Raw genomic sequence first — 142665 nt, 5'->3', positions numbered from 1 at the left:
AGAAAGTAGAATTCCTGTAACACTGGGTATTCTGACTTCAAAGTTCTATGATCCATGCTGAGAGTCATCACCTATGAGGTCAGGGATGCTGATTCAAAACTCAGATCATTACTCACAGTGCATCAGATTGATTAAGTGGCCCAGGACCGTCAGATAGAAAGCCTGTTTTAATTGACCGGGAGAGGTTAACACGCAGCCCTGGCATCCCGTGAGTCCCTGTGGACGTGAGCAGCCCTCACGTGTCAACGCCAAGGACACCAGACTCCTTGAAACCATTTTAAGTGAAAGGAGGTTGAGTGGAGTTTCTTGTGACTAGGCTTCTTGCTGGTGCCTTAAGGTTGTTATGAGACTTGAGGAGAAAATGTTCCTCAAGAGATGCTGTTGGGGGAAAGGATCAAATCCCAGAAATACTAAAATAGTAATACAGAGAGAAAGGATAACTTAAGATTCAAAATTGCATTGTTTCACTGTAGAAACAGCTGAGAAAGGAGTTCAGAAAAGTTTGAAGCTTTGAGAAGGAAACGTCACAGCAAGAACAGCAGTATTGGGGTAGGGGAAGGTGGGGAGGACTGGGGGAAGGGGGACCAAATCCTTCCTTCTCGGAACAAACGCTTAATTAAGTCCAGCTGTCTGGACCTACATGGAGGTCGTTGTTCCCTGGGTCATTGGAAAACGCAAGGACATGTTCTATTCAGCACTTAGAGGTAGCCATCAACCAACCTGCTGCACCTTCACTTCACAGAGAACCTATTTTTCCTTCTAGCCCCCGTGACCTGATTATCCAGCCTCGAGCTTACCAGTTGCATGGCCCTCTGTTTGTATGTGACGATACTAATGAGTAAACTGTATCGCAGGCTGAGGCATTACAAATGAAAAATACATGAGACCTATCCAAGCACTGCCCTAGAAGCACTCTTCCTTGAGATAGCACCATAGCTCAGAACATCCCCCCACACACGTGAATACGTGTAACTAAAACTTAAAATTTTAAGAGAATGCGCCTCAGCTTGCTGCTGTGCAGGACCATCGGACAGAAAGCCTGCTTAATGAGAAATGTAGAACATCCCACCCCACATAACGTACTAGGTCTCAAAATTGCTGGCTGCCTAGCGTGGCGCAGAAAATCGTGTTTGTCCTCATCATCACATGGCTCACTGCCACTGTCCCAAACTGCTAGCGTGTGCTGCAGCGTGTGTCCCTGTCCCTGGAGAGCCATGGAAACGAGAAGTGCAGCAGGGTTCTCCTGAACAAACGTCCTATCTCTCCACTGTAACGCAAACCACTCCAGGAAGTCACGCTGGCTTAGTTGTCTCTGTCTCCTTTGCTCAGCTTCACTTTTGGCCATGGCGTTCAGCCTCACCTTCAAGGTTCTATTTCCACACAGACAATCTTTGTTGGCTTTTCCTGCCGGCCCGCCTTTGATGTGGCTCTTTCACAATGCAGAACTGAATAATTTCGGTGTGTAAAGAAACAGCCATGACTGAGTGGACAGACTTCTCTTGTTTACATTTATGCAATGTGCTACGTAGCTGCAGGGCGATGTATTTGTATGGGACACCAGAACTTGTCTGCATCGGAGCTCAGAAGAGGAAACAGCTCGGCTCCTTATATCTCCGTGTTTACTGGCTCCCGGACCCTACAAAAGAGAATTAGCATTCCCTTCTCTTTCAGCCTGACTCCCTCAGTCTGTCTTACTCTTTCTCACATCCAGACCTTCCCTTCCTCCCGGCACTGAGTCAACTCAAAACTTCTTTGTCTAATCAAGTCCCCAGTAGTGGTCTTTCTCCTGCCTTGGGCCTAACTTTTTTTTTTAATTCTTTATTAATTACACTTTATTCACTCTGTATCCCCCTGTGGTTCCCTCCATCCTCCCATCCCAATCCCTCCCTTCCTCCACCCTCTGTATGCATGCCCCTCCCCAAGTCCACTGATAGGGGAGGTCTTCTTTTCCTTCCTTCTGATCCTAGTCAATTAGGTCTCATCAGGAGTGGCTGCATTGTCTGTTTGATAAATCACAAAGCTTGATCCATGCCATGACCTCATTTTTTTGGGGGGGACGGGGAGTTGACCATGGTTTTCTTTTATCTTTTATTTGATAACTTTTATGTCATTCTTTCAATCCCAGAGACCCGTGCACACAACATGAAATGCTGGGGGTTTCTTACACCTGCCTCTCCTATCTTCACTGTCTGGTATCTTGTGGCTCACCATCTTATTCTGCTTTCCTGGGACACAGCAGATCACCACGCTTACCTGGCATTTATGTGGGTTCTGGGGTTCCAACTCCAACCCTCACATTTGAATGGCATATGTCTTATCCACTGAGCCATCTCCCCAGCTTCTGGGAGCTTTTTTTTTTGCACAGATTACATTCTTAATATTTAACTATATTTGCTTATTGTCTTTACAGTAAGATACATCATTATATAAATCTACTGCAATCCATTTGCTCTCTTAGCACTAGGCATTTGGATTTACTTTTTCAAAATCATTGCTATTTCAAGTAAGAAAAAGTAGTTCTTTGGGAATTCTTGCCTTTGATTCCTAATGTAAAGGTGAATAAAGAGTTTGAGATTTTTTCTTTCCTCCTAAACCCTTTCTCTTTCCTCGATGTTTTTAAACAAAATCCCAAATGTTGGATTTTGTCAGTAAAGACTCAGGGTCCAGATCCTGCTAGCTCAGAGAGGCAGAGAAAGCACCCAACTGACCTTCCTCCTCAACCAAATCCCTTTCCCATCTGTCTTAAAAAGCCCTCAAACTGAACGTCCCGCCTTTCTACTTCCTGTGCATCTTTCTATGCTTTCTCTGGACTTCCTCTCACTCTCTATGTTTGTTTGTTTGTTTTTTCCTGTGTTCACCCCTGTCAGCTGGTTGCTTGGTCCACCTATGGTTGGACCTATGGTTGATGTAATTTAATCCTGTTTAAAGAAAGCTCTTGCTTTAATGTTGTGTGCTAGGCCTGAGCTACACCACAACTAGAAATAGTCTTTTCCAGAATTCAGTCTCGGAATTCACAGTATGATCAAAATTCTGCAATGTTTCTCCTCCCATTCCCCTTTCATAGTGTACACCTAAACATAGAATTACTTATCATACTGGAGTTGAATCAGTCAACTCCAGTTTAGGAGATAATGCCAAATTATTTTCAAAACAGTTGAACTCCACCGGAAGTATAAATTACTTCATTACTCCATTAATCCACAGCCTCTGAGGTATTTTGTAGTAAGAGATGGTTTTTAAATGTTTTGATTTTGTTGTTGTTGTTTTGGTTTGGTTTTTTTTTTTAAGATTTTATTTATTATTTATATAGTGTTCTGACTGCATGTACACCTGCATGCCAGAAGAGGGCTCCAGATCTCACTATAGATGGTTGTGAGCCACCATGTGGGTGCTGGGAATTGCACTCAGGACCTCTGGAAGAGCAGCCAGTGCTCTTAACCTCTGAGCCATCTCTCTAGCACTTTTTGTGTTTTGAGACAGTGTTTCTCTGTGTAGTCTCAACTGTTCTGGCCTCAATTTGTAGACCAGGCTGGCCTCAAACTCACAGCAGTCCACCTGCTTCTGCCTCCCTGAGTGCTGAGATGAAAGGTGTGAGGCACCCCATCCAGCTGTTTGGATGTATTTATTTCACTTGTATAAGCATTCTGCCTGCATGTATAACTGTGAACCATGTATGGCATGGAGCCCAGGGAGGTCAGAAGAAGGCACTGGATCCCCTAGGACTGGAGTTATGGCTGTGAGCCACCTTGTGGGTGTTGGGAATTGAACTCCAGGTCCTCTGCAAGAATGGCAGGTGTTCTAAGTGATGAGCTGTCTCTGCACCTGGAAGTACTAGGCATTTGCAACTTGTGGCTGGGTTTGAAATAGTGTTTTATTGTGGGCTTGATTGCTGCATCCTTTCCCTGACCTTAATGACTATCTCTCCAAGTTCACTGGCCGTGTTTTACCTCTTCTGTAAAGCAGCTATCCACAGCTTTTGTCTGTCTTAATTTGTTTTTATGACCTTTCCTTATCAGTGTATAGAAGAACTCTCCCAAGCTCACCTCTTCTCAGAAGCTAAGCAGGGCTGGGCCTGGTTAGTACTTGAATGAGAGTGATCTTTACTTTGGGGGTGGGGGGTGGGTGGACCTTAAAGGACAATATTGAGGGCAATTCCTCCGGGTGAATGTCCAATACCCACTTTGTGTGACAGGGGAAATGACATTGTCTGGAATGTGCACAGCATACAAACAGTAGCAAACTCTTGGCCAGTTGGACAGAGACCCAAGAACTGCCCCTAGATGTGTGGCCTGGATTTACTAGCCTGGTGTCCAGGGGCCTAGAAGTCTGAGACAACAACAGAGTTGGTTCTCACTGTGACCTGAGATGGATACATTCCAGGACTCTCCAGCAATTCCTGGGAATCTTGTCCTGTGGAGTCATCACTTTCTCTACCGTCACATCCCTTCTTGGTGTACTTCTGGGTCCTCTCCCCCAAGAGCACAGCCATTACACTTGATGCATCTCTCCATAGTGGGCCAGTTGCGTCTGCAAAGGCACCATCCAAAAATACGATCGCCTTCTAAGGTTCTGCGACACAGCGGCGGAGGTGAGGGCAGAGCACTGGCTTAAAAAGGAGATGTTTCATCTATCAGGAAGAACGACATATTGGAAATAAGTTAGAGAATGAGCAGGAAGTAGGAAGTGTTTCCTCATAGGAGTCAACGGCCGCCCGGGAAGCGTCAAAACATGGGGTGACAATCAACCAGCTAGACAAACTGACCTGTCAAGTTGGCATCAGTCAGCCTGGGCAGTCAGTGACCCACAGCTAGCCCAAGGCCAAGGCAATAGAGTAGCCACTAGGACGGGTGAAGGGAAGGCCGGAGGGAAGGCCAGCAACATGGGCTCGGGTCCACCGAGGCTGACTTAGTAAACAACCCCGAGGAAGACAACCGCCGATGAAAGGAATCAATCCTGCATACTCCACGCCATCACGCTCTCCTCCTTTTCTTTTCCTCACATGACGTTAATTTATCAAAACCACTAGAAAGCATTTGGATGAGCTCTGATTCCAGGTCTTTAAAGGTTACATAATGCTCCGTGGCTCTAGCTCCCTTCACATTGTAGCAAAATTCCGCTTGTCGTGGGAAGATGGGACAGAAAACCACGAGAAATAGGACAGCTAGGACATCTGAGAAGATCCTCTTCCGCCTGCCCCCCTCCTCCTGCTCTACTTTCACACCACACATCAGAATTTAACGCTTCGGAGGAGAGTTGAGTTTCTGCATCCAGTAACATTAATTCTGGGTATTGAAATACAGCTTTGGACATTCATTCCTGGGTAGACGCTAATAAAGCTATTCTCTCAAATAAATTATAAGAGCAGAGACCCTTTCTGAAGAACTTCTCAGGAGAATTGGCAATAAGATAGTTCAAGAGAGCTGCAGGAACACTGCCAGGGTCAGAGGACAGGCAATAGCAGGAGTCCATGGCACTGCGACACAGCGCATGCGCAGGTCTCTGCTGCTGCTGAGCTTGCAGAGGATCTGCGAATGGCAAAGGAAGGGCTGAAAGGAGGTGTAGTTATCTCAGACCAGCAGCTGCTGCTCCCGGATGTCCTTATTGGGAGTCTGTTTCCTGTCGTTTCTTGAACAAAGTCAGCTGGAGCACACGAGGGCAAGTGGTACTTGGCGTTTCCTGAAAGAAGACCACAGGCCAATGCTGTAATTACTCCGAGGCCCTGCCTAGACACCACGGTGGCTCAGCCACCGGAAGAGGAGAGGTTCCGTGTGCTGGGTGACCGGGCCGGATAGGACAGTCAGGGGCTCACTGCTTGTCTGTGAACACAGACCCCGTCAGAAACTAAGTGTCTACACAGGGTGGCTGATGAGCCAGATATATACTTTTTTCTTTTTTCTTTTTTTTTTTTTCTTCAAGAGTTCAGAATATCAGAATAGAGTGGAATCTCAGGAATGCTTGCAACAGGCATGAGTGCGTTTGCCCACCGATCTGGAGCTGAGACAAACTAAGTCGTTTTATAGATGACCTGTTTTGCATATTTGTACCTATTTTCCCAGGTACAAAAACAACAATTATATAGTTAGGTGGACGTGTAGCTCCATTTCCTACATGGCCCGTGATGTACAAGGTCCTCAGTCTGGGAAAACGTCCCTGCTGCCTGAGCAAGCTACTGCTTCTGAATGACTTCTACGACAAACCTGACAATTCCTTTCCCTGCAGTGGAGCAAGCTGTGTGCCAGCATTGCAACTTCATAACAAAGAAACCTATTCTGATACCATAATATCTACACTGTCTAAGCCAGTCATGGTGACAGGCCCCTGAAAGCACAGCGCTGGAAAAGTGAGGAAAGAGGGTCATGAATTTAAGGCCAACCTGGGCTACATACTAAGATTCTGTAGCTAGGTAGGTAGGTAGGTAGGTAGATGGATAGATAGATGATAGATAATTATTATTTTCAAATTAAATAAGTATCTATAATCACTTTACTTGGATGTTATAACTTCATCAAAATAAATAAGTCACTAATATTACATTGTATACAATTACAGTTCCTTCATTCACCTTCTGAGAGAGCTGGGTTCTTACAGATAAAGCTGACAAACTATTTCTGTACGGTTTCTCTGCGAACCTAAGTTTTCACTTCTCCAGGCTCAAAACATTATCTGGTAATTACATGATGGTTTCCTCAGAAGCTCCTTCGTGCCACTTTATGTCCCTCCCAGAAACACGGAATACACTGTGCCAGCATTTAGAATTCTCAGAATTTTTCCTGTGTTAATACACACTAGAGGTGTAATCGTGGTTAGGATACTAGCTTCCTTTACTTGGGCTTCCTGTGTGAGCTTGACAACTATGTAAATAATTTAAAAGCGCTAACTAGGTCTGCTGTGTGGATGAGAAGGAGCGGGTTGAAGCTGCCGCCACTGCCTGCTCAGAAGACAGAGCTGGAGCTTGGGTGGAGGCTGAAGGTCTGGAAGAGTGCCTGGTGCCCCCTTTTAGGCTCCCCGGGGTCACTGCTGCCTGGGAGAGCAAATGCCTTGCTCTCCCTGCCTGCTCCCACTGCCCTCCGTGGTTTGAATTCAGGATTTGGTCCCAGAGCACAAGAACTGATAATAACCTTATGGAAAATGACATCTGCCTGCAAGGATTGATGGAACAAATAGAGCTTTCTGTTGAAAGCGTCAAAACACTGAAGATGGTGACGAGAGAAAGGAAACTGAGCCTCTCAGGAAAACTCAGCCTCTCAGTACTGCATTGCACTGCTGAAGACGGCAATGAAGCAGAAAACATGCAAACAGAGCTGTAAAGACTTGTAGGTGCAAGGAACCAGCGCTCTGAGCATTGGTCCCTTGGATCCAATGATCAGGGCAATGTCTTCCCAAACTATCCTGCCTCTAAAACAGTGTAAGTCATAGCAGTGACTACTTTCCCCACCAAACATTAACTACCTGAGGGCATCACTCACCCACAAACTACCTAGGACATCACTCACCCCACATTCTCTCAGCCATGTCAACTGTCTCCAAATACAGAGTTCTCTCTCTCTCTCTCTCTCTCTCTTCGTCTCTCTTGTGGAAAAGGCATCTATTATGCTGATAAAATTCTGTCAGTGTGGCTCATCCTCAAAGCACTAACTAGACTCTTCTGGTTCTTCCCTCCCAGGTCTTGACAGACAGCGGCTTAGGGATACTCTGAGAATAACAGAAACGCTGAATCATCTGTGTCTAATGAAGCAAATGGATCGCATGACCGCAGAGTCTGTGATGGCGAGACAGGGTTGGAGGAGGAAGAAAGGCGCATAGTCAGGCACTTCTTTCCATGGTTAAACACCCAATTAATCTCTCTGAAGTCATTCTTCCTACATTTATTCTTGAAAGTTATGTGCAACGAGGCAGCGGCCAGTGTCCCTGAGGAAACCCTATAGCTCCCTCCTAAACACAGAGATGTCTGTCTCGGAGACACTGCAACTGCAGGTGCAGACCCTGTGATAGTTACATGCTGACTTCAGTCCTCAGAAAAATGTCAAGCTTGGAAACAAAATGTCTCCTCCAAAATCCAAAGCACTTATCCAAGTCATACCCTCCTGTGCTGTCAGAAGACCTTTGTTTCTGGTGCTGAATGGGCCAGGGACTGGCTCAGTCAGTAAAACATTTGCCTTACAACCAACCCCAAAAGCCACATAGAAAGCCAGGTGTGGTGCTCTGTGCTTGAATCTTAGTGTCAGGGAGGCAGAGACAGTAGAGTCCCCAGGTCCCCTTGGCCGCTCAGCCTAATTCATCAGCTCCTGATCAATACAAGACCCTATCTCAAAAAAAGGTGGACAGAAGCCAGGCGTGGTGGTGCACGCCTGTAATCCCAGCACTCTGGGAGGCAGAGGCAGGCAGATTGCTGTGAGCTCGAGGCCAGCCTGGTCTACAAAGCGAGTGCAGGACAGCCAAGGCTACACAGAAAAACCCTATCTTGAAAAAAAAAATGAGAAAGAAAAAAGAAAAAAAGGTGGATGTAATTCCTGATGATGTCACCCAAAGTTGTCCTTTTGCATATGTGGTACACACATGTGCTCCTAAACATGTGTATACATGAGCACAAATAGGCATTACTAACGGTACATATGATTCAAGTTCACATGAGCTCAGAAGTAATGTATTTCAGACTGAATCTCCCCCACGGCTTATAGCATGATCTGAGCTCAGCTTTAGCAACGCAGAAACTATTTTACTCATTGACCTAGGAACAAAGGGTGTGCCAGCATGGACCATACCACACTCCCCTGAACTTCTCTTTAAGCTAGAATATTAAGTATGACCATATGGGACAAAGCTGCCCACAGGAGCGGAACCTGCTTCTGCCCGCTTCCTGGGTCTTCTCAGCAACCCTAACAGCAGGGTAAATGTTTACTGGAGAAAAGTGCAGGGTGTGTGGTTTCCTCACAGGAATCTTTACGAAGCAAGGCTGGCCTGAGGAGAGTGTCCCTTCTCTCTAGATAGCCCTGGGTGAGTCAAAGTGTTAGTCAGGAAGATGAAATCATTCTTGGGCCATGACTGTGCTGGGAAAAAAACAAAACTCACCTGTAATTCCCTTCCTCTGGGAAATAGAATTGCAACACAAACCTTAATCTGTCAACTGCCATTTCCACGCTAAGTCCCAAATGTACTAATGTCCATCAACTGTGATTTAGACCAACAATGGGGGCTTTGGGTCCATTCTCAATGGATATTGGATTCCATCTGATAACTTGTAAATAACTAAGTGCAACCATAGCCTCATAGCCCGAGGGGAGAGAGAGGGGGAGGGACAGAGGGGGGAGGCAGAGACAGAGACATCAAGACTTCCTGTAAAACTGCAGTACATGAGTCTTCAGCATGGCACTTCTGGGTATGATTATATTACTAGCGTTTTAACACAGATATCTTTTGCTCCACTTTTTTTGTAAGAGTCTTTAATGCTTTGATGACTCCATTATCTCTTCATGAAGTAAATATGTTTAAATTCCAAGTGTCAGATATGTAGGTAATCACAGTGTTACTTGTTAGAGTTATTATAGCAAAACCGGGATCTAAGCTGGTAACCAACAGCATCATGCCAGAGCTTCGGGTCATCCAACCACGGGAACCACCCTGCTCTGTGGCACAAAGAAGCAGAAGGCCTGGAAGGGCCAGTTTGAAGAGGCTCCCCATGCAAAAGCTCTGCCTCAGAGGGGTGATGGTCCTTCCTGAGCCTGCCTTCGCTGCGCTCCCAGCACCTGAAATTCTCTTTATTTTGTGGCTGACGAAATGGCATTTTTATCGAAGTAATTTGGTGGTATATGTTCCAGGTGATCTCAAAATTCAGTGACTAATACAAAGTAGATTTACTCTTCTCCTGAGCAGAAAGTCCTGGAAATGACAGCATGGGGTAGCTTGAGTGTTCCTGCCACCACATCATGACCCTCTTATTCCCGGATCTTATATGTCCACTCTGGCGCCCTCCAGCTCGCCTGCACCACAGGCAGTGCAAGGTAAGAACACTGTTTTCATGAATGTGGCTTTAAAAAAAAATAATAAAATAAAAAGCATAAAATGCCAAGTGCTAAAGAGAATTGGAATTCTTAGGCATCGTTGGTGTGACTGTGAAAAGGTCCAGCCCGGCCACTGTGGCAAATGTTATGACAGCCACTCCAAAAGTTAGAAGAGAATCGCTGCGTACGTAGTGTATCAAGTCCATTTCTGGACAAACAACGAAAATAAGTGAACGCGAGTTTTTAGAGTTTACAGATAGTGTGCATTGTCCACAATAGTTAAAATTTGGTAACAACCCAAATGTCCATCAACAGATGAGCAAACTGCCATCTACACAGACAATGAAATCATCCTTTAGCCTTCAAAAGAGAGGAAGCATCGAGGTATGCTACCACATGGATAAACCTTAAGGAAGCTATGTTGTGGGACACACAGAAAGATACAACCTGATGCTTCTTACACGAGGTACAGAGCGCGCACGCAGGGACTGGCGTGCGGGAAAGACGTCACTGCACAGTGTGCAGAAAACTTCTCCCTGAACACGGCTGTGGAGGGTTGTGCACAGTAGTATGCAATACGACCAACTGTGCACTTCCAGACGGTTACAATGGTGCTTTTATGTTAAGGACACGTTACCAAAATGAAGAGGAAAATGATGGCGGTTGCCTCCTACTGCTCAACTGCAGGTACCAGGTCTCCTGAGTTTTAAATCTAAGCTTTTCCACCAGAGACTCAGGACAATTCCACATAGCCAGGCATCTGCCTTGAAAAAAAAAAGGAAAGACGAGCTATGAGACCCTGCCTCAAAAAACCAGGGAAGGGAAGCAAATGAAGCTTCTCGCCCCAAGCTCTCCTGCAAGTGAGTCACAGGGTCAGAATGTTAGAGTGCAGTTCCCCTGGGCCCGCTGAAGAAAACGCATCCCGGCCCTTCCCACACGAGACTTCTTACGTGTGCGACCTCACTCTTTGCTCACAATAACCTAGTGGTACATTTACAGGCAGGAAACTGGATAACTTTCCTCAAGTCACACAGCCAGTAAGGCATAGAGAGCAGTTTTAACCCAGGCAGGCTTGGGCCTTTCCCCAGCTCAAACCAGAGCCAAGGCCCAGACCTACACACACACACACACACACACACACACACACACACACACACACTGTGGACAGTGCCTAGCAGAATGGTTCCACTTCATCTTCTGTGATCTTTCTATTCTGCTGCTAATTCAGCAGGAGTGCCCTGCAATATAAAGTTAAAACAGCTGAGCAGCCATGAGCCACGAGGTGAGGGTGGGCAGAGAACAAGATTTTTTTTTTCTGTCTCATGAGTCATCTTTGTCCACTGTCTGGTAGAAACGTTGTTTTGTCTCCCTGTGGCCCTGAGAGGTATTTAAGGTTGTATCTAGAGATATCTTGAGTTCATCATCTTTGTCTGACTATAAAAATAAAACCAAATGGCATGCTGCAGGTACCGGCACACAGGGTAAACCGATGGCGGTGGAAAGGGTAGGAAGTCACGTGACAGGAAGTGTCTTAGCCTAACTATTGCAATGCCTTCTTTTCTTCTTGCTGTGTCTGACACACACACACACACACACACACACACACACACACACGCCCTGGTTCTACTTGGAAAGAGCTCCCTGTGTCCAGGCATGTTCCCACACTCTGGACACTTGTCAGCAAGAAATTGTAAAGTACGTTCTGTGCCATCAACGCAGCCGCTGTGTCCCTTCTTGAAGTCGCGAGGCGTCTTTAAGCTTTCCTCTTTGTGGTCCTCGCTTGTGTCTCTGTCTCCCGCTGAGGCTCAGCCAGCCCACTTATTTATTCTGAGTGAATTTGACGAGCCAGGCATTCTTTTCTTAGGTCCTGAAGGCATCAGCAAGAGGACAGCCGGCCATTGCTCATCTTGAGGAGTTTACATTCTGGTGGAGTCAGGCAGGGAGCAAACACAGAAGGAATGACTGCGCCGCTCAGTCTGGTGGGAGATCATTGTGCTGTGTACAGAGGTGGGGTGCAGGCGGGCACAGAACTCAGAACAGAGGAGTGAGGGGAGAAGGAGCAGGTGTGTCTTGAGGCATTAGAATGTGATGGGGGGTCGTTGAGAAACTATTGGGGAAAGGCTGGAGGGTGATAGGAGCCTAAGCCGTGTGGGAGAGAGGGAAATAAGGCAGAGGGAAGAGCTGGCAGGAAGGCCTTCTGCAAAGAACGAGAATGCGGATGAGAGTGACTGAGTGGCGGAGAAGGGGGGGACGGATAGAAGATGCAGTCAGCAAGATAATGGACCACAGTGTCTTGCAGGCCAGTAGAAAGGTTTTTTGTGTGTGTACGCAGGCAGGCAGGCACATACACACACACACACACACACAGACTCGAGATTTTAATTTAAGCCATAACTTTGAGGGAGGGCCAATGATATCTACAGCTTAATCTTCATCTTCATCTAAAGCGTTTCCGCCACACAGCCTCCCCTAAAATGGCCTGCCCCCAACTGGAGAGGCTGCCCTAAGTTCTCCTTTTAGCTACTGGTCACCTGGTCACCTGCGCAGAAGAGGGTATAACCTTTCAAGACACAGCCAAGGGGACACGCTGCTCCTCACACATTAATGAGTGCCCAGCCCTTTAGGGCCACCAATTATATCTCCCATTTATGTAGCAGCCATATGTGCTCATGTGCACATGCACATACGAACATGAGCCCATGCATACGTCATGCTCTTACACAGGTAAACACGTAAGTGAAAATTTAATTAAGTAATTAAAGACATTAAATGCAATGCATTTCAGGGGTAGAAACTGGGACAAAACAGGGATTCCGTAAGAAGAAACTGAGAATGCCAGTGAGCACCAGCGAGAGGCAAAGAGAGATGTTGGCACCTCTGATAAAACAGCCGAGGGGAGATCAAGAGCAGCCAGCATGCCACGGAGGGTGCCGGCCTGTGTTCCGTGACCCTCTGTGAGCTCACTGACGGCTGAAACATTGGACACTCAGAAGCCTTGAAATGCAGCAGTGTGCTCTGTACACAGTCCGGGGTGACAGAGCTGGGACCCTTCCAGCCTCTGACCAGTGCTGCAGGGGCTCACGGGGCTCTGTGGTCACCGTTTTCCCCCATGAACCCTGGGTCACCAGGTAATGATGAGGTAGAGATGGCATCACCACGGCAACCAGGGAGCAGGTGGCTGGAAAGGAAAGTGCTGGCTCCATCATGGGGCAAAGCCTCTCAGCATAGTTTGGGGGCTGGGGAGGGAGCCTCATGAGGGGGACTGAACCCAGATAAAGGTCTCCACCCACAGAGATGTCAGCGGATCTTCCCAGTCAAACCAGGCAAAACCATCTCCAGACTTTGAGAAACATGAACTGCTCCCTGGGCCCCCAGCAGTGACGGAATGACCCAGCTGAGTGAGGCTTTATGGAGTTCATTCTCAGTCTTGGAAGTGATCATCTGGGGCTGGAGACCCACACAGTGAGGACCCGAGTGCAAATGGCAGCACCCACACAGCAAGCCTGCTGTGGCCATGCACGCCTGTGACTCCAGCGAAGACACGGAGACTGATGGGGTCTTCATCCTGCCAACCCAGCGAAAACAGCAAGCTCCGTGTTCAGCAGGACTCTGCCTCAAAGTAACCAGGAAGAGGGTGATGGGGAAGGATGCTGGGCACCTTCCTCTGGCCTCTTCATTTGTGTACGGGTGTATGCACCCACCAGTGTGTGTGTGTGTGTGTGTGTGTGTGTGTGTTGCACACATATACCGTGGTTATACATTCATAAACACAAAAAGAAATAATAATTAATAATTCATTTTTAAACACTAACTCTGGACAGGGTGACATATCTGAGCTGGTGAAACTGCAGTGGCAATCAACTAGAGTTTCAGAACTCTGCTCAGACGCCCTCCGCCTTCAATGCTTTTGCACCCACTACATGGATGTTTTACACAGACAAGGAATCACTTCCTGTCCACCGGGGCTTGTTAACATGATTAAAAGTTCTAAACCCGTGAAGCAATTTTATCAGTGTGTGGAAGGACCTGGATGCCCCCCTCCCTGCCCCTTGCTTGTGTCCTTAGACAAAAGGTAAGCCATTCCTTCCTGTCTTGTGTGAAATAGAGACACAGTATGGAAACACACCTGCCTATTTGGCTCAATAATTAAGTCTTGTCTGGCTGTAGTGTAAAAATAGTTATTCCTCTGTCTGAACATGAAAATAGCCCTTCTCTAACAAAGCCAAGAGCTTCAGGGCTAAAAAGATGTTTACTTCTGTGAAACCCTTTCCTCTGGGGATAATTTTGGACTCTGTAGGTGTCGGGTGAGGGCAGGCAGGTGTATAAGACTCAGAGGCCGTGAGGTGTGAGTGTGCTTCCTGCTGAGAGCAGGGTGACAGCGATCACGTGTGAGGACAAGGGCATGTGCGGCTCTTGTGCGCATCTTTCTCCCTTCGAAAGCTTCGGCCTTGTTGAAACCACAGTGAGCATGACTTCTGGCATTTAAGGAGCGCATGGCACTCCCTCGGCCAGGTGGGCACTTGCTGGGACCAGCCTGGCACTGTAGCTCCCTGCAATATCCCGGTGAAGGAGCAAAATCACTGGCCTTAAAGAAACTTTTAGTAAAAGGAAGAGTGGCCAGGCAGAGCATTATACTCCTCCTGTCATCCCAACACTTGGGACACAGTGGCAGGGGGATCTGTAGGTCAAGGCGAGCCTCAGCTACACAGTAAGTGTGAAGACAGACTGGGATACACAAATCTTACCTCAAGAAATAAATACATAGATAAGCGGAAGGATACAGTTGCAATCACACAATCACACAAATACATTCGGTGCACAGCGTCATAAGTGAAATTAAAAAAAAAAAAAAAAAAACCTGAACAGGAAGACACTGGGAATTTACTATAAATGGAGGGGGGGGGTGGATATTTGAGAGTCTGTGGACCAAAACGCCTTTCAAGTCTGCAGTCCATCCAAGGCGTGGAAACAGCAGTGTGGCTTTGTTCCAGGAAACCTTAAATTGCAGACACAGTGTCTCTAGCTCATAATTTGCTAACCCTTGAGATAAGGTAAGAGGGAAAAAAGTCATGGGCTCAAGGAAACCAGATTTAAAAATGGTGTTGTTGGGGTCTCATTGAACAAAGAATATTCTCTCCCAAATCAGAAAAAAAAAAAAAGATAGAAAAATCAGATTTCTGTTCATACAGAGTCCAGATGTGTTCAAGGGGAAAGTCCTGTGGCCGAGACAAGTCTGGTGTGTTCCCAGCTTACCAGGAAACTTTGTCTGGCTGAGGTGAGTTCCCGTGGTATCTCCAGTTTAGCCTCTGCTTTCACCCTGTCTATCCTTTTCAGAAAAAGAAACTGTTGCTACAATGAGTGAGAGTTCCGGAATGGGCTCTCTCCTGACCTAGGGGAGATAAGAGGCAGAGGTTCATTGTAATTTGTTTCCATTAAGGCCAGGGTTCAGTTCAATGCTGAAAGCAGAGATGGCAGATGAGGGCAGGAGCAGCTGAGCCCAACACAGCCTTCGGGCAGCCCTTTACCAACATGTGCAAAACCCACAGCACCGAGCTCACATGCCCCGTGTGTGCAGTTTCCAAAGATGCCGATGGCTTGAACCATTCACAGGACCAGAAGGCAGAGCTGTTGTTTCATGTACCAGTAAACTTATCTTAGGAGGCTCTCTGGATGCGGGTGCCCGGCAGGAAGGCAGGTCAGAGCCTCCATCATGGCAAAGCCAGGCCACCTCAGGAGTCCGTGGGCTTGCCATGGTGGGACAGCACACCCGCAGCCATGAATGACACCCATGGACCTGAGGAGCATTGACGGTGGTCGGATGTGAAATGAGTTTCCATTTCATCCCGGATGTGATGCAACTTGGAATTTTAAAAAGCTTCACTTACTTATATCTTGTCTTGTTTCAGAAAAATGTTTCTCGATTGAGGAATGCCAAGTCATAGTTCAGAATGAAGAATTCTAAAAGTTCCGAAGACAGAAGATCTTCCTCAGGAGTCCGGCTTAATGCAGAAGGAAAAGGACAGAGAACTGGGCTGGGAGCTGCATGTCCCTCGAGCTCTTCGTAAACAAATTTTCCAGTCAGGATTAGGCTTGCTGGACAGTGAAGAGCAGAAGGTCATATTCTCTGTAAGGGTCCAGGCCCTTCCCATCCTCAGCTGGAGAAGGTGTGATTAAGGCTCTGTATGCCTTTTCTCAGGGTGGGGCTTCCTCCACTCCAGGAAAAGAACAATGCAGCTGCCCAAGTCATTCCTTAGTGCTGAGAGAGGCTCATGCCCCCTCTTGTGGCCACTCACAACCATAATGGTCTGTACATGGGAGCGAATGAGAAAGCAAGTATGTTTATGTAAGTCAGGAGGCAGGGGAATGTCCGTCCATTCTGGGTTCTTTCATGATTTGAGGCCCTTTTAAAGATCTGGTGGAGTTTAATGCCCTAAAGCAAAGGTCATGGCTTTGTATGACATTTTCACCAGTTAATGATTTAAAATATTTTAAGAGCTTATAATTGGGCCAAAGTAGGCAGAAGGATTGAAAAAAAAAACCACACCACAGAGGAGCCTGGCTATTCCTGAATACTGCACCTGCTCTATTTACCCTCCTTCATCTTGCTCCACCTCAGGTGATGTGGCTGGAAGTTTTGAGAGTCCTGGTGGCTCCAGGAAGGGATGATACAAGGGAAGAAAAACTCAGTAGATTTAAAGTGCTTGCCAACATAAGCGGTCAAATTTCTGTAAGAAACAATCCCTGTTTGTTTGTTTAAGATTTAGTTATTTTATTATGTATACAACGTCCTGCCTGCATGTATGCCTTAACGCCAGAAGAGGGCACCAGATTTCATTATGGATGGTTAAATGAACTGAGAATTGAACTTGGGACCTCTGGAAGAGCAAGCAGTGCTCTTAACCTCTAAGCCAGCTCTACAGCCCACAATCCCAGTTTGAAAACACCTAAAATGGATGAGAGGTCATCTATACAGATGAGTGTAACACACGACAAGAAGAGCAAAACCCAGAGAAAAGAGAACCGACCTTCTGCTGTGATGCAGGACACAGTCTAGAGTGGAGAGCAGAGGAGACAATGACCAAACTTCGTGGCTGTAGCCCTACTCTGCTCCCATTAGCAGAAACAGTGAATTGGCAGGCATGCTGTGTGCACGAGCAGGGATTTTAACTTCCTCGGAGGCGCTTTCCACATGAGGAAACTGAACATGACCCGGGGATACAGAATAAATATCCAGAGGCGGGAGACAGATCATTCCTTAAAGTACTTGCCAAATAACCATTAGGACCTGACTTCATGCCCTCCCGTAGAACACCAGGCAGAGACAGGAGGATGCCTCCGGGGTTTGGCGGCCAGCCAGCCTAAACTGGTGAGCCCCAGATCTCAGTGACAGGCAGTGCCTCTAAGCACAAGGTCGACGGCTCCTGAGGATCAAGACTCGAGGCTGACCACACAGTGCACACGCAAACACCCACAAACACCACCCCCCCACACACAAGCTATCCGAAAAATAGCATAGCTATATTAGTCAAACAGTTAATGATATTAACTCACAAGGAAAGTTAAAATAATTTTTGATAGGCATATTTTGCCATGGACTAAAGATGAGAGAATTCGTGCACTAATTAAATGGATTTTTTTTTTTTTTTAATGAAACTCAGGCAGCAACTCAAGCAGCAATGGCACATGAGACACAGACCCTTCCTGCTGAGGAACGAAGGTAGGGAACGCCTAGTGTGGCTTTTGTAATAGAGCCAGAGCAGGAAGGCTCGCACGTGCAGCAGAAGCGCTGCCACTTGTCACTCCTTAGCCTCAGGCCTGGGCGAGACACTGTCCATCCGTGCTGCACGGGGTGGGGACCGGTGGCGTGAACTCACCTCTCATGTTCCAGAACCAGGTGAGGCTGGCTACATGAGGTAACACCTCAGATTCATTCCATGTTTGATTCTGAGCTAAGGTGTTAGTCCTTGCATACTCAGAAACCTTTCACTGCTGCAACATTTTTAAGGACATTCACCTTGAGTTCAAGGAGCAGCGGCTTACATCCGTGAGGCCGGGGTCCAGTTCCTACCCTTGCCTCACACGCCTCTGGCACGACCCTCTGGCATCATGACAGACTGCATCCCACTGTCTGCCAGCATGAACCTTCCTTCCCTCCTTCCCTCCTCCCTTCCTTCCCACTCTCCTCCCATTCCTTCTTCTCTCCTCCCTTCCTTCCCTCCTTTCTTTCTTCCTTCCCACTTACCTTCCTTCCCTCCTTTCTCCCTTACCTCCTTCCCTTCTCCCTTACCTCCTTCCCTCCTCCCTTCCTTCCCTCCTTCCTTCCTTCCCTCTTCTCTTCCTTCCCTCCTTCCTTCTTTCCTCCCTCTCTTCCTCTCTCCTTCCTTCCTTTGTCTTTCCTTCCTTCCCTCCTTCCTTTCTTCCCTCTTTCCTTCCTTCCTTTCCTCCTTCCTTCCTTTCTTCCCTCTTCTTTTCCTTCCCTCTTTCCTTCCTTCTCTCATCCCTTCTTTCCCTCCTTCCTTCCCTTCTTCCCTCCCTCCCTTCTTTCCTCTCTCCTTTCTTCCTTCTCTTTTTCCTTCCTCCCTCCCTTCCATTCTCCCTCCCTCCTTCCTTCCTTTCTTCTTCCCTCCCTTTCATTCTCCTTCCTCCCTCCCTTCCTTCCTCCCTTCCTTCCTCTCTCCTTCCTTTCTTTCTCTTTCCTTCCTTCCCTCCTTCTTTTCTTCCCTCTTTTCTTCCTTCCTTCCCTCCTTCTTTTCTTCCCTCTCTTCTTCCTTCATTCCCTCCTTCCTTTCTTCCCTCCCACCTTTCTTCCCTCTCTCCTTCCTTCCTTCCTCCCCCTTGCTTCCTTCCTTCCTTCCTTCCTTCCTTCCTTCCTTCCCTCCTTCCTTTCTTCCCTCCCACCTTTCTTCTCTCTCTCCTTCCTTCCTTCCTTCCTTCCTTCCTTCCTTCCTTCCTTCCTTCCTTAAGTTTGCCCCTGTCCAGTGTTTTGTCACACAAAGAAGAGCAGGGACATAGATGGGCTGTTAGTTCTGCCGTGGAGAGAGCCCTAGGAGCTGTGTTTAGTGGCCCAGACCAGCCCGCAGTCTGTCACCTCCACCGAAAGGGGAAGTGTCAGTGTCAAGCTAAACTTCTAGGCTCTGACTTCTCTTCAAAGCAGTAAACTACTGATCAGCCTCCCACTGATTTCTCCATGGTGGTGACCACAAGGGCCGATGGCAGCTGCTGAGTCCACAGACTACAGCTCGCTGGCTCCCGGGTTCTGTGACACAAACGCCAGAGCCAGATGCCAGTCATCCTAAAACTCCGTATGTACGTGTATGTGGGTGTGCATGTGATTGTGTGCATGCGTGAGTATATGTGAATACATGTGTTTGAGTGTGTGTGTGAGTGTGTGTGTGTCTGTGAGTGCATGTGTGTCTCTGTATGTCTGTGTGTCTGTGTGTGTCTGTCTCTGTGTGTGGGTGTGGGTGTGGGTGTGGGTGTGGGTACGGGTACGGGTACGCGCGCTCGCGCGTGCAGGAGGTGACATAATCAGCGCTTCTTTCAGGCAGGCGCGATGTTTCAGGAGGGGACCAGGATGGGGCCTCTCAAGTGGCTTCCACACTCTGCCCAGACACTGGAAGTGGTACGTGTGGCAGCCCGTGGGGGTCTCCTGTGCATTCACGGCCTCCCACCTTGGGGCCTTGGATGTCCTGGGGGGCGTTTTCAGGGCCCACTTGGCAACCACTGCATTGGTCGAGTCACGGGACCAGGGTGAAGTTTCCCGAGGCTCTACTGCTTTGGATTTTGGGGTTGGAAAAGGCACCAAGGGACCTCTCCTGGCATCTGTGATTTTCCATTCCTTGGACTTGGCAGGGAAGAGCATCCATTGGGAGGGGAGGGGGCAGAAGCCTCAAACACGAGCTTCAGATAAAGTTGCTCAGTTTTGGAAAAGACAGAGATGCAAACCCCATCCAGCAGTTCTGGTTTTCCCTTACACTGAGTAAGCCAACCCTCCTTCCATGCTAATAAAGCAGTGATTAGAGCGTCCACCTGAGTTTAAAAGGGGGAAGGTCAGGGGTTATGAACTCCCAGAGAGGTAACCCAAGCTTAGAACCTACAGCACGTGTGTGTGTGTGTGTGTGTGTGTGTGTGTGTATAAAAGGAGTTTTATTCCCCTGTTTCAGTTGTCTTGGAGGCTTACTGAGTCCGTCTGCTAACCTAGGCCTAGTCCTGGAAGCTTCTAGCCTCCGTACAATTTAACCTAGACCTAGTCTCGGCCTCTGAGACTCACTGCTGAATAAACTCACTCTTTCTTGTTCTTACTGAGCTCTGGGCTGGCTGGTTCAACTCAGCTGTTCCGCTCAAACTCCTCTCCCAGCTGACTGATTCAATCTGGCTTTTCTCTGCCCTTGAGTTGCTCTGCTTAGCCTCAAACTAACCCTAGCAATCTGCTCTAATCTCCTGGCTCCTCTCTGGCTCATTTGGTCTTCACCTGAGTTCTCTCTTTGCAACCCGTCTATCTATTACTGTCCCAGTAAGAAACCTTTCTCTGTATTGTTCCTTCGTAAGAGTTTGTAGAGCTGTGAATGACATTGAAACGTCAGATATTATCCCATGAGAGTGCATGCCTGACTCAGTTTCTCCAACCATAAGTTGCACTTGCCAGTTGATGGCTCTACAGAAAAAAAAAAAATGTGTGTTATTTCAAAGACTTAACATTGAATTTTTACATACTATTATTGTGAGCTACATGTACTTACATGTTCTGTGTGTGTATGTGTGTGTGAGTGTGTGTGAGTGTGTGTGTGTGTACATGTGCAATGGTATGACGGTGGACCATGGAGGATAATTTTGTGGCAACTACCCCCCTCCATCCACCCCTACCTGAACTGGGAAGTTCCCAGGTTTCCTGGCTTGTGAAGAAAGAGTGTTCAGCATCTGGACCATGCTGTCAGCCTGAATTGTGTGTTTTTAAAGTACAAGACATATTTCATTTAATTGGCGAGGCTATTTAGTCAAGAAGGCAAAACTGGGCTGGAGGAGAGCAGGCGTTTTAAAATAAAACTGAGCTGGATGAGACATTCAGATGTCACAGGGCAGGAGTTGGGGTACGCATAGGGAAAATGTCCCAAGGCCCCTTAGGGAATAAAAATGGAAATCAGTTTCTGGAAAACGCTATACACCCAGCACAGGCATTACATAAACCCCTCATTTTGCTCTCCTTTCCAGCAGCCATCTAAGGCCAGTACAGATGCCACCAAGCCTGTAGCTGGGGACCCAGCCAGCTGTGGTAACTATATGCGTTAGAGCAGCAAAACCTCTCCACGTAGCCTAGCTCTCTCAGAACTGGACTGGAGCCGGTTTCTGCTACAGGCAGCCTTCCATGGTCTAAAACAGTGGGAACCAATGCTGCAGCTAAGAAAACACCAGGCGGTCCTGGAGGAGGGAAGCTTCGGCTAATAGCTGCAAAATGACCTCACCCCTGGGGAGGCTCAACTGTAATCTCCTGTCTCCCTGTGTCTAACACACCCTGCTGGTCAGCCAAACAGAGACACAATGAAATCCAGCTTCGTCTCCCTCCAACGAAAGGTTGAAACCCCAGGTAAGCTGGTAAATGGGGCCTAGATACACAAGTCTTCCCCATGAAGTCCGAGCAGGCGGGAGCCCTGTGGTTTGTACTGCCAGCACACAGCCGACACCGACCCCCAGCACTCAATGAGGGTCTGTCTCGGAGGAGACTGAATGGGGACCCAGGGATTGTGTGAGCAGCTTCAGAGCTTGGCTGAAAGGATGTTTCATCCCATCTGCCCAAACCCAGCATTCCTCACAGAGTGTACCGGCAGTTCTCGTGAACAGAGGAGGCGCCCCGTGTCTTGTTGCCTCTGTGACGGTCTCCACGGCTGTTATTTATTATAGTAACATATTAGGCAAAGCACTGTGGGAAGATCACCCCTTCCCTTCCCAGTTACCCCAGGAGAGGGACGTCGTCAATCACCCCCTTTTGCCAGGTGAGGCATCTAAGTACAGGGAGGTAAAGTTCAGGAGCTTGTGACATAGGGTGTGGAACCAGTTACAATTCATCATTTTCTGCTGAACTTCTTCCAGATGAAACAATGGGTAGGACCTGGGGGAACTGACTGTGTGTGTGTAATTTAGTGAAGGAGCTGGCAAACCCATGCCTGCTCCCATTCGGTGGCCGCTCTGATGCCCTTGCACAGAGCAGCCATCGGGACTGGGACAAGAAAACGGCAGACATTGCATTTCAACCCCAGTATCCTTAAGTTTATATGAAGAAGGTTCTAAACCAAGGTGCTAGGAATACACGCTTTTGTGTAAGTTTCTGGGGTGGACTGAGTTGTCTTGCATGCTGGTAATGGATTTGGCAGAGGCCAAATGTCCTCATAACTTTCAGACAGAAAGGAGGAACTCATGCTATTGTAATAGAGGAGTTCGGGGAAAAACAAAAGGAAACAACGTTTAGTGAAGATCCGTTCACACACAGGTGTAAGCTGTCATCCGGAGGCAGCTGTGGACTGATGAAAACTGAGAACGACAGAAGTCACTCCACAAGGGGAAACTGTGTTAAACGTTGTGTCTTCCTCCTTCCTTCGTCAACTCCCAGCTTTTAGCCCCCCCCCACCTCCAAGTCACACTCAGCCATTACGTTTTGAACACCCTCAGAGGTGACACCTCCTGCTTCGTGATTTCTTGCTGCAGCCCTTCTGAGGCTAGACAGCATCTGCCTGCGTGAGATTGGTTTCACTCGGGCCTGTAGTTTGGCCACCTGTCACCAGGCGTCATGCCCACCCGACAAGCCTCACTGTGATTTCCAGACTCCACCCTTCCAACGGACGCTGCTTTCTACGGCCCACTGATAGAAATAAAACAGAGTGAGCTAAAGGTGAGACGAAGCTATATTATATAAATGCAGGTTTATTAAGAGCAGCGTGGGGGGGGGGAGAAGGGGAAGAAGTGCACACAGAGAGAAAGAGGGGATAAAAGGAGGAGACACACAAGTAGAAAGAAAGGGAAGAGCACAGCAGAAGAGAGAGAGAGGCAGGCAGTGGGAAGGGGAAAGGAGAGAGAGGAAAGGGCAAAGGCAAAGGGTCAGGAGGAACCAAAATGTCTGGATTATATAGTGAAGGGCCTCTGGAAGGGGGGAGCCCGCCCCTAGGTAGAGGGCAGGGTGTGCCAGCCACACCCAGCAGCAGGTAGGGAGCTAACACCCGCTGCCAGCCTTCCCAGGACCTCTGCCTCTGCCAGTCAATGCCTCCACCAGCATCAGCTGCTGCTCCATGTGGCTTATCCATAGCTAGACCTTACTAAAGCCCCCAGCACAGTTTTGATGCCAAAATGGCTCCGTGTGCTCTAGAACCATCTGTATGCAGAAGCTTGCTCTATTTCCATTACATTCAGTCATACATATTTTGGCACTGGGTCCAACAGGTCCCAAGTCTCTCAAAAGACTCAGCTAAAATGGCTTGTCCTGTTTAAATGGAGCCACCTTCTTTCAAGGATGTGATAATCCAGTCCTCTGAAAGTTAGGGTGGGGTCATGTCTAGGAGAATTAAACAAGCTCATTACCCCAGCAATGACCTTATGGAGCTAATCTTGTCTGTTCAGTTTCCTGTTCACTCAGAACGAGCCTCTCCAAGAAGCTAAATGGCCATCCCAGACCAGCCCAAATTTATGCAGGATGTGTAAAACAAAGCTCAAACTGACCCAAAAGCAGAGATCCAAACCAAATTGCAAATACAAATATCATTTGGAATTTTGCTAAGTGCTAAACTGAAAACTGAAAACCAAACCATAACTGATAATTCTTTCAGAGCTTTGGACTTCAGCCTTATTACCCATCCTCCTGGGAACGTCGTAGGAAACAACAAAATGAACTTAATATTCTAACGATCTGCTGCTTTCCGTATTAGCTTATGTGTTTATATCCACCAGTTGACCTTTCGCCGTCAGTTTGGCTAGATTTAGAATCACCATGGAAACGCCTTCTGAGGATGGCTGTGGGAGTGTCACTAGAAAAGTCTTAACTGAGAAAGGAAGAGTCACCTTGAATGTGTGCTCAGAGCTTGGGAGTTTGGACCAAAAAAGAAGGAAGACATGAGCAAAGATCTGGCCCCTCCCCCACCTCCATAACCTCTTCATGTTCCTGTCACATGACTTCCCCACTGTGATGAGCCGTGCCCTTCAAACCATGAGACGAAATGACCTCTTCCGCCCATCAGTAGCTTCTTGTCGGGAATTTGGTTACAACAGCGAGACAAGTGACCAACTCAAGAACGGTGTGAGTCATTTGCTTCACTCTTTTGAGCAACCAAGTTTGTAGTCAGACTTGCAGCCCACCATGTGGTAGGAAAAAGGGTATCCTCAAAATACATGTCAGGCCTCAGGGTCCGGAGCCTATGAATGTGACCTGAAATGGAAACAAACTTCATAGATATTGTCCAGCTAAGATCGGGTTTACTAGATTAGAGTGTCTGGTGTCCAAAAGAAAAGTGAGGACAGGGGCTAGAGACAGTACAAAAATCAACATACTTGCTCCTCTTCCACAAGTTCAAGGCTTGGGCCTGGTCAAACCCACCTCAGGCCGCTGACAATGACCTGTAACTTCAGATTCAGGTGACCTAGCACTCCCCTTCTGGCCACAATGGGAACTGCACAAATTTGGCATACACTCACAAAGACACACATTCGGACATGTAAATGAAAAAAAAATTGTTTTTAATAAAAAAAGACGTAGAGACTTAGAGGAGGCCCATTGGGAAAGGGCCATGTGCAGACAGAGTTGTCACAACTGCAAAACAAGAAATGCAAAAGACTGCTGGGAGCCACTAGGCAGGAAGTGGAGGAGAAAGATTCCAGACAACCTTTGGGGACAGCACGGCTTTGAGGTTTTTTTTACATTTAGTCTCCAGGGCTCATAACAAAACAAAGGTAAGCTCTTATATTTTCGAAGCCAGGTGAATTTATGGTGATATGTTATATCCTTCTGAATTAAAACAGTTTTGGCACTAATAATGGTGTGCTGCCTTAGCCACTTTTCTGTTTCTGTGATAAAACATCCTGACCAAGGCAGCTTCCAAAAGGAAGGGATTATTAGAGGCGGACAGCTCCAGGGGGATAGCAGCCCCCCCCCACCATGGCGAGGAGCATGGCATTAGGTAGGCACTGGAGCACCAGCTGAGGACTCACATCCCCGTCCACAAACAGAAAGCAAAGCCAGCCCCCAGTGGCACACCTCCTCCAACAAGGCCACGCCTCTAATCCTTCCCAAGCAGTTCCATCCAATATTAGGGTCCCAGTATTCAGATATGACTGTGGGAGCCATTATCCTTCAAACCACCACAGGTGCTACCAAAATAAATTGCAAAAGATATTAAAGTGGCTTTTGGTAATTGCAGTGGTTGGGAGAATATTGAAACATTAAAAAAAAAAGCTTAGATGGCTGTGAAGAATTATTAAGAGAAATAGGGATGAATGAAAATGGGAACATGACTGTTCCTATGGTATGATTGAGGAGAACTTGTACTGTAGAACTGTAGATGTGAGGGAGCGCACAGCCTCAGGTGAACACAGAATGAGCCAGAGAATGAGAAGCAGCCAGGAGATTAGAGCAGATTGCTGGAGTTAGTTTAAGGCTAAGCAGAGCAATTCAGGGGTTGAGAGAAAATCCAGATGGAATCAGTCAGCTGGGAGGGCCGTTGGAGCCAGAATAGCTGAGTTGAACCAGCCAGCCCAGATCTCAGTAAGAACAAAAAAGGGTGAGCTTATTCAGCAGTGAGTTTCAGAGGGTGAAAATGTCCTAGACCTAGGTTAGATTGTAAGGAGGCTAGAAGCTTCCAGGACTAGGCCTAGGTTAGCAGACGGAGGCAGTAAGCCTCTGAGATGACAGCTAAAGATAAATCTTCTGTCCTCTTTGTTATCCCAGTTACATTTTACTATGACCCAAACATTCACAGAAATACTGGTGTGCTTCTAGGGAGGGCTGAGAAAGAAACTTGGAGCTTTAGTGAACCCTGGAAGAAAAGCCTCGCTTGCTATAAGGCATCGCAGACCTGAATTACGTTCAGGATAGAAAGCAGAGCTTGTAAGTGATTAAAAAAAAAAAAAATTCACTATTTAACTGAGGATATTTCCAAAGGGAGGCGTGGGAAGTGTGGCCTGATTTCCATGTGCTGTTTATAGCGAGAAGGGAGAGGAAAGATATAAACAGAGCTAGAAACCATTAAGCAACGTGGTGATTTTGAAAACCCTCAGCAGAGTGTGCGCTGGTGAAGACACGTGAGTGGGCCGGGGAGGACAGCACAGATGCAGATGACAGCATTGCACACCAGAGGTGCACCTGTGGCACCGAGCAGGAGATCTGACCAACCTCTCAGTGCACACCGGACACACGTGGTGCATCCTGGCATCAGCAGAAGCGCTGGTCCAAAGCGAGAGGGGCCCGAGGGAGGAAAGCCACAGGGTATTCAATGCTGGTGTGTTCGTGTCAGGGAGGGGTGGCTCTTCCTGAGGTCAATTCCTCTTCTCTCAAAACCCACTCAGATACCTCACAGGGCATCTCTATTTGGAGTCAGGATCTTTAATGCAAGTAAGGTGAAAATCCCTAATCCAAGATAGTCACTGTTCTTGGGGGATGGGGACATTAGAACACAGACACACGGGGCAACGACCACGGGAGCAGTAAGGACAGGACAGTCCTCCACGTCCAGGACAGAGGCCCTAGACCAATAGCTAGCTGGGTCTCAAGAGTTCTGGAACCACAACGAAGTAAGTTTCTGTTGTTTTAAGCTAGCCGGGCCACTGTGTTTGTTGTCACAGCCCCGGCAACTCCAAAGGCTGTGGACACAAGGACTGCTGGGGCCGGGGCCGACCCAGTGAGCAGAAGACCCAGAGATCATGGAGCCTGAGGCACAAAAACACTTGGGCCTGCTGAGTTTGAACTTGTTTGGGACAGATGATACCAACATTCCTCCCAAGAATGTCTCCCTTATTCTGACGGATTTTGGAAAGCGGGTAACATCTTTTCTCCAGGAATAAACCTCCCACATCCCTAGTCTGAACGTCCTCAGGTGGTGAGGGCTGGCGCTGCTTGAGCTGATGGTATTTCCGTGAGATTAGAGATCTCCCATCCGAGGCGACTGGACTAAGCCTTGACACACATGAAGGGGCTGCAGAGTTGGCTCAGTTCCCAGGGCACACAAGAGGCTCACAACCAGCTCTGCAGCTGGTTCCAGGGCATCCAATACCCACTTCTGTGTGCACATCAGGCGGGCATGTGCTGCAAGCAAAACACTTTTACACATAAAATAAAATAAAGGACTAAAAAATTCAGAAATGAAATGAAATCCATCAAGGATGTTGAGGTGGCGTGAATGTGCCATGGTATGTGGGGAAGAGGTAAATTTGGGGAACCAGAGGGCATACTGTACTTGAGCCAATCTCTGACTCTGGAACCTGTGAATACAACCTTCTGTGAAAGTGGGTCTTTGCAAATGTAGTCAAGGTAAAATTCAGTCATTACCAAATTATAACCAACTCACTCCAATGACCAGTGTCCATAAAGAGAAGGAAACCCACAGAGCTTAAAGAAAGAGATGAGAAGACAGGGCCATGAGAACACGGAAGCAGAGACCGGCAGGCTGCAGCTCCAAGCCAAAGATTATCAGGGATTCCTGAGAGCTGGCAAAGTGAGGACCACACAGAGAGGATTCTCCAATAGCTGACATCTCAGCTGAGGTCTGCTCGCTTTCAGAACTCAAAAGAAACTAACTTCTGTCAACTTAGACTCTCTGATTTGTAGAAAGCTATTGGGGCAGCCCTAGAAAATTGGCTTATACCTCTTAAAATTACATGGAATTGTATAACTGTCATTGATCTAAGCTAAAATAACCCTGAGTGATTTTTTTTGGGGGGTTTGGTGAGGTTTTTTTTTCTTTTTTTAAATAATCTACAAGATGGAAAATTTTGAAAGCACTAACCAGTTGCCTTATTTTAATTTATTTTATTCTACTTTACTATGTGGGGTAGGGGAGGGGAATCGTACAACCATGAATATATGTAGGTCAAAGGAATTGATTCTCTCCTTGCACCTCTGTGTTGGTTCTGGCAATGAACTGGTATTTCCAGCTTGAGTGACAAGTGCCTTTACCCAGTGAGCCATGTTCATGGTCCTTGAAAAAAAAAATTAACAAATAACATCACACTTTTACTGTGTATAACGTGATGTCTTGAAGTTTAGTCCTGCATTGCTTAGTGATAGGAACACATGTGTCGTTAGTCGCTATCACTGCAAACTGCGGTCACGATGACATCACAAGGCAACATGGCTTAATGGGGACACCACCGTATTCCTCCACCTCCACCTCTGCCTGAAACATTGTATATGACGCATGATGTTGAACAATGGTTAACTCTAGCAAGTTAGCAGATGTGTTAACTTACATTGTTTTCATTTTGCGGTGTCAGCAAAATATCTACAGTCTACCCAGACAGCTGCTCGAGGAACTATGTACAGTGCTCCACGTGTTTTCTTCCCCAGGGGACCCGTCCCGGCAGCCTGGATGCCGGCACAAGACAAGAACCGATGGCAGCAGGTCTCAGTGGACAGATAGCCCAAGCAAACCAGACAGCGGTGAACCCCGGTGCCGCTGTAAGCCCCTCCCATTGGGAGCTGCTTGTCACACGGAGCACCTCCTGTACTCCCAACCCGACTATGGAAAAACCTCCGAGAACTCTCCTCACCTAATTAACCAAGGCCAAACTGCTCATCCGGCATCTAAAAAGTTCCTAGTCCTAGCCAGCCTTTCTCTGTTATTTTTAATGTTTTTTATTAACATACTCTTTTTAAAGCTATTTACGTTTATTTTATGTGTTGGTGTTTTGCCTGCATGTATGTCTGTGTGAGGGTGTTGAATCCCCTGGGACTGGGGTTAGAGGCTGTTGCGAGCTGCCACGTAGGTGCTAGGTCTTGAACCTGGGTCCTCTGGAAGAGCAGCCAGTGCTGTTAATTGCTGAGCGATTAACATCTCTCCAGCCCCTTCTTTTTATTATTTGTTTGTTGGTTGGTTTATTGCTTTTGGAGATGATTCTTAGAAAAAACAGCAGTTAATTGCAATGGCCACATTGTGCTAAGCAAAACAATGTGTACACCTCCTAAAAACACCACTTGCAATCACCCCCACTGGGCCAAGGCTTACAGAGAGTATGACTGATCCCAAGGAAGAGGCTGACCAGAGAAAGGCCTCGGTAAAGTCCCACCGAGCACAGGCAGAAGCTAATCCAGGAGACTGGTGACCAGGAGGGAGCAGAGAGAAGCGAAAAGCTTTCATGCAGGACCCTACAGCGGCGGATGCCGGCACAGGGCAGGAGCCGAGGCATAACAAAACCTGTGTAGTCTCAGGAGGAAGAGCCACAGAGAAGCCATTCCAGGGAGAGTATCAGAGTCACTGAGCAGAACTACGGAAAGGAGTCATTTCTCACCCCGGGTTTTCATGATGACGTTTCTATCTCTGACGTCGCTGTCTTTAGAAATGGGTAACTTAGAAGAGACAATAAGGACTGAGGTTGGGAGGCTGTGGCCCCAAAAGCCAAGCAGAGGCCAGGAGAAACGAAGTATGACACACCTCGAGCTTGGACCCCGGCCTCCAGACCTAGAGTCTACACCACAGTCTGGACTGGATTGTGGGAGTCCTGTGGGAGTCTGCACGTGAGACCGTCCCAGAGGGCGAGACTCCGCCACAGTTGTGCAGACATGTTTTCCCTGCAACCTTCCATCGCCTCTGCTCACGTCCGACCTGACACAGCCTGCTCCTTTCAGGGAGCAGTGCCCCAGGCTGGAGATGCCTGTGCTCCTCACCTCCCGGGCTAGCAATAGCAGCAATAGCTGTGCGTGTTCCTTACCTCCACGCTCCTAGGATATTCCTTGATAGTCTTTATATTCCTCTCAGATCCCTCAGACAGTTAAGCTAAAAAAAAGAAAAAGAAAAAGAAAAAGGCCTGTTGCATGCTTGAATCCCCCTGCATCCACAGGCATCCTTTGCAGCACTCACAGACACCAAGTGGTGAGTGTGCCAGACCCTATGTACGGCGGGAGAGCATCTGCACAAACCCCATGCACGTCCCGTCGAAGCTTTAAATCACCTTCAGCGTATTAATGCTATCCAGTTCAGTGCCGATGCCAAGCAGAGAGTGACTTACTGGGCTGTTTAGAAACGGGGATGAGAAAAGACGTCTACGTGTTTCCAATAATAAATACTCTTTTTGACTTGAGATTGGTGGGGTCTACAGATGCAGAAAACATAGTGGTGGAATGAAAACCTGGGCTGAGATGTGATCTCTAATCTTCCCCTTAAAATAGGCCTGAGTGGGGCAGGAAGCTGGAGACGGCCCACAGACAGCTTCACACGGAACACTGTGCTGTCACGTGTCGGATCTCCTGGCCGAAGCTGGCACCCTGTCACAGAGTGTGCTCTTCATTGCCATTCTGCTCCTCTCACATGGAGACTGTGTGGACATTCTGGGTCTGGCTTCCAACGCCATCTGTTAGGTGGGCATTGTTGTAGGTTCTTTGTTCTCCACTTGGGAAGCTGTAAACGGTCCCAGAAATGACAGTGTCGTAAACAATAAGAGCTTGGATGTCTGCCAGAAAACATTCCCAAAATAAAGCCATGCTTTAAAGACATCGTGAATTCAAGGCCCTTTTCGTTTGTTTTTAGCCAATGTTTCTCCTGCCTCTTCTGTGCACGCTTGTAGTTATCTATTGTGGTGTCCTGGATTTCTTACACCTGAACTGTACATCTCTCTAGTGATAAAACTGAGTCAAAATCGTCAAGCCTTGTAAGTGAAAATAGCTCTCTCTTCCTACATAAAATTACATTTAAGCCATATTCTGGTTGCTTTAAACAATCTGTCTATAAGGAGCTCCAATTTCATAGTTTCACCAAAGTGTGTCAAATTTAGTGTTAGAAAAAAAATTTTGAGATGGTCAAGAGTTTTCTTTGTTTTTTTTTTTTTTTTTTTTTTTGGTTGGGGGGTTGTTTTGTTTTTATGCTCTCTAGATAAAACAGTCTCTTCATTCTCACAGAATTAACCTCATTGCCTGGTATCACACTCACAAAGCCATCTCAAATCAATCGTGAATGCTAATTAAAATAAGTTAATTTTGAGGCCTTTGAGAAAGACTCTTTAACCAACAAAGTCAGGTGCCCAGGAATGCTTTTCTGTATAAGCCAACTGGTCTCACTGCCCCACGGTCCTCAGGACACCATTACAGAAATGCTGCCAGGGTCTTCTACACTGCCAGGACCAGGGAGATGTGCGCAGGTGTGTGCGGAGGCCCTGGAAGAAACTGAGAACAGCACAGCCAGCCAGTCTCCTTCCTCAGGAGCTGCACACAATAGGACCTGAGGAAGAACCACTCCATTGTGTGAGCAATCAAGACCACGACCTCACATCCCAAGTCCTTTTCATGAGGAGTAGTAATCGTGACCCCAGACACGTGAGCCCTTCCCAGCTGGGAAGACTCTGGGGCAAACCGCCCTGCTTCCTCTGCTCCCAGATTTCCCCTGCTGCAAAACAGAGATAAGTTTTGTTGCCTTTCTGTCTCAGTTCTGAAAATAAATACGGCAAACGTCCCTGGTGGTGGGTTCTTGGAGAGAGCTGCTAGCATCGTAGCTAAGGGCTTTGTTTGCTTCGCTTCCATTTCGTTGTTTTCAGCCTGTTTGCCTATTGACTTTGCCATCCATTCAGAAAGCCTAAACTGAATTGAATTACAACGTCTCATCTACTGTTGATGACAAACGTATAGTATCCACAGCCTTTGTGCGGGACACCTGGAGAAGACAGGGGCTGCCGGGAACTTCACCGTTGCTGGCCCAGTAGACTGAGGCAGGAGGGAGCAGCCAGTCCTGAACACCACTTACCGTACAGCTAGAGACCTGGAGAGCACTAAGCCTCCGAGCTTTGCTGTAGTCTGACATAAACCGCGACAGCCAACGTTTGTGGCTTGGCAACTGCGTGGTAGGAGTTTCATGCGGTTTGCTCGCATTGAACTATTTGAACTCAGAACAATAACTGGAGATGGATCCTGTGGTCATTTCCACATTTGCTGACTCCTCTTATAAATGAGAAAGCCAGCACTGAGAGCGCTGTAACCCTCCCTCCTGCATGTACAGTTAGGGTGTGGAGAAGCCAAGAAGCAATGCCCAGCTGCCTGGCCTTAAATCTTGTGGATTTAACCATTATGCTAACCTGTCTTTAAAATGGGAACATAGTAAAACCTCCGAAGGCTTATCAGACTCAACTGACAGAACGCATAGGAAGCCCTTAACACAATAATTGCGCAGTACATGTAGATGTGACTGTTGAAGTGATTTGTCACATATATATATAGAACCCACAGCCAGGCCTACTGGTGCACCCAGGAGGCAGAGGCAGATGGATCTCTGTGCGCTCCAGATTAGCCAGGGCTTCATAGCAAGACCCTGCCTCTAGGAATAAATGCCGCAGTGCAAAGTCAAAAATAAGCACAGCTGCAGCCTGTTTCCCAGGGAGACCTCTTCTTGTACACCAAGCTTTACCATCTTGGGCTTACAGAATTGGGGGGTGGGGTGGCTGGCTCTGGGGGAGAGCAGGCTGTGGACCACAGCTTCTCTGAACCAGCATGCCCATACTGCTAGAGCCCCAACCTAAATTTTCAGAGCTGCTTACAGAGCAGAGGACGGTCAAAGCAGCCGGAATAGTTCGCTGTTAACATTCAGGCTGCATCCGCGAGGACGGTTTCCAGTCGAGCAATTAAAAAAAAAAAAAAAAAAAAAAAGCATCTGCAGCTTCTCTCCTTTAACCCTGACTTAGCAGTTGCCCTAGGAATAAAGAACAGTGTGAAGTCTCTTTTCAATGTCTTAGAATCACCCCTCATCCCCACCCCAAGGGATGCTGATCACAAGATCTCTCGGAGTTGTTTGAAAAAAAGAAAGAAAGAAAACAAGCTTGAGGAGCCAAGTGCTTGCATTCTGGCCAAGTTAGGAGCCTATGAGAACAAGAGCCTGGGGGAGGGCCACTCGCCCCGCGCACGCAGCAGGATCCGCTCTCTCCCTCTGGGGCTGCTCTGCCTGCAAAGCTCAGCAGCACCGAGAGAGCAAGACCCAGGGATCTGCAACAGACACCATGGCAGCCTGAAACACCCCCCTGGTGCCAACCTCCAAATTCTCATCTGTCACTTCAGATCCTGACCGGCTGACAGAGCAGCAGAATTTCAATGCCAATAAGCTCAAATGTGCATCTAGGTAAAGAAGCCAAGCTAACGAGCAAGGGGATTGGAAGAGCTCCTCTTGGGCGTTTGTCAAACTTTTACTTCCTGGCTGTTTGCAAAGACAGAATTCAGCTTCAGCTTCAAGGGACCCAGGCTCTGGAGCCAGCCACCTCTCAGCAGGTAAATGTTAAATTTGCTATGTCTCCCAACTGCATGTGTTAAACTGACTTCCATGATCTAGAAAGACTGGGTAACACTTCTGCTTGAATAAATCAAAGCCATTCATTTATTTTTTAAATTTCATGCTGAGTGATTTGTAGGGGGAAAAGGAGAGTTACACTTTTTGTGGTTATGTCTCTTCCCCACCTACAAAATTAAAAAATCAAGCACTAATAAACCATAGTTTGTGTAATGATCAAGCCAGAAGCATAGATTTCAAAATCAAACAATATGCATGTTTGCCATGTTTAAATTCTCTAGAGTCGTGTCTCTGACAGCAATGCAGGGGTGGCATGCTTTGTTTTCGTAAGAGTTAGGGAATCTCTCTAACAGTATATTTTTTCCTTGGTTATTTTCAAATTATCCCTTCCCAGTTTCCTTCTCTAACCCCGTTAACAGATGTTTCCTGCCTCCTACTGTCACTAATTGTTAAGGGTACATGAAATTTGCCCAATTCCTGACCATGTCTTCTTTAGGAAACCAAAATGCAGAAGGAGAATTAAAAGCTTAGAGCAACTGTGCTGTGTCTCAGGAGGGTCTCCCATCTGGCTCTTCCCAGATGCAGCCTTGACTGGAATCCCTGCTTGCTCATTCCTCCAGGCACCAGCTCATCCTGCAGGGGATAACCAGAGCCCTGCTTTCAGCTGCAGATCAATACAGTTGAAAAGGTACCCCAGAAGTCCTGCAGCAGAGTCTCAGGCACACTGCCTTTCATCTGCAAGGAGGTTGACTGCGTCACCCTGACATTCCAGACTCCCCTGAGACAGGCTCTAGCCACACTGAATAGAAATGTGCCCACAGTCAAAAAAAAAAAAGAATCTCTCCTTTCTCTTGGATACCAGGCTTTTGTTTTGTGAGTCCACAGCTTGCTCAGCTAAGTCTTTATGCTTCTGACTGTCTGTTTTTTCTTAAAGACCCCTTTTCTTAGGAAGGATTTAAATGTTGGATCATCTAGTGCCATCTAGCCAGATAGAGCAGTCTGTTTCCTTGTCACTCAATTGATGGATGCCGCTTTCCACATCTGGAGAAAGAATATGTGTGTTGTTCAAAGATCGTACCCCACACACACACTTTTTTCAGAGTTTTTGTGCAGCCATTGAGCAGCTGGAATACTGGGGTGTTTTTCTTGCCCTTCAGATTGATCCCCAGCAGGCTATTATGGCAAAGATCCACAGCGAAACTTTAAGTAGCTATGACAGGATGAGCAGCTAACAGAAGCATGTAGACAACTCCAAAATGCCGTTCCCTTCGCTCCCTCCTGACTCGGGCTTTCTCAGCTGACTTGGTGGCTGTTTTGGTTAAGCTTAGCATGCTATCCAAAACATGTTCAGAACACTATTCTTTTCCTCTCAAGAATGACATAGCAACTGTCAAAAGGCTTGGGGTGTGCTGGACTTTCTTATTCTCCTGGAACAATCCTTAGTGGAGGAAACAAAACCCCCACAAATCCAGGAGAAGCTCTTCCGGGTCTCAGAGGATGCCTTCTGCCAAAGCTGCATCTGTGATGCAGCCCTGAGCCACAGCCTTTTTCTTTGCCATGGACATCAAAGGATACACAGAACTCTGGAAGAGAGTGGCTGCTCCAAAGACAGCCAACCTAACTAACATGAGAACAACTTTGGGCTCTGGTTCACACATGATGACCATACAACTCCGACTATATAAGATGACATACATGGAGTTTATATGCACAATATCACATGAAATAGCTCTGGGACTCAGGAGAAATGACTTTGCCTTTTTGTGCCATAAGAACCCTCTGTCACTCTGTCATGACATCAGAATCATTAAAAACAATAGATACTGTAGAGATGTCATGTGAGAATTAGTTGGGGAAAGCTAGCGTATATTAATCATAGCAAATAGGAAAGTATTGGTCTAGCTTTGTTTCATTACTTAAACTTGGCAAGGGCGGGGACTCTAGGCTTTCCCTTGTCTTACCCATTCTGCTTTAGTAACTCCTCAGAGTCAGACTCAAATCTCCACACACACAGCAGGATGGAGGGGCGTGTCTGCAGAGTCTGATGCATGCTTGGGTGTGGCTGCAGAGTCTGAGGCATGCAAAGGCATGGCTGCAGAGTCTGATGCATGCATAGGTGTGGCTGCAGAGTCTGATGCATGGACATGCATGACTGCAGTGTCTAATGCACCTGAGGTGCAACCCTAAGCTCCACACATAAGCTGTATGTTCCTGGCCAGCCACTTCATACCTCCAGGGCTTGGATAAGCTTCTCTTAGGCAAATGATAGCCATAGGTGAGGTTGTTGTGAGGCTCAAATGAGCTCTTTAAGCACAAGTACGCAGGGCCATTTTCAGGACCTCAACACGAGGTGTTTGTTACCGAGCATCTCAGTGCTTTGTCCCTTAACAGCTTCTGAAATGGCCAAGTCAAATGAAAGGAAGTGCTTCTCCATGCCAGCCCTTCCGGAGGCAGAGAGGAGCCTTGCCACTCTGCAGTCAGCTCTGCTTGAGGGTCTCCTTGGACGAGGGGGAAAGGCCCCAACACTCCTCCTTTCAGACCTTTCCTGAAAGCAAGAATAGAGGTCTTGACTTGTTCTGGGGGTATCCTCTCTCTGTTGACACTCCAACAAAAGGGCTTCTTTGGTGGTGGCTGTGCTGTTTTTTTGTAAACCTCTCCCCTATGTTCCTAGTGTTGAGATGTCAGCTGCTTTTCCTGGCCGTGTAAAGTAGGAGCTGCCTGTCGTCATAGTGATGAAAGGGTAAAGAGAGAGTCCCAAGTCATGACCGGCTCTGTGAAACAGCCCTTGTTGGCCTTGAAAGCCTTCTGTGGAGCTGAAGTGTCCGGGTCACTTCTTCCCTATTATGCAACCGCCTTAGGTAGCTAAATGTTTCCTTTAAAGAGTCAGTGAATAGGAGGTGCTAAGCCAACAGCTAAAGCAGAAGCTGTCCCCATGGGCTGTGAGGGAAAACAACCAGGAGAGAGAGGAGCCACCTCACTTGAGAATGCACACTGAGTCCTTACTTCGCACCTAACCTGTGCTAAAGCCTTAGCTTCCTGTTTTTTGAAAGGGTGAGTGCCCAGCGAGGATTCGTTTTATCATCCTTTTCGCAAGGTCAAAGAAAGGCTGGCAGGGATGGCCCTTTTGAACTTGGAATCTCCCAGAGAATAAATTGTAATAACATCCCCAGAAAAATCTTTGCTGAATTGTGGACCAGGGAATTTGTAATGAAAACAGAAAGGCAATAATTGTCAGTTTATGGAAAAAAAGAGGGGGGGGATAATTATTGGCTTAGGAGTTGATTTGCATTCTCTTTATTTATTTTCACACTTAAAGAATAATTTAAAAATTTCTTTTCTTGTCTTAATACTTAGATAAAAGGTATATGACATTCCATCTTCCCTGAAATGTCAGCTTTCATAGCACCTCTGTTTCCCTGCTAGTTTCTAGGTCAGACAATTACTTAAATAGCGCTGTTTTTATGTGGCGCCTCAAACTGTCGACGCACACACTGTTCCTTATCCTGGGAAATGCCAGGGAGGCATAAGGAGCAGAGCAGAAACGGTGCTGTGCTCCTGGGGGACAGCGTGTAGGGAAATGGCCGTTAATCCAACATCACAGGAATGAAAACTGCCTCTGTAAGCACAAGGTGACCTTGAGAACAAAGCCATCCTTAGCTCCCTGACGGTCCGGCCACACGACATGAGCGCATGCGCAATGCACCATCACCTTACCTTACAATTTCTAGCTCATTTCATGTACAAAGTTTAAACATCGTTTCATTTCACTTCAGTCGTTCTCTGGAGAGTTATCGCATGTGTCTCTAGCATCTGTGTGGATTTGAGCCACGCCGAGGTTGCCTGAGAGTGTCTCGGTCCTCGGCAGAGTGTGTGGCTCACCTCTGAAAACCTGCTGACCCTGTGCATGCAGCCCTCCCTCCCCCGCCCCGCACAAGTTCTCACCCTCCGGTGATGCTTTGCCTCTTCCAGTGCCCTGAAAAGGGCTTATGTAAAACCACTTACATCTGTGAGGACTTAAGAGTTGTGTGATTTCAACACTTGCAATAATGAAGTCAGAACTTAAGGAGAGTGATTAAATCGGCTTTAATTCTCTTCTCACCCATTTTGTTGAGGTTGCCTTCCTAGGAACAAGAACAGGCAATGCTTTGAGACCACTTTGGATTGGCTTTCTGAATAGTACTTCGCTGCTCAAAGTGAAGTCACTCAGACCATGTGCTTTAGTGGGAGAGACAGTGGCAGTAGCAGCATTTACAATATACAGCATGGGTTTTGAGGGTGAAAACATTCACCCTGTATCTGAACACATATTTCATACAACTGTATGCTGAGACATTTGCTGCCTGGTTAAAGCATGTTTATTCTAAGACAGTTTGATGGAGCTTGGCCTCTACTCAAGGTTAAAAGCGGCCTCTCCCTGAGCCCGCCCTCCACTCCTCCCCCATCCGAAGGCTAAATAGAGGTTAATTGTCTGAGGCAGGGTGGTTGGAAGAAATGAATGTGAGCTGTCTTGTGCAAAGACCTTAGAGCAGGAAGGATCATGACGTGACAGTTTGATGGACAACCAATCAACTCAGCTGGGAAAGAACAGAGGAGGCGATGCCAATCTTAAATTTCCCACAAAGCACTTCAGCGCTATGAGGACTCCGGATCTCTGAGGATTTCTGGTTAGATTCAAAGCCCTGGTAGCCCTGAGCCTTGTCTACCCCAAATGAAGATCCACACAGCAGATTCAGTTAGGAAAGATATGGTGTCTGTGGTCTAGGTAAGTCTGAGAATGTCACTCTCTCCCAGAACAGGCACACCTTGAGGTCAGGTGGTGACTCAGCAGAAAACTCAACACAGAGGAGCTTTGTGTGATCCTCCATGGCTTCACTGCCGAGCTGTAGACCTCTCCCCGAGACTTGCTAATACTTTAAAAGCCCCAAAGCATCAGTGTTAACTCTAGATCAGGTAGCAGCATGCTTTTGGTAGCTGAAATACAAGTAAAGGATTTGCTCTCGGATGGCAAAGCCCATGACTCTCATGTAGGGCTAAGAGAGTCTGGTTATGACATGCCCATAATAGCCATTTGTTTGCTACCTTCCCAGAAAGGAGATTTTTCCATAGCTACAACAAGAACTAAAAATAGCGGCCTACAGGCTTCGTCTGATACAAACAACCTCCACAGAGGCTACCTGCCTTATTAGGAAGTGTGGATACACATGTTCCAAGAAGCCAACCATTAATAAGAAGCAGAAAGGGGAAAGCAGAGAGATTAGTCAAGGCAGGTGTGTCCCTGCCTTAGGGTCCCTGCCAAGTCTTTCTCAGGCCCCTTGACTCGAAACAAAGACGAGCAGATCAAAAGGGTGTCAGCCTTCAAGCCAGTCTCCATGGTCAGGAAGGAAAGGGGCTCAGCTGCTTGATGACTCAGGGCAAAACGAGGCCAATTCATGCTGGATTCTAAGCTACTGGCACTCAAATTTGCACGTAGCATGATGTGACCAGCAGAAAAGACAAATCTTTCAGGGTAGCCATGGCTTCTAGAACATAGGAGAGAAAGGAGGACCGGAAGACAAGGGCGCTGGCAGAAGCTGTGTGAGGGGCAGTCTAGCATGTAAGAAATACGTTTAACTTAATTTAATTTAAATTTATTTATGCTCTAAATTAATATGATGACTTAATGTTCTAAAAACTATGCGAACTAGAAAGCAATCAATATACAGTCAACTCTGGCCTACCCTTACTGTAAATCTCCAGAAAATGTTACAGAAGCTGAAATGGAATGGAAGTCATTGCACACACACCCCCCCCCAAAAAAAAAAAACAACAACCATGAATTCACTATTCAATCTGGATAGAGCTTGATGATCAAGCGTGTGCCAAATTTTAGACACCGTGTCCTCTGGGAGACAGACGCTTCTGGACAAAGAGTTAGAGATGAATCAAAGGATTCATTAACAGAAGTGTCCCACTTTTCCTACCAAATGCAACAAACAGGCCCAGTGCAGCTGTTAGAGGCCGGCTTCCTGTCTTCAGTCTGGAGGCCCCCAGCCCCCTGGTTCTCACAGACGCCTTCAGGAGTGGTGACATCATCACACAGCCACTGCACTGTGCCCTGCGGCCCTGTGTCTCCAGGGCTGTCTGGACTCTCTTTCCAGCTGAAGAATAGGGCATTCCAGCTCTACGGCTTGCTTTTCCAAGCATGGCACTTGGGGAGCTGCTGAGAAATCTAATTACTGCTTCCTTTCATGGTGAAATCCAATTACAACCTCTCTTGTGTTGAAAGCCAATCCTCTTAACCAAAAAAGGAGCCGGGGTCTGTCCATGTTCTCTGGGAGGTGACTGCACAGAGGCTGCAGGGACCTTGGGTAGGAATGAACAGCTGTCATAGCCTATTGCTATCCCTTTGACCCTGAAAAGGAAAAAAAAATATGTTTTATCAGGAATTTGAGGGAATTTTCTAAAGATCTGTTAGCTACGACAAAGCAATTTTTAAGCTAGGATCTGGTCCCTCCACACATTTTATTTTTCTTTTATTTCACAAGATGACTTTTCAGAGTTGAAGAGACACTTGGTGGCTAAGAGTACTTGCTGCTCTTCCCATGACCAAGTTCAGATCCTAAAACCAAGAGCCAGTGGCCACAACCAACTGTAACTCCACATCCAGGGCTCCAACACTCTCCTCCAGCCTCAGCTGGCACTTACAGACTCACAGACACACACATAAACAAAAACAGATAAATGTGAATATTTTTAAAGGGCGACCTTCTCTGTTGAACTTGGAAGACAGAGTTAAATAAGCCATAAGCAGAATAAGTTTATCCAGGCCCATGTCGCCCAGAACCTGTTTCTGACATCTCAACACTGTGGGCTGCCATCGCAGCCCACCTGATCAGCGGTGGACGGTGGGAAACAGGGAACTTGTTCCCAGAATGGTCTCCCAACTTCCTAAAACCCCGCTGAAATAAGTGGAGACGAGTCTATTCACAGAAATATGTATTTTATAATATTTGACGTAAATATTTATAAATGGGCTAGAATAATGAAATTGTCTATTCCATTCAAATCTGTCACTACAACCCAATCACTGAAATGGGTCTAGCATCCAGACTTGAAGCTTAGGAAGAAAAGAGGGTTTTCTTTTGGTTTGCCTACCAAAAATCCAGGCCACTACTGGGTTTTAAGTGAAAACAAATGGGATGCAGGGTAAGAAGTGGCTGCTCTTTCTAATAACCATAAACTTTCCCCTTCTTGCTAACAGAGTGCTCGTTACACACACACTCACACTCACACACATACCCACAAGCACAAATGCACATGCACACGCCATAGCTCTAAAATCAAAGCACTATTTGTGTATTGATCCAACAGAGCCAAGCTACTGACATGTTCTGACAGGAATTCCCCGAGAGGTTACCTGAGGTTCAGGAGCAAAAAAAAAAAACAAAAACAAAAACACAAGAATTTACATTATTCGTGGCAATGGAAGCCTGCCGGCCAAATATTCCTGCTTTGCTGCCGCCCTGGCGCCATGTGTACTTCCGGAGCAAGCCATTGGTTCAAGGCACGCCACCAGCCTTTCATGGGCCACCAGACAACTTTGAGCTCACTGTCTCTGAATGAATGCAGCACTCTGTTGGCATTCGGGAGAAACAAAACCCCAAGTGTCTATCCTTTCCTCCTTCCTGCCCCCAGCTCTAGCACACATGACGACTACGTCTGATGACCTCACACTGGAGTTCGGCTTAATCTCTCCATAAACACTTTTCAATAATTCCTTACAACACGTGGAGAAGAAAGCACTAGAAACTCGTTTAAAGTGAGGAGAACTTTCAGTGTCGGCCCCGTGCTGCCAGCCATCCTTATTTACTAGCTTTCTGGACAGAGGTGGGAGGAGTCCAATGACATCTCCTTGTGATCTGAAAGTAATACGAAGTGATTGGTTTTTCTCTAAGTGTTTTGTAATCGTTTGAATTTTTTTTTCTGGACAAGAATGCATATACTACCCACGACCTGATAGCTAGACATTGTAGGTTTTTTTGTTCCTACAAGGGACATAGAAAGCGAGCCTATGATTCCATAGGATTTCATTCTTTGGTTCTTTGTCTGTGTTTTTCTCAAACCCTGATTATTTGAAGAGTGTGATTGGAGTAAGGTCTGAGTGTGGGTCATGTTGGAGATGTCTAATTGGAGACCTCACGGCTTCCAGCATCTGGAGAGCCAGACTAAGGGCTCCAGGCATCCATAGTCTAGTTCTTGAAGATGGTTGGCACATATTTTGTCCTATGAAGCGAGAATTGTCATAAAAAATATGCCATGTCCACTATTAATTATCCAAAATGCAATCATATTTGCATTCAGCTAATTGAGCTGCTGCTGATTAGGTAAAATTTTATGTGTCCTAGGAATAAGCATAGTGTGAAAGGGGGGTGGGGTAAAAGTAAAAGGGACAAAACAATGAATTGAATGAACTAAGTAGCCCAAGACTAGATCCGGAAATAAGCAAATCCAGGCCTCCTGCGTTTTTTAAATCACAGGTTGTCATCAATCAAAAACACAGAAAGAAATGGTTCCAGGCAAGAAACTCAAATTTAAGAACTTGAGAACATAACTAGGAGTTACTTACCTAAGTGTGGGCCATGTGTGGAGAAGCTATGGGACTTTTAGGAACCCCGTAGTAAAAACTAAGTTTGTAAATAAAAGAGGAGGGAAAGTTCCCTGACTCCAGATTTAAAAAAAAAAAAAAAATGCTGTATGAGAGCATCATCAAACAGGACTGTGACCTTCAAGACAGGAGCGCAGTCACCTGAAGGGGACTGAAAACAACAGGCCAGACCGTCACCTTTGCTCCAAGTCCTCCTTTCAGGGCTCCCTGTGGGTAAGAAAACCTGTGGATCCCATTCCCGTGGGTCTGATGCGGCTGAGGATAGGAGAGAAGAGAGTGGCTGTGAAGATGCAAACAGACATGAACGATGTCAGACACTTGGGGGACATCTCTTCCCGGGTTGGGAGCCACAGCCCAGCTGCGAGCCGCTGTGCTTTTGCCTTGCTGGAGGGATTCCTCCTAGGGCTTTCTCCCAAAAGGCAGAAGTGAACTACAGGCCCTACCCTTTTCCCACGAAATTCCTCTAACTAGCTCCAGCCATCGATCTCTTTAGGATCAGTTGCACCCACATCTGGGAGTGGTGAGCTGTTACACCGCCTGGCAAGCAATGTTGGCCCTGGCCAGGCAACACGAGACGCCCCCACAAGCCTGGAGGGACGCCCTGGAGTGAGTGCTTTCATTAGTGGCTCACACAAGAGCCACAGCCTCCTCAAAGCACAGCGCTATTTCCCAAAGGCGCCCGGGACCATGAGAATCAGGCTACTTGGAACTGTTTCTAGCTATTATTTGCTGTTTTTTTCTTGATCCTGAAAGAGAACTCCCCCAGTGAATGTCTTGGTCCAGTCACACAGTTGAAAGCACTTGAATGCCTCTCAACTAGAACTGGACAACTGACTTATTAATGAAAGCGACAATGTCCGCTGAAGCCAACAGCTTTATTTTGTACTCATAAAGTTTAACTACTGAAAGAAATTCAAAGAAAAGCGGTCAGAGGAGAAAGGCAGAACCAGGCATTCGAGGGGGAAAAGCTTGGGGGGTGGGGAGTAAAGAGAACTAAAGGTAGAAACAGGGTAGGATATCTGACCATGGCAGGAACCAGCCTGCAGGCAGGAACTGCCATGCTTTTCGCAACAGGGGCACATCACTGTATCTCTGAGCCCCACAGTAGCATTCTTGGTATCACGTGTGTGTGTATGAGGCCTTCAGAGGAACCATGCCGAGCTGTGCAGATTCATGAAACCAGGAGTCTATGCAAGGTATGGAACCTTCCTTGTTAAAAAGAAATGAGTCACAATAAGGCTCCGAACTTCCGCAGCTCCCATGCAGACGAGGGCTCTGAAACATGAGCCCCTTAGTTGTGCCATACATTTGTCCTTCAGTTATTTATTTGGCTAGCTAGAGGATAGATAGATAGATAGATAGATAGATAGATAGATAGATAGGGTGGTAGATAGATGATAAAGATGATAGATACATGATTGATTGATGATAGATATAAACAATAGAGAGATAGATTGATTCATAGATGAGAGAGAAAAAGAGAGAAAGTTTCAGGCGTTTACAGCTAAAAGAATATGCAAAAATACTGTTGAACAGCAAATAATGCAAAAGTGAAGAAGCCCTGAATTCACAGAGAAAGGAAGACAGGACAGATGCTGTCACTGGAACTGAAAAAGAGTAGGTATGACCAAAATGGCTTTCCTAGTTTCACTATGAAATGGGGCAAATGGAGGCATTCTAAAAGCAAATGCTTGAGGGGAAAACACTGAGGACTGCTTTGTGGGTCCATGCCTCCTGCGGGGTGAGAGGAGACCCAGGGAGATTAACTTGGTGCAATAAGATGAGGACAGGACTGAGACTCAGGAGAGTAGCACGTGGCATGATAAGATGAGGAGTTCTGAGAGGGATGATGAAGAGCTGTGCGAAGGTGCTCATTGCAGTCTTACCCTTGAAAGCCTGTGGGATCCTCCAAACATAATTAAAGTAATCCCCCAATAACAGGTCCCAGAAGAGAGGGACTGTCCTTATCTCTCTGAGGGAGAGACAGGGAGCTCTGAGGATGTCTATGCAAAGCGCCCATTGTGGTACCTTTGACTTCTATGACTAGAATGGTCCCAGTCACACTGGCAAAGTGGGGTGTTGGGGAGGTCCTGCTTAGTGGGCAGTGCTGAGGAATGGCAGATGATCATAGGTAGAGCACCTGAGTGGCACACGAGGGAGAGTTCACCACAGTACCTGTCAGGCGGTGTCAGGGACTGTGAAAAGAAGTCACTTTCTGAATAAAACTGTGCTTTGAGAAACACCACGAATACTAAGAAACTCGACTTCTACCTCTGTCATCTATGGCTGAATACCAATATATTGACCCAACCGTAGCCCTTACGTAACCCCTCATGGTTTTGTGAGTCAGAAACCTGGTCTGATCTGAGGAGCATGACCCACATATCAGCGTGCTTTGCCAAGGACAGGTAAAAAGATGAGACCAGCAGCTCAGTCTCCAAGTGGGTTTCCTAGTTAGGGGAACAGGGGCTATCTCTGACATGAACTCAGTGGCTGGCTCTTTGATCACCTTCCCCTGAGATGGGGGGTGGGGGGCAGCCTTACCAGGCCACAGAGGAAGACAATGCAGCCAGTCCTGATGAGACCTGATAGACTAGGATCACATGGAAGGGGAGGAGGACCTCCCCTACCAGTGGACTGGGGGATGGGCATGGGAGGAGATGAGGGAGGGAAGGTGGGATTGGGAAGGGATGAAGGAGGGGGCTACAGCTGGGATACAAAGTGAATAAATTGTAATAAATAAAGTAAAATGATGGCATTAAAAAAAAAAAGCTGAGACCATTGCAATTGGCAAACAGTGTCTTCAGTGGCATAACAGTCTATGACAAAGTGGTTTAGGGCTCCCGAAACAAATGTTCCAAGAGAGGGAAGTTAAAATTCTGTGACCCGGAGCCAGAGGTCTGGGACAGCACTTGTACTTTACTCACTTGGTCAATCAGGTCAGTGAGGACAGCCCAGATGTGAGGACAGAAATGAGGCCACAGTCAGTAAGAACAGCAAAGACCTCACAGCCTCTTTGCCACAGTGTTCCTACCTAGAGAAACTTAAGGTGTGGTCCCCGACAGCTAAACAGCATCACTTGGGATACATCTAATGTCTGTGCGGCTCTGGTCCTGAGTAGGATGTTTCTTTCTGCTGCCAAATGTTTCATCTGGAGGTTGGTCTTAGTGACACATCTTGGATAGCCAATGGAAGAATTCTAGACTTTTCACATTCTAAATGCTGGCTTTCCCTAGAAAAGCTTTACCTATGGAATGAGTCTAGCTGGCATCTTTTAAAGTTTCAGCTGAAGTCCCCCATCTGGGAAGACCCGTCCTGTTCTGAATAGGAGGAAAAGACTCCCCACCACCTCTCTGGGTCTGTGACAATAAACTCCGGTGTAAAGGAAAGACCTGGAGAGCGCTTACTGGCAAGATGGTTTCATGAGTGTGAATTATTAACGGCCAGAGTTATTACACCATCTCTGCCTTGGGGTGTTTCAAGAAACCGATGGTTTCTGACTTCGTTGTCACAGGTGTTAGGAGACTCAGGTGACTAGATGCTCTTGTCTGTGGCTTGTGGAAAAGGCTGTTCTTTGCCCTGTTTTCTAGATGAAGAAATGACCTGACCAAGGTCTCTGGTCATTTGGAGGGCAGTTCCAGTCTGCAGTTCAGACTCTGTCCCCTACCAACCGTTCTGTCAAGCGTGCTGCTTTGAGCAAGCTTGTAGATTCGGAGAAAAACTTTCATCATCTCCCATCCATAGCACAAAGTTGAGTTGCCAAGTATAATTCCACACAAATACAATTTTGTCTCTCTCTGCATCTTCCGTCCCGAGTTTCATCTGGTCTTTCTGAAACCAGAGTCTGCATTTGTGGAGACAGCACACCAAGTCTGAACGTCTCAAAAGAAATGATGTTTCACTTATCCCAGAATAAATGGTACTCATTACCCTGAGCAAAAACAGCAGGCTGTTTATTTTCAAAGGACTTCGCAAGCATCAGCAAATTAAGCCTTCCTGAGTCTTCAGCATGGCAGTTGTTTCCACGGCATCTCTGATTTCCTAGTACGGTCCTTCAGTTCTTTATACAAATCAGCACGTTCAAATAAGGACCTACAGACCATGAAATTATTCCCATCAATGCGACACAATACAGCGACCTTGACGAGTCAGCGCACCCTGCAACTTATCTAAAGGGCAAAGAACACACTAGAACCATCTCCTGCCTTTTAATATTAGACACGCAAATATTTACCAGTGGCTTACTGTCATCCTTGGTGGTTTTTATATCATATTAAACATTAAAATTTGAAATAAAGAAAAGAGATACTGCATTTTTCGATGACTTTAAATTAGTATTCACTGAGAAAATAAAATATCTTGAACTATCATCAATCACAGATATATTTTCTGTGTTCCCTCTAAATATACTGTTTATTTACTCTAAATTTATTTTATTTTTTTGCTCTTAATTTCATATAGGAAACATTTTTATTTAAATTTTTATTCTTTGAGAATTTCATGTTTGGGCACTGTGCATCATTTTCCACGCCTTCCTCTTCCTCTTCAATGACCTTTATTTTTTAAACAAAAAATAATAGTTAAAATATACCTTAGAGAAAAGTTCATCTGTGCTTTATGAAATGTATAGGGTTACCACTGGTTTCCTAATAAAACAACTTCCAATGGAGCAGAACTGGAGGTCTCCTGGCCTGTTCTCATTGTAAATGGAAACAGGCAGGATCTGTCTTTGTAGGAATAAAATGAAGCAAGAACTGCAGAGCGTTTACCCATTCAGATGTGTGCGACAAAAAAAAATGGTAGTCACTTCTAGAGCGGACAGCCTCCAACTGGCATTTGTGAACTCATCAGTAATCTTCCCGAGGGAAGCCTCTGTGGTCACTGACGCCATCTCCTCGTTCGCAGGTCCAGACAGCATGAAGGCTGCGCTCTTCTTCCTGTACGTCCTGGGGACTGCAGCTGCCATCCCGGTAAACGTCCTTCCTTCTGTTTTGTCTCTCCCCTCTTGACTCTGTATTTGGGAGGAAACATTCTTGAGATGCTGAGGCAGGGGGATCCACCTCAAGCTCCAGACAAGCCTAAGAAGACCCAGTCCCAAACAAAGACAGACCCTTCCCCACAAAAAAAAAAAAAAAAAAAAAAAAAAACATAGTTCTTCTAGGATGGCTCTAGACACTTTTTAATTCCAATTACATTCTTTATTGCCCAAGAAGTAAGTGTATAAGTAAAAGGAAAACGATCAAAATAATAGACTTTAAAAAAATATTTTTCCAAACAATAAGGGAAATGTTGACTATCATCTTATTAGACAGAGTGCACTCCAAACAAATGGCCAGAGAAAAATAAATTAACTTATAGATCTGTAAAACATATGTGTGTGTAAAACCTAGTGTTGTCATTGTCCCCCAATATTTTCTTCAAGACCAAATGCAAGCTATCTGATTTCCCAGCTTGAGACTCTCTCCTGATAATCTAGAATAATAAAAGCAGGAATCAGTGTAGTGACACTATAAATGCTGTGGTAACCACAGAATGGCTGCTGCCTCGTCTCTGGACTGTCCAAGCAAGTGCGCTCCAAGGAGGCATGACTAGAGCACTTTCTTCTTCATGGTCACTCACACTCATCCCTCCACCATCTACAAATAACAAGGCCACTACAGTTTGCATCCCAGGAGAGCCTGTCTCGGCTTCAGCACTATAGGAAGGTTTCGTTTTAAAACAGATGCACAGCGTTGGGATCATTTCCAATGCCCCACAGATGACCTATGTCACCTTTCATTAAACTGTGTGTGACATCTGCTCTTCATCCAATGGAAGAACCAAACTCCTCTAAACAGACAAGCGATTGTCCCGTCCTCTCTTGTCTAAGATTCTGTCCTTGCTTTTTAGATGAATGGGAGCTGGTTCCAGAGAGCTGTATCAGCAAAATCAAACCCCAGGCCGCTCTGATCGAGCAGTTCAGAGAAAGAAAAACGAGCATGGCAAACACTAAGAATCATGCCTAACTCCTGGGGTAGTCCAGTTTCGTTTCACATTGTATTCTGAAATTAGAAAAGCAGAACGAACTAGCAGAACAGAGTTCCCACAGAATCGTTGCTTTCTGCTGAAAATATGTTTTTCCTCTGGAGTGGTCATGGTTTCCGCTTTGTAAACAGACACCCAGAGTCTTTGAACCAAATGTTTGATGACACGCCCACATGTAGACACAAGCCAGATGTTTCCTTTCTGGGGCAGTTTATTGTAAGAAGACCCAGCCAGATGCTCAAAGCTAAGGAACCTCACAAAACCAGCTAGTTTAGAATCCTGTACCATTTTCCAACCTGCTTTAATTCTCCTGGCAACTGGTAGTTTCTGTGAGTTTGGGAGATTCCAAGAAGACTGTCAGGAGGCCATGAGAAATGATGATAGATGTGGGCATGATGATGAAATAGGTTTCAGTGACCAAATACTTCTGGAAGAAAGCGAGCTGCCGGGCTAGTGTGCACTTCTTGGGGGTTGGAAGAACACGGAGGTGCAGGAAAGAGAAGGGAAGGAGAACAGGCATTCATCAGCAAGCGTAACAGCCCATCTGTCTCCCTTGACACCCTGTGGAAGAGGGGACCTACCCAAATGGACTCTATTCTTTCTCCTTCTCTTTCCTTCAGCTTCTCTCAAGCCATTTTCAGTGTTAACCCTCTTACCCGAGAAGGAGGTTAGATGTAGAATAGTACCAAATCCTCCCAGACCCTGCATCCCCCTGGCCCATTTTACAGACACTGAGGCACTGCAGGAGCTGCTGGTGGGGAAGAAGGCTCCAAATGGAGTCTGAGAATGGCAAACACCCACTCCAGACACTGATGGTTCGTGTGACGGAGAGTCCCTGGCAGGAAGGGTAATTCTAACTCGAAGCTCTTTGCAATTTACAAAACAGTTTATGTCCGTCACTCTGTGTGTTTCTGCTCACCTCTCCAGAGGAGGTGGCAAGGATACAGGCCCCATAGAGACCAAAGCAGCCAAGGCTTGAAGGGAGATTCCCTCAAAGTCCACTCACTCAACCTTCTTACTGTGCATTACTACCCAGCTCTTCACTGATGCCTCCAATCTTGTTCCAAGTCATTGCTCACGCTGACGTCAGTCTCCGTAGCTTCTGCTCCCCACAGGCTCCATGCCCTGTCCCATACAATCTTTGAATTAGTTCTAAATTAGATCGCTTTTTAGTCAAAGATGGCGTGATGCATGTTGATGCCAATGGGGCCCAGAAAATAAATGTTTAGCAAAATCGTATAATTTTTTTCTGCTAATTATCTGTGAGAACTTAAAGGCAGTCCATGTGCTGTACAATGAAACATCCCAGGGTTAATTTTGTTTTCCTCCAATTTTGTGTTAAATAATGCTCAGAGAATATAAAATACAAATATTTTTGTCAAAGTTTGAAAATTCTGAAGGTCAAGAATAATCATTATTGGAATATTTTGAGCCAGTCTTTGCATATATAATCTTTCATAAATTTGACTCTAATTCTTTCAGGTAATGGTAAATTCCAGGCATTTGCTTGTCAGCTAGAAAATTCTAGAGAATATCATTCATTAATGTTATTAGTAAAGATCTCCGTACTAGTGATAACGACAAGAACTTGTATTTTTTTTTCGGTTGGCATTGATGTATTAGTAACATAAAATCTTCACTTTTTCAGACAAATGCAAGGTTTCTCTCTGGTCATTCCAACCCAACTACGGCAACACCAGTGATCCCCAACAATGCTACAGTCCCCGTCGTGGAGGCCGAAGCTGCAGCAGACATAGAAAGCAATCCCACCGAGAAGGTAAAAATAACCACCATATCAATGTCATCCTTTCCCTTTCCCTAGAGTATTCAGGATCAAAAGCAGGCTTGCAAGTTTAATATATCCATTTCGCAGTTTAATTTTGTAAGTACAGTAATCACGCAAACTATCGCCAAACCCTAGAAGCTATGGTACTGATAGCATGCTCCAAGCAGTGAAGTGCTGGATTACCATTTCATTTCACAAAATTCAAATTCAGGCTAAACCTGTGCTTTCCAGCACAAATATAGTCATATGATAACGTACGAAGAAAAAGAAGGAGCAACGTTTAATGTTAGCTTTGCAGTGGGAAGTAAGGGTACCGGGTCATTTGTTTCAAGAATGAACTTTTGTTCTTTTAAGGCTGAAAAACCTTCAGCCCTGAACTCAGAAGAGGAAACCCATGAACAGTCAATGGAACAGGACAAAACCTACAGCCACGAGGTGCAGCTGAAGGATGAGGAGGAAGGTGATGGAGATTTAAGCGTGAACACGGAATATTCACCAACGGAAGAAACGCTGGATCTACAAGAAGGTACAAGCGAGCCTCAACAGCAGATGCTCCTGGGGAGCACCGGTTTCTCTGCCACTGCTTCTAGTTCCTCTGTGGATTCTAACCAACGTGACAACAGCACAAAGGAGAGCCCGGCGCAGCCTGAAAGTGACTCCCACCAGCAACAGAACAAGAGCAGTAAGCATAACCAAAACTTAATGGATAAAGAAAGCCAGAAGCATGATCCAAGCACTCCCAGTGAAGAAGAGGAGGAAGAGGAAGAGCCAGCAGATGCTGGTGCCCCCAGTGAGAACCAAGAAGAAGGAGAGGAATCGCCCGAGGAGCAGCCTGCCAGCAAGCCAGAGGGACCCCGTGACCACGCTGATGAAAAGTTAGAGGAGCCCAGTCAGCCGACTCAGATGAGTGAGATGCCGAAGAATGGATCTGAGCAAGAAAACCAAGGGCAAGCGGGTGACGCTGATGCGGAAGGGGAGGATGGCAAGACAGAGAGCAGCAAGAAGAGTCAACATGCAGAGTGGCAGGGCCAAGAAGGGGAGGCTTCCCTGGAAGCTTTTGGTAACCGGAAGAACAAGGATGAAAAGACTGCTTCTGTGGAACCTACCGACGATGGTGCCTTCGTGCCTAGGAATCACGGAACCAGGGATGATGGGGGTGCTGAGGACTCTAAGCATAGCGGAACTGATGACTATTTCATTCCAAGCCAGGAACTCCTCGAGGCTGAAAGAATGCATTCTCTTTCCTATTACCTCAAATATGGTGAGGAAACAACAGATGGGAATGAGAACGTAGATAAAAGTGAGGCTGGAGACGACCAAGCGGTGAGATTATTTATGATGATGCTTGTCCAATCCATTAGCCAACTGCCCTGTATCCTCTCCCACTCTGCCCTGCGTGTGCAGCAGCACATTGCTAAGATACAGATGGGCTGAGCATCCCTCATCTGAGGTGACTGGGACCAAAAGCATGGTGATTTTGTTTGGGAATCTGGAGAGTGCAAACACATAATGAGATATGTTGAAAATAGAATCTACGTTTAAGTACAAAATGTATTCATTTTACAAACACTCTCTATGTGTGTATGCACAACTTAAGTGTAATTTTATATAATATTCTTAATGCGTCTGCATTTTAGTTGTGACCTGTCACATGAGGCCATGTGTCAAACCTCTGTTTTTGGTGCCATGTCAGCACTCAATAAGTAGTTGGATTTTGGAGAATTTCATTTTTCAAGTGCTCAGATGATGGATTCTCGCCTTGCACAAATGCATAATTTTCTGCCTGTCTACATCGTTAGCCTGGGAACTCCCATTAGAAGCAGACCTTTGATGTGAGTGACAGTTATTTGAGAAGTACAAAAAAACAACCAGATAGAAATGTAAGCATTACATACGGAAGGAAAAGAGTCTAACAAAAATAACCTCATTAAATTAACAAAATAATGGGGCTGGAGAGATGGCTCAGAGGTTCAGAGCATTGGTTGCTCTTCCAGAGACCTTGAGTTCAATTCCCAGCAACCACATGGTGGCTCCCAACCATCTATAAGATCTCGTGACCTCTACTGTCATGCAGGCATACATGCAGACAGAACACAGTATAGATAATAAGTATTTTTAAAATTCATAAAATAACAGCAACAACAACAAAACTTCCACAGATTAGTCCATTTGGGAGCAAGGACGCTGGCACACTGATTTTGTCTGGGACTTTCCAGAGAGGTTCTAACTCCCAACACAGCCAGTCTGTTCTCTGAACAGGCCAAATACATTTCTATCATTTATCAAGCTCAGAAATGTAGATAGCAGGGTTAAAAATCCCTAGAGCTGCCAGGTGGAGGTGGAATACAGCTTTGATCCCAGCACTGGAAGGCAGAGGCAGGTGGATCTCTAAGTTCAAGGAGAGCCTGGTCTACAGAGTGAGTTCCAGGACTCAGAGAAGCCCTGTCTCTGAAATAGATAGATGATAGATAGATAGATAGATAGATAGATAGATAGATAGATAGATAGATAGATGGATGGATGGATGGATGGATGGATGGATAGATGGATGGATGGATGGATGATCCTAGCTGGAAAGTTCTGACAGAACTAAAGAATTGGGACACTGGCAGCTGTGATTCTACTGTTTTGAAAGCTAGGGCCCTGCTAGTCCTGCTAGTCCAGGTGAGATAATGTCCATCAGAATGCCTCCAAAATAATCAGAGAGCCAGCAGTGTTTGTTAAACTAACCACAAAAATTAAAGAACTGCTTTGTTAAGCAAACACATGTCCAGATGAAAATCTGGAAGTTGCAGTGGAGAGAAAGGGAACTCTGTTTTGATTTGGTGGATTAATCACCTGGGACTTTCAGGCAAATTCCCAGCAGCACCCTAAGAGGAACTGATGCCATTTGGGGTGACAAGTAATCTCAAGCCCTGAGACCTCTCCTGTCATTCTAAAGTAGGAAGCTTCTCATACCTCAAAACCTACTAAGAAAGTTCTGTCAACACCTCCACATCAGCAACTGATGGACTCCCATTCTCATGACAGAATCCCAAGATGTTTTATGGGAATGGTGCTTTCCCAACTCTGAAGGGATGGTCTTACCTCACATGGAGTGATTCTTGCTCTCCATGGGTTACCATCTAACTCTGCAGTTGCAGCAGGTTCCCTATTGAGATCTGAGCATGCGTGGCTCTATGGAGGTGTGCATGGGTCCTTGGAGGTATGCACAGGTCTGTGGAGGTGTGCATGGCTCTGTGGAGGTCTACACAGCTCTGGAACGGTATGCACAGCTCGTGGGGGTGTGCATGGTTCTGTGGGGGTGTGCATGGGTCTGTGGAGGTGTGCATGGATCTGTGGAAGTATGCACAGCTCTGTGAAGATATGCACAGTAAGACAAAAAGCAACTCATTGCTCTCTTCATAGCACCAAAATTTTGCTCTTGTTTCAAAGGCCAAGAAAGCTGAGAGTTCATCAAATGCTGGACCCTCAGATGAGGGCAACTCCAGAGGGTACAGTGCTGGTGAGTAGATACTGAGCTGCAACGGGGCCAGGGAGGGCTGGAGTCTGCCATTAGGGCTAGCATCCCTCTTCCATGATTCAGAAATCCACACTCTAGCCTCCTCAAGGAAATGTTCCATAAAGCGATGGTACTTTGTGTGTGTGTGTGTGTGTGTGCACACACATGCATGTGCGAGTGCGTGCATGCGTGCATGTGTGTGTGTGTGTTTGATAACCATGGGTCAATGCTCTTACAAACTGAAAGTCCTATGGAGATTGTACACAAAGCTGTCTTTATCTGCCGAGTGTTCTCAAATCCATCCTTCCTCAACCACAAGCATCTTTAACTTCAGCAAAAGTAAATTATCCTGGCTTAACTTCTGACCTCTTTGCACATCATTTTCTATGCTTGAGTCTCTGACTACCTTAGGCAGGCCAAGAAAAGTGGTTGTACTCTTCCAGATCCAAGCCAGTCTGTAGTAAGCAGATACTTAATTCCCATGCATAAGTCTGATGCCAGAGAGTCCATCTGCAGATTAGCACATCAGTTAAAGTGGCTTTCAGCATCTCTCTGCTTTCACGTCTTCAGGGATCTGACATTTCTGTCTTACTAGTTAAAATCAAGCGAACCGTCCGGGTCCGGATGACTTTGTATTTAATACACAATTTCTCTGTCTCCATGTTCCCTTTGCAAACCTTCCTCTTAGATTCATGCACAAACTTCCAGTGCAAAAGGGGACACACTTGCAAAACAGACCGACAGGGGAACCCCCACTGTGTTTGCCAAGACCCGGAGACTTGTCCCCCTGCAAAAACCCTCGACCAAGTAAGTATTCTGCAGAATCGTCCTCGGGATACAGCAAAGCTTTAGTTGCTTGAGCAGAAATAGTTTGCAGCTGAATCTTATTTTCTAAGTGCACAGGTTATCTGATATTTGAAGTAATACTGAACAGGAACAAATACCAGAGAAATCAAACTATTCCAATTGGGCCATAAAAAAGTAATGGTGGAGCCGAGGTGATGGACCATTGGGAAAAGCCTTCTACGCAGGTCTCTGAGTTCAGACCCCCAGCACCTGCACAACTGCTAGGTGGGTGTGGCAGTGTACTTGTAACTCCAGGACACTCAGAAGGCAGGAGTGGGAAGCGCTGAGCCCTGGAGCAAGCTGACTAGCAAGACTAGTGGTATAGATGAGTTCCGTTGAGAGATACGGCCAGCAAAATCAGGTGGGGAGAGAACACAGAAGACTCCCAACATCAGCCTAAGCACACACATACACACACACACATGCATCCACTGTGCACACACACGGAAACAGAGTCTAGTGTGTACACTACACCCATAGTGCATAAAATATTTACATTTAAATTTTAAAAGATAGTGCTGGAATTTGCTCGAGAGAACTTTTGAGTTCCCTCTGTCCTTGGCACATTCACGATTACAGTTCTATGGAGGTCTGTATGGCGTTAAATTACCATCATTGGTTTAACTTAGATTTGTGTGTGTGTGTGTGTGTGTGTGTGTGTGTGTGCCAAATCAGAGAATTGCTATCTTAGTAGACTCTGCCAGGGCACACCTTTGGCATGGCACATTTGCCAGATGCTCTGTGAGTCGCAGGGAAGTGTTCTCCCTGGGGATTCGTCTCCATCAGCGCTCTTTTTGCCCTCCCTTAGGTCTGTGGCACTGACAACCAGACCTACACCAGCTCCTGCCACCTGTTTGCTACCAAGTGCCGGCTGGAAGGGACCAAGAAGGGACACCAGCTGCAGCTGGATTACTTTGGAGCTTGCAAATGTAAGAGACTGGCCGCTACTGCCAAGCGTCGTTTGCAGGTGGATTTGGGGTGATTTCGGTGCCACTTTGAATTCTACATATACTAACAAAAAAAAGTTTGTATCGTTATGAGAGTAGTCTGAAACTAAAACCAACTCAGGATCCCCAGGCCTTCATCTCGGGAGATTCTGTGTCCATGGGACTGTGCTCGAGGCATGGTTTTGTTTTACTATTTGTTTTTTCGAGAAACCTAGAAAATTCCCGTTCTGCCCCGAGTTCAGAGGCACCATTGTAACACACACTTAGTGCAGACATGAAAGACTGGGGCTTTCTGAGTTGCAAACCTTCCTCCCAATCCAACTTGTCTTTGCCAAGAATCTTACTGCAGTGGAGTCTCTCAGAGTTGTTTAACGCTGTCTTGCAGGATTTTCTCAGTTGTGTTTGGCTCCCCTTGGCTCTTGCACACTGGTCCAGCCCACTCGTGTTTCTGCTTCTCCTCGGTTTCTACCCACACAGGATCAACCCCATGGGCCCCTTCCTGTTACCTGTTAGCCTCTGACTTGCTCTGTCTATTGACATGGACAACATCCCCCATGAACATTCTGGCCAGAAGCCCACGAAGGCTGGTGTGTTATTCTTTTCTCTTGGTGTATCACCACAAACTCTGAAGCCTTGTGTCGAGGGAGCAGCCACAGCGTTGAGGCCTGTGACGAAACGCGCCCTCCTGGCAGCTGACGCAGACGTGGGGTGGTCTGGACACAGGCATGGGCCTCTTGAAATGCAGAGTTGGCGTGATTTGCTGCCACACAGGGAGCCCAGCTTGGCTTTTTTTCTCTGCGGCTCCTCAACAGCCCACGCCCTCTGTTTCTAAATGCCTGGCCCTGATTTCACAGCCCCGGCTCTCAGTCCTTCACTGCATACCAAAAATTAGTTGGGGATCTCTAAAAACATCCTAATGCCCAGGCCCCACCCCAACACCATCAAGGTTTTCTTTGGGTAGAAATAGTCATTTATCAGGCATAGCAATGTGAGTCTATCCTTTTGGCCCTTGGGAGGCTGAGGCAGGAGGATCACAAACAATAGCCAACAACTTTGAAGCATGGGAGGCTCTACCTGTGACTCGCTATTTCAAGTTGGTTACATGTTTTCTGCTTACACAGCTATCCCTGCTTGCACGGACTTTGAAGTGGCTCAGTTTCCCCTGCGGATGAGAGACTGGCTGAAAAACATCCTGATGCAGCTTTATGAACCGAATCCGAAACACGACGGCTATCTAAACGAAAAGCAAAGGAGCAAAGTAAGCTACCGAAGAGTCTATCTGCAGGATCCGAGAGGGGGAAGGCATGGCGGGAACGTCCTACCTTGCACAGCAGAGAAAGCCTGCCCTGCTTTCCTGCACACACTAACATTCTGCAGCACTCATCTTCCATCTCACAACCTTCTTGATATAGCCAAACTGCTCACATTCTACCTAAGGGCCAGTGGCCTGGAAAGTGTTCCTTACGTTGTATCTACAGAAAGCTATGGTTGAGAAAAATTAACAAATTCAGCATTTATGTGATCAGCTTTCCATGACTGTAACAAACGCGGGAGATAACTTCAAGGTGAAAGGTCTCTTGGTTCACCGTCTTGGAAGTTTCAGTCCGTGAGTGATGCCAGCTGTGTTGCTTTGGGCCCATGAAGAGACAGTGCTTTGCGTCAGAGAGCATGTGTTTACGTCATGGTTGAGCAGAGAATGAAACACCCCCTTCAAGGGCATGCCCCCGTGAAACCAGGAAACTTCCAACTAGAAGCCATCTCTGAAGGGTTCTATCACCTCCCATTAGTGACATGGGCTGGGGACTAAGCCTCTGGGGATTTAGACATGGGCCTCTGGGGAACAATGTTTTCTGACGAAAGCAGTCCAACATGTTTATATTTCTGCCATTGTAAGGCAGACATGGATTCTGCTACAAGGAAAATTAGTTGCTCACAATGTCAGCAGCATGTTAAGATTTAAAAGTGTGAAACATTGATCCTGAAGTTCCAAGAGAGATCCCTTCATCAGGTAGTTACTGAATATATTCTAGGTGCCAGAATTGACCTAAGTTCTAGAGATACAGCAATGAACACAAAATTTTTCACCTTAGAAAGTTTATATTCAAAAGAAAGAAAGAAGGAAGGAAGGAAGGAAAGAAGAAAGAAAGAAAGAAAGAAAGAAAGAAAGAAAGAAAGAAAGAAAGAAAGAAGGAAGGAAGGAAGGAAGGAAGGAAGGAAGGAAGGAAGGAAGGAAGGAAGGAAGGAAGGAAGGAAAGAAAGAAAGAAAGAAAGAAAGAAAGAAAGAAAGAAAGAAGAAAAGTTTACATCCGAGGCAAAGAAACAGATTACTATACAAAAATAAGTTGATGTGTCCACAATGTCTGGCAATAAACAATAATTTTATTTTGCTGAGTTGTTCTAAAACAAAAAATAAAGAAGGAAGGAAAAACGGAGGGAAGGAAGGAAAGGAGGGAGAGAGGGAGGGAGGGAGGGAGGGAGGAAAAGCTGTGTTGATTGGAATTCCTTTTGTCTAGACCAGCCTTCACACCCTGGTCAGCTTTTCCTCTGTCATATTATTGTTCCCTAACAAATGATAATCCCAAGACACTTACCTGCTACTCTGAAAACCTTCTCCCTTCTTAATCTCAGGTCAAGAAAATTTACCTGGATGAGAAGCGGCTCCTGGCTGGAGACCACCCCATTGAGCTTCTGCTGAGGGACTTTAAGAAGAACTACCATATGTATGTGTACCCTGTGCACTGGCAGTTTAATGAACTGGACCAGCACCCTGCAGACAGGTAAAACCCCCTTACCTCTTGCACCCAGCACATTTCCTGATGTGTTCACACCCACATGAAACAGAACTTGAGACACAGTTGGCAATGTCTCTGGCTTCAGTTTTTAATACTAAATAGAAGCCATTGTGGTTAGGAATCCAATTAAAAATCCCTCAGAAAGTAATTGAAGATGACAACAGCACAGCTCCGAATTACCAGGCCGGGTTCCCCACAGAGATTCCTTCAGTTCTCGTTCTTGAACTAAATCCCCAAGGTAACCTATTGGGCCAAACGCCACCTTTGGGACAATCCAGGCTGGCCATCGAATGAGAGCCAGCTCACACAAGCACGCCTCTAGGTTCACATACAGAGACCAGGATTGGAGGGTGTGCAATTCGCAGCAAAGAGGCAAGCCTTGGGCCCCAGAACCCATGCCTGCCTGCAGCTTTTCACTGTGTGGGGCTCATTCAGCAAACACACTGGCGTTGCAGAAGGAAATGTCCTCGGTGATGGAGACTTAAGCCCTCAGACCCACTGTCCTCTTGCAGGATCCTGACCCATTCCGAACTTGCCCCCCTGAGGGCTTCCCTGGTGCCCATGGAGCACTGCATAACGCGCTTCTTTGAGGAGTGTGACCCCAACAAGGACAAGCACATCACCTTGAAGGAATGGGGCCACTGCTTTGGAATTAAAGAAGGTAAGTTTAGTATCTCATCACAACTGCCTGCAATTGCAGTTCTTAGGACCCCTGAATGCATATAACACACGCATTTGCACTAAAGAATACACAAGACACATACATATAAAAAATAACATAATATTTGCTGGGGGAGGCTTTAATCCCAGAACTCAGGAGCCAGAGGCAGGTGGATCTCTATGTGTTCCAGGCCAGCCTGGTCCACATAGTGAGTTCAGGACAGCCAGGGCTACACAGAGAAACTTTGCCTTGAAACAACAACAACAATAAAAATAACAATAATGTAGGAAAATTCTGAGTCGTCTTCTGGGGGACCATACAGTCAAGCAGTAAAAAAAAAAAAAATAAGATCATAAAAAGTCAGAATTTCCCTCAAAGAGGTTATCTGTGTGACTTAAAATGTTTCCTCATGCCAGTGTTCAATGGCTTGGGATGAGCAAGACTCCCCGAGTGTCGGGAGGGAGTCGTCTGTGGGTGAGAGAAGGATGACAGCAGTATTCTCTGAATAAACGCCAGAGCTGAGCCTGTTTCTGTCGGCACCTCGCTGCACTACACAGCCAGTCCTCCCCAGACGTGCAGCTGAAGACCCTGCCAGGGTCAGGAGCGCAGGAGCCAGCTGTCTGGGAGGTTCTGTTAGCACTGTGCTGGTTGTCTGCAGGGTTGCGTCTGAGCTCAGTCACTGCGCTCTTGGCAGGTGGCTGCGGGCCGCCACCGCGTGCTAGTCACAGGGCATCGCTTCTCCCTTAGTAACCTGAGGCTGAGGTCATCCCGCCATGTTCCCTGGTCACACAGGACAATGCTGCTCTCCTGTGGGGGACGCTGGCCATGGCGGATCATCGGAGGCCATTTTGGAAACCCAACCTCGTTTGTACTAATACGGAATGAATATGTCTAATAGCTTATTAGAGCCAGACGAAACAAGAATATCCATTGTATTTATACATGTGCAAATGTATCCCCCCCAAATGGCTAAACCCATCTTTTCAACTCTCTGCTGCAAAGGCGAACCGCAGCTGAAGCCACTGGTATCAGCATGAAGAACTCAGCTGGGCCAGGACATTTCTGTATAAGTCTTCTTAAAGGACTCAGGATTTTAAAGACCTGATAAAAAGGGCTGTTTCCATAAAGGGCATTTACTTAAGGAAAAAGAGTTGTGCTTCTCTCTTGCAAAAATGTCTGGAAGTTCTTCCACGTGTCAGCCTGCACAGGCTCTGTCCTGGGAGGCTGTCTGGGAAGAGCAAGAAAGGCCAAAGTCCAGTGACTTGCAAAGCCCCTGATTGTCTTGTTTGTCACTGCGGTCTGGCCAGCCTTACGCTATTTTGAAGCTGGGAGAGAATTACCACATACTGAGCCAGCAAGGCGGTCATTAAATGTTCAGTTAGAAGAAGTAAACAAGTTATCACTTCAGGACACAGCAAGGCGAGGCAGAGAAAGAAAGGCATCTCTTTACAACTGTACTTTCTTCCCCGTGGAAGCTAATAAGAGCATAGAAGATAAACTGTAGCCAGTGTCTTCCTGAATTTCAACTGCTGTGATCTAAACTAGTTATGTCCAAATGGCACAGCTCTGCCATTAGCCAGCTGCGCACCAGGCCGTGTCACTTTCCCTCCATTCTTCTCATCGTTAGCTGTAAAAATGAAGTTTGGAAAGTCGTGGGGGCTCTTCATTTATTTAGCACTGATGTGTCTTAGTCAGCGTTTCTATTGATGTGGTCAGCAGCATGATCAAGAGCAGCACAGGGAGAAAAGGGTTCATTTCAGCTTACAATCTCAGGTCACATTCCATCGCTGAAGGAAGTCAGAACAGGAACCCAAACAGGACAGGAGTCTGGAGGCAGGTGCTGATGCAGAGGCCATGGAGGGATGCTCCCTGCTGGCTTGCCCCCCATGGCTTGCTCAGTGTGCTTTCTAATAGAACCCAGGACCATCTTCCCAGGGGATGGCCCCACCCACAGTGGACTGGGTCCTTCCACATCAACCATCAATCAAGAAAATGCCCCACAAGCCTGTCTACAGGCCAGTCTGACGGTTCCCTCTTCCCAGGTGACTCCAGCCTGTGTAGAGTTGACCAAAACCCAGCCAATACTCCACCTATTGACAGCTGTTCACATCCCTCTTAGAAAACACCTTCCAGTGAAACTACCAGGGCGATAGGTCAGACCACACGGGGTTTCCTAAGCCCTGTAAAGACTGTATTTTAAGAGTGTTGGAGCATCCTCAAACAGGAGGATGGTCATACTGCGGAGAGAGTAGCGAATGGCTGAGACTGTGGTAAATGCAAGAGTTGATAAGAACCTGACTCAGAAGTGGTTGTGGGGAAGTAAGTAATACAGTCAAGACATCTTAATTTAGACGTATGTTCAGTCTGCCAGCCTTGGGGTAGAAGGAGACAAAGGCTGGTGGGAAGGAGGCAGGAAGCAGACAATTGAGAGAATCCAGAGAACGTGAGCAGTGTGGCCACCCTATTCCCACTGAGCCCGGCCAGATGGCCACAGGCTCTGACAGGGGAAACACAGGACAGAGGCAGGGTTGGGGAAGTGACAAATTCCATTTGGACAAGATGAAGGGTTACTTACAAGACAACACAATCCATACCTCAATATTGAGTCTGGATTTCAAGAGAAAGTCTGGAAATTGAAATATGCATTTGGGGAGTTGTGAATATAATTTAGTGGTAGAATTCTTACCTCAAATGTGCGTGGCCTCGGGTTTATCCCCAGCAAGAGAAAGAGAGAGACCTGGGCATACGGGGAGGCATCAACACTAAGGAATGGAATTATTATGCTAAAGAAACTGTGTTGAGGTACCAGACAAAGGTCAATGACCGAACACCAAGGAGTAATAAAATGTAGATAACAGATGCTGAAGAAGGGGTTCAGGAAGGAGACTGAGAGTCACCCCCCAAAATGAAGGAATCCAGGGGAGTTCTATGTCAAAGGTGTGGCAGAGGGGAAGGGGAGACTACACCCTCCCCCAAGGAAAGTCAGGGGCAGGAAACACTCACAGGACCAGAGGCAGTAGTAGGGTGCCCAGCCAGTGGTGGCAAGGCCTTCCTGGTACAGAGCGGCCTTGTGTACGCCGAGGGGGTGGGGACTGTGTCAGCCATCTGTGCAGCTACAGGCATTTCTGCAGATGACTCAGTTCAAACCCATTTTACCCTTTCTACGGCACTTCAGCCGCCCTTCATACCTGGCACTCCTTGGCCCGATCCTCCCAGCCACCTCCCTCCTTTGGTGGTCCTCTGTTGGATAAAGATGACAGTTGTCTACCTGCAGGGGTTCAGCTTCCAGGGGCCAGGAGTGAAGCCTGGAAACATTTCCCAGAGTTCAAACCATGCTGAGAATCTCATCATGCTGCCTCCTTAGATGGTGTTGCTCCTCCACAGCTCCAGCCTTCGCGGTTCTGTAGCTTCTCAGATGACTTTCTAAAAGCTTGTTTGTTTGTTTATCTATTTGTTTTTGCAGAGGACATAGATGAAAACCTTCTGTTTTGAAATAAGAGTTGGAAGACTCGGAACTTTCTGGCTGGCCTCTCCTGCTTCAACTGCTTCGGAATACCTGCAGTCACGACACTGTAGATTCACATTTAGCAAAATGCTTGTTTGCATGTAAGACAATGCTAGCAGGTGCTTCTTGGTGATGTGTGTATGTGCCAGGCGCTTAACATTAACTTAGGAAATAAAACTTTAACATTGTAGAGTCAACGGCTGCAGGCTGCGCCCTCTGGCGACAGTTTTAACTGGTAGCGATGTCATTTCTGCCTCTACTTTTATAATTGATAATCACAAAACACACACACAAAAACCTGTGTTTGTATTGCCCATACCACCTCATGCACGCTAGGGATGTGGGATGTGGTGACATGCCTCATTTTGAGTATCTTCATGTCCTAATAAACAGTCTATAAAGCCTCAAGTGTCGGCTCAAGTTTATTTCCAGTTACTTAAACAATCGGATGTACCAGACGGGCCTAGGGCTTACATTAGAGAACAAGATGGAATTGTGCGCACTCACAACTCGAAATAAAGTGCTTTTAAAGAAAAGATCGAGATGCCTTCTGTGGCAAACAAATTGTTCCAAACTAATTGTGAATGCCCTTTGTCCTTATGTAACTTTTAGTGAAAGGAGGGAGTCGAACTCAATCGCTTTTTAGCCAAATTCAGTTTAAAATCTGGGTGATTCTACACCGCTTTATCCAACCAGTTCAAAGCTCTGTGTGGTAAGGCCTGTTCCTCAGAGAGGAAGAGAGGTCTCAAAATTCTCCATGTGCTTCATTTCCCCAAATAAAGTGAAAGGGACAGATGAAGAGCCGTATTCCTGTGGCCTGATTGTGTCTTAGAAATTTTGTGTTTCTGGTTGGGCTTTTCTGTTATGCTAACAATGGGGACATAAATATATAAGTATACACTTATAATTACATACTTACGTATTTTTATATATAACATGTATATATATTATAACACATTATATATACTTTATCTATATGCTCATATATATAATATACTTGTTATATATTTATAATTATTAAAAAACCACATAGTTTTCCAACATCTGAAGTGAGGCACCAAAAATTCCTGGCATCCATTTTCTTCCACTTTTTAATATTGAACAAAAGTGGGAGGTTATGTAGTTTTCTGTTGAAGTAGAAACCATCAATACGATCATCTTCAACTGTTTTTATCATTTCTGAGAACAGTAAGTTATTTGTTCTTTAACTAAAACCACATTAAGCCATGTCCTTTCTAGATAATTAGGTTCAACTTGACCAGACAAAATCTAATTGTTTATTTTTATCAAATAGGAAATTAATTTCAGAAATTATTCTAAACTTCAGAGCATGTTCAAAAAAAGGTCTTAATTAAAAGCCAATTTTTAGAAGCGAAGTTTTAGAAACAGTTCTGCTAGCAGATGTCAATTATACCTAAATTTTATTCTGCTCTCAGGCAACTTTGTAAAAAAATGCTTTAAAAATAAAAACAACTGATTTTTATATTATGGATGCCATCTAAACATTTACTAAAAAAGATTATTTGAAAAATCATTTTCATTTTGAAATGAAAATACTAGGGGTGGAATGCGCAGATCTTACACAGGGTCCAAGGCCCGCAAGTACAGACCTAGAATTTCCACGCTCTCGGTGGCTGCCTTTTAATGACCACTTGATTGTGATAAAGACCAGCCGAGGAGAGTGTCTTCTCAGTAACCAGCCTGATTCTGTAATTGAATTATGATCCTTTAGACACCCGAGTTCCTGGTCTGAAGCCAACTGCTCGGCTGAGCGTTGAATTTATGAGTCACGTTGCCACAACCATGCAGGCGTTAGTAGCACCGCTTAAATAGTAGCCAGTGCAGGGGTGTCATCACACTGCATCCTGAATCTGTCGCTCCGAGGACCTCTTGAAGCAGGTAATTAATCATACTGCTCAAAGCATGAGGGGTACTCTGGGCCGAGGTGTTTAATGATATCTACCATGTCCACTTATTAAGAGAAGAGAGAACTGTTTGAATCCTGAAAATATACAAAGGAAAAGGATGAAAAGAAGTGATACAGACTGAGTTTAAGTAGACCGCAGCAGCTGGCAGACGATTCACAGATAGATGGAATTGCCTCCAGTGGTGGGGACTAGTCTTCATGAAAATATGTTGAAGCTGTTCTCGAACAAACTCCACAGCACAACGATTTAGTTTAGAAGGCAGGGGTTAAGTTAATTCTGAATAAGTGTGGTTTTACAAACACGAAGGTTTACTTCAGGACCAACATGGCAGAGCAGACCTTGAGTTGTTTTACTGAATGTACTCAATGGTGCTTATTTTTATCAGCTGGGTGTAGTCAGAGCTGTAAGGCGTGAGAAAAGTGGGAGCTGGCAGGTAATAAACCAAGCCAGAGAATGTCTGGTCTAGAGGCATTTAAAGCTTTAAAAAAGGGTTTCCAAGCTTAAAAATCAAAAGTGTGAGTCTGGAGGCAGGATTTAGCTGACTGCTGTCAGCATGTCCACTCAACCATCTGTTCACTGTGGGAACTGGACATGGAAGGAAACGAGCTGCAGCCCCCTCCCCCAGCTCCAGATCCTCCGTCAGAATGAAGAGTTTCCTCCTGGCCGCCCTGCTGGGCGCTGCTGCTGCTCTGCCAATCCCCGTGAGTACTGAGCTGTTCTCTCAACCACCGCTTCGCATTTCTGGGCTAGAAAGCATCTGTCGTAGCTTTACAGTTCACAGAAGAGGAAAGCGGAGTCCAGGCACGCAACGGGATCTGTCATCTCCCCGGCCTAAGACTCTGTGTGTCACAGAGCTCAGCTTCTGCAGTTGCTAGGTGGACGGGTGACCTTGGACGGGAACTAACTAACGCATGCTTCCCTGTCAAATGAGTTAGAATGACTCCAGAGTGTACAAAGGATTAAAAGCGACTCTCAGACACTTAAAGTCCTACTGGCAACAGAAAGCTCTCGGCTACCTTAGCGAGTACTCTACAGGGACCCGGGGGGGGGGGGGGGGAATTTAGCTGTTGAGCTCAGCTTCGTTTATGGCAGTGCGCTTCATCATCTGGGCTTTTCTTAAAGGCTCCTCCCCAAGCTGCTCTGACATCCAGTCTACTGCCCAGTAGACTGGATTTCAGAGTGGTATTTGAGACTACCCGCACTAGCTCTAAGCTAACAGTGAAAACTTACCTCTGAAATATAAGGAGCATGACAAACCATTAAATTATTACACATGGCTGCCTTTACTGTGGCGTTTGGAAAACGAGGTTTTCCTAACAACCTACGTCTGTGTGCAGCACGGCCGGGTCGCAAACCAGTCCGAGCCTGTCCTTGCAACGTTAAGGAGAACCGCTGATGGAACGCATTCTTGGCAGTGCTGGGGCTCAAACCCGGGGCGCCGCACTCGGAGGCCAATGCTCTCCACCCAGCTGCAAGCCCAGCCCAGACAAGCATCACCGTCTGTAGTCCCTAACGGGACACCCTGCTTGCCCCATAGCAGCCCTGCGCTAGTGAACTTGCTGCAGCGTACATGGCTCGCAGAGTTTGGCGTGTGCTCTTTTCACCTGTCAGCATCTCTGCAAAGAGCACGTGTTTCAGCCACGGTGCGCTAAAGCATTGTGTCCATTTAACGCGGGCGCTGGCTCTGGAGTTGAGCTGTGAAGTAATGCTGCATCTCCTGATACCATCTCAGAACCCATGAGACACAGTGGCACCAGCAGCAGCTGAATGAATCTTTTGCTGTGAGCTGCCTACAGCCATGCTTTCCGCCTCTGTAGTAAGTGAGGTCTGTAGGGGCGACCTGCATTCACTGCGGACGACGCCCAGCACCAGGTCAGCATGAAACCCTATCCCACGCACGCACGCACGCACGCTGTGCAGCAAGGGGTCTTTTGAAGGGGTTAGAGGTCAGAGGTTGTGGGGAGATCGCAAAGTGTGAGTTGACACCCTTACTCCCTTTACTTTAAACTTCTACACACGGAAAACAAATCTAGAACAGTGTCGGTGCCAAATATACCAATATAAGGCATGCAATGTTTAGTCTTAAGAAAGTAAATGGGAACATTTTTAATATTACTTTAAAGCCAAAAATATTAATATTACTTTAAAGCATTCTTGAATCATTAAACAAAATTAACTCAGCCTTTCCCTGATAAATACGTAATCTACTTCAGAGGCCGAGATGCATGGATGGCAGGTGTGATGCTCACAGGAGGCTTTTTAGCTGTTCTTATGTGTGTGTTTTCATTTTGGGTTTTGTTGTTGTTGTTGTTTTTGTTAAGACGGAATTGGATTCTATCACTGATGGTTGTGAGCCATCATGTGGTTGCTGGGAATTGAACTCAGGACCTACAGAAGAGCAGCCAGTGCTCTTAACCGCTGAGCCATCTCTCCAGCCCCAGCTATTTTTATATAAAATAAAACGTCTAGATGGGTAAGGTAGTGCCGCCAGCTGCTTCACCTTGTTGCTCTTCTTGTTTTCCAGCTTGGACAATCTGGAGGAAGTTCCAGCGAACAGGTATGCTGTACTTTCAAATGGCACATTTCCCCTTGCTTAAAAGCTGTCAAGTTGGCAATCGGAATTCAGACTGTGTTTCTGTTTACAGAGATTCTTCTACCCACCACAAATCCTGCCATTCTTTCCTCAGTTTCCCTTTCCGCAGGCTCCTCTGGTAAGCAGGGTACGGGAAGTCTCAAGTCTATCAATTGGGTGATGGTTATCAAACTTCCCAAATTTTGACCCAGAAATATGACATATTAAAAAGAAAGCTGTCAGGCAGGTATGGTGGCCATGCCTTTAATCCCAGCACTCGAGGCAGGTGGATTACTGTGAGTTCGAGGCCAGCCTGGTCTACAAAGTAAGTCCAGGACTGCCACGGCCACACAGAGAAGCCCTGTCTTGAAAAAGAAAAAGAAACAAACAAGCAAAAGCCGTAGGCTGTTCATGTTCCTCTCCTGGCAGAGCCTGCTGTGGAGCGTGACAACCCTAGCAAGCTTGCCTGAGAGGCTGTGACCTCCATGCCTAGTCAGTATGTGCTAGTGGCCATAAAGAGCCTCCCTCTTTGTGACATGAAAGTAGCCTCTGTGACAGCCCTTCTTTTGCTGTTACTAAATCACTTTGCCACTTTCTTTTCTCAAAAAAAAAAAAAAAAAAAAAAAACAGGGCCAGGTTTTTGTAACTTTTACTTTTTCTCAAAAGTCAATGCAAATAATTATTTTGCCCTTCTTGCCGACACGTTTGCTGTCTCCTCATGGTTGGATTTTTATAGCGGGATGGGTGAGGACTGGAGATACGTCTAAGTACAAGACAGGGTCATCGGGTACAGTGGTGCAGGCCTTTGATCCCAGCACTCAGGAGGCAGGGGCAGGCAGATCTCTGTGAGTTCAAGGCCGGCCTGGTCCTCAAAGCTAGTCCAGGACAAGCCAAGGACACACAGAGAAACCCTGTCTTGGGATAAATAAATATCAATTAATTTTAAAAGTCAGGGTCCTTTTGATGTACCCAGATGCAAAGGCAATGAGTAAAACACTTCCCAAAGAAGACAGGTCCGTGGCAACAAAAAGAATTCCAGTGTTCATGGAACCTCTTCCGAGCAGCAGAGGGCAGCCTGCACGTAAAGGCAAGCAGAGTGGCATCTGTGATAGAAATTCATGGGTTGGGTTTGCAAGAGATACAAGGCACTTTGTTTAACTAATTAAGCAAAAGAATTACAACTCCTAAAGGAAAACAGTACCTCACACCTAGAGCTTCATAAGGACAGTGGTCTTGTTTATTACCGTCCCCAGGCCTAGAGGCATAAAATATAAAGGATGACTGAGTAATGCACAGAAGACATTGAAGGAAAACAGGCATGGCTTCTTTCACCACAACTCATCTTTGTTTTTCCCTTTTTGTAGATCCCGATTCCTTTTCCCTTCCCTTTTGATCCAAACCAGGTAAATATACGCAAATTTTCCTTTAAGAGGGTACTTGGATAGCAGAGACTTAAAGCTGGCTTGATTTAAAGAATGTACTGTACAGTCCCCACATATCCCTGAGAGCTGATGTGTGCAGGCCCAGGTGTAAGCTCATGGAGGGCACTGTCCCCAGCAGGAGCAGTGAGAGAGCCTGCCAGCCTGGGGAAGCAGAGGTAGCTGGCTCCGTAAGCTTTGGAGGGCAGACTCCCACCTTCCAGCATCAGGGCAGGGAGGGGGGGTCTGACGCTCACCCCACCTGCAAGCCGTGCTGCTTACGTTTAGGGATACGATTTCCTGAAATGTAGCTTGTCCCAGAATTTCTGGAGCCTGGTTTAAGGTCATAGTTATGGTACAAACGGTGTGTTTACTTGGTGTTTTTCACAAGGCTTTCCTGAAGTAGTGATAAGTTATTTGGATAGTTAGCTGGATAGATTCAGCTATGAACCAAAACACAAAGCTGTGTATTTATGGTACCAGACTAACCCAACTACTATTGGACCTGTAAGACGTAACCATTGGCTTTCTCTCGTGACGAGCTTCTCCTAAGTACAATGCAGTGAGCACCTATGTGTGATCTTCTCAAGATGTCCCTACTGGGCTGAGAGCCCGCACAGCAAACTTGGGGTGTACATTTCCAGAGATCATTTTTAGAAAGGGTATGGGAGGGCTTGTAAACTATCAGTGATGAGGATTTGATGATGGAATTTTAGAACATCTGAGGGTCTTCAAAGTGTGTTTCCACTTACCAGGCTAACTCAAAGGTGAAATGCTAAATTGTAACTCTTGGATTATTCTGTTTCTTTCACTCAAGGTTCTGACACCTAATCAACTTTTAGCGGTAAATATATTTCGCTCTGTCAATTTATAGCGTCTCTAAGAATACAACACCTAGTAGCATGAAAAATGTGCCAGTTCATTCAGAAAACTACTGCACTTATTCAGTTTATTTGGGAAAACCACTGCACTCATTTGGTTTATTCTGAGAGCCGCTACACTCATTTAGTTCATCTTGGCACAGAATAAGGACACCTGCTAAACCCATAAACCCAGAGGCCAAAACCAACCCAGCATTTGAGAAGACTTCTTTCCATTCACTCAGTCCACCCAACTGTGAGGTGACGAGACAATGTCTTCCACTACGGATGCAACTGAGCGAGGAGTCAGAACGGCAGCTTTAGCGAGAGAAGACTCCACCGCTGGTGACTCGTCACAAGCATGGAGTATGTGAAGCATTACCCCAATCTACACCCAGAAGCAGGCTTGTTTTTGAGACAGGGACTGGGTAGTCCTTGGTGGCCTAGAACTCGCTATGTAGATCAGGCTGGCCTTAAATTCTTAGAGATCTGCCTGCCTCGCCTCCCTCTCCGTAGTGCTAGGATGCACCAGCACATCTGACCCAAAAGATGTTTTTTAAATTAATTGCACATAATTCAACTATTTAATGAACTGTTTATTGGTTAGTAAGCTCCTTAAAATATCACTTTATGAAAATATTGGAGGAATAATTTGAATATAATTATAAAACTAAAAAGTTCCATTTCTATCTAAAACACACAAACGTTTCTGAAATAGGAACATACTTCACAATGAATAAAATGCATTTTATTCTTTTAAATGCTATTAATAAAAAAAAGCAGTTTCATAGTTAACAGTGTCTTAGAAACATGGCATGCAGTATTCTTTTAAAGATCAGAAAGCTGGGCATTAGTAGTTTATGTGTGAGGGATAGAATTTCCCAGGATTAGAATACAGAATGGTTCAAGCCACCTTAAAGAATTTTTAAACGTACCAGGAAGCCTAAAGTCAATTTCAGTTCAAGCAACAGGTGCCCTCCCCACAGCACACCCTGCTTAAGCATTAGGGTTCCTGTCCGGAGGTGAGACCCTCTCACTAGCTGTGCCCCCGGGCCTCCAGCACTGATGGATTAAGGTGGTTACAGAGTCGGCAAGCATCTCCACCGACCCAGGGAGCGTCGGCAGCCAGTGGTAGGAAACTGGGGCCTGATCTCACCTGTAGAATTGAACTCACCTGTAGCTTCGTGACTTTGCTGGGTCCTCCAGCGTGGAAAAAAACAACCTGCCAGACTTGTGAGGACATTCTCTCTTCAGAGACTCCAACCTGTTCAAGCCACCGAAGGCCTTCCTGAAGACTGCGGACAATACTGACAGGGCTGCCCTGTCTGCTGGGGGGGTGGGCAGCCCATCTATGCCCTCTCCTCTCCTCCCTCCCCTTCCTGGCCTCTCTCTCCCCTTTTCTCCCCTGTCACAGCACTCAGTACACAGCCTGCTGTGACCCAGAAGCGCGCTGAGGCTGGCCAGTGCTCGGCTTCACTGTTTCTACCTGTTCTCGGACAGGCAGCTTTGCGCACAGAGGGATTCCCCACTTAGGCCAAACCAATTTCTTGAAGGAGCTGCTGAGCTCTTAAGGAAGCTACAAAGCAACACATTTCCAGTGAAACAGCTGTGTAAACAGATCTGCAAGACAAAGTTGGCATTCATAGTTGTGCTGCAATAGATCACTCAAAAGGGTATTCACATCCATGATCAAAACGCCACCTGCTTGAATTGGGCCAGAGTTTCTCCAACTTTCAACTTCCAAATACTGTCAATACAGTTAGAAGGTAGAGAAAGGTACTTCTGTAAATTAAAGAAATCTGAACTATCTTCATTTTAAAGTCTTACACAAGTGAAGTTCTAAAAAAAACATTCACATACAAAACGTTTTAGCTGACATATATACTAACATAAATATGAATTACAAGATGCAGCCACTGACAGTATCATTTTCTTCTTTTACAGTTAATCACTTCCATTCTGAACCAACTGCAGGTAAACTTTGTTTTCATGAATTACAAACTCATTGAGGGAACTGTGGCTAGGATTTAACTTTTTTTTTCTTTCTTATTCTTAGGGTTTCCTTGGGGTAAGATTTTATTTCTGGTTACATTGATAAAAGTGACTTCCAACAGAAGGTAAGAATAGCCACTCTGCACTACAAAACAAAGGACAGAATCAACCCGACACACTCACCAATTACCGCCCCCGGCTTGCGAATTCAGTCCCAGACCTTTAGAACTAAGTTTCTGCATCTCTGACAGTCAGTATCCTTTCACTGGGGGTTCACAGAGTTTAAGATGAGAGAAAGCATCCTCCATCTGACACCACATAGCACGTGAGGACTATGTCCCTCCATCAGACACCACATAGCACGTGAGGACAGTCCCCATCACACACCTTCTACGTCACTGGCAGGATCGTTAAGGATGCGGTTTTCCAGCATTTACAGATAACCAAAGCACACGATTTCTATGCCAATGCCCCAGTCACACCAGTATTAACAAGTCAACAACAAAGTAATCACATGGGAGAGGCTGGTGGCGGTGGAAGGGAAATTCTGAAAATGTCAGATTCTGACTGTAACTCTGCCGTCTATCCCAACAGAAATAATTCTCACTGTGCTGTCAGAGGTCGTGAGGTAAGACTCCCAGAACCCTTTCGTGAACTAATACGTAGTTTTAAATTTTTATCATAAGAGTTTTATCACCAAATAGTGTCTGTAAATACATTAATGCTGGGATAAAAGCAACTCAGAAGACCACTGAGCCATGCCCCTGCTCTCTTAAATGCTCAGTGGGTACAGTGTTTGCCCAGCATGTGCAAGGTCCTGGGTTCCACCCAAAGCACCACAATATAATAAAATGCAATTTTATTTAGTAAAACTCCAGAAATATCTTAGAATATGTATCACACAGAAGTTCTATATATTTAAATCATCACTTTAAACCACAGTAGCCTTGCAAAATAGCTAGAATTTTTACATTCCCTCTTTTGTTTTTGTTGCTGTTTTTTTAAGACAGGATTTTCCTGTGTATTCTTGGCTGTCCTGGACTTGCTTTGTCGACCAGGCTGGGCTCGAACTCACAGAGATTCACCTGCCTCTGCCTCTACCTTCCTGAGTGCTGGGATCACAGGCATGTGCAACTGTGCCTGGTTTCAAGTTCCCTCTATCTACCACACTTTTAGTTTCTATGGTATAATGACATTAAGTAACTAAAGTGAGGAATAATATATCTGAAAGGTTTTTCAAAAGCTCAAGAGTGCCTATGTCAGATGAACATGGACTGCTGCCATCATCCTAAGATTAAAAAATTATGAAATAAACTAACTATCTTTGGCCCAATATTATGCATAATTTCAATAGCACTATACAATTAGATAGAGCCTTTAGATTCTGTGCACTATCGTGGCTCATGTAAGCCCAGCTCATGTGACATCACGATATATAGTCCGTGTAATAGCCTCCTTGAGGAACAGCTCATGATAAAGACAAGAGTCAAAGGCAGAGTACACTCTGGGACCAAATCCTAGTTCTGCCCCTGGGGGAGAAGATCTGAGCAATCCCTCTCCACATGACTTCTCCCGTGAAATCCCTGAGGATGGAGTGACACTAAGAGTGATCCGGTGTTCCTACTGGTTCTACCAGTGACTGTCAGAGAAGAAAACATTCCCCACGCCAAACATGAGCAAGTATAAGGGTTGGGGGTACATGACAGCACACACACACACACACACACACACACACACACACACACATATACAGGCGATGGGGACAGGGACAGACAGAGATGGACCACACACACACACACACACACACACACACACAGACAGGCGATGGGGACGGGGACAGACGGAGATGGACCACACACACACACACACACACTCACAGACAGGCGATGGTGACAGGACAGAGATGGACCACACACATACAGGCGATGGGGACGAGGACAGACGGAGATGGACCCCACACACACACACACACACACACACACAGGACAGGGACAGACGACCTCCAGTGACTAGGGGTGGAGTCTAAGGGTCTGCATCTTGTCCACTGCTGCAGGTGGCGCTGGGTTCTGTCCAGGTCACCTGCTCCGTGCTCTCTGCAGGTTCGAATGGAGTCTCTCTGTCGTGTACACCCTGGAGAAGGTTCTGTGAACCATCAGACATCTGTTGTCAGAAATCTGTTCTCTATGACCATCTGCACTAAATAAAGTTCTCACTAAAACAGAAAGGCTTCCTGCTGACTAATCCCCGTGTCTATTCTTTGTCATACAGTACATACAATCCAGTGAAATCTCTACAGATTTCTAATTTACCTGGGCATATTTTTAAAATTTAGGTATCCTAAAAATGAGAATATGGATTTCTATTCATTGATTTTTATCTTTTACTACAAGAGTAACTGAGACACAGTGAGACTCTGCCTCAAAATAAGTAAATGGGTAAATGAATAGATGGATGAAAAAAATGAATGAATGAATGAATGATGGGATAACTGAAATTCCATTGTAAAATTGGTAACTTGGCCTGGAGAGATGGCTGAGCAGTTCAGAGCATTGGCTGCTCTTCCAGGACAGGGGTTTGATTCCCAGGACCTACATGGCAGCTCACCACCATCTGAAAATCTAGTTCCGGGAGATCTGATGCCCTCTTCTGGCCTCCTCAGGCACGGCAGGCACACGACCATGAAGCAAACAGATAAAAGGAAAATCGGGTTGGCACTAACTGCACAGGCGAGGTGGCACCCTCCAGGAGAAGTCCAGTTCAGCAGGACATCGCTCACCAGACGGACGGGGGAAGCTAACAGGAAGAACTGGAAACACAAGTCACCACCAGCTGGGTTTTATTTTTATTGTAACTACAATTCTTCAAAGAACATTAGCTATTTAAATTTGGTTCAGTCATGCTTAAATACATACAAAATCGGACAGTCTCTAATCCCTTAGAGAAGAAAGCTGAGAAGTCAGTGTTCCTCTTCATTGTATCAGTCATTTTACCTCAGTGCAAACACTTCCCGGTGGCCTTTGTGAGTGTAAGTTCCGGGACACTGCTGGCCTCTGGCTTGCAGGGACAAGCTACAGCCCATGGCTGCCAGCAGCAGAGTCCTCACTCCAGTGTGCATCCCGCTTCTCGGCCACAAGCTTGATGAACTGGGAGTGGCTGGCATAGAGCTTGAGCTGGTCGCTGATGTCCACCCACTTGACCTTCCCCGCGTCGTCCCCAGCCTCCAGGGTGAGCTTGTCCATGGTCTCCCCTGTTTCCAAAGACAGATCAGAGAAGGGACCGTTATTCCGTTTCTCTCATGTAACTCTGTACCTTCAAGTAGCCTTACTAAAAATAAGACTAGATCACTGTAATGACAACTCTGGAATTCTGGGTTCTTTAAAAACACAGCATTGTAAGAATGTGTTTTCATTTTGATCCCAGGTGTGAGACAGGGGGCCACTTCACGGCAGCTGACTATGATTTGCCTCGTGGTGTGACGTTTGGAATTCTGGGAACTTTTCAGAGAGTACATAAATGCTAGAGGCATGGGGGGTCGTTAGTCGTGGTTCGTGCACAAGGAAGAAACAAAGAGTAGAAATGAGATATCCTGATGGTGAAGATCAAGGAACTTGACACCCCTAATCAGCAGGAAGTGTCTAGCGACAGTGTCTCCACATTTCCAATCACTTATTCAGGGATCTCCTTCTTTTCCTCTTATCCTTTTTTCTCTCTTATCTTGTGTTGGGGGTTGAAGGGTGGAAGAAAGAAGAACCCACAAAGTAGTAAAAGACCAGCTACAAATCATCATTGTTATTAGGTGGCCAAAGAATTAAAAAACAATATTCCCAAGTGCTTGAACTTTAACTGACTAAATATTAGATGAAAGTATCAATAAGAAAGCTTTTCTCTTTTAGGACTATTTCACTTTAGACAGACAGAGAGAGAGACAGAAACCCTTTTCAAAACTAAGTTCCAGAAGGGTTACAGAGTTAAATATAAAACACCTAAAAAGCAAATTTATAATTCATTTTGTAGTTTTAAGTTATATAAATGGATGTCAAACCAGAAACTATAATTCAATATATTTATAATTATATTTATACATTTATAAAGGTCATTGTTGCTGGAAATGTACATGGCTATTTCTACAGGACAGACTGACAGTGTTTACCCAGTGCTTTGGAAAATGAATGCTCTCTGAGGAGCATTTAGTCAATAGCTGTCAGGAAGCCTTATGTACTGGTGTTCCAGGCACAGGAGATACAGGGAGTTTACAGGGCTGCACTTGAGCTCAGCGGTCAGTGCCTGCCTAGCAAACTTGAAGCGCTGGTAAAATCCTGATGGCTGAAAACAAAAGTTTCAGTAAACAACGCATGATGGCTTAGAGCAGCAATCCCGGAGTCCCAGAGCACTGAGGCAAAGTATTCTCATTAGCTCAGAGCCAGCCTGGGCTACATGATAGACTGTCTCAAAAAAATTATCCAAAGGAAAAAGAGAATAAACTATTCAAGGCAACATATGCATTTACACAAGTATATAAACATTCACTATTACATGCTATATTCTTTAATTTTTACTTCTTTTTATGTGTATGGGTGTTTTGCCTGCATGTATGTCTGTGTAGCACACGTGTGCCAGGTGCTGGACGAGGCCAGAAGAGACCACTGGATACCCTGGAATTGCAGTTACAGATACTCATAAGCCACATGAGGGTACCGGGAACTGAACCTGGGTCCTCGAGATGAGGGGCCAGTGCTCTTAACTGCCGTGCCATTGCACCCATATCTCATCTTAAAATTGGGCAGAATCAAACTTTTCACCTTTATGACACGGGTTAAAGAACGGACAGTGACATAGAGTGCCACAGTCACTAAATACGGAGGTGACTGAGCCTGACACAGCAGTCCCTAACTGTAATCTCAGTGTCTGGGAGTCAAAGCAGAGGGACTACTACCCATGAGTTCAGGGCCAGCCTGGGCAATCTAGTGAGCTCAGGACAGCCTAGGCTATGTGGCAAGACTATCTCAAAAAACAAAACAAAAACCCAAAGAAACAAACAGTAACTGAAGCTGGTGGAGGCTGCCATCAAGCTGTGCTCAGAATATCGTTTTAAGTGAAACATCAAGCAATGAAACAGAATGCAGATTGAGCACTTCTTAATCTCTTCATTTGTGAAGCTACACAAAGTTTAAAGGAAGCTAACTAAGGGTTGTGGTTTTAATTTCTTCTTTATGTCCTCTATTCTCTAAATAAGTTTCAATTACTTTACCTATGCAAAAATCACCATTAAAGTAAGACAGCAAAAGTCCTCAGAAGACAGTGTTTGGCAGCAGGCGCTAAGTGCCAGTGCCAGCCCCCACGGCAGCCCCCACACGTTCACAGCTTGAGGGCACAGCTGGTGTGGCGCTACCACGTCTGTTACCTCAGGACAGTCCTCTGGCATCCCGTGTTACACCTGAACTACTAACATCTAGACTTCCTTTTATTCCTCACTTGTTACATCACACAAAACTTTAATATTTAAAGATGGGGCGTTCAACAGCCACCTCTCTCACTCTGACAAGAAGAAAGTTGAACAGAAAAGTCCTCAGATCCAGCAAAGAACATGGGTCATGGCACACACCAACACCCTGGGTAGAAAATCCCCTCTCTCAGCAGTGAGAACTGCAACTGTCTGAAATACGACGCTCACTGCCCTCAGGTACAATCATTTTACCAACAAGGGATTTGACGGAAGGAAGGAAGGACGCACCTTAGGTCTTCTCAAAAGTCTCTTGGGGATGCCCAAAATAAATGCAACCAGACTCTTGCCAGATAGACACAAAGTCTTCACAGCTCTACTTGCCTTAAGTTTTTTTGTTAGATTAGCTGTGGCCAATCCATACAGGCAAAGCAAACACCTTGGAATTTATGAGCAGAGTTTTCTTTCTACAGAGAAAGAAAGTTCAGCAACCTATCAGGGATAGAACCCATCTTTGCTCTTTGGAGGAAAGGTCATTTGTTTTCAGTCTCATGGATAAATAATGAACTGTGCCCAGTTAAGCTGGGGAAACCCATTCTGGACTCCATTTGCACATGTCTCTAAGTTCTTGCCCTAAGAGATGAACTCCGCATCTCTCTGGAACTGCTGCAGAGAGAACGGAAACTTGCTGGAGTTTCCAGGAAAGGCGGAGTGGAAGGAGACCACCCTCTGGGTGCGCAGAGAAGGAGCGCTGGTCCAGGACAAGCGACTAGCACAGACTGGGAGCTCAGCAAAGAGCCAGCACAGGAAGTTCTCCAGAGGGCCTCGGTTCACCACCACCAAATGCTCAGGACACCGCCCAGCTCCGCAGAGCGCTCTGCGGGGAGCTGATGCGGAGCTCCCAACCACTGCAGACAGTGGTCCCTGTCGGCTATACTAACAGACTGTCTCTCCCAATAAATCCTAAAACCTGGAGATCAGGAAAAGCATGTGCTCGACCATACTGCTTATTACAAACGTGGCGAGCCCAAGGCCCAGCACCAGGATCATCAGCCGACGGCACAAATGTAAACACCATTTCTTACCTCATCACCAAGCTGCCCCACCAAATGCTCACCTGCTTTTGCTTTCCTTCACACAAAGTTACTCATGGTTTAATATTCGTATTAAATAATTGCCGGGTTTAAACTGTATTATTTTAGCCTATAAATCTAGGCTTCATATGTCATCGACGGATTAAAGACATTTCAGTCACTCCGGATAAACTTCGCAGGCTTTGTTCTCAGCATTCTTTAAATACAAGCAACTTGACTTGCAGAGACGCACAACGCTAAACTCAAACAGTTAGTTGGTTGAAAAGGCTCTACTCTGGACCTGAGGAGACCCTACTAGACAGCTCGGCTTCAGCCGGTCCTGCAGTTCTAGTCAGCGCAACATCGGTAAGAACAAAATCACCTGTTTCATCGTGGTAGTTGACAGCTTCCGTCTCCATCCACGCGTTGTCAGTGTTCCGCGGATCATCAACGTAGCCCTTGTATATCTGTTTGCAAAGGCGGAAGAGAACAGTAGTCTAGGGTGAGTGTGGGGGAGCAGAGGGGCGGCCTTCCTTCCCTGGTTCTTGTTAAGAACACTGCTGCTCACCTAACACTACTCAACTGGACATCTGAAAATGGTGAAGATTTTATGTCAGATTATATCTTTTTACCCTCCAAGAAATGCTTACAAAGAAATGTAAATAGCATAGAACCTTAACATAGCTTCATAGACTTGTTAACATAGCTTCATTGTCTCAGGGGACAATAGTCTTGTTTGAGGCAGCTTTATGATTCACAAAATGCTCAGTGGCACAGACTGAGTGGGGCGGGGAACGTAGCTCAGGGGGACATGCCTCGAGTGCTGGAGTCCCAAGTTCAACAGCACCAAGGGAACACTGGGAATAGTCAACCTACTTCTAGAGTCAATGTACTTCTAGAAAGGTTCTATATTAGAAGCATTTTTCTATTTCAGTAATCACTGTGTTTCCAACTTCACACATTGAAAGGCTTATTATTCTTGATAAACCTAAAGAATACATAGACAAATCTAGAAGTTGAAATGTAAAGCTTATTAATGCCAGAAGAAATCTAGTCATCCAACACAAATGTAAGACCATGCTGACAGCAGAAACAAAAACACACGTCTCCTGAGGAGGAAGGAGGACAGAGGAGGAAATTAGGAGAGCCAGCAGGGGACTGGAGAGCTTAGTCAGTAAGGAAAATGCTGGGCAAACACAGGGAGACCTGAGGATCCCTGCGGCTTGCTGACCTGTCAACCAGACCTAACCAGTGAACCTCTGTCCCAAAGAGTGCAGTAAAGCGCACCTGATCAACAACACCTCAAGAATGTTCTTCCTCCTACAAACACATGCACACACATGCACACATAACACGCCCTCACATGTGCACATTCACACACACACACAGACATTTGAGGATATCCCAGGTTACATAGCAAATATTTAACCAATCTGAGCAGTGTGTCTTACAACCCCTTAAAAGAAAAACAAATTTAAGGGCTGGAGAGATGGCTCAGAGGTTAAGAGCACTGGCTGTACATCCAAAGTTCCTGAGTTGAGTTCCTAGCAACCACATGGTGGCTCAAAACCATCTATAGTGAGATCCAGTACCCTCTTCTGACATGCAGGCAGAATACTATATAATTAATTAATTATTTAAAAAAACAAATGTAAGAGAGCCAATTCTGAAACAAAAACAAAGCAATCCAAACGACAGTCAAACATTGTTGATGCCCCATGCTTTCTGTGATATTTTCTTTCACTAACACAGAGTCTAGAGACAATATAGACAATATAGACATAAACCTTAAATGGTTAGCAATCAAAACAAACAAACAAACAAAACAAAACAAAAAACCTTGCATAACAAATCTGAAATGTGAAGGGCCTGTCACAGCACGCTGAATGTACGTCAACAAAGAGTTCTGTCTAATGGATTCTCAGCGTGTAAGAAATGTGTCGCAGCCTTCCAGGCCGGAGCCCCGGGACCTCCTCACCACAAGATGCTCCTGGCTGAAGAGTGCATGCAGCTTCTCCTCGATCTCCCTCTTCTCCGCGCTGGACTTCTGTAAGGAGTTGAGGGCTTCCTCTCCAAACTCCCTTTTCAGCGTGGCACTGATCTTCTCTCCGGGGTCCACCATGCCCTACAGTCACGTGTAAGCAGGGGTAAGCGTTTGGCGCACTCAGCATACACTCACTGGGTCATACAATAGACGTGTAGTTCCGTAGTTGCCCGTAAGAGCTATCTGCACCCTCAGGGAGCAGCGCCTCTTACACCCTTTGTTTCCAGCAGAAGCAGCCAAGAAAGGCTGGCATACACCGGCCACAGCAACTGGGCCAGGCAAAGTCACTTCTTGAGACTTTCCCAACTCAAGCTACGAGGCCTGGAGGCTGGAAAACAGCACAGTGACTCTTCCCACATCAGTTAGTTCATTCCAGCACAGCTTCTTCAGTGTTTGCAGAACGCCCCGTGAACAAACACACCCTTCTGGGTACTGCTGCACCTGCCATTAGCTCGTCCAAGTGCTTCTCCCAGAACCCTCCAGTTTCCCCACAGAAACTCCCTCCCTCCCTGCACAACATCATTAGAAAGCACTCCCTCCCTCCCTTCTCAATGTCACCATCCCCCGAAGGCCTATCAATCTAGCTGTAGCTAAGATTGCAAACCACCAGTCACTTTTTACTCCCTGTCCTGCATCCACTAACACAAAATACATCTAACTTATTCATCTATGACATTCTCTGCCTGCTTTACTGGAATGTTGCTCTGTCACACCTCAATGTCTACAATATTAACTGGCGAAGGTACGAAGGCACGAGGTCAACAGCCCTCAAAGTCTGTCAATGACAATAGCTGCTTCCTTGACCAGAATTTCAGATGACAAGAGAAATGAGGAAATTGCTCTTGTGTTACTGCACACAGCATCCGAGAAGCAGGGTGAGTTGGCACATAGTAACCAGCCTAAACCTGGGTCCGAGTCAGCTGGAGTCCTTAACTCCACTCCACTTTACCCTATACAGCAGGATAGCTGTAAAGTCTCCCCTCACATCACATACCTCCATCTCACAAGAGGCACAAACGACAATACCTCTACCATACACAGCACATATTTTAAAGGTCACTTCACTACATCAGTGGCGCTCTTCCTGATGCTGACATGGAACTACAAGGAAAAGTCTGTAACAGGTGCTATCTTTTTATTATGTTTAAAAATTGTAAAGGAATTCAATAAAGAACACTAAGCATAGGAAACTAGTGTAGAGTAGGGGACTGAGACAACCTTACCTAACGTGTGCCAGCCATATGGCAAGTCTTCCTAGGCTTTCTCTCTGAGGTAAACACGGCTACCTTCGTTTAAAGACAAGAGCCTGGACCATCACCAGTGGGGAGCACACAAGCAGATGAGCCTCGAGCTAGCCAAAAGTTTGTGTCCTCTCCAAGGATGCTAGAATCGTACTTGACTTCTAAAAGCCTTACATCGGCCCAAACGTGGGGACAAGGAGACCCCATGGTTGTGACAAGTGCAGTGAGTAGAGACAGAGTAGCCTTGGCACACACCGGAGCCTCCCAGTGAAGGAGCAACAGGCAGTGACAGCAGCAGCAGACACGGGCACGCTAACCCCTGTGGGCACCCTAACCCCGAGGGCACCCTAACCCCCGAGGGCACACTAAACCCTGTGGGCACACTTACCCCTGTGGGCACACTTACCCCAGGGATTGCCCACTCGCCACAGTCTTTCCTTTTTATTGCAACAAACTGCAAGATGCACTTCCCGGAAACCGGATGTGTGATTTTATTCCCGTGCTCATCCCTCTTCCACCTGTGAGTGGGACAGAAAGCAGCAGAGGTTCTAGTTCACACCCATGCGACATCATAAGATGTTTTCGCGATAACAAAGTACTCATCTACCTAACAGAACTGTTTTTACTTGTTTTGTTTTTCATTAGTGTTTTTTAATCACTTTACAACCTGATCTCCCCCTTCTCACCTCTCCCCCAGTTCCACCTTCAGCCCCTCTCCCCCGCCCCTTCTCCTCTGAGAACATCACGCCGTTCCTCCAGCTGCCTCACGCGTCCTATGTTTGGTAAGTCTCTTTCGTCAGCAGGCGGCACTGGCCTGCATCATCTAAGCTTGTCTGAGCACCCTGTGTGACCGGCACACAGGAGGAAGTTCAGGACGTCAGCAGTGCTGAGGAATGCGAGAGTGTACTTGATCGTATTCTGTGGGTTTTGTTTCCTATTTCCAACCTTGCAAAGGAAGCCACAGCTCTTCAATGACCAAACCTTAATCCTTAAAGTTTTTTACATCCTCTAACATACCCCCTCGGTGCAGAAAAAACAAACAAAAAGACACGTTCAAGAAATATCTGCCAGGTGTGTCCAAACTTTTGACACTACAACATGACTTTGTCATTTATAAAGTTCATGCTTGAGAAACGGGCTCTCAAGTTAGAAAAAAAACAAACCAAACAAGAAAAACCCTCATGTTTTAAGTTAAGGGTGTCCCGCTGTGCTGGTCATAATCACGGGCACAGTATGCAGCTTGCAGCAGAAATCTGCATGTACCTGGTAGATAATGCCCCGATTCCACCCTCAATATAAACCACAGCTGGATTAACTTACTCACTGATTGATTGAGATTTTGAGACAGGCCTCAAGTTCACAGAAAATCCTCCTGTCTCAATCTCCCATGTATGGAGATTACAGGCATAAGCCACAATACCTAGCTGAACCCACAGCTTTGTATGTTCAATACTACACACAAACACACACACACTAACGTTTGTATTTCTCTGATCACTTAAAAACAGAGTGAGTTCTCTTCGCTACTGAAACATCTCAGTTTTTACCTGGTTATGATGGGGTCTGCAGCATGGTTTGGGCCCCATCTCCCCAAAAGACCCCGGCCAACCAGTCCTGTCCTCCCTGCCGGATTTCTAGGGAAGAAGAAAATAAAAGACCACCAATAGCATGCAATCAACTGGATGTGGTCATTTTTAAAATCTAGCAGGCTACAACACACATGTCCACACATCTGGATATATGACACATGTCTACATGTGGGTACGCATGTGTGCAGGCACGTGGCTGACATCTGGCCTGAGGGGGTCTTCATCAACAGCCCTCCAGTTTATTGAGGGAGGCCAGCCAGCCAGTCTCAGGTAGCCCCTCTGGGCACTTACTCCAGTATACCCTGTCTCTGCTCCTCTCTTGGGCCCGGCTCTCATGTGGGCTCTGGAGGTACAAGTTCCTGTCTTTAACCTGCACAAGAACTTTACCCACAAAGCCACCTTCCCAGCCCCTAAATCACTTCTGAATCTAGTTTACAACCAGAAGAAACTGTCGGCAGAGCGCACCCACACTCACGCCCCATGCCTGTACTGCTGTTGAAGCAGAATTGACTTCTTACATTGCTTTGTACCAAATTCACAGGCATTTTATTAAAAAGTCACCTGGCCAACTGACAATACCTTTTAAAGTCACAGGACAGGAAAGGACAGGAACAGGAGATGCGCAAAAAGAGCCTTGAAGTAAACGTTCCTGGGTTTTACTTGTTTTTTGAATTACATCTTATTCAGTGTATGTGCGCGAATACGTGCACTCGAGTGTGAGTGTGTGTGTGTGTGTGTGTGTGTGTGTGTGTGTGTGCGCACGTGCATGCAGGTAGAGATCAGGACACAACCCACAGCCGTCAATCTCTCCTTCCACCACGTGAGCCCCAGGGATCCACGAGGTGGTCAGCCTTGGAGCACAGCTTACCCCCTGAGCAAGCTTACCCCCGGCAAAGCTTTGTTTTTAGTCTTCTATGTCTTACATATTTGGATAAATTCTTATTTTAAGCCATTAGCTCATTTAATAAATAACCATTGAAAACATAAATTTTTATAATTTATTCAATTATTCCAACCTTCAAGTTACAATTACGAAACAATACATTTAAATCCTGTCTCTAGCACTTACTAGTTGTATGTAAATTCTTTCCAAATCTCTATTAAATGGAACTAAAAATATATGGACACATACACACAGAGTTCTGTGGAAATTTAGTTACTGCACATACTTAAATTCCGCACCACGTCTGGCACTGACAATTATACTGAGAATGCCAACCGCCCCTTCCTTAATCCCAGCACCTACCTGGGTCTTCCGTTTTCAATCTCATACAGGCCATTCTGACTCTTTCTCTCAACATGCCCGTCCTTTTCATTAAATTTGGGAGAAAAGTTGCTTTCACTGCAGTAAGAATGACAATGCAAACAAAATAATGACTAAATATCCCTGCAGCTTAACGGTCTAACCATTATTCATCATGAACAGTGTTTGAAGCAGTGGACATCTTAAGAGTGAGCTCTGATTTACAACCATCTCATTCAATGAAAACAGGCTCTTGGGGCAAGGGCCCCTTTTAGTCAAAGCAGAAAAGGATGTAGTACTATGCGCCTTATTGCAGCTCTTAAAAGAAAGAAGGGAGCCCTCCCACATGAGTGAAATGTCTGCATTAGACCAGCAACACAGAACCGTCTGTGGGCACACTAGCAACTGATGCCTCCCAAGAGAATCCAAACACAAGATTCCTTCTGAACACTAGCTCTCTCTACTGTTTCAGAGTAACATTAATTGCTTTACTTTAATGTATATTGGTTCATACTGTCAAAAATACTGACCTTATCAAAGCTGATAAAGGATGGTTTCATCTAGCAACTATACAATAAACATGACACATATTTAAAAAGACATAGTCATGCAGACATGCCGGAGAGCCGACCTGAGCCACACATGCTTACTGGGCCTCACCTGTGCCCTTTGGGGAGTGTGTGCCGCAGTCATGCCTCCCCTCAGCGGAAGCACTTTGTAAATAAACAGTAGTTTAGAATTTACAAATAGGCCAGCTCTGGGAAGCAGAGGCAGGAGGATCTCTGAGTTCATCCTGGTCACAGAGTGAATGCCAGGACAGCCAGGGCTACAGAGAGAAACCCTGTCTCAAAAAAACAAAAAAGAAAACAAAAAAAAAACAAAAAACAAACAAAAAAACATGCAAATAAATTAAAACAAGAGCAAAACCAGAGCCAGACCCAGAGCCCACACAACACAATGAACTTCTAAACAGTCAGAACAGACATCCAGAAGCTGAGGTTGTACATTATACTTTCTGTACCAAACACATTCTTTTGCACTTTATCCACCACAAAAAAAAAATCCATGAAAATTAGAACTAGAAAAACCCAGCCTTGTATCGTCTTCCGTAACTCCTGTCCACCTGCACGCAGTCTTTCCTCAAACCCTTAACTCTTCAGCCTTCCTCGTTCTCTTCCTGCACACTGCCCCACAGGCACATCTGTTCACATGATGCACACTGCTTGCTGGGTTCTGCATGAGGGACGCTTGGGGCCCTGGGCCTCCCAGACTGTGTGACAGCACTTCAGCAAAGAGTTCAGAGGGCAAACTTGGGCATCAGGTGAGATAAAGTCCAAGTTACACACCACAGCCATCAGCAAACAGGGGCTCCCTTTTCTGTCTTCCTGACAGTCACTGGACACACTATGGGTACAGAGTGGCCATCTGACACAGTCGAAAACTGTGATGGTGAAGTCAGTCATTAGCATTCACGTCTTCTCACACATCTGCCACCTCTTTACATGGGCAACTTTCGAAATTCTTTTTTCTAGCCCTGGTTTCTTTTTCCCCAAGACAGGATTTCTCTGTGTAGCCCTGGCTATCCTGGTCTCACTCTGTAGACCAGGCCAGCCTTGAACTCACAGAGATATGCCTGCATCTGCTGCCTAAGTGCTGTCCAGCTCTTTATAAAATATGCACTAACGTACCGTGAACAGTAACCCCGCTGTGATATAACACAGCGGAACCTGCTCTCCACACAGAGCTGCATGCGGGAGCTGCTGGGTGTGCAGTCCCCAACTCAAGCTTCCTGATACCCACTTCAACCAACTAGTTTGACTGTTGTTGTTAGAAGTGCTGGGGGGAAACGGAGTGTGCGTGTGCGTGTGCGTGTGTGTGTGCGTGTACGTGTGTGTGTGTGTGTGTGTGTGTGTGTGTGTGTGTGTGGAGAGCGGAGTCAATTCTCACACATTGTTTCTCAACTAGGCCTCTCACTGGCCTGGAACTGGACAGACATGCCAGGCTGCTGGCCAAGCTCCAGGCCCCACACCTCCCTCCCCAGCACTAGGCAAGCCAACGCTGCCCTCCTGGCTTCTTACACTGGTGCTGGGGCCCAAATATGCTCACAGCAAGAACAGCTGGGCCCACTGAGCATCTCCCAAGCCTAAAATGTCAGACCAACATACGGTCATTGTCTTTCTGTGTTTTTTTCTGTAACTTGTAATCTGCTTCCCAGATTACAAGGATTAAAAACAAAGTCTGTAAAAATGTCATGTAGTGACTAGCTCGTCGGTAATTCATTAAAAGGAAAACATCATCACTGCATGCTCCCAGTATTATAGACCCTAAAGCCCTTGGTCTCCAGGAGGCTGAGGCAGCATGGAGGTTCCCGGAGTATGGGAACAGAACAAGGGAGTGGGCGCAGCCTGCTCAATGGGCACTGAGGTGTCCTTGCCCAGGATTAAGGTTCTGGGGCTACGGCACTCTTCAGAGAAGTTACAGATTATGTCCGAATAGTCTGTACCAGCGTGGAGAGGCGAGGCTCAGATGGGAAGCACGTGCAAGCACTTACGGAGCTGTTGGATAGGAAGGAGCCCAGATAGGAATGATGAAGGGAAATGTCTGAGATGTGGGGCTGAGAGGTGTCGGGGTAGCTCAGGGGGTAACACCTGTCCGGCCCCAGGTGAAACCAGGCTTACTTAAGATTCTCTCAGGAGTCTACCTCTTTCATTGATATGGTAGCAGGTTCCTAATAACTGCCGAGATAATCAGAGGTGGTTGAGAGTAAACATTACTAGCCCCTTTTATTTTCTGCAACAGCTGTATTTAAGCTGATTCAAATGTATATGTGCATCAAACATCAGTGTGTGCACTCTTATGTTTTTATACACAAATGAAAACATAAACTTAGGCTGACAGTGTACCTCAGTGGTAGAACACATATGCTTAGCAATGCCCAGCACCAAAAAAAGTAATATAAAATAATTAAAATAATCAAATAAGTAATAACTTTTAAAAAATAATTTTTAGGTTGACTTTATGTTATGTGTATGAGTGAGTGCTTTGCCTACATTTATTACATGTGTGCCATGTGGGTGCCTGGTGCCCATCAGAAGAGGGGTCAGACACTCTGAACTGGAGTTAGGAATAACCACTCACAATCACCGTGTGAGTGCTGGGAGCCAAATCCAGGTCCTCCGTAGGAGCAACAAGTGCTCTTAACTACTGAACGCTACAATCCTACTACAGTAGTGTATTTATCACTAGGCAAAACGGGACAATGTTGCTGAAAAGACAGGCAGTTTTGGTGATGTAGGATTAGTTCCAGAGATCTGTCCAGTTCAGTGGCCATAGCTAACACTGTGCTGTATACCTGAAACTTGCTGAAGACAGACCTCATATGTTCTCACTGCAGGAAACCCTAAGCCTAAGCCTAAACCTAAGCCTAAACTTAAACCTAACCCTAACCCTAAGCCTAACCCTAAACCTAAGCCTAACCTATAGCAAAGGCTGTGTTAACCTCCTCACTGTACTGATCACTTCACAGCATACTCGTGGATTAGACCACGGAGCTGCACATCTGAAATACATACAGTTTTTGTATATTATAGCTTAGCCAAGCTGGAAAGAGGATAAAGGGGAATATAAGCATAAAATATGAACATAATCAAAGCACTTTGCCTCTCCTCCCTCCTTCCTATCTTTCTCTCTTTCTCCTATGTTGCAGGATATTTGATCCCATTGTGAACCCCAAAATTGTGAACTGTAAAACCCTGTTTCTTGTTTGGTGTGGTTGAGCCCTAGCACACACCTTTAATCCAACAGCATTCTGTGCACAGGATTTAATAAAGTTAACCCTAGGTCAAGAGACGGAGCAAGAACCCAGCTGACAGGGATTAAAGCGTAGGAGGGACTTGGAGTTGAGGAGATTTAAGGCTGTGGAGAAGAAGAAAGGGCTTTTACTTAAGCTCTGGTTTTATCTTAGGCTTCAGCTCCTCAGCTCCCTGGCTTCTGGGGCCTTGAGCTAGCAAGCCTTCTGCCCTGGATTTTTTTGGCCTTTTCCCCCTGGCTGTCAGCTGAGTTGGTGAGCCTTCTGGGTTTTCTCCATCTGGATGTGAGCTGAGAAGGAAAGTCAGCTGGGTGCTTTCTCTGCCTCTCTGAGCTAGCAGGTTTTCACCAAAGTGTCTGGCTCCTGAGTCCTTATCGGTAAAATGGAGTGGTTGGGATTTTCATTTTTGTAAAACAACATTCCTATCTTTTCGTGCTCCTCATGGGGTTCTGGTACTCTGGGAAAAAACCTGACCATGTTTTCACAAACTCCAACGCCAGACTAGCTGTGCAGGAAACAACAGAGGAGTACAACTGTTAACGGACTAGAACGTGCAAAAACAGGCACCACCAGCTGTCATTATTCTGAAACAAACAGCAGCGATTTCAAACCAAAATAGATTTGCCTCTTAGGCGGGATCCTGACAAAACTTAAGAAAGAATAAACAAGCACAGATTGCTTGGTTCAGGTAAATTCAAGCCAACATTGAAACTGACTTGTAACAATGCCCAGCACAGATTAAAATGGCTTCTCAAGTGTCAAATGGGAGCCTAAAACTCCTGACCTTCCCTGAGTCTCAGACCCCGCCAGCACCCCATCCGCTCACCTGATCTGAGGATCCGCCCACTGGGGCCCCGCCAGGACAGAGACCGCGGTGTACTCCACTGGGTTATAGTCTTGCCACTCCACAAGCCAGCCCACCTTCTCATTCGGAACCTGACTCCGCTCAACTTTTGAGCCTGGGTAAGGAGACGTCCGGGCCTTGTTGTGGGAATTCTCTTTGGCACCATTGGAGCCAGACATGATGGCTGCGTTAAGGTGAACCCCACAGGACGGAAAGGAGTTTCTGAGGAGAAAAAAGAAAAACATCTTAGAGACATTCCGAAGGCGCATGAACTAAAGAACCTAGTTCAAAGAGCTCGAAAGACTTTTCAATTTCAAAAACTTTTAAAAATCAGAAAATTAGGGCTGTAGAGATTGATGACTCAACAGTCACATGTGTGTGTTGCTCATCCAGAGCACACAATTTGATTCCCAACACCTAAGCCAGACAGCTCACCACCACCTATAACTCCAGCTCCAGGATGTCCACAACCTCTGACCTCTGAGGCACCTGCACCCTTGCACATGTGTATACACAACCACACACAAGCATCAAAACAAAACAAATGTTTTTGTGTGTAAGACTGAATGAGCAAGGAAGACCTTTACTTTTCAGAGAATCTACAACTTGGATTTCCAGATCGAAGGCAGCTAAAGCAAGCATGTCATTAAATAGGAAAGGAATGAAAACATACCACTTTTATTTGTTTATGAGGTGGCCTTGCTCACTCAATCTTATACGCAAAAACATATGTGTGAAACAGATACATGTTTTTTAAAAGCAAAAGTTAACAAGGCCCTGTTCTCTATTTTAAAATGAGAGAGAAGTTTCTTGGTTAGGAATAGGGCAAGAGAAAATATCTATTATTCTACTCTATCCCAATCAAGTGCCAAAACTCTTTAAGTGGTCTGGGGTTCTCTGCTCCCTGATTTAGGAAAGACTAAGCAAGAACTGTGCCCACGTGCTACCTGGCCTTTAAGAGGAGACTTACACACCTGCCTGATTACTTTTCTAGGTAGACTTAATTCCTTGAGGAGAACAGTGGGGCTGAGGAGGAACAGCCACTGCCAATCACTGAGGACTGGAGTTCAGATTCCAGTACTTGTAGAATTAAGCCAGGCATCCCACACACACCGGTGACCCCAGCTGAGGGGGAGGGAGGGTTGAGGCAGAAAGGACCCAGCCCCTCCAGAAAAACACAAGCCCCAGGTTCAGGGAAAGAATCTTCCTCAAAACAGTAGGCAAACAGTGAGTGATAAGACACCATCATCTTCCAGGCTCCACACAGATGCTCAGACACACACAACTGCGCACACACATGCATACACACACAAACACAAACACACACACACATACATACACAGACAAAACGCATAAATATTTTTAAAATAAATAATAAAATAAAGTCAGACTGAGCACCTTGCCCGCAGAGAAGAGCTAATCCATCTACACCGGCCCTCCAAAGTGAGACTGTGCTGGCTGCTGGAACAAGAACACTTACTATGTACACACACAGAGCCTAAATTGTTGATATTGCACTACGGAACTGTGCCGGAAATACAACTGGCATAACAGATGAGAATTAGGACACTAATAAAATGCATCTTACAAAGCAAAGACCAGTTCCTAAGACTGGAAAAAAAAAAAGTTGGAAAAAAGGAAGAAATCCAGTAATCCAGTAGCTGCATGTTGCTTCGAACTGAAGAAAATATTGAATGTTGTAATTTTTGAGAGCTAAATGAGCACTTGCAAGCTGCTCTTAAGCCCTGGCACACTGCTCACACATCTGAGCCTCAGCATCCTCGACTTGGAAGTGAGTTGGTGAAAGACTACGGAAGCTAATAGGCTAGCCCGGGCCACACACTCACGGCAGAACCAGAACCCAGACCCAGGCGCTAAACTCTATGAATGCTGTTGCACCTCTGCCTCACTTTTGGGTCACACGAGTGACATGTGAGCACATAAACGAAGCATACAATCATCTCTAGAAATTTAACTTGCCAACAGAACACGCTGGGAAACAGAAACCAGACTTTCTACAGTTTTCACTACTAGGTAAATCACAAACACTAGCTACAAGACTACCATTTCCTGGATTCCCCTTAATTGTTAAGAGTCACAAAAACTGTTTTTAATATACTTTTACTCATTTATTCTTAGAGAATTCTGGAAACACTTATGTCCTTCCCCGTCTTACTAAAATAACGAATAACCACCAAGCAGCTTGGCACTGTTGTGGTAAAAACCAACAGAGAATGCCATTAGTGACTTCCACAGGGCTGGAAACCCCACTGAAGAAGAGGCGTAAAAGGAAGTTAATCCCCAGCCTGGGGGACACTCCGATTGAGGGGTTTTAAGCACTGTCAGGAGGACATGGGGGGGGGGCCTACCAACCTCAGCAGAAGCAATTCTATTTTCAAGCTGTGAGCTTGTACCTGTAATGTCAGTAATTCCATTTTCAAAAGGTGTCATTAACCTGGCTCCTCTTCGGAACGGAAGCTTGGTGAGTCTGCCTCCTGGATACAGTCGTTTGAGGCGCGGGTTGTGCGTGCCTTAAGGAGGAAGGGGCAGCGCCGCTGCTGCAGTCACTTGACCGAAGCAGGCTCACAAAGTTCCCAAGTCACTAGGAAATCAAGTCGCGGCCACCTCGCCCAGCAGAGAACGAAGAGAAAGAGCGAAGTTCCCAGTCTCGCGGCACCTGCGCACACACTTCACTTGCCAGTCTGTCTAAGCAACCAGAAGCCACCAGTCAACGCCTGCCTGCGCTCAGACAGCACAGCCGGCCACTCGGACTAACGGTACAGACGTTTCCATCCCCGTGTTCGGGACCACCCCCAACACGGGGCGGCACACCAAACGCTCCTTCGACTCCCCGGCGACCTAGGAGTTAACGTCGCGGCTTAGCTAGGAGCGCAGACTTAGAGGCCGGGGATCGGGAAGCGTCCCCGCTCTCCGTTTCCCCCAATCCGGGACGCAGCCCCAGCCTCCACCAGAACCTTCGGGAAAGGAAGGTGGGGACCGCGGGTCCACGCGAGCTCCGCGAGCAGCCGAGCAAACGGGGTACCTGGGCGCGGGGATGCCGCGGCAGCCTGACCACCGGACAGTGAGGGACGCGAAGGCCACGGACAGCGACACGGTGGCTACCGCCTGCCCCAGGAAGCGGCCGGCCATCGGCGCCTGGCTCGGGGCCTCGCCTCGAGCCCCGCCGCGAGCCCCGCTCCGGCAGCAGCGGGCACTAGGACCCGGCGGCGCCCGCAGCCCCGCGACGTGCCCGGCGCACGACGGCGCTTTACGGCGGTGCCGCAAACCAACCTGTCCGCCGGCGTCCCCCGTCTGCGCAGGCGCCCTGGAGCGATGGGGGGGGCGAGCGGCTCGGCGCGGAGACCGGGAGCTCTGAGGCTGAGGCGGACGGGACCGTGGTGTGATGTGATGTGTGGGGCCACGTGCTCCCAGGCGAGGAGGGCCGCGCGGGGTCACGTGAGCAATGCGAAGTTACGAGAAGGCGCGGAGTGAGTCGGTGGTGGTTTCCAGAAGCAACTCGCTTAACTTCGAAACTTCCCACGGAGCGGCTTCAGAGACCGCCCGTGAGCAAGACCTGAGCTTTTCGCCGGTCACGTGAGCCTGTCAGTCACGTGGCCCTCTGCCCTCTGGACCCGTTAAGGAGGGACCCTCCAACCCTGGAGCGCAACCCCAGCCCCCTCACTCTACCCTCCGTGGTGCTGTTGGCTCCGACAAGCCTCTTGTCCAGAAGGACGGCTGGCCTCAGGGTCCCTCTTGAACCCCGAGCTGTGAAGTCGGCTCGCAATCTGGGTAATCAACGAAGCAAAGAACGAAGGGCAAAAGTTAGCCGGGTTGAAAGTGGTAAAACCAGTTGCGCAAAGCAGTTTGCCTTGTGGCTTTCTTTCGCTCGCTTGTTAATGAGGCCGATTTTTTAAGTACATCATCAACTTCGGCCTCTGCACTTGAGAAACACACCGTAAGGCGTTGGCAGTTAAAGGCAGATCAGTCAAATACTTCATATCCCGAGAACTGCAGGACCCTTGGGATGGGCGAGAATGAGACCCGACTTTGCTGTGACGCGGATTACAGCCGTTTAGGGCGTTGGCTCCGGGTACTGCACCCCTCAAAATGCACACTTGGGAAAACTCAAAATAGGAGAAATTCCTTTTTTTCCCCTCCACCCCTAACCTAGTCATAGATGGTTAGAGCCCTGAACCAAAGTCAAGACTATAATCATATCTCCTTTCCCTGTGCTTTGGGAGGTATACCTACCCCCTCACAGCGTCCTGGAGATGTGATGGACAGCTCTCTCTGAGGTGTGAGCATTCAGGGAGGTAACTCACCTTGGGCTCCAGCCCCTCCCAGGTCTTACCTCAGCTTGCACCGCTGACTGGTGTTTTGTAAGAGAGATGTTTACTTCTCCTCTGAACAAGTAACAATTAAGAACCCAAGAGTCCCGGTGACAGCCGTCAATACACACCAACACTGTCAATACACACCAACACTTTAGATCATTCCGCACAGTGGTTCGGCCCTCAAACATCTCCACCCTTTTGCTTCATGAAAATAGAATCCAGTTCTTACGGCAGCAGGAATCAATGAACTCTTTCCTGTGGCTTTAACTAGTATCCTCATACAGGCTTATCCTATTTTAAGATTTATTTACTTTTATATGAGTAGTGGTTTCGCCTGAATGTCTGCACACCCCAGGTGCGTAGTGCCCACTTAGACCAGAAAACGAGTTTGGATTCCTTGGAATAGGAGTCACAGGCAGCTGTGAGCCACCTAAAGGTGCTAGGACTTGAACCCAGGTCCTCTGGAAGAGCAGCCAGAGCTTTTAACTGCTAAACGAGCCATCTCCGTAGCCCAGGCATTATTTATCTTTGACAGCTCATTTAGATAGCATTTCTCTTAAAATATTGTTGGCATGAAAAAGCATAGTTCTCACTGCAAAGGGTCTAAATTTCTTCTGGAGTAAAATAACAGTGCCTCTGGCCCCAGGAACACAGGTTTAGATTACCCCAAATATCATGTTCCTTGGCAGGAACAATTTCATTACATTTCTATAGCAATAGAACAAAGAAAATCCTAAATTAAGACACTATATATGTGAATAGAAATATCAAGTAGGTTCAGGTTGGCAAATTAGTAGAATCTCTGATATAGGCTTCAGGTGTTATCTGATCTTCAGGGTGGGTCACAAGGAAGGCAATAAATAGCTGTTTAGATAGATAACCCAAGATAATTTGGCTCAGGACCTACAACATTCCAACTCTCACAGTCATTGACTCCTAATCAGTTAACCACCCTTATAGAATATTAATGTAGTTGTAATTTTTTTCTAGGAACATCAGCTCAGTATGTATTTGAAAGCAGATCCTAGTAGCTTATGAATGTAAATTCCAGCTCTTGGGAATCTGGGCCAGAAGGATCAGAAGTTCAAAGCCAGCCTGGGCTACATAGCAAAACCTTGTCTCAAAAAAAAAAAGAGTCTTTAAAAATCAAATAGCAAATTGGGCATGGTGGTGCCCACATTTAATTCCAGCACTCAAGAGGTGGAGACAGGTGTATCTGCAAATTCAAGGCCAGCCTGGACTACATAGGGAGTTCCAGAACAACCAGAGCTACATAGAGACACTCTGTCTCACAAACATCAGACTAGGGGGAGTGCTCAGTGGCTGGGGTGCAGCTAAGGTACTAGAGGGCTTACCCAGCATGCACAGAGCCCTGGAGATTCATGGTTGTCATCTTAGAGTCCTAGCACTCTGGTGCAGCAGAATCAGAAGTTCAAGATGGTCCTTGACCACAAAGCAAGTGTCAGAAGCTGTACTGCCTCCACCAAAGAGAAGGGAAAAGAAGAGAAGGTAGGAGAAGGACACAAGGCCCAGGATGACAGAGATCCCTGAAGGAGTTTCCTGTGGATGAGTTACTGGTTGAGAAAGAAGTCACTCTCCATTGTAAAAGAAGTGTCTATAGCATTCCTGAGACGGGCAGAGTTGAGCAGAGATGGGCAGATGTGAAGCTGCTAGCCGCTGGACAAGCTGGGAGAGTCCGTGTTAGAGAACCGTATGCCATCCCCTCAGAGACCGGGAAGAGCTTGCTGACACAAGGAAGGTCGACTCCATGAAGCTTTGTGAGCAGGGGTAATATCTGCAGGAGGCTGAGAGAGAGGCCTGGGTGGACGCCAGCAGCTGCTTCCCAGCTTGCCTTTCTTTCCTCCATAGATCCTGTGGGAGATAGCTACTGTAAAACGAAACCTTCCCTACACTTCCTGCAGCCTCGTGGCTCTTAGTGCTCAGTGAGATTACGGTGTGAATTTGCTGTGGGCATCTTGAAAGAACTTGCTGTTTCCCTGGGGAAAGGGTCCAACTTGCTTCACAGGTACTTTCCACTTCCTAGCTTATCCCTGCTGGGATGGAGGGCAATTCGCCTAAAAAGGGGCTTCCTTTTCCGAAGCTATGCCAAGTGGGGTACAAAAAGGAAATTGAGACTTGGAGTATTTGCTTCAAGTCTGTACAGCCTTTCAGAAGATCAGGGGTAAACAGTTTCTACTTGAATAAATCATGGTTGGGTTTACTTTATTTATACATATATCAGACAGGAGAGTGAAACGTTTGAAGTCTTTCTAGATCCTCCTGATGTGAAAAGCCATTAACACCCCCCACAGAGTCAGTCTTCACAAACAAGAGAAGTGACTGGCAGTGGGCGTCTGCTTTTAATCCCAGCAGAATGCAGATGGGCTCTTGAGGCCAGCTGGATTTACACAGCAAAATAAAAATTTTAAAAAAGGGAGGAGGAAGAAAAACTTACCCAAGTCCAACCGAACAGAAGTTATCATGCAGGGTGAGGACACGGCAGTCAGCGTTCCGTGATCTCAGTGAGACAAACGATCTATGGGAAGGCTCAGTTTGGCCCATGCTTCCTCCTGGCTGGGTGGCCCTGTTGCTCTTGGGCGTGTGCCCAGGCAGCACACTGTGCACAGAGCACAATCAAGCTGTTCGCTTCATGGGCAGGGTGTGAGAGAAGACAGGATGGGCCAGGGTTCCAATGCCCCTTGAAGGGCAGGCCACCTCCCAGAGCTTCTGCCATGACTCAGTAGCCCTGCAGTCTGGAGACCAGGCTCGAGCGTGGGCTTCCTGGGGAAGTTCAAAATCCAAACTCGGGCAGAATGAAAAGTGCAGTGACTGGTTTCTGGATGGGTCACTTACTCTCACTTCCCTTCACGGGGTCAAGCAGCTTCCCAGAGGGCTCTCTGCACTGAGGACTTGCCTCCTGCCTCCTGTGTTCCTAAGCTTCCCCCTACAGGTTCTGCTTTTTGGTGAGCTAATGAGCGATGAAAGAATATTTAAAACTCTCGCTTAACAAAGCTTGGCTTTCCAGATTAATCCTGTGCTAGAAAATTGAAAATCCCATTTGACAGTCATGCCTTTGTTCTAACTCATATCTTTCTTTCCCTCTGAAACACTGAAACTATTATTTCAATGGATAGAGTGCATCTGGCTATGAGATATGAGAATATTTTAAAAACACATCTAGAATATTTCAAAAATTATTCCCGTGGTATTTTTCACTTTGATCATGCAATTTGATCAAACTGTTTAACCTGTTCATGTCTGCTTCTTCGCCTAGAAAATGAGGAGCTGTGATAGTCAACACAATGGAACCATGAGAAGTAAGCACAGTAGTTTACAAAGTGCCTAAAAAATGTCCTAGAACTGTGCCCTTCAAGTGTTTGCACTGTCATCTGTACATGCCATGTGCCTTACATCTCCCCTCATTCTCTTAAGCATCTGCTGTGGTTTTCCCCTCGGGAGCAGCAGGAAGCCAAGGACGAAGGATACAGGCTCAGCACCAAGTTTTCAGTTAGGTAACTTGTCTAGGTTCATACAACATATCTAATAGTTTGTAAGGCCTGGTGTATCCGTTTTCTTTCATAGCCATAACAGATCAGTAGTTTGAATTAGAAATTTGTTACCTCACAATTCTAAAACTGAAAGTCAGAAATGAGTTTCGCAGTTACAGATTGAAAATGCTGCAGGACCTCACTGTCAGGAGGCTTTACAGGAGAACCTGCTCTTGCCCTTCACTGCCCTCGTGGTCCTGTGACTGACTACTAGCACTCATTGCTTGTGGTCACATCCCTCCAGTCTTTGCACTTATTGTCACGTTGCCTTCTGCCTTCTATGTCCACACAATCCAGGATAAGAAGCCCATCTCAACGTTCTGTTTTTGTGTTTGTTTTTTCAAGACAGGGTTTCTCTGTCTAGCCTTGGCTGTCCCAGACTCACACCTTCGAAAGCCCTGACTTCTATATCAGTTAATATTTATGGTTCTGGGGATTTGAGCCTAGTCCATTTGGGGATAATGTTTCAGCTTATGGTAACATGGTTCAAGTTTAGATCTGAATGACTGTAAGCCCCAATCTCTAACCAGATATGTGTGTTCACTATTAAACACTTGTTTTCCATAAGCACCATAGCAGACTGCAGATTTGAAGTGAGTGAAAGAAATCACCAGTAGTTGATCAGGCTGCCCTTACAAACCAGAGGGTCATCTGAGGGGTTAGATAGTTGTTTAAAAAGAAAATAATAATCACACAAATATCAAGCTTGCAAGCATGGCATGTCCTGACTAGAGAGTCGTGTTGCTCTGTGGAGGGATCGCGGGAGGCCTGTCAGAGCTGGGAAGGTTCACTATAAGAAGCAACACGACATGAGATCTTAGAGAAGAGGAAGGGTCACCGGACAAAAAGTAGAGAAAAGGAAAAGCCTTAATACCAGCTCTACTGCAGCATTCAGTGTATTAAGTGCTCAGAAGGTAGAGTGCCCTTTCCCTCTGTTCCTTAAAGGATCTGCTAGGGCAGGTGGCTGGAGAGGGCTCAGGGGTTGAGACAACTGGTTCCTCTTCTGCCTACTCCCCATGGAGGTAGACAGCTGTAACTCCAGTCCTGAGGGATCCGAAGCCCTCTTCTGGCCTCCTAGGGCACCAAGCAGGCACCTGGTGCACAGGCATACATACAGGCAAAACACCCATACATAAAAATAAAAGTACTACTAATAGACTACTAGGACAGCTGCAGAGGTATTCTAATCAGTATAGCCAATACAGTGTGGCTGTGGAGTCTTCCTTCCTCCCCCCCCAGGGTCGTTCCGATCAGTACAGTGTGGCTGTGGGGTACCCCTCCCCCAGGGTCTTTGGAACTTGCTGTGCAGCACACAAAACAACATTGTCTCCAGCAATCATAATTGAGTAGAATAAATTTTAATAATCTGGACCATTTGCTGCCCCAGCAGTGCAGAAAGCAATAAAGCAAGTTCTTAGTCTACAGTGCCAACAGACGAGCATTTTCTCAGTTGCTCAGCATTCTAAGATGGGATGGGATCAAGGACTTTCAAAGAGCCCCACAAATGCTGTGCAGTTAAGCGGATGGGCAGCCTTGTTCTTTCTCAGACTAGCTGTTAGGACACAACCTCACTCAAGGACAGTGTTTCAAATGTGCAGCACGAAAGAGATTTCAGAAAACGTCCTTTGTACTTGAAAATAAGTACTTTTCAAGGTTTACATCAACATTTATTTCATGGCAGAAGCAATCTTATTTAAGCAGCTAGTTGAAAACAAATATGTGTGAATTTATCTTTTTAATAATTTTGTTTTCTGTGGTATGTTCCATCAGTACATTAATGTCGACTAAAAACCACATCATGAGGCCCGGTGTCGGTGTGCTCCTGTAACTCCAGCAATCAGGAGTCTGCCGTGGGAGAACCGTGATCTTGAGGGCAGCCAGGACAGCAGGACCTGCCTCAAACAGACTGGGATCACTTCAGTTATCGTGAGAACATACAGTTAAGTAGAACCTTAAGCCATGTGCAGTATAGAACCTGTGTGAATGCCCAAGAATTATCCTTGAGTACGCCTATTGTCTAATTTCCACATGTAAGCCATTAGCAAAGCCGTGTTGCTCTGATTCATCTCCACTCTGTCTGCCTCAGTCACCCTATTCCAGCCACCATCAGCTTCTTCCTGCACTCCTGTAATCATTTCTGTCTTCTGTAGATCTTCTCCCAGAAACCAATTTCCTACACTAATCACAGAGTGGTTTTTTAATCTGAAGTCGGATCACATGACTCCATTATTTAGAATCCCTCAATGGTCTGTCTCTCCACCTACTTGTAAAATTTTATGCTTATGATAGGTGATTTGCCTGTGTGTAAGTGCCCCAGGTGCATGCAATGTCCATGAAAAACAGCAGAGGACAGCAAATCCCCTGGAACTTGTAAGTCACTGTAAGGCTTCTGAGAACCAGCTGAGAGCCATCTTTCTAGCCCCTCCTCCCTCCCCCAAGTCAATGATTCTCAGATGCACTTAGAGTTCAGATGGGGCCTGTGATGACTTGGGGAGTTAAGTGCTTGCCACACAAGCCTGCTAACCTTTCAATCCCAGAACCTATGTAGAGATGGAAGGATAGAATCAACTCCACAGAGCTGTGCTCCACAAGTGAACCATGGTACGGGTACACACACACAATAATTTTTAAAATTCAAATTACTGTAGTTTACAAGATCTTGGGTACTTCGGCATGTGCTTAGCTTTAGAACGTCACTTTACAACACTCTCCTTCATCACTGTGTCAGCCATGTTCTCTTACCACATCTTTTATCCAGCAACTGCTGCCATGATCAGTTTTGCTCATGTATAAACATAGCACACCACACACTCCTGTACAGCATATATCTATCTGCCGTGGGGTTTTCTAATGCCAAGGTTGTAAGATACACCCATAAGGGCCCGATATGACTGTGCTAGAGGCCACTTGCCCTCCTGGGAAGTGCAAACTGACACAGACAGCCCTCTAAACAATGGACAGCAAGAACCTATATATGAATTCTCTTTCACCCTTTGGGTGGAAAATTCTGAGTACCATATGGCTCATCAGACTCACAAATCACAATCTCCTGCATCATCAGGCATTCATTAGTGATACAGCCCTGCATTCATTAGTTTCGTTTTTCACTGTTTCCTAGCTCCTGTTTTCATTTCCCTAGGCTCACTTAACAAGCTCCCATGTGTGTCTTGGGCTCTGCTTTTCTGACACGTAAGCTGTGACCGTTGATAGGAGGTTTCTTCCCCAGGGTTAACAGTGAATGTCTCCAGCTGCTGTGCGCTGTAGGAAACAGGTGGCCTCACAAACCTGCACAGAGAAGTCAGGATCAGGAATTCATTTTATTTCCTTTCAAAACTTAGCCACGTTCTCTCCTGATGAGGCTTAGCTTGTTTCAGCGAACAGAGAAAAGAGATCTAAAGAAATCAGATATGTTTGTGGAACAGGTAGAGAAGGGTAGCTTTGGAATGAAAAGCAATAAGTCAGGAGCCAGCGTAAAGGCAGTGACCGGAATCCAGAAAGGAAGTGTGAGGGTGGACAGGTTGCTTGCTGCACACGCAGAGGACAGGAATTCAGCTCCCTAACTCCCACGTAAAGCTGTGCAGACAAGCTGGCCCACCTGAGAACCACAGGGCTCATGGGGCAAAGACAGGCCATCCCCGGGGCAAGCGGGGTTGCTAGCCAGCTGAACTGTGGAGCCGAGTTCAGTGGGAGACCTTACCTCAGTCCATAAAGTAAGAGGGATCAGTTGAGGAAGACAGCCACTGCCCACACACACACACACACACACACACACACACACACACACACAGGCAAAAGTAAAAGAAAGTAGAAGCAAGATGTAAATGTTAGCATAGGATAGACAGGGAGCTGCTGACCTGGGGCCACCAGCTTGTGACTCTAGGTTCTAAGAACCCTTGCAGTCTAGTGCAGGAGGACTCTGTGGAACTTTGCCATGAGAGCCTGCAGAAATGAGATTGAAATGTTGGCATTGTCTTATCATCTGGAAAGATTGCCAGAAGGCTCGAGGAACATGGGCATGTTAGAATGTGTCTGTATGTGAAGTGGAAGAACCCATACTCTGTGTTCTCTGAGAAGGTCCAGAAGATCACAGACTCCCTCAGTGAGGCAAAAAGTTAAGAGGACTATAGGGTATGCAGCTTCAGAATGGCAGGTGCCACAAAGGGCAGCAAGCCTAAAGGAGAGTCATTGCCAACCCACAGAGAACCATGACCATGACACACTGAAGGATTCCTAAGAGGTATATGGGTATAACTTGAGTTGGAGGGAGATGAGGGAGGCAAGGGGGAGGGAGAAGTCAGGGTGGGAGAGGCTTGCCATCAGCAGCTACAATAATCATGACCTCTTGCCCGTTTGCCAGTGTGAAGCTGTTCTTTGACCCAGAGTCGCCGACCGAAGGCGGGTACTGTACTGGCAGTGCGAACATACTGCAAGCATACTGCACCAGTCCTTTTCCAAGCAGGTCTCTGATGGTTCAACAGAGCAGTTGTACACAAGGCAATGGGGAAGGCCCAGACTTCGTGAGGGCTCCTGAATGCAGAGTTTGCTCTGACAGTCAAGAAGGCAGAGTGCTATCATGGCCTCTGCTATATGTTTGAACAGCACTAACTGACAAATGGAATCTTGGCTTACCCTCAGGGCTCAGCTGATCTTTTGGATCTCTGTGCCCTCACTATAGTTATTTCTTTGATCGCCAATAGAAATTGGAATAGGAACACTTCCATACCTGAGTTATGGAAGGGGCGTTGGAGAAAGAAGGGCCACGTGAGTCAAGTAATGTCTTTCAGCACTGCAGAGGTCATCCCCACTCAAGAGATTCTGTATGCAGGGGTGGTCGTCTTCATTGGAATCTCATTCTACTCAGTCCCTCGGCCAAACCAGATGAGCAGATAGATTCCAGAGCGGTGTCAGACGGAGCTGCCTTCTCGGGAGCTCTTCTGCTACGGCACCAGACTTTCTCCTCCTGCAGCCCACAGTGTGTAGCTGAGGGCAGGGCACACGCCTTCTTTCCAGTCCTGGTCATTCTGAGGAACAGCAAGTACTTTGCTTTCACAAAGGACCTCTTCAGCTCTCCACAAATGGAGCTCATGGGGTCTTACTTAAAATGACTCTGTAGAGCGCTTTTCTGGCTCACTATGTTGATAACTTCAAATTTCCTGGGCTCAGTGGTCAGCAAGCAGCTTTAGGTCTGGAGCTAATGAGACATTCGGGTAGCAGAGATTAAATGCATTGGCATCTGGACGCCTGTCACGTCTATGGGCATCCCTTGAAGGTAAGATGCACACTGTTGCTCGTTCTGTCATGTCCTACTGAGAGTAGGTGACATCACGGTCTCTGGGTTTTGAACTTCACACAGATAGATGACCTTTGGGAAGATGGCTTGAGAGAGAGACATCCGTTGAGAAAATGACTTTGGCACGTTTATTGTTTAGCTCAAGACACTTCCATTTTTTAATAAAACCCAGGTAAACATAGTGTACTAGGTCAAGTCAGCCTGTGCTGAAAGGTGTGGTTTTTGCCCCAGAAGTTTTCTGTGAGGGGATAAAAAACCATACAGCATCTTCCAGTAGAGAGTCAAGAGCAGAAGACCCTGGGGCTCAGAAGCAGAAATATGAATTTTATGGCACAGAAGTTTACTATTTGGAAATGTTACATAGCCCTAGTAGACTACCATGATGTCATCAGGATAAGGGAGAGCGGGAAATGTAGTGTTATGCCCAAGTCTCACGGACCCTAAAGACCACCAAGGAGCCAATTCCAATGCAAACACAGTAGGGTCTTTATTATAAGCTTAAGCTCAGGCCCACACCATCACTGACAGAGCAGTCTCAAGTACACCATCACTGACAGAGCAGTCTCAAGTGTAGAGCCCGGAGCTCAGGGAGACAGGGGTTTTTATTTTAGGGTTGCATCAAGGTTTAGGAAATTCCAGCTTAGAGTTCTATGATTGATTGACATTTAGCAAATATCAGGTTTCCAGAGGAAATTGTTTTACTCATCCTATTGTAAAGAACACCCGAGTAAACTTCAGGTTTTCACTGATTAGCCATTGCTAGGGGTGATAATTAAATATTGCCAGAGGTAGGTGGTCGAAGCACATTTGTGTGTGTGTTTCTTTTTGAAACTGGAGTTTATACCTAGGTTATAGATGGAATTTCTTTTTCAGAAATGGGGTTACACAGGCCTCACAGTAACAGGCAGTTTGAAGAGTGACAGCAATCTCTAAAGGGAGCCTCAGGCTCCCCTCTTTCAGTAGGGATTGAGGTGGTAAATGGTTTGGGGGAGTGTTTAGCTTGCTGCAGGCAAAGCACAGGAGAGAATGATGCGGGGGTGACTTCAAAAGCCAATAGAACAGCTAGCCTGTGTTCACTCAGGAGAGCAGGGAAGGAGTCAGGAACAGGACATGGACTCTGCATGAGAGAAAGCCAGACCTGGACCTGGAGAAGCAGAGAATTTAGTAGGCTCATTCAAGTGGGTAGAGGGCTTGGAGTGCTGAGAAGGGGCTCCAAGCTGAAATGGCATGGAAAGCAGGCTCAAGGTCATGGATAGAAGCATGGAATGTAAAGAGAATGAGAAGGGGTCCACTGTAATTTTTGCCTCATTTACCCTCTCCTGCATAGACTAACTTCTAACACAGTACCGTGCAATGGTCTCACCCTTGTGCAGCAAGGTGTCACCCTTCCCCATGTATCAGAGAGCAGCAAACTCCCAGCAGTTATAGGCCAGTACTGGCAGACAGTGAACACCAGGAAGTCAACTTACTGTTTAACAGTGGAGATAACAAGGGCCAAGACCAAAGGTTCTGGCAGTTCCCTACAGCCCTCAGGGAAATCAAGCAGATAAGTCTGTAGGGGCTTCTTCGAAGGCTACAGATAACAAAGGCAGTCTTTAAAAAGGCAAAGTACTAATGAGTGTCCTGGGTTTCAGTGCTGATGTGTTAACTGCAAGACCAAGAAAGAGAAATCGAATTAAGCACATTAGTTGATGCCTCAGGCAGCAACTCAAGGACATTACCCCTCAGGCCTTTCACTTACTCCTCACCTCCCCAAGTGGGAACTCTTTCCAATGAGATGTTAGGGAACATCCATGCTAGTCTTGAAGGGGAGGGAAAGATAGCAGACATGGAGACAGTGAAGGCTTGAACCTCCTCCTGCTCACACAGGGCCTGGGTCAGTGCTCACAGGAACTGGATAAATCACACAGACAGAGGAAGAAGTGCTGGGGCAGAGCATGAATGCCCATCCTGTCCAGTTCTTTTAGTTTAAAATGGTCTCTTTTTAGCTGGGTAGGGAGCTTTGTAGTGGAATGCTTGCCTGCATGCTCAAGTCCATAGTTTGACCTCAGTACTGAAAATAATAAAGATAAGAATAAAAAGGTATACTTTGGACACCTGCTGTTGTGAACTTCTTACATAAGACATCCAGATTTAAATCTGCGTTACTCGGTCTTTATGTTTTCTAGTTAAATTCTGGACTCACCACTTTAGAATGTCAGGAATTTAATTTATTTTTCTCAGTGCATGTTCTCCCGAGGTATTTCCATACTTAGGAACTGATCAATCATAGTTTTCTGAAGTTATTCTGTGGCTGAATTAGTCTTCAAAATTATTATCATGTATGACTATGTGACCACACTTTCTCTGATTTCATCTTTAAAACGCAAAGCGTTGAGTCAGGGTTAATATTCCAGTTCAGTGACAGTGTTCTACATTTTTAGAGAACCTGAGCAATGATACTCAGCTACTCTCCAAAATGCTACCCACAGGTATCTATTGTCCTCCTATCAAGAAATATAGTCAAGGGCTGGGAGCTAGCTCAGACTTCAAAGTGCTTGCCCTGTAAGTGTGAAGACCAAAGTTCAATTCCCAGAATTAACATAAAAAGCTGGTGTTACATGCTTGAATCCCAGTGCTGAGGAGGCAAGGACAGGAGGATCCCTGGGGCCAGCTTAATTTCTGGGTCCCGGGTCCAAGAGAAGAGACCCTGTGTCAAAAACTAAGATGGACAACTGTCCTGAGAAACAACATTTGAAGTTGTTTGACCTCTGGTCTTCACATGAATACACACGTTTGTATCCTTGCACAGTTGCATACAGCAGTGCACACATGAGCATACATACATGTACACACACACATGCACACACAAGTTGAAAACAATTCCTTAATTATGCTATAAAATTATAGTGAAACAGTTGAAGAGCAGTGGACAGGTATGGCCTGGAGCTAAGATGTGATTAGGTGTGATCAAATACAGTGAGGGATTTTCATCAGACGTTCCAGATTCTCAAAGAATCTGGATTCTTTCTATGATTCTCAAAGAATTTTCCAGAGAGGAGATGCACTGTATATAGATCATGAGCAAAGTTTCTCATACCACAAACAGCTGAGATCCTGCAAGGTCAGATATATAATTCTCAATGAAGGTTAACAAACACCAGAGGACAGACAGAGGCCTCCATGGAGAGATAACCATGCCCCACCTGCTAATCCATAATCTTAACCATAGGCATATTACATGTGCTGGATCTACTTAGCATGGATGCTAAACATCAGCTAGTGAATGAAAACGAGGATGTGACTGCTCCCAAGTATGGCTGAGGAGAAGGCTTTTATTGTAGATAGGAGGGAAAGCATGGCCAGAGGCCTCTGGAAGGGTGCAGCGGGAGCCAGGTTGTGAGAGGAGGGGAGATAGGAAGAAGAAGGGAGGAGAGAGAGGAGAGGAGAAGGGGCAAACAAACAGAGAGGTCCAGGAGTGGCACCAAGAGAAGAAGCAAGAGAGAAGCCAAGAGCATGTAGCCAAGATGGCTGGGTTATATAGCAATCAGAGAGGCCAGGGGAGAGAAGGGGAGGAGAGAGGGTTAGAGTAGGGAGCATAGAGTAGAGTAGGGAGGTTAGAGTAGAGTGTGCCAGGCAGAATGACTCTGTAATAGGTACTTGTGAGTAGGGACCTTGATATGCTGAGCTACCACAGGCATAGGTTAAGGGAAGAACATTATGACCTTCTTGTTAGAGATTAGAATGAGTCCCTTTAGCAAGCCGGAACTGTCTTCTTAAGTGCCTGAGGGAATGCTGGCTTTTGTCTAAATGCCAGACTTTAGGAAAAGGAATTTCTTGGGACTTAACAGCTATTAATTTTGTTCACTCATTCCAAATGCTGTCAATGGCTTTGCTGGCTGCAGCAGTCAGGAAAGTTGGCCCTGCCTAAACTGGTCCTGCTGGTGTGGCAGCAGGGAACCTGGCAGGCTGGCCAACTCAGCTGCCACCCAGGCCCAGACCCAGGACGTTGTGTTGGCCCACCCCATTGTCTCCCCAACTTATGAGCTGGCTGCCAGAAGGGGCCGGTCCTTCAGATGCAAAGCTGCTGTATCTCCATGACATGGGGCAGCAACAGCATATCCAACAGGAGAGAGTCCTGGTGCGGATCCAGTATTGGTAGTGCAACAGAAGCCAGAGGCCTTGAATGCTGCAATGAACACTTGCAAGTAAAGCTGTTTGGGGAAAAGGGTACACTGGGAGACACACCCATGACACACTGCAGCTTCCACAGTGAGACTTTTATTTTTGCTTTTTTAAAAATTTTCTTTTTGGGGTGGATTACAAGGGTGGAGGCAGATACAGATGGCCTGGGAAATGAGTGGCATTGCATTGGGAAGCATGATTGGGGTGAAATTCACAAAGAATAAAAAATTATGAAAAAAAAAAACAAATACTATCAAGGGAAAGCACAAAGTATAAAACCTTTTAATCAAAGGGCCACAATTTTAAAACAAAAAGCCTATAAATAAATCCTGAGTTCCTTATCTTGGGCCTAGTCAGACTGACTTTACATGCTTCCTGAATTTCATACAAGGGAAACAGCCAAGGCAGTGCCTGGGCATCAGCTCTGCAGGAGGTTCGAAGCATAAGCATATCTCTCTCTGTACACCCAGACATAAAATACCTGAAAAACACTGCTACCCCCACTCTTCTGTTCTCTCCCACCAACAGTCTCTTAGAACAGAACAGATGCAATGACATAATGAAACTAAAATTTTGATAGATTAGCATCTTATTGACTAGCTGGCCTCGCCTTTTTATTTTCTTTCATGGTTTATATTAAGTTACTTTATTCATTATATTACAATTTGTATAGCTTATGCAAAAATATGAAGAAAAACAAGCTGCAATGCTCTTCTCTTAGTCTTTAACTCAGATCACATGTTGCTCACAACTTTGATCCACAAATAGCAATATTTTTGCCTGAGATTACAAAAAGCAAAGATTAAAGAGCAGTACGTTTTCATTACATCATTACATCAAAGGCAAAAGAGCAGCAAGTTTAAATATTGACTTTTATGTGCAATTCTAGACTTGGGAAATATCTCATTTTATGAATATGTTTGGATAAGTTAAGCAAAAGAGGTTGGTTTCATAGACAAAAATACTAATCTGTGGTTGTGTTACGGAGGCATAGCATATACAGCATAAATGATTTCCTGGGTTCCTTCTCCACAATGAAAAGAAGGTATGGAGAATGCCTGAGTGAAACAGAACAGAGAACAAAAAGATTCAGAAGTCACTGTCCTTGTAAAGGTTAAAACCAAGAGGGCTTCCTTACCAGGCCTCTTTGATACCCAACATAGAACATCAAAGGAAAAAAATATATAAATGTAAAAGTATCCTTTATTTGCCTGATAATTGTCCTCCTTGAGGCTTACTGCCTCGTCTGCTAACCTAGACCTAGTCCTGGAAGCTTCTAGCCTCCGTACAATCTAACCTAGGCCTAGAATGTTTTCAGCTTCTGAGACTGACTGCTGAATAAGCTCACCCTTCTTTCTGAACTCTGGCTGGCTGGTTCAACTCAGCTGTTCTGGCTCAAACTCCTTTCCAAGCTATCGGATTCAAACTTGTTTCTCTTTGCTTCTGACTGAATTGCTTTGCTTGGCCTCATACTAACTTTGGCAATCTTCCCTAATCTTCTGGCTCCTTCTCATTGTCTTGCTTGTTCTGTCTTCACCTGTGTCTAGCTTGTTCTCTCTCCGCAACCTGTACCTGTAAAACTATCCCAGTAAAACTGCTTCTTCCTCCTCCTCCTCCTCCTCCTCCTCCTCCTCCCTCCCCCTCCTCCTCCCTTCCCCTCCTCCTCCCTCCCCCTGTTCTCATGAGACTTGGGCCTATCTTATTCTGTCAAACCTTTCTCTGATTCTCTGATTTGTCACCTTGTTCCCTTTCTGTTAGACACTACTTTCAAACATGGCTGGTTTCTTCTACCAACTAACTTTACCTTCATTGTTTGGGATGAAAGGTATGTGCTAAGGGCGTGTCTGTATTCCAGCCAGAGTTGCCATGTTACTCAATTAAAATTCCACTACAGATAAATTCAGTTTTACAGAAATTAAAAACTTTTAGTGCTTCCAAGGACTAAATAGGTGTCAATAACCTACTGAATGGAAGAAAATATTCACAAAGCAAGTATCTGATATGGGTATCCAGAATATACAAAGAGTTCTGGAAACTCAGTATCTAAAAGACTACCAGTATTTAAAATAAACAAAGGACTTTTGTCAACACTTGCCAGAAAAGATATAGGACCAAAAGACATGTTTAAAAGGTGATACAAAGCTGAGAGCAGTGGGAAGGTAGGAGCTGGATCTGGAAGGGCTTATGGTAGGAGTAGGGGTGAGTGTCATCAAAATATGTGTATGAAACTCTCAAAGAATTCATTAAAATTATAGTGAAAACATGTTTAACATCTTTATTAAAGAAACATAAATCAGAACCACATGGATATCACATCATATTCACAGGACTGATAGAAACATAATGTTTAAAACAACAGATGTAAGCTAGCTTGTGGAGAAACTGGAGCTTTCATACATTGCTGGTAGAAATATAGTCAAAAAGTTAAACAGAAAGATATATTATCATACAGCATGTGTGTGTGTGTGTGTGTATCAGAAACTTGAAGACACATAAAAGTTCGTAAGCATTCATGGGAGCAGTTTTAACAACTTCTTAAAACTGTTTTAAAATCATTATTGTGAGTGGGCACACATACCATGGCACACATGTAGAGGCCAAAGCCAACTTTGCAGAGTCCATCCTCACCTTTCCCCTAGGCTTGTGCAACAAGGCTTTGTGTACGGAGCCATCTTGCTGTCCCTCTAGTAACAATTCTTCATGATAGCTAGACATTAGAAATGGTACTAACTCTCCTCAAGAAGTGGATAAACAAAATTTACTATAGCTACTCAATGGAATAGTATCTGGGAAAGGGAGGAGAAAGGGAAGGGATGGGAAGGTCTGAAACAGCCTTGAACCCTATGGTAAGTGAAAAAAAAGTCACAAAGACAACTTATTTTGTTGTAAGCCAAATTTCTCTATGGAAGCAACATTTACTTGAGAGTGGTATATTTAATCTTGGCTGACAAGAGAAATGGAATATTTCATATCGAGGGCCATCGTTACACTTGGCTAACAAATACCTTTCAAAGAACTTCTACTATCTATCACCTGTGCCTCTGGCCTACGCCACCTGACCTGTGATAAAACTCCTGACTCAGATCACTAAGCTTCAAAGACTTTCCACCTCCATCAGCTCTAAAATCAAGAATTCAATAGCATGAGGAAAATATAGAGACTGTCTGCCCTTCCATAGCTTACCTGACCTGATAGCCACACCAATGTAATGGTATATTGACTTATGTCCTTGTTCCATTCTGTGATTACCAAAAAATGTTTAGTTCTTCTAAGCCGGGACCTGGTATCAGGTAACTCGCTTCTGTGCTACCAGGTCATGACCCATGTTTGACTCAAAATGAATTCTTTTCTTATTTCATTACAAGAGTAGTCTTTATACTGACAATGTGATTGAGCCATAGAGAGTATTCAGAAGGAGCAAATCTATGGCAAGAGAAAGTGAGCAGTGGTTGTGTTACACTGGGAAGAAGACAGACCTGGGGGAATGGGGCCTGACTCTCAGTGAGCCTGAGGTTTCTCCGTGAGATGGTGAGAGTCTGATTTGCGATGATTGCACAGCTCTGAGGGAATTCTAAAATCCATGGAGCTATGTGCTGTGCAGGCAAATGTTATGTTATATGAACTGCTGGTTACTTAGTTATTTAACTTCTCTCAGAAACTCTCCCCCCCCCAATTTGTTAAAGATCTGTTCCTAGTACCCTTCTTAAAGAGAAACTGAACAGCCAGGGCCATATCATAGACTAGATCTTCAACCTAAAACGACTACTGAGCAACCAAGAGGCTCTTCTCAAATTCTGAAGTACCGCGGTTAAGTCACTCAGACCCAGCTAGAAGAATGACTGCAGACTTCTTTGCTTGAGGCTCTGGGTCCACGAACACAGCTTGTCTGTGTCTACTCTGGACATTTTGTAAATGCCTCATTTATTCCTCACAGTAAACTCGATGCTATTATTATCTTCCTGTCATTTATAAGGACGCAAAACCCAAATAGTAATAAAGCTTGCCTTGAGCCACAGATAGGAGTTAACTGAATGAAAATTCAACCTCCAGCCATCTAGTCCCTTAAAGTATTCTCAACAATTCTCTGTCATCGCCAAAGGGAACATTACACACCCCACATCCCTTTCAAAAACCAAGACAGAAGTTGCTGTAGATCTTACCTACCAGTACCCTGGGATATTTGTGGCATATATCCTATTAACGTATTTAATTTTTAAAATACTAGTATAATCTAACTTGATTCGGCAATAAAATAGATTCTCTAATTTAGTTCATATTGGTGCATGATTTTTTAAATGCTAGATTGGAATTTTAGTACAGTTTCTTTCCAGAGTGTCTGGAATCCCTCAGTTATCTGTTGTAGCTAAAACAAATAATTTTTAAAAGTCTGCATGGGAGTTTTTCCTGCAGACTGTGTGTGCAGTGTCTTCAGGGACCAGAAGATGCCAGATCCCCCGGAACTGGAGTTACACATGCTTGTGAGTCACACTGTGGGTACTAGGAATTGAGTCCTTGTCATCTGCAAGAACTGGGGCTTCTAACAAGTCTGACATCTCTCCACCCCGAAACAAGCAACCTTAGTAATATTGAAGAGATTAAAGCATTTAATGATCTTGAACAAAATAAGACAATTTTAAAACAAAACCTCTCCTCACCAGGACTAAATAGTTCTTTCTCTCCTTCTCTCCTCTCCCCTCCTTCCGGCCTCCTCTTCCCTGCCCTTCTTCCTCTCCCCTATCCCCCACTCCTCCTTTTGTTTTCCCTTGCTTTCTCCAGTTGCTTTAGTTTCTATTCAAACATGCTAGTTTCCTTTTCTTCAGGATGAGTTTCCTGGTGCTTAGACCACGGGCACCTAAAAGCTCAGTCCTCTGCAAGCCCCCACAAGCTGCCTCACATGAGGAATTTATATTAACCCTATTCATCTGGTTAGACAGAATCAACAAGTGTTCTCTTTTGGGGGTGTAGGGGGAATGAAGGCGCTAAACGTTTTTTGTTTGTTTTCAGAATAAGGAAGAGAATGAACCTCCTCTCCCACGCTTCCTGCACTGCAATAATGACATTTTCTTTCGTTCTTTTGTTTCAGGAAAGATTCCTTTCATTTTCAGTGGCTACATTTTTAGTTTTTGAGTTTCGGTTAAAAACTTTAAAAGTAAACCAGGAAATTCCATAAAATTATATTTCTCTGTAAGTGAGTTCTGAACTTAAATAACTCACTGAAATCACCCTTGACTTTCTAGAGTGATCTTTCGCGTGGGAGTGTTTGCGTCTTGTTGTGAGGGCATGATATAGTTCAGCTCCCACTTCTAAAACCTGGAAATTCAGCTGGTGGGAGGAAACAGATTGAGGGGAAATCCTACATTTTGGAGAATCTGAATCTTTTGTTCAGTTGCAGAGGAAGTGGGAATACTGGGGTTTGAGTTCCTAAAAACCACAGCTAACAGCTGGCGAAACCCCAAGAGGTCAGTGGTGCAGCAGCAGCTTGATTTCTCAGAACGACTCAGAGGAGTCGGGTTTTCCCTAAGTGAGGTTTCTAAAGCCATTCCAAGCCCTGCAGTATGATAAGGAGTTCCTGCCCTGGATTTTTCCTCACTGTCCCTTTGCCCCGTATCTGGAGGTCACTTTCCTCTTTGCTTTAGGCAGGGCGGCTCTCCAAAGTTGACGCATCCCCTGAGCCTCTTGACCTCGAACTCAGTGAGTGAGTGTACAGGAGCCCCCGTGGATGAATCACTTGTGACTGTGTTTCATCAGAAACTGTCAACAGTCATCGTCTGCGGAGCTGCCCCGGCTCATGGAGGAGGAACTGGAAATCGGGGCAGTTTGCCTTGGTATTTTAGATTTTACACACTGGGCGTGGCTCAGTAGCAGCCCTTGCCATGAGCATACAAGGACTTTGGCTTGCTCCCCAGCATCCCCACAATAAAGTCGTGGGCTAAAGGTGAGTTTATATGATTGGGAGTGAGAGTGAGAGGCCAAATCTGCATGCCCTAACATAATTTAACCTCTGAAGACAGCAACATTCCACTGAGGCTGAGGAGTTGGTTAAGAGCGCTTGCTCCTCTTGCAGAGGACCTCAGCTCCATTCCCAGCACCGTAAGGTGGCTCACAAGCCTCTGTTGGTTCCAGGGCATCCAACACCCTCCTCTGCCCTTAGCAAGTGTCGGGCGTGCATGCCGTGCCGTACATCCATCAACACACACATAAAATAATAAGATGACTTAAAAAGACAACATTTAATGACTGTCCCTGTGGTGAATGACAGCAGACATAACAATATTTTAAATAAGAATATTTCTAATCTTACCCTGTTTACTTTCCCAGAGGATTTTTTTCTCTTAAAATTTATAAGACATTTAAATTACCTCAAGTCATTATTCTAAACATTTTATAACATTTATGGAGGATTTTCTTTCTCCTCCAACAGAAGCTTTTCTCTAAAGTTACAAATAAAACCTGACAGCAGTAGCAAAGGAAGAGATAGTTATAAAGCAAGCCACTCCCTCAGCTTTCACGGGAGGAAAGTCAGCCGCTTATATTTAGGGTTGGTAAAGCAAGAACTAGCTGCTGAGAACCTTTATGAGGGAGTGGAGCACTCAGCAGCCCAGCTGTTCGCTCGCTTCTGCTGCTGAATGAGGAAACACTGACCCCAAACAACGTGGAGAAGAAAGAGGTCCGGGCCAGCCAGAGGTGCATAGAAGTGCCCTGTCACACACACACAAGTGTGTGCTTGGGGTGGGGGCGGGGGATGCAGGGGAGATAGGTAAGGCTCCTAAAGCGCTGCCTGTTTTTCCTGTGGAACAGGGTTCATTTCCCAGTGCCTACATGAGGATTCACAGCTCTCAGTAACTCCAGTTCAAGGAAACCCAGACCCCTCATCTCACCACGAGCAAAAGTGCTGTGCTACAGGCAGGCAAAACACCCAAACATAAAAGATAAATAAATGTAAAGAAAGGGTCGCCATCCTTGAATATGTGCTCTGCTGCTTGTTTCCAGGTTCTCCGGGGGCAGCTACACTGCCTTGCCTGGGGAGATGGGTTCACTGCAAGCTTTTCCCAGTTCTTGACGATGCCTTGAGAGGACGCAGACTCCTCCGAAATCCTGTTTAATTGAAATTAAATGCAACGTAGCGTCATTGCTAAATCAGGAGCAGAACCGGCTTTCCCCCCTTCTGCCGTTTTGTTTGGAGGGGTTTTTGTTTACTTGCTTGTTATTAAATTTTTGTTAGCGTGCAAAGAAATGGGTTTTGTGACATTTTTATAATACATGCATGTCTTATCTGTCCTTATTCGCCTCTCCCCCAGGGCTAATCTCCCATCCCCCACTTACTACTCCTTTTCCTTTCCTCCAAGAGTCCCCCTTCTTTGCTTCCTGGTCCTTTAAGATGTGGTTCCACATTTTTATTTTTTATCTTTTGGCAACCCTTATGCAAAGACAGGCGATGTCCACAGCAGCCTGTGTATGCCTGTGCCGCAGGCGTAACTACCTCTCCAAGGTCTGCTGCAGACAGGTTTTTCCGATTTAGAAAAGCGCGCAGTCACAACCCCTCCTAGGAGGAAGTAGGTGAAAGCTGTCAGGGTCGCACCGCCCCAGGGCTGCGTCCGACTTCGTCCCTCCCAGATTTCCGACTCAGAGAGCGGTTGCTCTGACTGCAGCCGGAGCCAATGGCAAAAACCGCCCAGAAGCCCGGCCCCGCGGAAGGAATGGTTTCGGAATTGTTTGTTTCTCTTCTGTAGGGGAGCTCTGCCTTGCTCTAGCTTTTACTCTGAGCGTGAGCCATCACACGAGCTCCAGAAGCAGCTCGAGACCGGGAAGGAGAACAGGGCAGCCGGAAGGAAGGATGAGGTACCTCTTTGACTTGATCCTGTTGCTGCCCTTGCTCATCGTCTTCTGGATAGAGTCTCTGGTCAAGCTTTTTATTCCCAAGAAGAAAAAATCGGTCGCCGGAGAGATCGTCCTGATCACTGGGGCTGGTCATGGAATTGGAAGACTGACTGCCTACGAATTTGCCAAACTTAACACCAAACTGGTGCTCTGGGACATCAATAAGGTAACGGCGCTCCTTCGCTGCCTCTCCTCCTTGGCGCTTCACTCTGGGGACGGGTCTACGCTTGGCAGACAAACACCCTTCACAGTTCTTGTGAAGAACATAGGGCACTTCCTAGTTACTGTTGCCATTTTTTCAGATTTCGGGAGAGGCATGAATTGAATTGGTATCTGTTAAGTCCACGGGAAAGACGATAAGAATCTTGGCTACCTCCCTTAGCCACATTAGTCCTGTAAATCGATCCTGAAAATCCCCTGTAATTTCCTCCTACTCACCCTCATTAGCTTTTGGAAAATGCAGCAGTTTAGAGGTGTGTAGCTGTTAAGTCTCACTACGGAGATGGGTTCAAAAATGACCCGCTACAGAAATCACCACTACTCTGTCACAGTTACTAACAAGAGTCACTTTAAGTCACCTTGTAGAAAAAAAAAAAATTAAAAGCAGAAGAACTTGAGTGTGGCCTCCTGTGCCTGCAGGGGTGTGAGGTGTGAGGGAAGTCAGAAGTGCCCTTTAGTGAGGCTTCCATTGGGCTTTCAGTAGATGAGCAAAGGAGTACACCTGTGGCCTCACAGGACAGCCACTGCACTGTGGACATCCAGTTTGGCAAACAAGAGGTCAAGGTTCACGAGGTTAAATAAGTGGCTAAGACAGCGGGTAACCAGTCCACAGTTTCCTTCTGCCTAGGTGTTAAGACCAGAGGGCCATCAGGAGATGGGGTCCCTCAGCCTGGCGGAGGAAAAAACAGATATAAAGTATTTACACAATGAATGAAAGGTGCAAACCGAACCAGCATAGGTGAGCTGGCCAAGGCCTAGCGTGGTTATATGGTCAGGCACATAATGGGCTCTTTGCATCTTACTTGAGAAACTAGAGAAACAAGACTTCCCAGACCTTTAGCTTTCTGCACTAATGTGTAAAATATTAGTGTCTGCCTCAGAAGGCCAGGAAGATGGTAAGTTAATGCATGAGGTAATTTAACAGAACACCTAGCAGATGGCACGCAAACTAACCTGAAACTGTATTCTTTAACAAAGAGTGAGTTGGGCTGACGGCTTCTAATCTCTAGCACTGGTGAACACAAATTTTCTCTGACTTGTGTTTATCCAGTGAATGTTTATGGACACATACCATCTTCTGGACAGTGTTACAATATAGAACTACAGTCACAGCAGTGATGAAAATGGCCTTCATGCACTAAAGACAATCAGCAGGCAAACTGTAATAAAATACAGAATCACGTGACATTAAGTGTTAAAAAATAAAAAGCACGAAAGGAGCTTGGGACAGTGGGGTGGAAAAGGCAGATTGCCAGTCACAATGGTGGCCGGGGTAGGCATCAGTAGATGGGGTAAGGGAGATGGGCTGCTGCTCCCATGTTACGGCACTGCCCCAGCACCCACAAGGCCCTGGTTCAGTCCCCAGCACCAACACACACAAAACCATGGAGATGGCTGAGTTAACAGGGCTCAGCAAATCCAAAGCCCAGAGCGGACTGAGGAGAAGGAAAGTGTAAGATCTGGATCAAGGTCTGAGCTGATGAGGTTGGCAGAAGCCAATTATCTCTCATGGTTGTTCAGCTTTTAAGATCTTCCTAGTCTGAATCGAGACATGGTCTGCATGGATAACACACTTGATTTCAAACATTTAGTATGAAAAGAGCAATGTAGAATAATACACTGGCAATACTGAGGCGTAATAGTTTGGTGGGTGGACTGGGTTAGACAAAGGGATGGAGTGAACTATGTCTGTCAGATGACAGAACTGGAGCCACTACCTCAGCTGCTGGTGGTTTGGAGAGGGTGAGTGATGGATCTGCCCGCTCTCCGTTGGCTGTTTTATCTATATCTGCCAGTTCACTCTGATTTGTGGGCTGTACATAATGCTTTCATCCCGCCTATCCATGCTTTATAACGTACTCAGGCTAATGGTAACAGTACACACTTCTGTGATGTCACAACCAAAACATGGAACCCCGTGGGAACAAATGCAGAGATAAGCGCAGGGCTCTGCTTCCCTTTACTGTCCCATCACTGCGACTTGATGGATATGAAAGTTCCGCTGCATGGCAGAGCACTGTCCTGGTTTGACTTTTGCCTGTGGTGTATTTTACTACAAATATTTAGGAAATTTTCCTAATGGAATGCACCAGAGAAGCAAACTGTTCCACTAATCCAAAAAAAAAATCTGAGGCTAAATTTTATTTCTGTAACATGCTACTGGAAAAGTTAAAATGAGGAATATGACTCAGCACACTTTTGGAAACCTGAGTCTCCAAAAGGAGCCCCCGTTCGGGGTACTTTGGTTTTGAAGGCAGTGGAGTGTTTGCAGGTGATTTCTACTGAGGGGGGATGGAGAGGAGGCGTGGAAGGAGGGAGTGAAGGACCGGGTTAAGACAGCTGTGGTCACCCAGGAAAGAAAACATGGAAGCCTGAATGACCAGGTGTAGTCATTCCAAATCCTTAAAGACTAGTGAGCTTCTTAGTAAACAATCCACCTCATGTCTTCCTCCTTGACCCTCAGCCTTTGTGGGACGTGTCCCCACCATTTACATTGTTCTCTCGATCTCTGTGTGGCTTTTTCCAGAACGGCATCGAGGAGACAGCTGAGAAGTGCAGAAAGATGGGCTCCCAGGCCCATCCCTTCGTGGTGGACTGCAGCAAGCGCGAAGAGATTTACAGCGCAGCAAAGAAGGTAAAATTCCACCCGCGGTTAGAGACGAGTGTGTTGGAGATGATCCCGTTAGCTCATTACACCAAACAACTGGAAAACGTTGTGGTTTGTATTCCCAAGACTGTGCGTCTGGCTAGTGACAGGCCTGAAGTGTATTGAGAGAGGCACACGCTAGTGTCCTCTACAGCCTTCCAGGGAGCATGGGGAAGGAGAGATGGCTTCGTGGGCAAGACAGATGGCTCAGTGGATAAGCGTACCTGCTGCCCAAGCGTGACAGTCTTCGTATGTAGACAGCCACGTGTGCCCAAGGCTTGTGGCTGCCAGCCTAGGTCGGAGTTCAGGGTTAGACTCTGCATCAAGGGAATAAAGCAGAGCAGGACAGCAATGTTGTCTTCTGACCACCGTGTGTGTACATAGGCACATGTACCAGGCCTAGGCATCAGTTTCAAGGAAACAAGATTGTGGGCGTGTGTAGAAGCAGACACAACAGTGAGCCTCACCTCCAGAGATACTCTCTCGGCAGGTGTACAGCAGAGTCCAGGTGTACATTCAGCCCCCTTTACGCCCTTAACTCCGTCCCCCATGGGCCGGTTCGGCTGAATGCCCCTGGCTGGCACTCGCCAACACTGGCAGTGTCTGCGGAAGTCCGGTGTGAGGCATGGGTGTGAAGCTGACTGTGGGTTAGGGTTTTGCTTGGTGGATCTGATCCTACAGGGCGATGCTGTCCTCCTCCACCCAAAGCTGAAATGTTCTTCGCTCAGGATGCACTGTCATTTGCAAGGAAGGCCATCCAAGTGGCAGGCGAGTCCTTTAAAGTCTGCGTGTCTAGATCTCTCCCTCAGCTAAGCACACACAAAGACACTGATGCAACCAGGCTCAGAGCCTCTTTGTCCAGATTTAGATACAGTTAATTTTTTCTTTCTATTTTAAAACAGTTTAGCTATTTTGGATTCTTTTACTTAAACTATTTTTGGCATGATAATATAATTACCTCATTTCTCCCTTCCCTTTCCTCCCTCCAAGGCCTCCCATACATCCCTCCTTGGTATCTTTCAAATTCATGGCCTCCTTTTTCACTAATCGTTGTTACATATATGCATATATGTATACATATTATATACATATGTATTCCTAAATATAACCTGTTCAGTACCAGTGTGTTACTTGTATGTGTGTTATCGGGGCTGACCATTTGCTATTGAATAACCAACTGGCGCCTTCTCCCATTCTCAGCATTCCTTGGTTGTCTGTCATGTCTTTTATGCAGGGCTGAGGCCTCACGGGCTTTCCCCGTCCACCTCGGTGTGTATTGGCGGCACCCTTCTTCTGCCATGTTTAGGCAGATGAGACTGTTTGGGCGCAGCTTCTGACGTCACTAGGAGACACTCTCTCACAGCAAGCTCACAGATCCTCTGGCCCTTACAGTCTTTCCACCCCCTCTTCTGCGATGTCCCGAGTCTTAGGTGCAGGAGAGTTTTGCTGACGTATCTGTTTTGACTGCGCTCTACATGTCTGCCTTTTGACTGGTTGTGGTTTTCTGTACCGGTCCCATCTGTTGTAAAGAGAAGTTTCCTTAATGAGGGGAGGGGACCACATTTATCTGTGGAGATAAGAACAAATATTTAGAATGTTGTCAGGGATTATCCTGGCTTAGTAAAGTGTGTAGGTTCTCCTCCAAGACCCTTGACTTCACAACCCCTGGGTATTTGGCTAGGTTTCCAGTACGAGACATGATTTTCCCTCTTGTTAAATAGGTCTCTAGTCCCATTTGGAGGGTGTTGGTCACCATCTTAGTGATGGTTACTACTGTTGGAAAGAAACACCATGACCAAAACCAACTTGGGGTGGTGGAAAGGGTTTATTTCATTCACAGTCATCAAAATCAGTGAGGACAGGAACTCAAACAGGACAGGATCCTGGAGGCAGGAGCTGATACAGAGGCCATGAGTGGTGTCTCTTCACAACATTAGAACCACATAAGATTTGTCTTCCAGATTCTTTGTCTTTTGAGTTCTTTATATATTTTGCATATTAATCCTCTGTCAGATGTGTAACTGGCAAAGGTTCTCTCCCATTCTCTGGATTTCCTCTTCACTCAGCTGGTTGTTTCCTTAAATGTGCAGAAGCTTTTTGGTTTTATGAAGCCCCACTTGTCAAATATTGGCCTTAGTTTTGGGCAAATGGAGTTCTATTCGAAAGTCATGTGGGGTACCACTTGTGTTTTTTTTCCTAGAAGTTTCAGTGTTTCAGGCTTAGGTGTTTGATACATGTGGAGTTGATTTCTGTGCAAGGTGATAAATGTGTGTCTAATTTCATTCTCCTACGTGTGGAATCCCATTTTCCCATTTTCCACCATCTGCTGGAGATGCTTTCTTTTTTTCCAGCCTTTGGTTTTGGTGTATTTGCCAAATGTTAAGTAGCTGAAGGTATGTGTACTCATGTTTGTATCTTATGCGTTATTTGATTAGTCTGCATGTCTTCTTCTGTACCAGTACCATACTGTTTTTATTATTATAGCCCTGTAATATACATTAAGATCTGGAATAGTAACCCTGCTAGCACTGTTTTCCCCCACCTCCCCCCTGCCCCAGGGGTGTTTTGCCTATCAGGGGTCTTCTGTGGTTCCATATGAATTTTAGGATAGTTTTTTTTTTTCTATGTCTGTGAAGAGTGAGATGGGGACTTTGATTGGGATTGCACTGAATCCATAAATAGCTTTTGCTAGAGTAGTCATTTTCCCAACGTTAATTCTACCAATCCCTGAGCATGGGATGTCTTTCATTTTCTTGTGTCTTTTTTTTAATGTCTTTTTCTTCAGAGGCTTAAAGTTTTCATGTCCTTCACTTCCTTGGTTAAGTTTATTTATAGATATCTTACTTTCTTTGAGGGTATTGTGAGTGGGAATGTGTTCATGATCTTTCTGTAGGTTTGTTGTTATATTAAAAAAGCTATTGATTTGTACAAGTTTTTTGTATCCTGCTGCATCGCTGAATTTATTTATAATTTCTAGAAGTTTTCTGTTAGAATTTTGGGAATCCATAATGTATAGTACCATGTCATCTGTAAATAGGGATAGTTTGACTTCTTTTCCTATCTGTACTCCTTAAATTTTCTTCTCTTGCTTTATTGCTCCAGACAGTACTTCAAGCTCAATATGGAAAATAAGTCAGAATAGTAGACATTCTGTCTCATCCCTGACTTCAGCTGGATTGTTTCAAGCTTTTCTCCATTTATGTGGTGTCACCTGTATTATGTTGTATATGTACATGTATTATGTTGAGCTGTGATCCCTTTAGCCCTACATTCTCAAAGACTTTTATCATGAAGGTATGTTGGAACTTTAAAACAAAGGCACTTTTTCCTGCTTTTTTGAGATAATCATGTGTTTTTAGCTGTTAAGTCAATTTATTTGGTCTATTACATTTATTGATTTATGTATATTGGTCATACTGGATAATCCCTTTTTTGTATGCCCGTATTTTCCTGCCAGTGTTTCAGTGAGCATGTTTGAGTCTGTGTCCATCAGGGATGCTGGCATGTGGTTTTCTTTTCTTGCTGTATTTGCTAGTTTGGTATTCAAGTAATACTGGCTTCATAGAAAGATTGTGGGAGTCCTCCTTAATGTCTCTGTTCTTTTCAGTAGTTTAAGAAGCATTGGCTGTTGATCTTCTTGGAAAGTCTGGTAGAATTCTGATGGGACTCCTCCATCTGGCCCTGGCATTTTTGGTTTTATTTTGCCTTGTGTTTTTGTTTTTGTTTCTTTTTTTGTTTTGTTTTTTGTTTTTGTCTGAAAGGCTTTTAATTATTATTTCAATTTCATTTGTTATGTGTCTGTTTAGATTGTTGACTTCTTTTGGTTTAATTTTTTTGGTTTGGCTGAATCTAAAAATTCATCTTTTTTTCTTCAGGTTTTCAAAAATAGCTAATGGTATACAGGCTGCTAAAATATTTCCTTACAATATTCTGAATTTATTAGTTTAATTTTGATTTTGTTAATTTAGGCTTTCTATTTCTTTCTTTTGATTAGTTAGGCCAAGTGTCTATCACTCTCACTTATTGTCTCAATAAAAACAGCTCTTAGATTTGCTGATTCTTTGTATTATTCATTATTACTGTGTCTTTTTCACTGATTTTTTTTTTTTAATTTCTTCCCAAAGATTGGATTTAGATTTGGTTTGTTCTTATTTTTCCAAATTTTTGAGTTGTTGATTCTTTGTGTTATTTGTTGTTGTTTCTATTTTATTGGTTTCTGCTCTGATTTTTTTTCTTCCCATTGATTGCGTTTCAGTTTGTTTTTTCTTGTTCCAAATTTTTGAATTATATCATCAAGTTATTTATTTGTACTCTTTCTGATTGTTTAATATAATCACTTAGAGCTATATATTTCTCCTCATAAGACTGCTTTCAATTTTGTACCTGAGTTTTTGTTGTGTTTTCATTTTCATTTAGTTGTAGGAATTTTTTTTCTTTCTGATTTTTTTTTCCTAAGGCCCATTCATCACTAGGTAATGTGCTGTTTACTCTCCATGAATTCATGTATTTACTAAAGATTTGTTTGCTGTAAATGTTAAGTTTTGTTGCTTTGTGGTCAGATAGAACACAAGGAATGATTTAAATCTTCTTTAATTTTTGTGTTTTGTGTCCCAAATTGTGATCCAATTTAGAAAAGTTCCCGTATGCTGCAGAGTAGAATGTATGTTCTTTGGTGTTAGGTTGGAGTGTTTTGTGATTATATGTTAAGTCCATTTGATGTATGACATAATTAATTCTGGTGTTTTCTGGGGTTTTTGGTTTTGTTTGCTTGTTTGTTTGTTTGTTTTGCTTTGTTTTGTTTTTTATTCAGATGATTTGTCCATTGTAGAAAGTGGGTTATTAAAGTCCCCTTCTGCTATTGGATTGATAATAATCTGTGTCTCTAAATCCAGCAGGAACAGTAGTCCATTTGCTTGTTTTGTTTTGTATGAAATAGCACTCTCCAGAGTTGGCTGCATCTATGTCTAGGCTGGTGATGGCCTCTTGATAGAATAGTGTGTCCCTCTTGATGTCTTCTGATTAGTTTTAGTTGGAAGTCTGTTTTGTCAGGTAGTAGTATATCCTCTCCGTGGAGCAGAGTACCTGTGCCACAGGGATATTGGTGACGATGAAATGAATCAACTCTGTGAAGCAGCTAACCAATTCAACTGTGAACTTGCTCTCTTTACTAAGACATATACAGATTTGGCAGCATTCCCACCCTGGGCAGAGAATAAATAATAAAAAAGAAAAAAAAAAGATAAAGCATCTGTAAATAAATTACTAGAACTGTTACAACTAAGAAACTACTCAGCAGGGGCTGGAGAGATGGCTCAGCAGGTAAGAGCCCTGGCTGCTCTTCCAGAGGACCAGGGTTTAATTCCCAGCACCTACATGGTAGCTCACAACTGTCTGTCACTTCAAGATTAACACCCTCACACAGACATACATGTAGGCAGAATACCAATGCACATAAAATAAGAATAAACAAATCATTAAAAAAAGGCATGTGCCATCATGCCTGAAAGTCTCTGCATTTTAAAATAAGAAAGAAACTACTCAACTTTCTGCATCTAAGAATGTAAAATTATAGATTAAATCCCATACGTCCCTAAATAATCAATTGGATTGTTAAACATTATATATAAGGAAAACTGTGGTGTTTTTCTAGATAAATATACTAAACCCACATACTCAAAATAAATAAATATTTTTTAAAAAAGAAAAAGTTGATAGTATTTGAGAAACTTCTTTAGTAATATGAAACAGCAATTTGAGGTCATCATTAATAATTGTCGTACTGTGCTAGGGATATGAGTACTGATGTTATGGATAAAAGATAAAAACTGTAGCTTGACCCTTCCCACCTTAATTACACGCAGATGTGAGGAATGAGACTTCGACCTGCTCAGTGCTAAACCTTTGTTCCCTGGCAGCCTTTCTGCGTGCAATCCTTTGTGGAAATCTGGATTAAAGGTTCGTTTCCCATGTTTAAAACAGGCAAACAAGGGTCAATGCCTTGAAGCACTGCAGTGAGTGTTAAATACAGAGAAGACTGAAACCACCTGAAACATACAACGAAGAGAACGCCTCCATTAGGCCATTTACAACTTTTCCTTCAACATCCCAGCATACCCCAGCACTGGCTCCAAATAATGGTGATTTTCTTAGGAGAAGCTTAGCTTCCATTTTGAGCCCAATACATAACAGGGTACTGTCTGACTCTAGGGTGTATGCAACCAATAAGCTTAGCTGCTCAAAGGCTAAAACAAAAGTTCCTACACAAAGAAAGTCCTTGCACGGCTAGAGTTGGGAGCTATGGGTTCCAACCTTCTGAAAAGCATCGGGGGTCTCTGAACTTTCTTATTCACAGGTGCTGTTACTGGTTACAGAGAATCCCAACATGCAGCAATCACAAGACCCTAAGTTCTACCTTCTTAAACAGGAGCAGCCTTCACGGCTCAGAGGATGCCTTGGACAGCCGTTGGCAGCCAGCCCTGTTATCCTGCTTCTATTTCCTCAGCTGAAATCATTTTACCATACCCGCTTTACCCACAGTTGGCTTTAGTGGCTTACATAACCCTCCGACATTATTTCTTCACTTTCTCGAATGTTCTTCCTTTTAAACGAATGCTAAAGGGAGAAGTTCATTTTCAAGGGGGAGCACTTCGGTCTCAGAAACTATGCATGCAACTTTTTGTTTTGTTTTGGACAGGGTCTCACCAGGCAGCCCTGGCTGGCCTAGAACTCTCTATGTAGCTCATGCTGGTCTCAAACTCAACAGACATGTGCCTGCCTCTGCCTTTGGAGGTCTAGAATTAAAGATGTATACCACTGTGCCCAGCTGTAAATAATATTTTTATTATTTGCCTTACATATATTTCCATATTAAGATCTTCTGAGAAACATCATAAGGCCAAGAAAAGAATCTACAAACATATTAGACATAGGTATAAGCGGATGTGTATAATAGTGATAGCATCTTATAATCTTTACCAGATAGCTCATTTGCATGTTGTTACATTGTTCCCACAGTAACTCACAACAAGCTATAATCTTTGTTTGTTTGTTTTTGTTTATTTTTTTCCCGGAGACAGGGTTTCTCTGTGTAGTCTTGGCTGTCCCGGACTCACTTTGTAGACCAGGCTGGCCACAAACAAACAAACAAACAAACAAACAAAACCTCACAGCAGTCCACCTGCCTCTTCCTCCCTGAGTGTTGGGATTAAAGGTGTGAGGTGGCCATCCAAGCTACATATATATATATATATATATATTTATTTATCAGAGAGTTCACTCTAACTACAATGTTTTTCAATGTTATTTATCTATCTGTTTATTTATTTATTTTGCATATGTGAGTGCTCTATCTGCATATATACCTGTAGGCCAGAAGAGGACATCAGGTCTCAGCCTAGATGGTTGTGAGCCACCATATGGTTGCTGTGAATTGAACTCAGGACCTCAGGAAGAGCAGACACTGCTCTTAACCACTGAGCCATCTCTCCAGCCCCCAAGCTATATTCTTAACTCCATTTTAAGCAATGGACATCTTGAATCACTTAATGTCTAAATAGTAGCATAGTCAAAACTCTACTCAAGGCTGATTAAAGACCCTCTACTTGACACTCGTAAGCCTTTGCTGCCCGATGGAGAATGATGGGTGAGTAACAGACTAGAGTAATCATGAAAATAAGGAAGCAGAACTGTGACCATCTCAATAGTCTAGTCAGTTTTACATTATTTCCCAGAACTGCCCTAGAATCTTCAAATAAACTTAACTCACTTCTGCTTAACTTTTGAAGAAGTGTTTAAAAATCAGTGCTATTTCACCAAATATCTCTTTAGCCGTAATCAACAGAGTACTGCCAAGAGACTAAATTACAAAGAATTCTAAACAGAGCTGCTTTGGGCATAAGTCCTGAAATAGTAAGGGTCTTTTACACCGTGTTGGCATATGGGTTACAGAACTACTTTTCCATGCCTACCTACTAGGTAAGAATGTCTGCTCTTGTAAATGTCAGAACTCGTAAAGCTGCAGCCAGAGCGCTTAATGTTCTTCTCTTATGGTTAAGGTAAAGGAAGAAGTCGGAGACGTCAGCATCCTGGTAAATAACGCTGGCGTCGTCTACACTGCAGATTTATTCGCTACACAGGACCCTCAAATTGAAAAGACTTTTGAAGTCAACGTGCTTGCACACTTTTGGGTGAGTGTGATTTCTTTTTCAAAACTACTTCCTTTTGAAGACTCAAAGATTAAGAGTTCATTTCTCATGATATCACCTACCTTTTGCCAACACTTGCATCTTCCAAAATTAATAATGAAGTAAATCATTGTACGTTTTAGGTATTGTATGTGTTTACGTTCTTGTGACTTTTAGCATCAAGGTCTCAGGTATCCCAGGCTGGACTTAAACTCAGTATATGGCTGAAGCTGGCTTTGAACTCCTGATCCTCCTGCCACTGCCTTCAAAGTTCTGGGTCTGCAGGCGTGTAACACCGTGCTTTGCTTGTAGAGTTTGAGTCTAAACTAGATTTACATACCCCTCTGTGAGAGTGTAGACACACAGAAAGGAAGAGGAGACCACATAAGCCATTGCCACAATTATGTAACAAGGGTGAGTGCATTATGCCCTCAATCTCATGAGACTCGGGCCCATATTATTTCCAGGCCTCAAGATCTTCAGACTCTACGAAGAACTCGCCATTCGAGGACCTTAGTATGTGTTTCTGAAGATACCAAGTAGTTCCCAGATAGTTTATAAAAGAGTATTTCCTTAGGTGTGAGCTTGGGTTAGTTGGAGCTGGTGAAAATGCAGTGTGCTGTTTCCCCTGCTTTCCCCAAGCCATTCATGTCTTTCTTCCAATGTTGAGTGTGCCATCCTTCTGCGTGCTATACGCTTGTATATCCCTAGCACATAGCGGGTGCTAAAGAAGTGTTTAAGTGTATGAATTAATTGGTAGCCACTAGAAGATTGCTCTTCATGGCGCTTTGAGGTCATGGTCAAATTATTGTGTCGTAATTTAGTGTTAATTCCTCTTGTACTCAGGGGTATTATTTCTAGTCAATACATGAGGTGGTAGAAGACACCAATGGCAAGAGTCAGATGGTTAGGGATGTAAGCAGTTACCGATTTAAATGAGATAAGTTCCCAATGCTTTCAGCATCTGTTGTAGTTTTTCTGAAGTCATGTCCTGTCCATTTGTGTTAGGCCGATGCTCTTGGCCATCAGGCATTTTCAGGAACAAATGTTTGCAAAGTATACTCTCCATGAGCCTATAAAGCAGGAATAATACGCAGGGTTTCTTTGTACTAAAAATTATTTCTAGACCACAAAGGCATTTCTGCCGGCGATGATGAAGAATAACCACGGGCACATTGTCACTGTAGCCTCAGCAGCGGGGCACACGGTCGTCCCCTTCCTGCTGGCTTACTGGTACGTGAGTATTTTTCTTTCATCAACTCCTACCCTTGACTTGTATGTTTGGCTTAGATCTTTGTAAGCTTTTTACATAATATGCACACATATCTTACACAAAAATAAATTACCGGTCCACCTATTTATACTTGTGTCTGTATATTTACACACATCTGTGGGTGCGTGTACAGATACATTTGTATTATTTTTAGAATTTAGGCACTTAATTTTTCTTACCCTATCTAGTGAGGACTGTCTTCATCACGATAAGAGAAGAAAAGCTGCCAAAATAGAAAGAGCTACTCAAAGTCTTGTGATTAACAGCATCACCAGCTGCTCAGCCCCTTTTCAGTTCCCTTCAAGGGCTGATGACTTCTGCCAGCAGAAAACCATGTTTATCAGATACTAACAAGTGGGCCACTGAGCCCAGATGCTGCCAAGTGAACACACTACTTTCTGTTTCTTCCATCTTTGTGTGTCTCCCCGCCTTACCCTCTTTTTCTTCCACCCTCCCACTACCCCTCCTACTCCCCTTTCTCCCTCTTTTTTGTTTTTGGGGACAAGGTCTCATGTAGCCAAGCCAGGGCTGATCTTGAACTCCTGATTCCCCTGTTTTTACCTCCTGAGTCCCCAGCTTGCAGGCATGCACCAGTGTGCAGAGTCTGTGCAGTGCTGGGGATCACACCTAAGGCCCTGTGCATATAGGTGAGCACTGTGTACTGAGCCACATCCTGGCCCTGACACTGCCTTTTAATTGTAAAGCTTTTTAAAAGCATAACACACAGTTGTAATAATGAAAATGAATTACTTTAAAGTAGATGAACCCATTTAAAAAACAAAAGACACAAGGAAGGAACCCTCTTAGCATTTCCCCTGGTTACCACTCAAAGGTAAAACTGCAAGCCGGCTTGGAACAACACAGCTTAAAGTTGCCTGTTTTCTATGTTTATGTACGTGCAACCTCACTGTATTTGTGAGATGTGCCCACAATGTCATTTGTGGCTATGGTTTGATCACACAGGAGGCTCTTGTATCGTGTGAATGTCCAAGAACCTGTCCGCCTACTTACAAACATCAGGGATATTTCCAGGATAATGGCATGAAGACTGACTTAGTCATTTCCTAGCTTTAAGACCTTAGGCTAACTTACTCAGCTTTTCTGTGCTTCATTTTCCTCATCCATAAAATAGGTTAATAACAGTATCTAACTTCCATCATATAATGAATGAACTCAACAATGATTCTCTGATCATGCGAATGTTTAGTAACTGGAGGGCACCTGCTGGAGTTTCACTTCCACCTCCCTGTATGCACACAGGACAACAGGGTCCCACCTCTCCGCTTTCCGAACAAGACCCCGGAAACTGAGTCTATGCTGTCCAGTTGCTCTTTGTGGGACAAGACAAAGAGAAGGCAGAAGGATTGATTCTTTTCTTTATGACCAAGCTCTCGCCTGACACTGTCCTCGGTCTCTTAGAACTCTGTGATCACGCATCTCATAGAAAAATTAACCATGCTGTAGCAGCTATATCAAACAGCTTCAGTGATTGACTTGAAAAGTGCATGTAAATGTGACGTAACTGAATTCATAGTGGGGAAGAATGAGGCTTTTCTGATTCTATTCTAAGTTGATTTTTGATATTTTCTAATATTTTTTATAGTATCTTATTTTTTATTTTATTTTTATTTTCTTTATTTATTTTTTTAGTATCTTGATTTTTAATATAATATTTTATTAAGACTGAGAATGTCACACATTATATATTTTGCTCACATTCATAGCCCCCCTAACGCTGCACTGTTCCACCCACCAAAACTGCTTCCAACTTCAAGTTGATTTTTAAAAGGAAACAATTAGCTTGGAAAGATATTTTATCAACACAAGCAGCCAGTGTAGAAATAGCAGCAAAAGTACATGTGGACATTATCTTAAAATGAAATGTTGTTTCAAAAAATGATTGGAAGTCAGAAATAATAATTCTGACCAAATCCAGAGTTTTAAAGATTGCCAGGCTCAGTTATATCTGATGAAATCCGACTGTATGTTGAAAGACAAACTGAGAAAATACAAAATTTCACATTACTTGACCATAACTTATTAGAGAAAAATGCTACTGTGCGCTCTCTTAAGTTTCAACCAAAATGAGGATGTTTTTATGTCCATCTCTGTTGGTATTTTATTTTGTGGTTTCTCTTCTAGTTGCCTTTAGCCTTTTTCTGTTGAAACAAACCTCTTATTGGTTCTTAAAGGTTTCATTTTCTTTTTTTCAGTTGGTTTTGTCGTGAAGCCTGGGCATCAAATCTAGTGCTTCTCACATAATAGGCTAGGCCATGGGAAAGCCTCCAGCTCAGAGACCCTGACTCTGAAAATAAGAGGAAATGCATTAATGAAAAACACCAGCCTTAAATCTACACACACACACACACACACACACACACACACACACACACACACACAAGAGCATGCACGGCATGCATTACACATCTGAAACATTCTATCCCAGAAAACTTAGGAAGTGGGGGAAGGTTAAGAAAAGGCTCTGAGGATGTTAAGCTGTTGCTTTAAAGAAGACTGGATGTGTCCAGAAGCACTTCCCCTGGGTTCCGTGACCATGTAGAACAAATAACCGGCAGATTACAGTGACGTTTGGATTTTATGGAAACAGCAGCAATGAAAGCAAACACAAGTTTCCTGTCATGTGAAACCCTGCTAGTTAGCGATGCCAACAGGTAGGAAATGCTCCCCGCCATGGGCTTGAGGCCTAGGTATTTGCTGTTGTGTCACGGAATGGAGCTCTGCCTGTGATGAGGGGCGCCCTGCCGCTGGCCGGAGGCGCTCACCTAACACAGCACCCCAGTGTTCTTGAATTCACTCGGGAACCCCTTTCTTCCAGTTCCAGCAAGTTTGCTGCTGTTGGCTTCCACAGAGCCTTGACGGAGGAACTGGCCGCCTGGGGACGGACAGGGGTCAGAACAACGTGCCTCTGCCCTAACTTCATAAACACCGGCTTCATCAAGAACCCCAGTACCAAGTAAGCGGGGAGCGGGGCGCCAGCGGGAGGCCGCGGAGCAGGTGTTCTCCCTGGCTCTGTCCTATGGACTTCCTAAAGAGATTAAGGTCTGAAACAGCAGCTATCAGATGCCCTCAGTTCACCTGGCTTTCAGCTTTTGTAGATTGTGGGAAAACAGGTGGGGAAACAAAGGGAGAAAGGGAGAGCAGGGCCCTGAACAGATCTGAACACCGCAGGGGAGCTGGGTAATCTCTCCTTTGTTTCCTCAACCCCGGATTAGGGCGCATTCTTGTCCCCTGGCTTGCTTGGTACCTACGCTGGGCTCCCCAACCCCAGAGGATTTAGATAGATGGTAGTGGTGAGGAGCCTGCATGGACGGGCCTGGAGCTGCTGTGCCCTCCTTGTCAACCCTCCAGAGGCGAGGCACAGCTTACCGGGGAAGTCATCCAACCTCATCAGCTCCTTTCTGCTCAGCGCTTTGTAATCGTTGTCACTCCATACGCTTGGAGTCTTTATATTAATAACTGGCCCACACAACGGCTTTTGCAGCTTGTCTGTTTCAGGGCATCTGCTCGCTTTCCTAGGGAGCTTCAGAATATTAAAGTGAGTCCCTAATAGCCTTCTGAGATCCCTTTACATGTCACATTGGTTACATAGGTTTTCCCAGGTGCTGCCCCCGTTGCCATTTGGTTCCAGGAGGTGTTTAGAAAGGTCTCTTTCGTGGCACACTTACACGTACTGTATCACTCCCTAGCAGCTTGGATGGGAAGAGATGGCGGAGGAAAATGCCTGCCCGGGATTGTACCCAGTGCTTTGCACACGTGCGAGGCAGGTGATCTGCCAGGGAGCTTCACCTTCAACCAATCTCACATCCAATGAGGTTTATTAGATGGAAAGAGAGATGGAGAGAGAGAGAGAGAGAGAGAGAGAGGGAAGGAGAGAGACATGGTAGGGGGGAAAGGGTGCCCTGACAGAGAGAGGGGAGACAAGAGAGCTAGAGAGTAAGAGAGGGACAAAACAGCAGGTTGGTCCTTTTATGGAGCGATTTAACCACCCCTGGGACTACCCAGGCGACACATGATGACATCATAGGCTGCTAGGCAACCCAGAAGCAGGCTGCCTAAATACTAACAGCTACACTTCTTACATGTAAATCTTTACCTGAGTTTACTTTGGCTTACAAAAGAGCTGAAGTGACAACACAGCCCAATTGCCTTTCCCAAATAGTTAATGAGTTATTCTCTTCTACTTGTTTAATAACTGATTATTTCCCTCACAGGCCTGCATTTATATCATAGATTGACATGTGTACTTGGCTATGCATTTGTATTCTCTATTTAATTGTATTGATGACATAATTTTTTTTAGCACATTTTGCCCCTCAACTTTTGTTCCTTTCTCTTCTGACTTAGCTGTTCTTTGTAAAATGTATTTGAAACTAATGAGGAATATGTAGGTAGTTCACTTGGGAAGACAGCACATTCTGTTCCAAATACATGCTGAGTGGAAAGCCAACACTTTTGGGACCAAAACTGAGATCTGTCTAAAAGTACCAGGATCCCAAGAGTCAGTCAAAGCCAGATGCGCCCAGCTTGCAGCTTACGGTAGGATTCTGTCCCAATGACGCCGTCACAAGCTGGGATAGAGCCTCATAAGCCGAAATGCATCTGCCCAGCTTTCCCAATACCACAGCAGCACCATGAGGGAAAGTGTAGCTCAGCTGAAGCTGCCCAGCTAGGAAAAAAATTAATGTTTGAAATGTGAAGTACACAATGCATAGCCATTGGAGAGCTAAAAGAGCTATCAAACAGCCTTAAGCTTTTTCTCTTTAGTTTTTCAATTGGTGCACATTCATTTAAGTGATATTATATTAAATAAGGACATTTCCTTTTCTTTCTTTTCTTTTTAGCCTGAGAACTTCTGTTCCCTTTATTTAATTAATTATTTTGAAACCACTAAGTTGATTTATTTTATAAAGCAATATGCAGGTAAAAGTGAGCTAAGTAACAATTTTAAAAGATTTAGACAGTTATGGAGTTTATACTAATAACAGCTGGGTTGCCACATGACTCAGCAGTAATTAGAACCGGTGGAATGTTAGAAATGAAAAATTCATCATGGTGATTTGCAATGTGTTTAGAAGTTAATAATGAAACATTGAATTGATGTCAAAGGAAATTGCTCATTTGGATTCCAACAGAGAAAAGGAAAGAAACTTCCTGACTTAGGGTCATTAAGAAACATGTGTGATGCTAAGACTTGACATGCATATTTTGCAGGAAAATAGTTAATTTAAAAAAATTAGTATATAGTCAGATCAACTGGGTATCTCAAAACCACGGCTCCGGATCTCTACCTCATATTTAGCAAATTTGTAATGTTGCTAATAAATATAGACACTTTTTTTTACAGGATGTTAACTTAAAAAATACATAAGAAGGGGGCTGGAGAGATGGCTCAGTGGTTAAGAGCACTGTCTGCTCTTCCAAAGGACCCGGGTTCAATTCTCAGCACCCATATGGCAGCTAACAACTGTCTATACCACCAATTCCAAGGGATCTGACACCTTCACACTAATACACACAAAATAAAATAAATTATTAAAAAAAAATACGTAAGAAAAATATATTCATTGCTACTACTTGAGTTTGTAATAAACCCTTTGCATCCCCAGCCCCTCTCTCCCTTCTTCAGACATGCCCCACCCCGCATGCTGGCACAGCAAGCACTTTGCTGACTGAGCCATCGCTCCAGGCCCTGCTTGTTCTTTCATGCCACATGTACATACACGTACATACAATTAATTATGTACATTCTAGGAATCACAAGTGAGTGACGGCATATCTCTCTCCGAGACTGGCTTAATTCACTTAATATGATTCTTAATATGATTCTCCAGCCACTAAGCAACATATTGCGCTGTGCGCATATCACATTTTCTTTACCCATCCCCCTGTCGCTGGATCCCTGAGTTGGTTCCATCACTTGGCTACTGTGAATAGGAGCTGCAGTAAATATTGATGTCTCTGAGATGTGTTTGGAGTTCCTCAGGTCATCCTAGATAGCTGGGTCTTATGGTGGATTACCATACTCCCTTCTAGGTTACATTCCCACCGGAAGCCTTTATGAGGAAAAGCAGTGATTGTATCTGTACTCCTAAAGACTGACATGTCCTCATCTGAGCTCCAAGCATGGTACCTCCATGTAGTGTGTTTGTATGTCTCTGGTGGCTGTGGAAGCTGAGCAGTTTTTAATGTTTATTGTCTATTTGTCCTTTATTTTTTAAGAAAGATCTCTTCCCTTCTCTAACCCACTTATTGCCTTGGTTTGGTATCTTGATATTTAGTTCTTTTAGTTCTTTGTACAACTTAGATATTACTCTTCTGTCAATATACAGCAAGCTAAGATTCTGCCCCATTCTGTAATCCATCCGTCAGTCCATCTGTCTGTCTTCACTTGGTTGTTAACTTTTCTTGCAGAACTTTTTAGTGTCATCAGACCTCATCTAAAAATAATTTATGTCAAGACACAATTTTGTTAGAAAAACAAAAGCGAGAATAAACCCAGGGGTTCTGGCAGGCGCCTCCAGCCAACCCTCCAGAGCTAAATTTCATGCAGCATAAGCAACAAAGAAAGACCTGTCTCCAACAACCAGAGAAACAACAGCAAGCCCCAAAGCAAGACTGTCTAGTTCAGAAAGCCAGTTCTTAACTCCATCTTTTTTAACTATAAGAACCTAATTCGACCCCAAAGAAAGAAAAGGAACAGTCCAGTCTGTGGTTGGGGAGCAGAGCTAATGAAAAGGGGAGTCTCATTCATGAACCTGAGAGCAGGTAGGCTGAAACAACACTCGCCACTTTCCTCTCTGTCTCAGGATGTAGATGCTATTGGCATCTAGATATTGGCATCCTAAAAACAAAACAAAACACAAAAACAACAATAACGAAAACGGGCTATCTTTCTGTTGTTAAAACCAGATACCACATTTTAAAGCTGTTGCTGTTTTAACCTTGCCCTGGGGCATGGCTGGCTAAGCCAAGGGTGCCCTCTCCTGGCAAGACTGCACTCATAGGAGGAGCTGTTTAAAGTGTGACTGGCAGTGCACACCAAACTCAACACTATACTCGGTATTTGCTTCCACTAGGGCGCGGGACGGATGCTCTCTAGCTACCTGGTAGATGAGCTGTCTGCCGCTCGCCCCAGGGCAGCAGACCGGAACCTCAGACCTGCTTGCACGAAGCCGGATTTCTCACTGGAGAAACTGGAATGGCTTCTAAGTGGCCGAGTTTCAAATCATGTGTCATGTTAATGTGGGTTCTTAAATCCTCTCTTGAAGGCACTCAGTGTAGTTTGTCGATTCTTGTGTTTATACATGTAACAAAACAAACAGGCTTTCCACTAAGGCTATAACGTATAGTTCACTCTAGTCTGAATTTATAGGAATTAAGTCTTGTCATGCATTCCAATTAAGTTCTTGAGAACTAAGAATTAGTTTTCTTAAGTAAACTTGGATAGCAGTAGAGTTATTTCAAAACAGTCACCTGCTAAATGCCAGAATATGTTATGGTCCCCTCTATTCTTTGCTCTGAGCCTACATGCCAGCTTTGATCCTCTGACCATAGTTTGATAATCTCTCTCTCCCTCTCTCCCTTCCTCCCCCCTCCCTTCCTCTCTCTCTCTCTCATTTCTTTCCTCCCTCCGTCTTTTCTTCTCCCTCTTATGTCATAATAGCCAAAGCTGGATTCAAACTCATTATGATGTGAGAATGACTTGAATTTAGGCTCCTTCCACCTGCCTCTATCTTCCCGTTGCTGGGATTGCAGGCGTGAAACACTCCCTCAGTTTACCCTGCTCTAATTTCTGTAAGTCTGTGCGCAGGCCAGCTTTCTGTCACTCCGACAAATTTCTTGAGATAGGCAACCTGCTGAGAGAAAAACGTTTATTTTTGTCCAGTTTTGGAGATTCCTGTCTGATTGGTTGGGCGCAGAGCAAAGTACCACATCAAGGTCGGTAGCCTGTACACCAGGCCTGGAACCTCGTGTTTCCAAGATTATCCTCATTAAGATGAGTATCACAAGGTAAAGGCCAGTTTGGGCTTAAATACTAAGTCCCAACACTTTCAACTTTTTGGCTTCTTCTTCTTCTTTAATTGTCATTGTTGTTGTTTGGTGTGTGTGTGTGTGTGTGTGTGTGTGTGTGTGTGTGTTCTTTAATATATAAATACAACCGGCTCAGTCCATATAATGTCACTTGTAATGGTCTGCATCTGTTACAAAGAGAAGTTTCCTTGATGAGGCTTGAGGCCCCCAAGTATCTGTGGGTAAAAAGACAAATATTTAGAGTGTAGTTAGGAATTATGATGGATTAGTAAAGTGGCGGTTATAAGTCCTCTGAGGTCTATGACCTCACTAGCTCCACTTCTGTACCCTTAGGCTTATCTGGTCAGGTCGGTCATTGTTCATAGGCACCGTAGCCGGGTAGGACTGTTGGTGGCCTCCATCCTTTTGAAGTTCAGGTGGCTTCTTAGCGTGGACTTTCACATGCATTGACTTGATGCTTTTCTTTTTTGATGTTGATGTCCCCTGCCTTGGGTTGTGCTCTGAGCGCTGTATGGCAGACATTCTGCTATAGTGTGACTCCTGTGCATCCCAGAGCTTCTTCTCTGTTGCACTGGATGGCCACGTGCGTGCGGCTCACTTCCTGTGATTGTGAACTTCCGGTTCCCGTTACGTTACTGATTTCTAACTTCACTCCATTGTAGGTTTCTTCCATTATAGTCATATCTTCTGTTCAATTTCAGTCTTTTACTCCTACAGAGATTTGCCGTGTAAAGCTTGTAAACGCGGCCTGCCCTAGAAAGGATTTTTCTGTTTGTTCTTAGAAAGCACATGACGTCTATTGTTAGGGAGCGCTTTGTCCACACTGGTCAGTCTACCTGACTTATAGTATTTTTGAGGTCTCCTGTTTCCTGCTAGTCTTCTGTCTCCTTGTTTCCCACACTGTTGAAAGTGGGAAATAAAATCTCCAACCATGTTATCAAAACAATATTTTCCTCTCAATTCTGACAGTTTTAGCTTCATGTAGTTTGAGTCCTATAGGGAGAAAAGGCTCCTTGAACTTACAGACAGCACTAGGGAAACCAGGACTGTTAGAGATGCAAGGCTCTCGTGTGTGTGTGTGTGTGTGTGTGTGTGTGTGTGTGTGTGTGAGTGTGAGTGTGTGAATAAAACTTCATTTATGTACCCTGAAATTATAACATAATTCACATATGAAATGTTAAGCCATTTAAAACGTAAATCTATTCTTAGTTTACAGCTCACGTAAAGTCAGGGCTTTCAGAGTTTGCCAGCTGCTCTCGGGAAATTAAGGAGGACCTGTCTTCCCAGGAGAAAGATGGTAAAAGAGAAAAATTTGACCCCTGGAAACTTGAGAATGTAATCCCACCAACAGCCACCGTCAACAGACAGCCAGGCGCACACTGAGTGCTTTCTGGCTATCTTTGAAAAAGGGCCTTGTGTAAGCCAGGCTAGCCTCCAGCTCTCTGTGGATCCCAGGACGACCCTACCTTTTGATCCTTTCGTATTCCGTTCAATTACTGGGGTCACGGCCATGAACTCCTCGCATAAAAAGGCGGCACGCCTGTAATCCCAGCACTCGGCAGGCGGGGACAGGAGAATCTCGGAGTCTGAGGCCAGCCTGTTCTGCAGAGTGAGTTCCTAGACAGCCAGGGCTACACAGAGCTCAAAAATACTATAAGTCAGGTAGACTGACCAGTGTGGACAAAGCGCTCCCTAACAATAGACGTCATGTGCTTTCTAAGAACAAACAGAAAAATCCTTTCTAGGGCAGGCCGCGTTTACAAGCTTTACACGGCAAATCTCTGTAGGAGTAAAAGACTGAAATTGAACAGAAGATATGACTACAACCCTGCCTCAAAAAAACCAGAGAAAATTTAAAAATATACTTAAAAATATTTCATAGACTGCTGAATTTCCTCGAACTAAACCAAGACAACAGTCTGAATTTTAGCATATCAACACAAAAGCAGTCGTGTCTGCTATTCTGCTGAGCACTGGTTGTTACAGATACAGTTCTGGATGTGCCTGGCATGCGGAACACACCCTCATGCTCTTTCTTTCTCCTTTCTTTTTATTGATTTTTTTATAGCTTGAAAAATTCTGTGTGATTATGCTTAATTCATATCTTAACCATGGATTTCCCCCCCTAAATCTTCTATGAGAACAATAGAAAAGCCAAATTATTACTACTTAAAAAACAAAATTATTTTTTTAAATTACTTATTGCCTATCAAGAGGTTTACTTTTTCACAACCTGGAGACAAAAGACCAAACTACGATGCCAGTATTCGGGGACTAAGGACATGGCTCAGTTTGTAGAGCGCTTTCCTAGCATGCATGAGCCCTGAGTTCAATCCCCAGCACCAAATAAAACCAGGAAAAGTGATACACGGCTGGGACCCTGGCACTTGAGGGAGAGATTTCAAAGAAAAGGACTTATAACACAGTTTTCCGCCCAGAAGGCTGGAACTGGAAGTGACTAATGGTCTGATGGTCTGCGCTCTATAGGGTCAGAGGCTCCTAAAGCTCCCACAGCCAGAACTGGAGGCTTCAGTTGACCCCTGCACTATCCTTATGACACGCCAGAGGCTTCCTCAGGCCCATAAACTGATGCCAGTAGCCTGTCCCTGGAACCCATCTTCTTGGGAAAAGGGATGTGTGCTATAAGTTGAACTGGGATGTACTCACGCTTCCTTGTGCACGAGAGATTGTGTGACACCAGGAAACTCCTCTCCAGCTCTACCATGCTTAAGTATGCTTACAGTAAACTGCTTTGTGTCAGACTCTAAAAAGTTGGAACCAACACTGCCATGTGGAACCAAATTCCCTTCTTGCCTCATGCCGATCAACACTGGACTGGCCTCGTGGTCACAGGGACCCCCGCAGAGACCTGCTTGTTTCAAGAACAGGCTGTTTTCAGTTAAAAGTCTCCTGGAAATGATTTACCTCCTTCTGTCCAGTTAGTGCTATAACGGTGCAGCATAGTCTAAATTATTAGAGTACATGTCATTGATATCTTTACTTTCTCATAGCCAGCTTTTAAAGCATCTTCTCTTTTACTCAGATAAAGCTCTATTTTTTCCTCTAGATATTTACAAGTGTGTGTGTGTGCGTGTATGTGTGTGTGTGTGTGTGTGACAGAAAGACTATTTTATCTCAGCTAGTCCATAAGAAGGTGTTACACTTACTTCAGGCACGTGTATGGCAGAGCTGTATAACGTGCTGACAGCCAATGTCCATTTCACCATCATGATCCAGGAAGTGCTGGTGCTCGCCTGTACCCACCCAGTGGTACCCTCTGGGTAGCTGAAACCTGCCCTGGGAGGGGGCGCCAGTACCATGGAAATCACCAGGCCCTGAGAAACTGGGAAGTGCGTCCTTCGGAGAACCACCTGTTAAACAGTAGCCAGCGTGTGCTGCTTTGTGCCCGTTTTCAGATTAAGAAATGACCAACATCAAAAGCCAAGTTTTTGTTGTGAGCGATTGGATTTCTGTTCCCCCAACCAGTGGCTCTCTTAAGTGATGAGTCAGTGCAACCCAGTTCTCTGGCCTGAAAATGTTTCTCGGTCCCAATCCCTGCCCATAGGACCCCTCTTCCTGACCCTGAAAGGCTGGCTCATATATTGATGTAGTTTCTACAGAAGCCATTGTGATCATTTCTTTAACGTGACTGCGTTTCCTCTCAACACGGGGACACTGGAAGAAACTGAACTGTTTATGGAAGTCCTTTTCTTTCCCTTGGCCTTTTTACACCACAGGCTTGAGAGTCCCTGCTCGTCATTCAGAAGCTGTGTGACCTTAGGCAGTGCAGGGGCATCCAACATTCAGTCACTGCATTATTTCCTGATGGCGGGCACCAGGCCTCAGTGTGCATTTCCTGATGGCAGGCACCAGGCCTCAGTGTGTACTTCCTGATGGCGGGCACCAGGCCTCAGTGTACACTTCCTGACGGTGAGCACGGGGCCACAGTGTGGCCTTACAGTGTGCTGTGCCATTTGCACAGGTGTTTATGAACTCTGGGTTGCTTGGTAACCTTTCCTCCCGATGCTTGTCATCAGTACCCTTCAGCTTCTGGATTCATCCTCCTGGCTCCCACACCCACCTGTACTATCGGTTAACAGACTGCTCAGTTTCTTCAAGTCTCCATTGCCTTAGATTTTTGCATCCATTGTGCCATCATTATAATTCCTCTCCCATCACATGTCATATGTAATGCTGTTATTTCAGAGTTCCGTGGTGAGCAGGGTGTTGTAATATATGACTAATATGCTACGAATGAAGAATTACATTGGGTATTGCTAAACTAAAATCTCCTTTATGTGTCTAACTATTGTGCTCACTTTTAAGTATAACACTACATTTTCAGTCATCCTAATTTTATTTTACAACATAATTTTTTTTTCTGAATGAGTTATTTGTAGTTACTTCTAAGGTACTTCATCCAGTACTTTTCATTTCTTTTCACTGATCACATTTCAATTCCATCTTTCTAAAATACTAGCACACTTTGAGGCATTGGCATGTTTAGTGAGTGTGTAATTACACATCCCTTTGGAAAACTGAGGAGCAGATCTTTAGGGACCACTTTCTAGTTACATTGCCTATGCAGGGAAGAGGTGACATTAGAAAAGGAGGCTGAAAAGGAAATCGAGAGTTGTTAAATGAAGCTTCCATATGGACATCAAAGACTTGGAGCCAGGCACACACAGCTCACATTCCTCTGACATGCTCGACACTGTCTGATAAAGACATTATCTATAATAACGCTTCAAAGTCACATTCACTCCCTAGGCGGCCGAAGCTTTAAAAGTGAATTTGTCAGCTCTGCTTTAGCTGGCCATTTCTCTAATCATTGTTCGGAAGGACTGAACTACCTCTTGCATTTGCTTATTGTAAAATTGAGTGGGAACACCTTTGTGGAAAGCTTAGTGCAGCGTGCGGAACATACTATGCGTTAAGGAGGTGGCCATATTAGCATTAGCATGTGCTGTTTCTGAGAGCCTGTGTGCAGTCAGCTGCTTTGATGAGGTAAGGCTCAAGTCCCACAGTAACCAAGCTTCACTATTCCTGGGATCCTCGTGTCTGAAGCCTGCCTCTGCTTCACCTTTCCTGGGGTCCCGTGTCTGAAGCCTGCCTCTGCTTCAGCTTAGGTCCCACCCTGGAACCTGAGGAGGTGGTAGAACATCTCATGAATGGGATCCTCACCGAGCAGAAAATGATTTTTGTCCCAAGTTCTATAGCGTTTTTGACGGTTTTGGAAAGGTAAGTGATAGTTGTTCGTCGCATTACAAGTCAACACGTGCCTACAAGACTTAACATTGATTGATAAAACGCAGTTATATGGGAGTAATCTGACAAAAAAAAAAAAAAAAAGCCAAGAGATTGTATCAGTTTTTAAAGCTGAGGGTACTAACCATGGAAGGAAGACTGGAAGAGCTACTGAAACATCCACGTGTTTTTAAAGGTCTGTTAGATTCTTACAAAAAAAAAAAAATTATGAACCTTATCAGCAAGCAAGGATGTTTTAATAGTAGAATCACTGAACAGTAAGATTTGAAAGAGAGCCAAAGTTAGATATCTTTCTAATCTCCTTGTCATTTGTAAAGTAGCATGCGTCTATGGTTCTAACCCAGTTGGTAATTTCAGAGAAATCTAAAAGAGACACGGTCTCACAGTACCGATGAAAACTGGTTTCGATTTTGAATTCTATGGCTGACAGCATAAAGGGGGTGATGTGAGAAAGCGATTGTCACTGCCCCCACCTGGAAGCAATAGTTTTCATTGTTTCTGGCTTCTAACTGGAGACGATACCAAATCAAGATGCTTCCCATTTAGGGATCCGTGTATTGAGTCAAAAAAAAAAAAAAAAAATCATCTTCTGTAACGCAGGAAGAAATACTAGGATGGGAGCTTGAAATGTTTTAAACGAGTCATTTCATATTATATTTGTCATAGTCTTTGTTCAGTCAGTAACAAAGTTAGATTTTAGATAGCCATTCGCAGATCTCAGGAGATTCCGTGCTGTAGAAAATCATCCTGAAGCATCAGAGCCACTCGGTGATCTATATTTTAGAGACTGGCTTTGCTGCAACGTGGTCCCTGGATTATGAATGAGCATCTGTGTCCCTGAGTTTGTTACCCTCACGCTCCCAAGAGGATGCGATTAAAGTTTTCGCAGCCCTTCTCTGGTGCACACTGAAGCCTGAGGCTTGCTCCCCCGGCTCCTCCAGTGACTCTGTGACGGGCAGAATTTAGAAAGCAGGGGTGTTAGGATGCTTCTCAAACACACTCCATCATCCCCTACCTGAGAAAGCCGTGTGGCCTTGAGGCTGTCCGTAGTGAGCTCAGGAGAGCCGGGAGGAGCAAATGCCCTGGCGCTCTGTGTCCACTTTCCCCCGAGAAAGTAAATCTCTCCTTCTTCTAGACCCCCCTAACACAGGACATGTGAACCCGGACTCAGAAATGCAAATTGAAATAAAATAAAATGCAAATTAAATAAAAAATAAAATAAAATAACCCTAAGAGATCTAAGTATGACAAGCATTCTGTCACCTTTTGCTCAAAACCCAGTTGAACACACCCTTGGGTTTAGGTAAAAAAACTCAAGGGCAGGGCCCGCCTGCTGCCCCTACGACCCAGCTCAGTTCCCAGCGTGGTGACTCACAAACATCCGGAACTCCAGTTCCACTGGACCTTGTGCCCTCTTCTGCTCTTAGATGACACCAAGGTGCATGCGCGCACATACACACACACTGCACTTCATTAGTACAGGCAAAACACGCATCCACATAAAATAAAATAAAAAAGAAATCTTAAAACAAAGTTTACTGCCCTGGTGAAGGCACACACCTTTAACCCCAGATGAGGCAAAGGCAGGTGAATCTCTGAGTTCCAGGACAGCCAGGGCTACACAGAGAAAACTTGTCTCGAAAAACCAAAAAGAAAAAGAAAATCTAAAATGCCCAGTGGATACTCCCTGAGTGCCACGCGCCTGCTTGTGTCACTGTTAGAGCTGCTGTTCCACGTCCTGTTTGGGTGATGTGTAGTGGACCACTGTGGGTCAGCACACTGACTTCCATAGTCCATACTTTCTCTCAGGCCCACTGCACCGTGAAGAGCTTCGAAATGTTCTCCAGTGTCCCCTGGGTCACTGTTCATAGCCTTTTACTTTAACAGAGATTGTTAGCAAGACTTTTTTTCATAAACATATGATAAATTTAAATGCAAAGGTCAGCTAATTTGCCCAATAGTACGGTCAAAGCCCAGGGCATGCCCTGGGCTTCATTTTCTCCCCTTCTCTGGGCTTTTGTGGGACATTTTTGAATCATAAAACAGGGTGTTAACTCTGAATTTTACTCCCTTTCCAGGGCCAGGTTTTTTTGTTTGTTTGTTTGTTTGTTTGTTTGTTTTAGCCCTTCAGCATCTATTCAGTTTTGTGTGCCTCCCTTTTGAGATTCTTTGGCGGGGGGAAAAGAGTAGAGTATATTTATTTCAGAAATAAATACATGTATGTGTGTATTTGAAAGATGCTTGCGACAGTCCTACCTAGAGAAAGCTAACCCTGTCCCTCATTTCAGCAGGAAGCAAATTTAAATAGAAAAAAAATTATGTCCAAGTTAAGGTCTATAAGCATGTCTACGATGAATCTGACCGATACATCAGATACTAAGTATTAGGCATTTTAAATGAATATGTTTTAGAGGTGTATCACTTTCCTAATTATATCTACGTTTCTTTTAGGATCTTCCCTGAGAGGTTCCTGAAAGTTTTAAAACACAGGATCAATATTAAGTTTGATGCAGTTATTGGATACAAAGATAAATGATGAAGACTGCATGATTTGCTTGAAAGCTGCTTTACTCGGTCCAAGTTGATTTCATCATATTAATCAAATTTTTAATGTCTTTAACTTCTGTTTTTCTTTTCATCTTGTTTGCTCACTGTTTCCTTCTGAAGCTGTGACCATATTCATGAAGGCCAGTTTCACATCATAGAACCAAACAGCCTTAAGAGAGTTTTCTTAAGAGAGTTTGCCTATGGAAAGGAGGAAGGGGAGAATGACTGATTTCATGATAATAATATTCCCAGAGTTTGTAGCTCATCGCCAGATTTTCAGAACTTGTGCTATCAATTTTTACTTATAATATTTGTAATTGTACTTTCAGTTTATATAGTTCTTCTATTCCACATAAAATTAGAAACTTTAGCCTCTTGAGATGGAATAAAGGACTGTGTCTAGAGTCATTTCACAGTGGTTTCATGTGCCCTGAAACATTCCATCCCACGGATCAGCACTGTTTCCCCAAGATACCCCCCGGGGAAGCTGGGAGTGGATGCTGCAGCAAAGATGAAAGCATCTGGAGGATTTCAGGCCGGGGTGCAGTAAAACACACTTTAAAAATGGCCATAGTAAATAAACCAATGCTCAGTGTCTGCGTCTGCTGCCAATAGAAGATGGCTTGACCTTTACATTAAAGGAAAATCAGTTACGCTATAAAGTCTGTGTCTGTTTGTGTATGTGTGTGTGTGTGTGTGTCTTGTCATATATTCATACCTTGAATGTGAAGGTCAGTGAGGTGGGACTCTCTGTGTGTGGAAAAGGGACTGAGTGTTAAGTAGCTGCTCAAGGCCATGCTTTAGAAAGCACGTCCTATGGGGCTGTCATGCAGCTCAGCTGACGAGTGCTAACCTCGTAGGCTCTCACTACTCAGCTTGATCCCAGCACACTGCAATTCTGGCCTGGAAGCACACACGCTTATCTGGGGCTCTAGAGCTGGCGGTAGGAAGTTCAAGGTCACACTCTGCTATATAGTGAGTTGGACCAGGATACTCAGGACATGTTGTTGTTGTTCTGTTTGTTGTTTTTAAAGAATCACACTTGAAAGTGAAGAGCCTGATAC

General features: G+C 45.3%; 4 protein-coding genes and 1 long non-coding RNA gene across 8 annotated transcripts; 3 read left to right on the top strand and 2 right to left on the bottom strand.

Annotated features, from left to right (window-relative positions):
* Nucleotides 1-32967: 32967 nt before the first annotated feature.
* Sparcl1 (SPARC like 1) lies at nucleotides 32968-62554 on the top strand. Its single transcript, XM_060381061.1, has 11 exons — nucleotides 32968-33420; nucleotides 46989-47053; nucleotides 49756-49884; nucleotides 50248-51216; nucleotides 53329-53398; nucleotides 54084-54202; nucleotides 55050-55170; nucleotides 56310-56446; nucleotides 57817-57965; nucleotides 58493-58641; nucleotides 62105-62554. Exons 2-11 carry the CDS (start codon nucleotides 47000-47002, stop codon nucleotides 62131-62133), a joined length of 1926 nt encoding a protein of 641 aa, XP_060237044.1. The 5' UTR covers nucleotides 32968-33420; nucleotides 46989-46999; the 3' UTR covers nucleotides 62134-62554.
* Nucleotides 62555-64381: 1827 nt separating this feature from the next.
* Scpppq1 (secretory calcium-binding phosphoprotein proline-glutamine rich 1) lies at nucleotides 64382-70955 on the top strand. The gene is made up of 6 exons (XM_060378860.1): nucleotides 64382-64775; nucleotides 66599-66631; nucleotides 66720-66785; nucleotides 68011-68049; nucleotides 68882-68908; nucleotides 70869-70955. Exons 1-6 carry the CDS (start codon nucleotides 64719-64721, stop codon nucleotides 70953-70955), a joined length of 309 nt encoding a protein of 102 aa, XP_060234843.1. The 5' UTR covers nucleotides 64382-64718.
* Nucleotides 70956-73735: 2780 nt separating this feature from the next.
* On the bottom strand, nucleotides 73736-95280 carry Nudt9 (nudix hydrolase 9). 4 transcript variants are annotated; one of them, XM_060381059.1, is made up of 9 exons: nucleotides 92550-92668; nucleotides 91490-91983; nucleotides 88181-88420; nucleotides 83550-83645; nucleotides 82262-82348; nucleotides 81121-81232; nucleotides 79408-79554; nucleotides 77812-77896; nucleotides 73736-74163 (listed from the first exon to the last, which is right to left on the bottom strand). In XM_060381059.1, exons 3-9 carry the CDS (start codon nucleotides 88375-88377, stop codon nucleotides 73985-73987), a joined length of 903 nt encoding a protein of 300 aa, XP_060237042.1. In that variant the 5' UTR covers nucleotides 88378-88420; nucleotides 91490-91983; nucleotides 92550-92668; the 3' UTR covers nucleotides 73736-73984. The 4 variants fall into 4 exon arrangements, with proteins under 4 accessions (XP_060237042.1, XP_060237040.1, XP_060237039.1 ...); XM_060381057.1 differs by lacking the exons at nucleotides 91490-91983; nucleotides 92550-92668 and adding an exon at nucleotides 94988-95280; XM_060381056.1 differs by lacking the exons at nucleotides 91490-91983; nucleotides 92550-92668 and adding an exon at nucleotides 91242-91433.
* A 16465-nt stretch (nucleotides 95281-111745) lies between these two features.
* On the bottom strand, nucleotides 111746-113065 carry LOC132653212 (uncharacterized). The gene is made up of 2 exons (XR_009590986.1): nucleotides 112858-113065; nucleotides 111746-112629 (listed from the first exon to the last, which is right to left on the bottom strand). It is a non-coding gene; the product is annotated as an uncharacterized LOC132653212 (long non-coding RNA).
* A 144-nt stretch (nucleotides 113066-113209) lies between these two features.
* Nucleotides 113210-142263, top strand: LOC110541411 (estradiol 17-beta-dehydrogenase 11). Its single transcript, XM_060381060.1, has 7 exons — nucleotides 113210-113578; nucleotides 116159-116266; nucleotides 124333-124464; nucleotides 125588-125694; nucleotides 128571-128708; nucleotides 138911-139027; nucleotides 141506-142263. Exons 1-7 carry the CDS (start codon nucleotides 113369-113371, stop codon nucleotides 141588-141590), a joined length of 897 nt encoding a protein of 298 aa, XP_060237043.1. The 5' UTR covers nucleotides 113210-113368; the 3' UTR covers nucleotides 141591-142263.
* The last annotated feature ends 402 nt before the right edge of the window (nucleotides 142264-142665 follow it).

The sequence above is a fragment of the Meriones unguiculatus genome, chromosome 3 (genome assembly GCF_030254825.1).
Source record: "Meriones unguiculatus strain TT.TT164.6M chromosome 3, Bangor_MerUng_6.1, whole genome shotgun sequence".
Taxonomy (NCBI): Eukaryota; Metazoa; Chordata; class Mammalia; order Rodentia; family Muridae; genus Meriones; species Meriones unguiculatus.
Note: the sequence above shows the minus strand (reverse complement) of the source record. Positions and strands in the feature narration are given on the sequence as shown.

What these genes read in the sequence shown, in the direction of transcription:
- LOC110541411 (XM_060381060.1), top strand. Translation starts at nt 113,369, where the DNA reads ATGAGGTACCTCTTTGACTTGATCCTGTTGCTGCCCTTGCTCATCGTC. An exon ending in TTTACAGCGCAGCAAAGAAG is followed by an intron (nt 116,267 to 124,332) that starts GTAAAATTCCAC and finishes CTTATGGTTAAG; the next exon opens with GTAAAGGAAGAAGTCGGAGA. An exon ending in ACGTGCTTGCACACTTTTGG is followed by an intron (nt 124,465 to 125,587) that starts GTGAGTGTGATT and finishes AATTATTTCTAG; the next exon opens with ACCACAAAGGCATTTCTGCC.
- Scpppq1 (XM_060378860.1), top strand. Translation starts at nt 64,719, where the DNA reads ATGAAGAGTTTCCTCCTGGCCGCCCTGCTGGGCGCTGCTGCTGCTCTG. An exon ending in TCCCTTTTGATCCAAACCAG is followed by an intron (nt 68,050 to 68,881) that starts GTAAATATACGC and finishes CTTTCACTCAAG; the next exon opens with GTTCTGACACCTAATCAACT. An exon ending in CACCTAATCAACTTTTAGCG is followed by an intron (nt 68,909 to 70,868) that starts GTAAATATATTT and finishes CTTCTTTTACAG; the next exon opens with TTAATCACTTCCATTCTGAA.
- Nudt9 (XM_060381057.1), bottom strand. Translation starts at nt 95,094, where the DNA reads ATGGGCCAAACTGAGCCTTCCCATAGATCGTTTGTCTCACTGAGATCA. An exon ending in GCAGACCCCATCATAACCAG is followed by an intron (nt 81,233 to 82,261) that starts GTAAAAACTGAG and finishes TCCCACTCACAG; the next exon opens with GTGGAAGAGGGATGAGCACG. An exon ending in CAACTACCACGATGAAACAG is followed by an intron (nt 74,164 to 77,811) that starts GTGATTTTGTTC and finishes CTTTGGAAACAG; the next exon opens with GGGAGACCATGGACAAGCTC.
- Sparcl1 (XM_060381061.1), top strand. Translation starts at nt 47,000, where the DNA reads ATGAAGGCTGCGCTCTTCTTCCTGTACGTCCTGGGGACTGCAGCTGCC. An exon ending in AAAGCAATCCCACCGAGAAG is followed by an intron (nt 49,885 to 50,247) that starts GTAAAAATAACC and finishes TGTTCTTTTAAG; the next exon opens with GCTGAAAAACCTTCAGCCCT. An exon ending in TTACTTTGGAGCTTGCAAAT is followed by an intron (nt 55,171 to 56,309) that starts GTAAGAGACTGG and finishes CTGCTTACACAG; the next exon opens with CTATCCCTGCTTGCACGGAC.